General features: G+C 34.2%; 10 protein-coding genes and 1 long non-coding RNA gene across 19 annotated transcripts in view; 5 read left to right on the top strand and 6 right to left on the bottom strand.

The window, feature by feature from the left end:
* Positions 1-24,221: 24,221 nt before the first annotated feature.
* Positions 24,222-29,406, bottom strand: LOC110670430 (uncharacterized). The gene is made up of 2 exons (XR_002497889.2): positions 29,152-29,406; positions 24,222-27,814 (listed from the first exon to the last, which is right to left on the bottom strand). It is a non-coding gene; the product is annotated as an uncharacterized LOC110670430 (long non-coding RNA).
* A 617-nt stretch (positions 29,407-30,023) lies between these two features.
* LOC110670462 (histone-lysine N-methyltransferase ATX3) lies at positions 30,024-40,085 on the top strand. Of its 2 annotated transcripts, none has more exons than XM_058152480.1 (23): positions 30,024-31,590; positions 31,717-31,772; positions 31,860-32,055; positions 32,508-32,630; positions 32,727-32,795; positions 32,895-32,963; positions 33,067-33,158; positions 33,278-33,370; positions 33,685-33,820; positions 34,688-34,760; positions 34,880-34,979; positions 35,106-35,230; positions 35,719-35,864; positions 36,161-36,265; positions 36,476-36,540; positions 36,674-36,890; positions 37,090-37,176; positions 37,322-37,378; positions 37,462-37,551; positions 38,061-38,147; positions 38,748-38,822; positions 39,566-39,666; positions 39,789-40,085. In XM_058152480.1, the coding sequence occupies exons 1-23, from the start codon at positions 30,703-30,705 to the stop codon at positions 39,877-39,879; spliced, it is 3,141 nt and encodes a 1,046-aa protein (XP_058008463.1). In that variant the 5' UTR covers positions 30,024-30,702; the 3' UTR covers positions 39,880-40,085. The 2 variants fall into 2 exon arrangements, with proteins under 2 accessions (XP_058008463.1, XP_058008464.1); XM_058152481.1 differs by having other exon boundaries at positions 30,044-31,590; positions 38,085-38,147.
* A 111-nt stretch (positions 40,086-40,196) lies between these two features.
* LOC110670464 (probable F-box protein At5g36000) lies at positions 40,197-44,804 on the top strand. The gene is made up of 8 exons (XM_021832522.2): positions 40,197-40,765; positions 41,711-41,910; positions 42,288-42,332; positions 42,851-43,015; positions 43,140-43,187; positions 43,621-43,791; positions 44,276-44,383; positions 44,569-44,804. The coding sequence occupies exons 1-8, from the start codon at positions 40,674-40,676 to the stop codon at positions 44,649-44,651; spliced, it is 912 nt and encodes a 303-aa protein (XP_021688214.2). The 5' UTR covers positions 40,197-40,673; the 3' UTR covers positions 44,652-44,804.
* Positions 44,805-48,817: 4,013 nt separating this feature from the next.
* Positions 48,818-51,469, bottom strand: LOC110670463 (uncharacterized). Its single transcript, XM_021832521.2, has 3 exons — positions 50,744-51,469; positions 49,719-50,298; positions 48,818-49,180 (listed from the first exon to the last, which is right to left on the bottom strand). The coding sequence occupies exons 1-3, from the start codon at positions 51,379-51,381 to the stop codon at positions 49,034-49,036; spliced, it is 1,365 nt and encodes a 454-aa protein (XP_021688213.2). The 5' UTR covers positions 51,382-51,469; the 3' UTR covers positions 48,818-49,033.
* Positions 51,470-51,808: 339 nt separating this feature from the next.
* On the top strand, positions 51,809-58,171 carry LOC110670432 (beclin-1-like protein). 2 transcript variants are annotated; one of them, XM_058152479.1, is made up of 11 exons: positions 51,809-52,202; positions 52,775-53,115; positions 53,267-53,437; positions 54,080-54,204; positions 54,343-54,391; positions 54,513-54,539; positions 54,691-54,849; positions 55,802-55,887; positions 56,201-56,272; positions 56,920-57,069; positions 57,680-58,171. In XM_058152479.1, exons 1-11 carry the CDS (start codon positions 52,064-52,066, stop codon positions 57,927-57,929), a joined length of 1,569 nt encoding a protein of 522 aa, XP_058008462.1. In that variant the 5' UTR covers positions 51,809-52,063; the 3' UTR covers positions 57,930-58,171. The 2 variants fall into 2 exon arrangements, with proteins under 2 accessions (XP_058008462.1, XP_021688168.2); XM_021832476.2 differs by lacking the exon at positions 54,513-54,539 and having other exon boundaries at positions 51,811-52,202.
* Positions 58,172-59,288: 1,117 nt separating this feature from the next.
* Positions 59,289-63,499, bottom strand: LOC110670431 (cyclic nucleotide-gated ion channel 1). The gene is made up of 9 exons (XM_021832474.2): positions 63,112-63,499; positions 62,910-62,979; positions 61,945-62,518; positions 61,646-61,858; positions 61,249-61,544; positions 61,018-61,129; positions 60,435-60,671; positions 59,954-60,348; positions 59,289-59,806 (listed from the first exon to the last, which is right to left on the bottom strand). The coding sequence occupies exons 2-9, from the start codon at positions 62,936-62,938 to the stop codon at positions 59,506-59,508; spliced, it is 2,157 nt and encodes a 718-aa protein (XP_021688166.2). The 5' UTR covers positions 62,939-62,979; positions 63,112-63,499; the 3' UTR covers positions 59,289-59,505.
* Positions 63,500-69,970: 6,471 nt separating this feature from the next.
* Positions 69,971-76,166, bottom strand: LOC110670466 (uncharacterized). 3 transcript variants are annotated; one of them, XM_021832526.2, is made up of 9 exons: positions 75,830-76,166; positions 74,624-74,767; positions 73,645-73,800; positions 73,386-73,491; positions 72,868-73,050; positions 72,215-72,380; positions 71,224-71,537; positions 70,473-70,562; positions 69,971-70,256 (listed from the first exon to the last, which is right to left on the bottom strand). In XM_021832526.2, exons 2-9 carry the CDS (start codon positions 74,636-74,638, stop codon positions 70,192-70,194), a joined length of 1,095 nt encoding a protein of 364 aa, XP_021688218.1. In that variant the 5' UTR covers positions 74,639-74,767; positions 75,830-76,166; the 3' UTR covers positions 69,971-70,191. The 3 variants fall into 3 exon arrangements, with proteins under 3 accessions (XP_021688218.1, XP_021688216.1, XP_021688217.1); XM_021832524.2 differs by having other exon boundaries at positions 75,689-76,165; XM_021832525.2 differs by lacking the exon at positions 75,830-76,166 and having other exon boundaries at positions 74,624-75,669.
* Positions 76,167-89,269: 13,103 nt separating this feature from the next.
* LOC110670465 (probable trehalose-phosphate phosphatase 4) lies at positions 89,270-91,076 on the top strand. Its single transcript, XM_021832523.2, has 9 exons — positions 89,270-89,380; positions 89,481-89,621; positions 89,739-89,810; positions 89,899-90,021; positions 90,126-90,182; positions 90,270-90,371; positions 90,484-90,561; positions 90,659-90,799; positions 90,924-91,076. Exons 1-9 carry the CDS (start codon positions 89,270-89,272, stop codon positions 91,074-91,076), a joined length of 978 nt encoding a protein of 325 aa, XP_021688215.2.
* Positions 91,077-92,042: 966 nt separating this feature from the next.
* LOC110670435 (DEAD-box ATP-dependent RNA helicase 31) lies at positions 92,043-97,044 on the top strand. The gene is made up of 10 exons (XM_058152478.1): positions 92,043-93,014; positions 93,341-93,447; positions 94,036-94,091; positions 94,558-94,782; positions 95,128-95,334; positions 95,457-95,543; positions 95,615-95,710; positions 95,891-96,106; positions 96,344-96,526; positions 96,628-97,044. Exons 1-10 carry the CDS (start codon positions 92,104-92,106, stop codon positions 96,853-96,855), a joined length of 2,316 nt encoding a protein of 771 aa, XP_058008461.1. The 5' UTR covers positions 92,043-92,103; the 3' UTR covers positions 96,856-97,044.
* Positions 97,045-97,351: 307 nt separating this feature from the next.
* Positions 97,352-107,630, bottom strand: LOC110670434 (uncharacterized). 5 transcript variants are annotated; one of them, XM_021832480.2, is made up of 9 exons: positions 106,601-107,630; positions 105,856-106,044; positions 104,034-104,126; positions 103,772-103,954; positions 103,593-103,695; positions 103,314-103,499; positions 99,027-101,449; positions 98,258-98,850; positions 97,352-97,899 (listed from the first exon to the last, which is right to left on the bottom strand). In XM_021832480.2, the coding sequence occupies exons 1-9, from the start codon at positions 106,811-106,813 to the stop codon at positions 97,890-97,892; spliced, it is 3,993 nt and encodes a 1,330-aa protein (XP_021688172.2). In that variant the 5' UTR covers positions 106,814-107,630; the 3' UTR covers positions 97,352-97,889. The 5 variants fall into 5 exon arrangements, 3 of the variants coding, with proteins under 3 accessions (XP_021688172.2, XP_021688170.2, XP_021688171.2); XM_021832478.2 differs by having other exon boundaries at positions 97,352-97,877; XM_021832479.2 differs by having other exon boundaries at positions 97,352-97,877; positions 98,258-98,847.
* Positions 107,631-115,410: 7,780 nt separating this feature from the next.
* The window catches only part of LOC110670461 (uncharacterized), a 2,097-nt gene continuing 2,093 nt past the window's right edge, over positions 115,411-115,414 (bottom strand). Inside the window, exon 4 of the mRNA XM_058154225.1 lies at positions 115,411-115,414. This exon is cut by the window's right edge and continues 464 nt beyond it. Within this exon, the coding sequence (XP_058010208.1) occupies positions 115,411-115,414 (4 nt within the window).

Raw genomic sequence — 115,414 nt, 5'->3', positions numbered from 1 at the left:
TTTTCAATTTTAATAAAATTGTAATAATTTTATTTAAGAGGGTTCTTTCATTGAGCTGTATATGCTTATTTATTTTTAATAAAAAAAAACTTTTTAATAAGAATATTGTTCAATACTTATTTGTTTATTCACCGATGCATATAATTTCACAATTGTTTATACATATAATTTCATTTGAAATAAATTATTTAAAATAAAAAATTAAATAAATTCTCATAAAATCATATTTATTTATATTTGTTTTAAACAAAAATTTTTTAAATTGAAAATAGTTCAATTATTTTATTTTAAATATATAAATTAATTAAATTAAAATATTATAAAATCATATATTCCAAAGAAGTGAATAAAGTATAAAAAAAAATTAAATTTATTTGGTATTTTAAATAACCAAATAATCTATTAAATTAACTTTACAATTGAAAACCAAAAAAAAAGGTGAGAATAGAAAATATGTGGTGAAAAGAAAATCATAACGGAGAAAGAAATCGATGACTCTAAGTTCCATCATGAGAGCAATCTGAACTCTCTAAATGCAGTAATGTTTGGCCAAGGAATCACAAGAGGTTGAAGATGATGGATTTTTGTGAGTGCTGGAAGAAGCCTTGAGTATTCTTGCAACTATAATGGGAAGGCGACCCTCAAGAGAGTGAACGATGAAGGAGAAACAACAGGAGTTTGCCTATGCCCTAGCATCATTCGGAAAGAAGAAAAGCAAGGAACGGAAGACAACATCATTATTGAAGAGAATATATTATATTATATTATATTATATTTTATATATATATATAAAATATAATATAATATAATATAATATAATATAATATATTCTCTTCAATAATGATGTTGTCTTCCGTTCCTTGCTTTTCTTCTTTCCGAGTTTTACCCTATATATATATATATATTAATAAAGATCAAGAAAGAAAATATGTATTTGATCTTATTTTCTAAAAGGGTAAAAACTTGTCAACTTTATACAATTAACAACCTAAATGGGTGTTTAAATTAAATTTTTTTGAACATAAAATGTTATAAAATAAGCTGGAAGCATTTAATTATCACAAAACTCCTCACCATTATACACTGACATTATGTGAATAATAAGAATAAATATTCAAATATCGTTTTCCTTAAAAGAAACACATTTTATAAATGAGAAAAAAAAATGAAATGAATATATGTTACTCTAACATCTTTTTTTATTTATAAAATGATCAAGCATTACTTCTTGTTAATAGCAAAAAAATGTGCAAATTACTAAAAAGATAAAGTAAATAACTATGAAATATTCATTGAGAAATTTTTTTTTTTTCACTTAAACTAGGAAAATATATATCCCAAATTCATTAGGATTTTCAATCATAAATTTAATAATTTCCATTTCAACTGAAAAACTCATCAACCATTGCACCTCAAAATTTTTGAGTATCTTTAATCATAAAAGTCTCGTGCTTTAGCTTACATGTAAGATAACTCTCACTACATAACTGTTTATATTAAATATATTAGCTAATATTTATTAGTCTTTTTTAGATATAATCTAATTACTTACCACAAAAGTGTCTTATACTAAATGGGTAATAGCTCATTTATCAATGGATAAAAATTCATTATTATTGAATTTTATTCTCATTCTCGACCTTAAGCAGCAACCTCTTTTCTTTTATAGAATTATAGTGGACAATAATCACTTACTCTTATATTATGTTATTTATTGACTTTAAGCTGAGACCTCTCTTCCTTTAACTATGTCCTTATTTTTACCTTAAGTTGATGTCTCTCTTTTTTCATGGGGCTACAATAAACAAAGCTCTAATTAATGGATAAAGCCAAACAACCTCTCACAATATAATATTTACAGAGTTAGTCATTTTAATCTCGATCTAATTAAGAATTCAACTCAATTTAAAAATAATAATAAAATAAAGGCTTTAGTATATAGTTTTCCCACTCAAAATTGAAAAAGATGTATTTCAATTCCACCAAGATTTTAAGTCACAAATTTAATATAATTTATTTTTTAATATAAAAAAAAATCATATATCAACCAAAACAATTGAATCCAGTTCATATTGGCTGATACTAAATTTCCATTCCAACTCAATTGATGCTTCATGCTTGGTTAATTTGTCATTTTATAATGTAAAAATTTAGGTTTTGTTTGTTTTGCCTAAAAAAATATTTTTGACAGTTTTTTTAACTTTTGAAGCACTTTAAAAAAATTAATAAATAAATAAAATTTTTATAATTAAATAAAAAATTAAGTCATTTTTGTCACGACCCAACCTATGGGCCGGACCGGCACTATGACCTGGGCCAGCCTAAAGCCCCCGAGGCCCGTAGTAAGCCTAACTGTTCAGTAACCCAACTCTAAGGCCCATTTGGGCCCAATTTCAAGAAAACAAACGGACAGAGTCCGGCCATAAAATGGACTTACCAACGGGGAGTTTTCGACTCACCCGACCTGTAAACACAATATATAGTCAATTGGGGAGCTCAGCTCACCCTCCACATACTCATCAACATAATAATAAATGGGAGCTCAGCTCCCTCATCCAATCCATCAAACATGCATATCATTATACGTTTACAGGTCCAACATGATAATAATATTACAGACCATAATCAAATAAATACTTCTAACACATGCGGAAATTCTAGGAGTAAATAAAATTACACAAATATTGATAAACAACCTGCGAAGTATAAAAGCGAGTTAACCTAATAAAATATCCTCATGTGGCTCAGAAAATTTTTGAACAGGAGTGAGCGTTCGACTCAGAGTAAAATATCAATTTTAACCATAATCTCTATAACTATCTAAATCTAATGCACCAGAGAGTGAAATGCAACATCCACATCATTTTCACATCATATCATCAAAAGATAATTTGGAGCACTCACACACTCGTAGTATCAATCATAACATATGGGAGCCGATCCTATACGACTCTCTTAAATCCAACTTTGGTGCCTGAATTACTCAAGCTCGGACTTCCACTTAATAACCAAATCGAGGGTCCTGAATTACTCAAGCCGTGACTACCCTCGAAGGATCGGGTCCCGAATTACTCAAGCCGTGATCGCCTGGCCCTATCCATAGTCCACACCACATCACACGCACGCCAACGCACGCACACTGCTCCAAATTACCACAACAACATCCATGGCACATCAACAGTTATGAATGCAACATAAATCGTGCCTAGAGTTTAACTACATAAATATATGCATATAAGTGATGCATCGGCCTGCTGAACATATAATAATATCGAAATTACAATTAAAAAAAATATTTTACACACGGACTTGACGACAATCATCTGTGGCGGCGGAGGAAGAAGGTCGTCCCGCCACACGACAATCATATTACATTTATTTAATACAACTGACTCAATACAAAGAAAGAAAAGACCAATTACGTGCTATGTAGTTACGTAAATGCGTCAGAGTCTCCCCTATACCTAGGACCTACCCAACCTGCAAAAGGGCTAAAAACGCACTTCTATATTCACAATCCATATATCAACAGTTCAATCATATCACACAGCCCCTCCTGGGCCCATCAAATCAATCATAATTTTCTAAGCTACAACGAATATTTTACGGATTTTTAATCCTATTTAAGCACTAGAAAATTACGTAAAAACAAGGTTCGGGTTTACCTTTGCCGATTCCGACTTGAACGCGCCGACGCGTCGACAATAGGGGCTAGCCAAAACCTCACCCAATTCGGAGACTTTTTCTGAGGCCGGTCTGTTCGCCGGAAATTCACAGATCCGGACAACTGTCGAATTTCCGCGAATTGAGGATACCTACACGAAGCCCAATAATAATATATAAAAAAATCAGGGGTGTTACATTCTTCCCCCCTTACAAAAAATTCGTCCTCGAATTTTACACAAGGTAGAATAAAATACATGATTACACATTGAACAGATAAGGGTACTTGCTACGCATGTCCCGTTCTAACTCCCAGGTGCACTCTTCCACTGACTAGCTCCTCTACAAAACCTTAACCATAGGGATCTGTTTTGATCTTAGCTGTCTCACTTGGTAGTCCACTATGGCTACAGGTTGCTCCTCAAATGTCAAGTTCTCCTTTAGTTATATTACATCCGATTGTAGTACATGAGAAGGATCGGGAATATATTTCCTAAGCATGGAGATGTGAAACACGGGATGAACGTGAGAAAGGTTGGGTGGTAGCTCTAGCCGGTAGGCAACTGCTCCAACTCTATCAGTAACCTCAAAAGGTCTAATATACCGAGGTGCCAACTTGCCCTTCTTTCCAAATCTCATGACTCCCTTCATTGGAGAAACCTTCAAGAATACATAGTCGCCTACTGACAACTCCACATCCCTTCGTCTGGGGTCTGCATAACTCTTCTGCCTACTGAAAGCTGTTTTCAATCGTTCTCTGATTAAAGGAACTATCTCTGAAGTGTACTGCACTAGGTCTACATCATGCACCTTCGCTTCCCCCATTTCTGTCCAACACAGAGGAGACCTACACCTTCTTCCATATAGTGCCTCATAGGGTGCCATCCTATCTTTGGAATGGTAGCTTGTTGTTGTAGGCAAACTCCACCAAAGCTAGCTGATCATCCCATTGACCTCCAAAATCCAAGACACTCATGCGAAGCATGTCTTCCAGTGTTTGGATTGTCCTTTCGGACTGTCCGTCTGTCTGAGGGTGGAAAGTCGTACTGAAGTTCAACTGTGTGCCAAGTGCCTCCTGCAACTTTCTCCAAAACCGAGAAGTGAACTGGGGCCCTCTGTCAAATATTATGGAAGCCGGAACTCCATGCAATCTGACTATTTCTCGAATGTAGAGCCGGTGTACTGTGCCACAGAATATGTAGTCTTCACAGGCAAGAAGTGAGCTGATTTGGTTAGACGGTCTACAATTACCCATATCGAATCATATCCTCGCGTGGTACGAGGCAACCCAGTCACAAAATCCATAGTGATCATTTCCCACTTCCATTCTGGGATAGGGAGCTCTTGCAGCTTCCCTGACGGTCTCTGGTGTTCAAACTTCACCTTCTGACAAGTCAAGCACTTGGACACAAAGTCTGTTATGTCTCTCTTCATGCCATTCCACCAGTAGCTATCTTTCACATCATGGTACATCTTGGTGGAACCTGGGTGGATACTGTACAGGGTGTAGTGTGCCTCTCGCATGATTTCATTCTTGAGGTTGTCTACATCGGGCACACATATCCTAGAACCTTGTACTAGGGCGCCATCATTGGCAAATCCAAACTCACCACCTTCACCTTGCTGTACTCTCTCTATAATCTTCATCAATTGTTGGTCTCTGTGTTGGGAAACTCTAACTCTATCTCGCAAGTCTGGCCTCACTGAAAAATGAGCCAACAAGACCCCCTCATCTGAAAGATCTAGGATTAAACATTGATCCATCAACTCATGTACTTCCTGAATCAACGGTCTCTTCTCTGCTGAAATGTGCGCCAAACTGCCAGAAGATTTTCTGCTTAAAGCATCTGCTAATACATTGGCCTTCCCATGGTGGTACTGGATGGTGCAATCATAGTTTTCCAGAAGCTCCATCCATCTCCTCTGTCTCAAGTTTAAATCCCTCTGTTGGAAGATGTACTTCAAACTCTTATGGTCGGTGTATATCTCGCACACTTCACCATACAGTAGTGTCTCCATTTTTAGTGCAAAGACTACCCGCCATTTCCAAATCATGGGTGTGATAGTTACGCTCATGCCTCTTGACTACCTTGAAGCATAAGCCACTACATTTCCATTCCGCATCAAAACACACCCTAGGCCAACTCAAGGCGTCCACGACACGGTGTATCCTTCACCGCTCATAGGTAGTGTTAACACAGGGGCAGTGGTTAGACACTCCTTATCCTCATCATTATAACTGACTCTATCGAGCTCTCTTCCTGTCCTTTACATCTTATCCACTTCCCTTTTCCTCTTTTTGGTATTGTTGGCATCTTTTCAACCTGCTGTACTTATTCCTTAATTTTAGTCCTATCTCATCCTTACACCTTTTCCTTCAAAGATGTCTATCCCATCATCAACTTTAACTTTCTTTTTATTTCTTAGTCTTATCTTGATTACTAGTTTCATTCTTGAGAGAATTCTAACCCTATGATTTACTCCTACCAAAGACATTCTTCACCTTATGTAACACTTATAATTACCCATAGAAAATTTTCTTGTATCCCCTTTTTCCAACTTAACTATCAAAACATTATCATTCCCTACCAGCCTTAGTAGGAAATTGCTTATCCTGGATGAATATGAGCCCCATAAACTATAAGTTCCATCTGAACTAACACGGCTGTAGGAAATATGTGTCATGCCTTAATTCCAAACAAGATACTTCACGTGTTCATTCTCCTTAATATAATCATATATACTGCCCATAGCTTTCTAAACTTCAACCTCAAATTACCCATCAGCAACAATTTCATCTATTGAAACTCATCCATAAATAGTACTTCATCTAGCTCATAGTTTAAAACAGTCGCAAGCCTTAGTAGCTAACTCAATTTAACTCCTGTCATTACTCTGATCGTCCTTTCATACTTAACACAAGGTATGCACTTACTGTCATTCTCATATCAGGAAATTGTATATGAATTGGTGCCTATCAAAATCTCAAATAACTAGATCTCCTTGCCTCAGTCTCTGCTCCTTATATAACGCTCTGGAATCAAAAACGTTTAACCTATGTTTCTTAGTCTCTCTTCAAATTTCATCATCTCCTAGCACAATTGTGCTCTACCTATAAGGTATCATCTGCATGAACCCTTTACCGTACCATTGTCCTTCCTGACATAATATTTTATAATTTATTGTAACACCCCAAAATTTTATTAATTATGAGTATTTTTGATATTTAAATTTTATTTAAATTTTAGGAATTTTTTTGAGATTTTTCGGATTTTAAAAATCGGGTTCGATTTTCCGAAAATATAAACTTTGATGATTTTTAAAAATTTATTTAAAGACCACGTGGCAAAACTAAAAATATATTTGTAGTCTACGTATTTTTCTGAGTTTTATGGAATTTTTTCGGAATTTTTGGACCTCGTTTTCGGTCCCGAGGCAGAGTAAAAATTCAAAATTTTGTATTTCGAATCGAACCGGCCGAATCGAACCGGACCGGATCGGACCGGTCGAATCAAACCGGCCCCCTTTCCTTTTTCTTCTCCCGCGCGCGTCTCTCTCTTTTCTCTTTCTTTTCTCTCTCCTCCTCTCCTCGCTGCCGCTTCCAGCTTTCTCGGCCAAATCCGATCCGCCACCGATTGGACCGGTCTTGTGTCCAAAATCATCTACTCGGCGAGAGCTTTCCATAGACACCAAGAACGCCAAATCCATCGAGCGGATTGTCCGATTTTTGCTCGGGAAGATTTTCGCCATTTCGACTTTTGGGCTAGATTTCGAAAACCGTGAATCCCACGAAAACCGAGGCTACCAAAGACGCTCCACTCGACGAGGGCTTCGGGATATTAATTTCAAAATTTTCCGACAACGCTTTCCGGTGGGTCCCACGGAAATTCGCAGATGTATTTTCGAGCATTAAATGAGCTTAGAAAATTCAAAAATTTATGTACTAACCCCGTGTTATGGGCTTCGTAGGTATTCTCATTTCGCGAAATTCGACAGTTGACCAGTTCATGCGAAATTCGGCGATTGCACTGTTATCGGAAAAGTCTCCGAATTGGGCCGAGATTTTGTCTACCCCCATTGTCGACGCCCCGAGCGTCCTCAAGTCGGAATCGCAAAGGTAAACCCAACCTTGTTTTTTCGTAATTTTTAGTGCTTAAATAGGATTAAAAATCCGTAAAATATTCGTGGTAGCTTAGAAAATTACGATTCTTTTGCAATAGCTTAGTAATATTGCTAAGGACCGCGGGGCAAAGTTTTAGAATTTTTAGAGTTGATTTGGGCAGTTTTTGCAAAAATGGTCAATTATAGGGACTAAATTTAAATTTTACATATTGTGATGAATGATTGGTTTGGTGGGCCCAGGAGAGGGCTGTGTGATATGACCGAGTTGTGGATATATGGATTGTGAGTATAGAAGTGTGTTTTGAACCCTTTTTCAGTTGGTTAGGTCCTAGGTATAGGGGACTCACGGATTTTCTACGACTTAGGACGATTTGGGTCTTTTCTTGATTTGTATTGAGTCATTTGTATTAAATGATTGTAATATGATTGTCAGTGAGCTGACCTTCTTCCTCCGCCCACCACCACGGTGATTTGTCGTCAAGTCCGTGAGTAAAATATTAATTTTAATTATAATTTCGATATTATTATATGTTCAAGATGCCCATGCATCACTTATATGCATATATTTATGTAGTTAAACTCTAGGCACGATTTATGTTGCATTCATAATCATAAAGTGCCATGAATGGTGTTGCGGTAATTTGGAGCAGCAGCGTGCGTTGGCGTGCGTGTGATGTGGTGTGGACTATGGATAGGACGGGTAGACACGCTTGAGTTCTTCATTGACCCGGTCCTTCTGGGGTAGACACGCTTGAGTTCTTCATTGGGACCCCGATTTGGTATTTAAGTGGAAGTCCGAAATGAGTTCTTCACTGCACAGATTGGATTTAAGAGAGTCAGATAGGGATCACCCCATATACTATGAATGATGTTACAGGTGTGTGAGTGCTCCAAATTACCTTTTGATGCTATGATGTGAATATGGTGTTGATGTTGCATTTCACTCTACAGGTTGCATTAGTTTCAGATAGTTATAGAGATTATAGTTAAGATTGATATTTTACTCTCTGAGTCGAACGCTCACTCCTGTTCAAAAATTTTACAGCCACAGGAGGATATTTTGTTCTGTGTTAACCTGCTTTTCTACCTCGCAGGTTGTTTATCAATATTGTGTAATTTTAATTACTCCTAGAATTTTCGCATGTGTTAGCAGTATTTATTTGAATTTGGTATGTAATATTTTTATCATGTTGAACAAGTAAACTTAAATATGTTATTCATGTTGATGGATTGGATGAGGGAGCTGAGCTCCCATTTATTTTATGTTGATGAGTATGTGGAGGGTGAGCTGAGCTCCCAAATTGAGTATTTATTGTGTTTACAGGTCGGGTGAGTCAAAAACTCCCCGTTGGAAAGTCCATTTTATGGCCGGACTGGCCCATTTGTTTTCTTGAAATTGGGCCCAAATGGGCCTTAGAGTTGGGTTAATGAATAGTTAAGGCTTACTACGCCTCGGGGCTTTAGGTCGCCTGTGTCCTAGTCTTGGTCCGGCCCATAGGTTGGGTCGTGACAAATGTGGTATCGAGCTTAGGCTCCGCATTCTTAGGAAATGTTGTCTAAAGTGTTGGGAAGAGTCTAATAGGAGTCACATGCGGAAATATAAGGTCCACATTCGTCTTGCATTGTCATCTTTGCTTCTAGTTTCTGCTCCATATGTTATGTATAAATATGAGTCTATAGAGCTGTATAATGTGCAGTTTTGAATTTTGTGGGCTAATGCTGCTGAATTTCAGGAAAATGCGTAGAAGGTGAGAGCCGCCATCGCACTGTAACCGATGTGCCCAACGAAGTGTCAGACAGATGAGGCGCCGCCCGAGGAGGCGGGGTAGGAGGCCTAGAGTCGCCAAGTAGAGGAGCAACAACCCCAAAGACAGTCCTTTATGGCACAGGGTCCCATGGACCCCATGGCAGCTACTCTAGCTGGTCTGCAGAGAACCATCGACATGATGGCTCAGTATATGGTCCATCCTCCACAGCAGCAGCAGTCCACCGCACCAAGAGAGGAATCTTACAAACAGATCATAAACTTCAAGAAGTTGGTGCCCGGTACTTATGATGTGTCAGACGACGCATATCGGTTTTTGGATTCCTGCAGACAGGCAGGAACAGAATTACAGTTGACTGATAGAAGATTGATAGAATGTATGCAGCACGTCATGGGGCCCATGCCTAGGCAATGGATGAATGACTACGTGTTACCTCGGATGGAGGGTTTGACATGGGCTCAGTTTGTGGAACTTTTTATCAATCGGTTTGTGCCAGAAAGCTTCAGAGATCAGAAGCAGTGGGCCTTTGAGGCCTTAAGACAGAATGGCAGGTCTGTAGATGAATATGCTACAGAATTTCTGGAATTGAGCAGATATGCCCCTACAGCAGTAGCTACAGAAAAGATGAAGGTGAAAAGATTCCTAAAGGGGCTTGACAGGAGGTATGCGAACCTGGCCATGATGTCTGATCAGTCTTTTGATGTGGTGGTGGATCGAGCCAGACAGATTGAGGTTAGCTATGCTGTGGATGATAGCGGAAGAGCAAAGAAAAACAGAGCAGAGGGTTCTTGTGTGTTCCCACATGGGTACTATGGATAGTGGTGGCCAAACTACTTACAGAGGAAGAAGCAGAAATAAGAGGAGTGGTTTTAGACACAAATCCCGAGGGTTCGCACTGTGGTACGGATCCAAAGCGGGTAACAGCTCAGGCAAGGCGCCTGCTCGTTCAGGATCCTCTTTGGCACCGTGTGCACAGTGTGGAAGAGGACATTCAGGACCTTGTTTGATGGGGTCAGGAGTATGCTTCAGGTGTGGCCAACCGGGCCACTTTGCTAGAGACGCCTGCTTTTGATGAGCCACGATGGGGTCACAGTGGTTCTCATGCAAATGTTCCTCGACAATTGTATCCGGTGCTTCCAACATGGCAGCGATGATTCAAGTACAACAGGGCCGTGGACAAGGGGGAAGTGGAATTGGAGGCAGATCAGGAGGTAGAAGTCAGTATCAGGGTTCTGCCACTCAGGGTAGGGGACAAGCTCGAGTTTTCACCCTGACCCACCAGGATGCTCAAGCTTCAAATGCAGTTGTGGCAGGTATTCTTCTGGTCTGTTCTTATGAGGCTCGTGTTTTGATAGATCCGGGTGCTACGCACTCATTTGTCTCCCCGTGTTTGCCATGAGGTTGGGTAGAAACCCTACAACTTTAGAGTGCCCTTTGTCAGTAGCTACCCCACTTAGTGACAACATAGAAGTAGACATGGTATTTCCGGGTAGCCCAGTGGTAGTGGATGGAAAGATCCTCCCAGCAGACTTGGTTCCTCTACCAGTAATGGATTTCATGTAACTCGGGATGGACTGGTTGGCGACTCATTATGCCACCTTAGACCGCAGGAACAAAAGGTGTATTTCCACATACCGTGTGGAAGAGTTTAGTTTTGATGGTGACAGAGCGTGGCTCCATATAATTTGGTGTCGCAATTAGTGCTAGAAAAATGTTGAGGCGTGGATGCCAAGGGTATTGGGCATTAGTGAGAGATACATCCGTAGAAGGTGTCAAGATGGAAAATGTTCTGTTGTCGAGAATTTATGGATGTCTTCCCTGAAGAGCTTCTGTGGTTGCCACCGTAAAGGGAATAGAGTTCGCATTGATGTTATTCCGGTACAAACCCCATATCCATGCCACCTTACAGGATGGCACCAGCAGAATTGAAAGAGTGAAGGAGCAACTACAGTAGCATTTGGACAAGGTTTTCATAAGACCGAGAACTTCACCCCGGGTGCTCTGCTTTATTCGTGAGAAAGAAGGATGGGTCATTGAGGTTGTGTATCGACTACGCATACCGAACAAGATGATCGTGAAGAACAAGTATCCACTTCCTGATCGATGATTTGTTTGATCACCCAAGGAGCTAGATTCTTTTCCAAAATAGACTGCGATCGCTACCATCAGTTGAGAATCAGGGATGAGGACGTGTCCAAAACGGCTTTCAGGACAAGGTATGGTCATTATGAGTTCTTGGTGATGTCTTTTGGACTCACTAATGCACCAGCAGCCTTCATGGACTTGATGAACAGAGTGTTCAAGCCATTTTTGGACCGTTTTGTCATCGTATTCATTGATGACATTCTGGTATACTCTCGGACCGAGGAAGAACACGTGTGGCACTTGAGAATGGTGTTGCAGACGTTGAGGGAGCACCAGCTATATGCCAAATTTTCAAAATGTGAATTTTGGCTAGAAAGCGTCTCATTCTTGGGACACGTGGTTTCCAGTGATGGCATTCAAGTGGATCCCAAGAAAATTGAAGCTGTAACTGATTGGCTTAGGCCTACAACAGTCACTGAGGTGCGAAGTTTTCTGGGTTTAGCTGGCTACTATAGGCGTTTTGTGCAAGATTTCTCCAGGATAGCGGCTCCCCTAACTAAGTTGACCAGGAAGAATGTTCCATTCATTTGGACAGATGACTGTGAGGTGAGTTTCCGAGCTTAAGGAGTGTCTAACCACCGCTCGTGTTGACACTACCCGTGAGTGGTGAAGGATACACCGTGTATTGTGACGCCCAGAGTTGGCCTAGGGTGTGTTTTGATGCGTAATGGAAAGGTAGTGGCTTATGCTTCAAGGCAATCAAGAGACATGAGCGTAACTACCCCACCCATGATTTGGAAATGGCGTCGTAGTCTTTGCACTAAAAATCTGGAGACACTACCTGTATGGTGAAGTGTGCGAGATATACACCGACCACAAGAGTTTGAAGTACATCTTCCAACAGAGGGATTTAAACTTGAGACAGAGGAGATGGATGGAGCTTCTGAAAGACTATGATTGCACCATCCAGTACCACCCTGGGAAGGCCAATGTTGTAGCAGATGCTTTGAGCAGAAAATCTTCTGACAGTTTGGCGCACATTTCAATAGAGAAGAGACCACTGATTCAGGAGGTACATGAGTTGATGGATCAAGGTTTAATCCTAGATCATCGGATGAGGGTATCATAGCTCACTTTTCAAAGGAGGCCAGACTTGAGGGACAGAGTTAGAGTTTCCCAGCACAGAGACCAACAATTGATGAAGATCATAGAAAGAGTACAGCAGGGTGATGGTGGTGAGTTTGGATTTGCCAATGATGGCGCCCTAGTGCAAGGTTCTAGAATATGTGTGCCCGATGTGGACAATCTCAGGAATGAAATCATGCAAGAGGCACACTACACACTGTACAGTATCCACCCAGGTTCCACCAAGATGTACCATGATGTGAAAGATAGCTATTGGTGGAATGGCATGAAGAGAGACATAGCAGACTTTGTGTCCAAGTGCTTGACTTGTCAGAAGGTGAAGTTTGAACACCAGAGACCGTCAGGGAAGCTGCAAGAGCTCCCTATCCCAGAATGGAAGTGGGAAATGATCACTATGGATTTTGTGACTGGGTTGCCTCGTACCACGCGAGGATATGATTCGATATGGGTAATTGTAGACCGCTTGACCAAATCAGCTCACTTCTTACCTGTAAAGACTACATACTCTGTGGCACAGTATGCTCGACTCTACATTCGAGAAATAGTCAGATTGCATGGAATTCCGGCTTCCATAATATCTGATAGAGGGCCCCAGTTCACTTCTCGGTTTTGGAGAAAGTTGCAGGAGGCACTTGGCACACAATTGAACTTCAGTACAGCCTTCCACCCTCAGACAAACGGACAGTCCGAAAGGACAATCCAAACACTGGAAAACATGCTTCGCATGAGTGTCTTGGATTTTGGAGGTCAATGGGATGAGCAGCTAGCTTTGGTGGAGTTTGCCTACAACAACAGTTATCACTCCAGCATAGGGATGGCACCCTATGAGGCACTATATGGAAGAAAGTGTAGGTCTCCTCTGTGTTGGACAGAAATGGGGGAAGCGAAGGTGCATGATGTAGACCTAGTGCAGTACACCTCAGAAGTAGTTCCTTTAATCAGGGAACGACTGAGGACTTTTTCGAGATGTAAGAGTTATGCAGACCCCAGACGGAGGGATGTGGAGTTTGCAGTGGGCGACTATGTATTCCTAAAGGTTTCTCCAATGAAGGGAGTCATGAGATTTGGAAAGAAGGGCAAGTTGGCACCTCGGTATATTGGACCTTTTGAGGTTACTGATAGAGTGGGAGCAGTTGCCTACCGGTTGGAGCTACCACCCAACCTCTCTCACGTTCATCCCGTGTTTCACATCTCCATGCTCAGGAAATACATTCCCGATCCTTCTCACGTACTGCAGCCGGATGTGATAGAGCTAAAAGAGAACTTGACATTTGAGGAGCAGCCTGTAGCCATAGTGGACTACCAAGTGAGACAGCTGAGATCTAAACAGATCCCTATGGTTAAGGTTTTGTGGAGGAGTCAGTCAGTGGAAGAGTGCACCTGGGAGTCAGAACGGGACATGCGTAGCAAGTACCCGTATTTGTTCAATGTATAATCATGTACTTTATTCTGCCTTGTGTAAAAAATTCGAGGACGAATTTTCTGTAAGGGGGGAAGAATGTAACACCCCAAAATTTTATTAATTATGAGTATTTTTGATATTTAAATTTTATTTAAATTTTAGGAATTTTTTTGAGATTTTTCGGATTTTAAAAATCGGGTTCGATTTTCCGAAAATATAAACTTTGATGATTTTTAAAAATTTATTTAAAGACCACGTGGCAAAACTAAAAATATATTTGGAGTCTACGTATTTTTCTGAGTTTTATGGAATTTTTCGAATTTTGGACCTCGCTTTCATTCCGAGGCAGAGTAAAAATTTAAAATTTTGTATTTCGAATCGAACCGGCCGAATCGAACCGGACCGGATCGGACCGATCGAATCGAACCGGCCCCCTTTCCTTTTTTCTTCTCCCGCGCGCGTCTCTCTCTTTTCTCTTTCTTTTCTCTCTCCTCCTCTCCCGCGCTGCCGCTTCCGATTTCTCGGCCAAATCCGCCGATCCGCCACCGATTGGACCGGGTCTTGTGTCCAAAATCATCTACTCGTGAGAGCTTTCCATAGACACCAAGAACGCCGAAATCCATCGAGCGGATTGTCCGATTTTTGCTCGGGAAGATTTTCGCCCATTTCGATTTTTGGGCTAGATTTCTCGAAAATCGTTAATCCCACGAGAAAACCGAGGCTACCAAAGACGCTCCACTCGACGAGGGCTTCATGGGATATTAATTTCAAAATTTCCCGACAACGTTTTCCGGTGGGTCACTCGGAAATTCGCAGTGTATTTTCGAGCATTAAATGAGCTTATAAAATTCTGAAAATTTTATGTACTAACCCCCGTGTTATGGGCTTCGTGTAGGTATTCTCATTTCGCGAAATTCGATGCTGACCAGTTCATAAATTCGCCAGACAGACTGCTACGGAAAAGTCTCCGAATTGGGCCGAGATTTTGCCTACCCCCCCATTGTCAGACGTCCCGAGCGCGTCCCCGAAGTCGGAATCGGCAAAGGTAAACCCGAACCTTGTTTTTTCGTAATTTTCTAGTGCTTAAATAGGATTAAAAATTCGTAAAATATTCGTGGTAGCTTAGAAAATTACGATTCTTTTTGCAATAGCTTAGTAATATTGCTAAGGACCGCGGGGCAAAGTTTTAGAATTTTTAGAGTTGATTTGGGCAGTTTTTGCAAAAATGGTCAATTATAGGGACTAAATTGAAATTTTACATATTGTGATGAATGATTGGTTTGGTGGGCCCAGGAGGGGCTGTGTGATATGACTGAGTTGTGAATATATGGATTGTGAGTATAGAAGTGTATTTTGAACCCTTTTTCAGGTTGGTTAGGTCCTAGGTATAGGGGGGACTCACTGGATTTTCGCACGACTTAGGACGTATTTGGGTCTTTTCTTGATTTGTATTGAGTCATTTGTATTAAATGATTGTAATATGATTGTCAGTGAGCCGATGCCTTTCTTCCTCCGCCCACCACCACGGTGATTTGTCGTCAAGTCTGTGAGTAAAATATTAATTTTAATTATAATTTCGATATTATTATATGTTCAGCATGCCCATGCATCACTTATATGCATATATTTATGTAGTTAAACTCTAGGCACGATTTATGTTGCATTCATAACTGTTAAAGTACCATGAATGGTGTTGCGGTAATTTGGAGCAAGCGTGCGTTGGCGTGCGTGTGATGTGGTGTGGACTATGGATAGGACGGATAGACACGCTTGAGTTCTTCATTGGGACCGGTCCTTCTGGGTAGACACGGCTTGAGTTCTTCACTGGGACCCCGATTTGGTATTTAAGTGGAAGTCCGAAATGAGTTCTTCACGGCACCGCATTGATTTAAGAGAGTCAGATAGGGATCACCCCATATACTATGAATGATGTTACAGGTGTGTGAGTGCTCCAAATTACCTTTTTGATGCTATGATGTGAATATGGTGTTGATGTTGCATTTCACTCTACAAAGTTGCATTAGTTTCAGATAGTTATAGAGATTATAGTTAAGATTGATATTTTACTCTTCGAGTCGAACGCCACCTGCTCAAAAATTTTTACAGCCACAGGAGGATATTTTGTTCAGGTTAACTCGCTTTTCTACCTCGCAGTTGTTTATCAATATTGTGTAATTTTAATTACTCCTAGAATTTCCGCATGTGTTAGCGATTTATTTGAATTTGGTCCGTAATATTTTTATCATGTTGGACACAGAAACTTAAATATGTTATGCATGTTGATGGATTGGATGAGGAGCCGAGCTCCCATTTATTTTATGTTGATGAGTATGTGGAGGGTGAGCTCCCCAATTGAGTATTTATTGTGTTTACAGTCGGGTGAGTCAAAACTCCCGTTGGAAAGTCCATTTTATGGCCGGACTCTGTCCGTTTGTTTTCTTGAAATTGGGCCCAAATGGGCCTTAGAGTTGGGTTAATGAATAGTTAAGGCTTACTACGGGCCTCGGGGGCTTTAGGCTGGCCCAGGTCCTAGTGCCGGTCCGGCCCATAGGTTGGGTCGTGACATTTATTAACTTTACTTATACTCGACCTATGATTCATATCTATTATAGTTTATATTGTGCCCTTAACCCTTGTTGAATCCTGAAAGATTTCTCTCGCTAATAGATTCTTTCAACACTAATTCCACCCTTATCTATGGTCATTAATTTGATCCTTAAACTTTCTAGTGATTTATTACCATCCATACTTGTTACTTTTTATTCTACCCCTACTGTTGCTCTGTTGTTATTGCTTCACTGCAAAGTGATTCTGTTGATCACACTAAAAATGTTTGCCTGACATTCATAACGAACCTCTAACTACCTTCTCACTATCTCAAAAGTCTAACCTAAAACCTATGTGTCATTATCTATCATTCTTTTCCTCTCATCATACCTATTTGATCCCTTAGACTGACTTTTATTCAACTTACTGCTTACTAACTTCTATTTCTCTACCTATTTAGGTAGTCCGCAATACCATCACACACCTTCTAACATTTACTCATTATTATTGTATTCCATACCTCCATCACTTTTCTCACTAATGTGGTCCCATTTTGGGTTTTCCATCCTTGTCATTCTCCTTGCCAAGAATAACACTTAGCCTATCCTATATCTTAACTTTGTTCCTTTTATTATGCGCTCTTTAGGTTGTTCTTTCATTTATTTCCTTTGTCTTACCCAAAATAGAACTTGACTATTCTATCCCTGGTTCCATTATTCTTCCTAACATAACAAATTGCATTTGCTAACTATATCTTTGAGTCTCTATCGCGTTATCATATGTCTGCTACTCAGATTTGGTCCTTTGACCACTCTAGCTAGTACTCCCACTAGCACTTAGATTATATTGCATCCGTAATCAATTATCCCAATTTTCATTCTACACTTTCTCTGCTCATCGCCTTCTCGTGATTTATCTTCGCTAATTTATTACTCTTAACACTATTATAATTAGATTATACTACTGTTTGAACGATATGAAGTCAGAAAGGAACTCAGGAAATTGCAGTCATACCTTTATCGTATGATTTCTATTCTTATCCTTTAGCTTACATAATACCCTTACTACCTCGAACCGATTCTGCGGTAATTTTATTTATTATTATTTTTATTATTATTATTTTCCATGTTTACTCAATTCCAAAACTTAAGATTTCGCACCCAAACCCGTCATCCAATTCAAAGGATTTACATCCATCGTGATTCGATTATATATGATTCCTATAATGGAACTTGTATCCTCTCCGGATACCCGAGCCAACTACTCTCTACCACACTCTACACCCCATCCAGGGCACTATTTTGTGGGTCACCATTATTAGTAATAACTTTCGATCCCTTCTGAAAAGATAGGACTATACCCTAAATTGATGAAACAATGGTAATAAATTTACAACCTTTACCAAAACCATGTCAAAATAGTGTCTCTCTTATAATATCATAGCTCTTTAAATAATATATTCATAGTTTCGACCTTCTCTAGGTAGTAGGGTTGTACTTTATTCCATACTGATACACACAAGGTATACTATTCTCACTAAGCTCTAAGCAAAATGTTTGTCATCCGCAAAACCATCCAAAATTCCATACCGAAGACTAGATGGTTTCACTCTATAGGTGTCACCTTTACTTTGCAAATAGTGAGAAAACTCTGGTCTTATATCAACTCTTACTGTAACTCTAGCTCATGCTAGGGTAACTGGGTCACTAACTCTAGTTACCACCCAACTGTGACCTTCGATATTCTAGATCTAGATTCCTAAACAAGAGTTCCCAACTCCTTTGTAGATATAGAACTCTGTTCTGGCATTACTGTACCAAAACAGAGAATGCCTGCAACATCCTCATCATAATCACTACAGGGAAGTACGCAGCTCTACACAATAATCTCATGTCTGATCAGTAATCTGCAGCTACGTAACAAACATCGAGAATATTGTATAGTTACTACGATACGTCCCCGGCGGACTAGGTCTCTTAATCTCTTATCTCTCTTGAATCTTCTATTATCATAAACTTATTCTCATCTGGTCATCCATCGATGACCGCCAAAGAATGGTATCCTCATCCTTATCTAGGCAACTGTACTTTCAAGACTCACTTTTATGTACTCGTGCCTTGCACGAAATGGGCACACCATTTAAACCCATACCGATTTAAAATATAGTATTTATTGAGTACGTGTTTCCAAGGTAGATCTCAATAAGTTTGCTAAATCTATTTCATGTTTCTATGTACTCCACAAAATCAAGACACTAAGCGAGGTAATCTTATATTTCCCAAGGTATAACGTAGAATCTAGAAACAAAGAATTACAGAAAAGACGAAATGTAATCCTATACTCCGCATGTGACTCTAGTAGACTCTTCCCAACACTTTAGATGAACATTCCTAAGAACTGGAGCCTAAGCTCGATACCACATTTGTCACGACCCAACCTATGGGCCCAAGCACTAGGACACAGGCCACCTAAAGCTCCCGAGGCCCGTAGTAAGCCTAACTGCTCAAGAACCCAACTATAAGGCCCATTTGGGCCCAATTTCAAGAAAACAAACGGACAGAGTCCGGCCATAAAATGGACTTACCAACGGGGAGTTTTCGACTCACCCGACCTGTAAACACAATATATAGTCAATTGGGGAGCTCAGCTCACCCTCCACATACTCATCAACATAATAATAAATGGGAGCTCAGCTCCCTCATCCAATCCATCAAACATGCATATCATTATACGTTTGCAGGTCCAACATGATAATAATATTACAGACCATAATCAAATAAATACTTCTAACACATGCGGAAATTCTAGGAGTAAATAAAATTACACAAATATTGATAAACAACCTGCGAAGTATAAAAGCAGGTTAACCCAGAATAAAATATCCTCCTGTGGCCTGTAAAAATTTTTGAACAGGAGTGAGCGTTCGACTCGGAGAGTAAAATATCAATTTTAACCATAATCTCTATAACTATCTAAATCTAATGCACCCTGTAGAGTGAAATGCAACATCCACATCATTTTCACATCATATCATCAAAAAGGTAATTTGGAGCACTCACACACCCTGTAGTATCAATCATAACATATGGGAGCTGATCCCCTATCTGACTCTCTTAAATCCAACTTTGGTGCCGTGAATTACTCAAGCTCGGACTTCCACTTAATAACCAAATCGAGGGTCCCATGAATTACTCAAGCCGTGACTACCCTCGAAGGATCGGGTCCCAAATTACTCAAGCCGTGATCGCCTGCCCTATCCATAGTCCACACCACATCACACGCACGCCAACGCACGCACACCGCCTCCAAATTACCACAACAACATCCATGGCACAACAACAGTTATTAATGCAACATAAATCGTGACTACAGTTTAACTAAAAAAATATATGCAAAAAAGAGATGCATGGGCATGCTGAACATATAATAATAACGAAATTACAATTAAAATTAATATTTTACTCACGGACTTGACGACAATCACCGTGGGCGGCCGGGCGGAGGAAGAAGGTCATTCCGCTCACCTGACAATCATATTACATTTATTTAATACAATCTGACTCAATACAAACAAAGAAAAGACCAATTACGTCCTAAGTCGTGCCGAAAATCCGGCAGAGTCTCCCCTATACCTAGGACCTACCCAACCTGCAAAAGGGCTAAAAACGCACTTCTATATTCACAATCCATATATCAACAGTTCAATCATATCACACAATTTCTCCCGGGCCCATCAAATCAATCATAATTTTCTAAGCTACCACGAATATTTTACGGATTTTTAATCCTATTTAAGCACTAGAAAATTACGTAAAAACAAGGTTCGGGTTTACCTTTGCCGATTCCGACTTCGGGAACGCGCTCGGGACGTCTGACAATAAGGGGCTAGCCAAAACCTCGGTCCAATTCGGAGACTTTTTCGGTAGCTGGTCTGTCTGGCCGGAAATTCACAGATCCGGACAACTGTCGAATTTCCGCGAATTGATGATACCTACACGAAGCCCAATAATAATATATAAAAAAATCAGGGGTGTTACAATTTTTCTGATTTTGATAATTTTATAAAAATGTGAAACACTTATATATAGGTATATCATAAAATATATACTATAAATTTAACATTTACAATTAAATAATAAAAAATATTTTCATAAAAAATATTTTTAATAAAAATATTTCATAAGTATAAATTATTTTTTACGAAATAAATAGTCTTTAATTCGTTTTTCATATATTGTTTAACGTATAGAAAGTTTTACAATAATTGTATTATATATATTTAATTCATTTTAATTTAGAAGTAAATAAAAATAGTCTAAAATAAAATTTTGAAAATTAATTGCCGATAAGATCAACAAATCTATGCAGCGCAGCTGGCACGATCAGATCATGCGAAACATGGGAAGTTTAGTCGCACGTGTGATGATCTTATATAAATATACTTTTAAAACATGTTATAAGCTATTTCCTCTAAGCGAATCAGACCGATCAAATCTGTAATGTGTATTTGGTTTGTCAATTACTTTTGAAATAAATTTTATGAAATAAAAAGAATTTAATTAAATCTTTCATTATAAATATAAGAATTAATAAAAAAAATAAATTAAATTAAATTTTTTATAATTTTAGTTTTCAATTAGGGAGAGAATGAAAAGAGATAGTGAAACACAATTTGAAATGTGTATATATGGAAAATTAATTTATTATGTTGCAAATATTTACAGATTCTCTGTCTATATAAAAAAAATATATATATGTTACAACAATAATAATATGATATAAATTTTAAATGAAAATATTGATTAAATTAATTTAATTTTATATTATTAAATTTTTAGAGGTAAAGTCTTAATAATTGAAAATCAATTTGAAACTTAATTTTATGTGCATATTTTTTATACATTAATCCTAGATTTTTTTTTCTTTTTAAATCTGCCACTGATTAGTGCCAGGTAAACTAATTTTTTAGTAAAATGGAGGTGTATATAATCTTAATATATACAATAAAATTTTAAAAATAAGGTATTTATATGATTGCATGTGATAAATTTAACTCCTCTTCTGTTTGTGGTCACAAATAATATGTGATAATAAAAACTTCAAATCAGCAGTTTAATTTTCTGTTTGTAAAATCTTTTGATATATATATATATATATATATATATATATATATATTAACTCATAACTACACGGATATATTATGTTATAAGAAATTCTTCGAAAAAAATATTAATGTTCAGAGTAAAATTTAACATACATAAATGTATTTACACACGCAATCTCAGTTTAACTGCTTGAAAACTGACATCCAAGTTCCGTCATTGTTGATGTTTAAGGTTGACAATTACTAACGCCTATGTATTTTTCCAAGATTGGAGGCAAGAGTTATTATTATTAATTTCCCATTTGTGGCATTATTTTTTATTTTTATTTTTTTTAAAGATGAGAGCAATTTAAGGATTAATAACGCATAGACGTCTGCTATGTGGGTTGACAACCCATCTCCATATTCACTGAAAATGATGTTTGCTGTGTAAATTGACTAAGGCCTTTTATTTGCTTAGCTCGTTAATTTATAACGTTTCAGCTTAATTTTCTTGATAGGTTGAAAATTTATGCTTATTTCACATTATTAACATGGAAAATCTTGCGCCAATGAAATTTGACATTTGTATTTGCACATCATCTACGACTTTGGAAAGGTACTCATAGAAATAATATTATTTTGAAAATATATGAATATGTTAAATGTTTCTATACATAGGCCACACTCATACTATGAAAAATTACACTAATGACTGCTGTGCTGTGCTGCGCTGCGCTGCCTGGTCATTCAGCAACACTACTTTTCGCTTCTTTGCCACCCTCATCAACCACTCGAGTAGTTTTTCACAACTTGCATGTTTCAGAGACTGAACGGTAATTGAATGAGTTGGATATTTAATTTAAACTAATCAGAGCCCAAACTAGACGTCAGTGCTAACACCAGCAACATATTTTCAGTCGCTTTTGTAATCCAGAAAATTGAATACAATATAATGTTGATCACCTTACTACTAATAAGAAGTGCTTCAAAATTAATTGGATATGGCGCAGCCACCTGTTAAAATCACACGTAGGAGCATAGGCCACCCAATTACTATAGTCTATATATGGCTTGAATTATGCGATCTATATATATATATATATATATATATATACAGTTAGCTTCATCTATTTACAATAATATATTCTCCACCTCCCTTTTCTTTTTTCTTTTTTTCTTTTTGATCAATAGTAGGATTTGAGTGCTTCCTCCACGCGGACTTACAAGAGCCCTTTGCATTTGCAGCTCCATTTTCTGGAATAGATTACTTGCCCACAAAGAAGAGAATCCATCTAGCCATTTTTATGTTAATTTATCTCTCATCTTTCAAAACTTGTTAAGAGAAACTAAAAGAAATTAGCTTATTAAGCCTTCTAAAGCATATATGAGCTTATCTCTAAGTCCGGATAAGCATAAAGGAAGAGAGTTACAATACCTTGACAGCCAACGTAAAATTCAGTTATTTTTCATTAGAGGACACGAAAGCAAACCATCATTATATACTCGCGAAGAGCCAAAGATAAAACCATGTTGTTTGCAGCAACTGATTAACAAGAATCCAAACTAGATTATTCTCGATTCCAATAATACAATTAGGAAGTTAAAAAATTAAAAACAATAATGAAACAGACATAAGAGCAAATTAGAGGTCTTAAGTATGGAATAATAACAGGTCAACTAGTGGCCACTAACAACTTAATATTTGGGAGCATCTTAATCACTTGAATGCAAATTAGATCATACAAGTGGGGCGGCTTCACATGGTGTTAAAATAGTTTTTGATATTAGAAAAAGGACGCCCTTTTCATACCAAATATGAAGTTTTTAAACCTTTTCATCCATAATTTTAAGCCTCCCTAAGAGTGTATTCCAAGTGCAGATGAGCTATTAATCTTAAAATATTATCGACACCAATAGTATCAAAAGTTTTGAAACCGCCTATCAAAACACTTTACCTTTTGTCACAAGGCCAACCTACCCAAGTGACCCAAGCATTAAGCCAACCAGAAAATTCTGAATGCTCGAATATGGGAGTGGCATTTCATGATCCAGATAAGGAACAACCACACCGATTTTTGTCTCTCCATTTTTTTGAAGTGTGTCTACTAAAGCTTTATCACTAACGATTGGCTTCAAGTCGAATGAAGTCATTCACCATCGGTGCCAGCAAACAGTATCATAATTATATTTATTAAAGCTTTATTTGAAACGTAAGGTAATTAGCATATAAAATAACAACTCAATGCTATGTATTTCTATTAGGGCTGTGTACGATTCATGGGGATCCAAACCGAACTAATGTTATTTTACTTTGGTTCGGTTCTGGTCCTTCATCAAGAACTGAACCGAATCGAAAAACCAATTTTATATATATGTATTTTTTTTTTATATATTTATTCATATATATATATATATATATATATATATATATATATATATATATATATATATTAGATATATTACATAGTTTCAATAAAATTATATACATTATATGTAATTAAGATGATTTTATATATAACTTATGTTATTAATTATAAGTATATAAATGCCACCCAATATTAACTTTTATTATTTTAATTATAAATACATTAAATCACTTCATAGTTGTTAATTATCTTATTAAATCATCTTTTTAAAATGTAGCATACTTTTTTGTTAAAAATTATATAAATGAAAAGTATGTATAAGATAATAGAATAATATATTTATTAAAATATATTTTATTAAGTGACTTAATTTATGTACGTAATATTTAATGAGATTGAATTATGACCAACTCAAGATATCAACGATGCGATTCAAATAAAATATTTTATGCCTATATGATCATAGTAGAGAGTATGAGCCAAAACAATATTTAAAAGTCAGCGTTAATAATTAAATTCACTAAATTTAAGATCACATTAATTATCTTATTTTTAATTTTAAAAAAATTTAATTATAATTTACCAAATTTTTATAAACAACATTTACTATATTAAAATTAAATTTATTTTTAATACTTATTATTTTGAATTAAAATTTAAATTAGTAAAAATTATATATTGTCCAACAAAATTTAAACTTTAAATAGTTAAATGAAAATATAATAAAAAATTTCTCTAAAGTCAAAAATTACATAATTTTGTACTCTTGATTTAGGTTACATTGGTCCTAATTCATATTATACCTATTGATTTGCTGTTATTTAATAATTTGGATGAATATATTATATGACTTATTATGTATAGCATCGAACACTTACCACCATACAAAAAATTAAACTTTTAGCAGGACGCAACTCTAACCCATTATAGCATAGCAGCCCAAACGCTATGGATTGAATGGATTTGAGTAAAATGCTAGCTCACTGAGCTATTCTCATTCAATGCCAATAGTCCACCCCCAGAACCTATAAGGGATTTAAACCCATTACATTGGATGTAATTTCAATTGTAGAATCAAGCAATTAACACCGTGCCAAAAGTTTATACTTTTAGCAATAGCACAACTCTAACATCTTATGACATAACAATCTAAGCACCATAAGTCAAAGGGACCTGGACAAAATGTTGACCCACTAAGCTATCCACACTTAGTGCCAACATTATGGATATTTAGTATTATCTTATATTTTTATGTGAGAATTATTAGTTCAATTTTAATATTTCTCTTGAATAAGTTATTATGTTTATGTTAATTTATTGACATTTTATTTTAATATTTTCATATTAGAAATATATAATTGTTTTTATTCTTTTAAAAGGAATACAATAATATTACAATTTTAAGTGTAGGAACCAATAACTGAATCGAATCAAAATCAAAACTAAAACTGAAAATAGAATCGAAACTAAAACCTAATTGGAACCGAAAGTACTTAGAACCGAACCGAAACTGGAACCGGAACCGAAATTTGGTTCCTCTTTTGATTCCAAAGAATGAAAGAACCAAAGTTTAGTTTCGGTTCGAATGTTCTGATTCTTACAAAGAACCGAACCAAAACCGAAATTACACAACCCTAATTTCCATAAAACTCAATAAAAAGTGAAGGATACAGTACAGAAAAGGAGAGGAAATAACGGAATTATTCCAAGAATAATGTTTTCATTTCATGGCCATGGAAATTTCTGACATATATATATGTAATATTTTTTTTTCCACACATATTTTAACTTATTGGACCCTCACCTAAACTCCATGATTATGTTTGTTCTCTAGTCAAGATAGAAAACAACAACCAAACTAAGTTTCCAATTGCACGTGAAAGACCAATTATTGTCACTTGTTTATGACATTTATGATAAGATTAGGGTTATCAAAATCCTAAACACGAAAAGGTAACATTAGAAGTTAGAAGTGCAATAAAATCAATGTAGAGACTTGCAAATCTTTTACTAAAATTCATCAACCCAAAAAGATCAAAATATGGGGACAATTTGTTCTGATAACATGGTTGAAACTTACATTATACAGCTGCCCTTACCTCATTCCTACAATCTCAAGTTGCAGTTGCCCTCCATATAGAGATCTTAGTAAAATTGAGAAAGAATCATAAACAAGAAAAGGAACCCACCCAACCCCTCCCACCCCTCCAATTTTTCTTTTTCTTTCCATTGATGCTGTAAGTCAAGGTATGCATATCTTTTAATTAGAGAGAGCTGCCGTCAGAGAATTTTGCAATGTCAGTTTTTCTATGGGGTTGTATGATATCATTCTGAACATAGGTGTGATGCCTAAAGAATTTAGTTATGGAACTTTGACTGTTTTTCCTTCTGCAAGGAAACTTTGCAAATTCCAATTATTTACCCCAATTAACACCAAAATAACCTAAAATTTCAACTATTATTGTTAACACTACAAAAACTTGCAATGCAAACAGCCCAAAGTATTCCACCTTCAGCTTTCAATAATCCTAAATACTAGTACTAACCTAATTTTGCTATTTGTCTTATGCCCAGCTGATAGGCAAGCTTCAGAGAAGCAATATCTAAACAAATGAAATATCTCTGAATCATCAAGGGCAAAAGAAACTAGGTCCACTATGCCATTATTCTTGCTTGGATTACCAACAGTCCCTGGACCCATTAAGCTCCAATCAAAATTATTCTTCCATTCTCAACCAATCTTTCTCATAAAGCTTATACAATTTCAGCATTTCAAATCCAATCTAAGAATGCCAACAAAACATCAAGCTGTATAAATTGTGCATTATTTGTATCTAATTGTCAAGCTTCATGGATCTGAAAGAAAACTGCACCACAAAATACATAACCAACAGAAAAAATTCACAAAGTCTAAGTTACCCAGATCTGACAAATTAAGAAAGCCCATGCTCATCACAAGCCAAATGGATCATATTACTTTCTTTGTTAACCATTTTGAAATACACTTGACAAAACAAACTTTATAACTGAACAAGGAATGTTAACAGTATGCACACACACACACACACACACACACACACACACACAAACACACATATGCATAAGTTTCAGCAGTTGTCCAAAGTCAAGGCAATGCAACTAAAAATGAATATAACCTTATTGTAAAGTACTTGAAAGCTATAAATACAAACAGAGAGGAATCTGACATATATTATATATAAATATGCACATGAACTGTTTAGATAAAAGTATATTGGCCCCCAAGCTCCAACCTTTTCTTTTTCTGAACCCACTGCAGCCCGCACTATAAGGAAGTTGGCACAGTGAGAAAGACACCACATGTCACTGTCTCTCTCTCTATTGTCCAAAAAAACTGTCCTCTTTTGCAAAGCTTCTCAACCTCACAGGCCTCAATGTCAACACCCAAATAGTCCTAACTCAAACCCTAAGTCTTTGCTTTACTACTCTCTCCACCTTCCAGTCGATCAAGCATTACCTCTCCTCCACCCGGCACCTGCATCCTACCTTCCTGGCCTCTGACACACATCTCTATCTCTACCCCAATCTTCCACTTCCTCCTTGAAGAGGTCAGCATCCATTTATTTATTCCTTGAATTCTGTCCTGTTACTCCTGTATCAATTTTAAACCCACAAGGATAGTGCTTCAGGAGTTCTCAGTTTTTGTTTTTGATTTTAATTTGGTTCTATTTGTAACTAAATAAGTCATGTTTCTAGGGCAAGAATCCATCAACAACCAGTTTGTCTTTTTAAACATAAAGCTTTCATTCATTAAATACTTCTCACACTCAGGATAATAAAGGATAATTATTTAAATAATAAACAAAATTATTTACTCAAAAGGACTATATAAGGAAAACATAAACCTGACCATTGAGAAAAAGGTAAGCTTTATTTAGATGCATCTCTTTAATCACTGGCCCTTTTAGTGGCAACTAGCTAGCTAGCATCTAGCATCCATTCTGAGATGCAAATATACTTAAATGAGTGAACAAAAGAATTGCCTCAAACCATCAAGCATCACAAGGCCAGTTTACTTTCCTTATCTTTCTATCTCTCTGCCTTCTGGGTATCTTTTATTTGCTTTGGTAGTTTGGTTCGGGTAATTCTTCTGGCAAAAAAATTACAGCTTGATAAACTTGACTTATTCTGCGAAAGGTAGATGATTCTTGAAATGCAAATGTGAGAAGTATCACCAAATTATGTGACTTTGGTTAGCAATATTCCTGTGTTTTCATTACTTCCTAGTTCTACACTTAGTAAATACCTCAAAATTTCTAATACCAGTTGACCTCCAGCCTCTCTATTTTCTCTTACTCTCTACTATATGACCTTGCTTCAATTTTCAGTTCGAAGCATTTTTGGACTTTTTCCTTCATGATTTTGCATTTAGATTTGCTTTAGGGATTTCACACAATGGTCATCAATTAATTTGCCATTGGACACACATTCTAAGAGAGAAGGAGAGTGTCAATTATTTATGCAGTTGGCAAACACACATATACGAAAATATATACGAAGAAGAAAAACTGATAGAGAATGTGGATAGATCGTGGATCAGCATACAAGGTTTGATCAACGCAGGAAGCATGTTGGCAGCAAATGGATGCTTAAAGTAAATGTTGGGAGAAGTCTAGGTTAGCATTCAATAGTAGAACGCAACCCACGCCTTTTATTTCAACCCATCGCCAATGCTCATGCAATGGCATATTTGATGTAGAAGAGGTTGCGACAGTCACAATGCAATTACTCAAACAAGGACAAGGGCCCTCTCCCTTCCGATACTTTCACCTTCGCATCCATTACTACCACCATTAATCTCACTGCTCAGACCTTTTACTTTTAGCCATCATTTCCATGTCAATCGACATAATATTAAAATTAAAAAGGAAAAATTGATCAGTTGTTAAATGCAAAAACATATATTCAGACAATGTGACAGTAAATTACCCATTTTTGAATCGGATAAGGTGAAGGAAACCTGAACGATTCGATTCACAGAGGGAATTCCTCAAGCATATTGTATCGGATCCTCTTGGCGACTCAGTTAGAGCTAGTAACTGAAGAGTCTCTGTAGCACCGGCGGGATCAAAATGGAGGCTATTTATACCCTACTGCTCTTGCAATTTTAGGGTTTAAGGCTAAAGTAAGCCCAGTAAAGTTTTTTCTTCTGAAAGCGCTAGTAAAACGTCGCGTGAGGCTTAAATGACATGTCGTACGATTTCTGGCACATGAAAACAGAGCTCAAACATAAATGGTCCCGTTTAGCCGGATCTTCTCTTTCGGGTCAAACACCCGTTTAGCCTTGGGGTTTGTTTATGAGGGCTATGGGCTTGCTCCTCTACTGGGCTTGCGTGTTTGAACTTTTCCTGATGGCCTTTTCTGTCTTATTCTGGGCCATGAACCTTGTATTATGATATGGGCTTTGTAATATAGTTTTATCTCTATCAATGATTTTTTTTTTTACCAGAATATCAATGAAATTCATATATATATATATATATATATATATATAAAATCTAAATAATAATAAATTTTTATTATTAAATTAATCTTTTTTTAATTAATTTAATTTGAATAATTTCTCTTTTATTTTAATAATAATTTTTGAATTTAATTTATGATATAATTATTTTAAGAGAAAAATTCTTTGATTCTTTTCATACATTAGGTAATTTATGTAATTATTTTATTTAAAATATAATAAAATTATTCTATTTAAAAAAAATGTTTAAAATTTATTGATATCATCTGTCAAATAAATTAAATGATTAATTTGAAATTAAAATATTTTAATGCAAAAGGCCTATGAGTCATCGCTTACCTCATGCCCACCCTTTCCAAGGTTTTTTGCCTTGGCGCTTTTCCAAATCAATTTTTATTCCCTTCCTCTCTTTTCAATTTCCATCCCCTGGATATTTGGAGCCAAGCCCCGCCACCGCTGCCTCTAGTTAAATAACATTTGTTATACATATATTAGTATGTGTTTAAATTTTTAACCGGTTCTTTATTCGTTATTTTTTTTGTATTAGGATTCTTTATTCGATGTTAGTTTGCAAACCTGAAACCTTGAGTCCTGCGCAGCTCAAGTTTGTTTCCCCGCAATCCTCCATTGGATTTGGTTCTCCAGTGGATTTGTTTTTAGGGGGTTTCCCAGACCCAATTGGTTTTCGCTCTCTCGCACTATAAATTCGAAGAGTGGAAGCACAAGTTTTGTTTGTTCGTTTGTTTTCTTATTCCGAATAAGAAAAATTGAAACTTGCGAATTTTACAGGTTTCCGTTTCTCTGATTGCTTCAATTAGGGTTTCGCATCGAAGTTTAGGGTTTATACATAGTCACCGACCCAAGCAGGGGTCGTGTCACAGGATCTTTTTATTCAATTTTGAAGTGTATATAATCAGAATCTTAAAAGTTCGATTCAAACTTTTGCTATCTGATCTGAAATTAGGGTTTGGCTCGTTGGGTGTTGAGGAAATTCATTGCAAGCGAATGCTTGGAGGATGACTTTAAAAAAGAAAAAAACTATGAAAGTCGAAATGCCTAATCTGAAGCGGTGTAAGATGGGAGATCCTTGCAGTGAATACGAGGACGACTGCGAGTGTTTGCTGATCCCAAAGAAACGAAAAACCAACGGATACGATTCATGTTCAATTGGAATGTGCAGTGAAGTTGATGATTTTAGCAGTGGTTCCGGTTCTTGCGTCGGCGAGAGATCCTATTGCGCTAGTGAGGTACAATCCGACTCAAAGAAATGGAAGAATCGGAGCATAGAGAGGTCTAGGCCGCCAGTATTGAGAACTTCGCGGGGGCGAGTCCAGGTGCTTCCGTCGAGGTTTAATGACTCGATTATTTATATGTCAAAGAATGGGCAATGCAGACCTGATGACACTGATTCGAGCTTTGAGGATGATGAATTTTTAGAAGATAGAGAGGATTTTGATCTTAAGAGATGTAAATATAGTAAAACGGAATTTGTAAAGGATAAGTTTGGATTTAGGAGTTCTAATTCCTATCCTTTTTGTAAACCGGAAGGAAATAGGGAAGTAGGCACTGCAGGGTTCAAGAGTTTTGGTTATAAAAACTGTTATGCAAATAATTTGAGGTCGCATAGTTCATTGATAGACAGTGAGGAGTATGCTTCCAGATTTGGATATACGAGTTTGGATAAATTGAGAAGAGAAGGTGCTGGGAAGAGAAAGGATGTTTACAAGCCGGAAGACTTTGCTTTGGGAGATTTAGTTTGGGCAAAATGTGGCAAGAGATATCCATGGTGGCCTGCCATTGTGATCAATCCCACATTGCAAGCTCCTGAAGCTGTTCTCAGTTGTTGTATTCGCGGCGCTCTTTGTGTGATGTTTTATGGGTATTCTAAAAGCGGAACACGAAGGGTATTCTCTCTCTCTCTCTCTCTCTCTCTCTCTCTCTCTTTTGGTTTTTACTTTTAAAAATTCACGAAGGGTATTGCGTTATTTATGGTATTCAAAATTCAAATTTGAGCTAATTGTGATGGGCAGGACTATGCCTGGGTGAAACAAGGGATGATATTTCCTTTTGCGGAATTCATGGATAGGTATGTTGACTATCACTGTGAGTTGGTAACTTGGTATTATTACATTTTTATTGAGTAATAAGCTTGATTGATTTTTCGTTTTTTCAGATTTCAGGGTCAGGCCCAATTGCACAATTGCAAGATGAGTGACTTTCAGATGGCATTAGAAGAGGCAATTTTAGCTGAAAGTGGTTTCCTGGACACTAGGAGTGGTGCTGGACATAGTGCACATCCAGAAACTCACCACAGTGGGTTCCAAGAGGCCTGTAGTTCCAGTCAAGATGGAGACAATGCTCAATACCAGGCAAGTTTCTTAAGAAACCTTTTTCTCACATTTTTTTCCTACTTTTGATTATTGGGATTCAGGAGTTTTATGCAGCAATGGGTAACTTTGTTGCATGTCAAATTGATGTATAGAAAAAAAAATTCAATTTATTATTGAAGATGCTTATTCCTAGCCTGATTTTGCCCATCCATTTATGTAAAAATATTGGGTTATGTATACATGAGGTCATGTGATCTGAGGTCTAGATTAGGAATTTTAATTTATTGTTTTAGGTACAAGTTGATTGGAAAAGACTGGTTCCATCAGTTATGAAATATGCATGCACATTCTTGTCACTGTAAATCATTTTTTCTTGCAGCAGTTCTTCCCAGGATTGGATTATGACTTCTTTTTGATAAGTTAACTTTTTCAGTTCAAGATGCTTATATATGGTTGTTCAGTCATTGAATTTCATTCAGTAAATTGTCCAGGATGCATGTTACAAGGATATGAGGCGTTGTGGCGGTTGTAACCTAATCTTGCCCTGCAAAACTATCAAGAAAAGGAAGGCGTCAATATTGCAAACAGAGCTTATATGTAAACATTGCGCTAAGGTTCATAAGAAATGTCTCACATTGGATTTTTTATTCTTTTATTTATTTATTTTTGTATTTTCTATTTTAAAGTACTTGCTTTAATCTCTATTGCAGTTAAGAAAATCAAAACAATGTTGTGGCATATGCAACAAGATTTGGCACCATTCAGATGGTGGGAACTGGGTGGGATTATTTGTACTTTCAATTAGGTTTGAGGTTGCTCTCTTCATAAAGCAGTAGAATGATTTGATAGACCGATTAACTGAAAGTTTTCTGGATTAGGTATGTTGCGATGGTTGTAATGTTTGGGTGCATGCTGAGTGTGTCAATATTTCCCACAAACTATTCAAGGTGTGTCTACACATGATATTTACAAGCCTGCATTCTGTTTTCTGTTTTGTGAATTGCTACAATTGATGGAAAATGGAGGCTAACTGATTTTTTATGGTTGAAGAATCTGGCAAAAAATGAATATTATTGTCCTGATTGCAAAGTAAAGTTTCAATTCACACCATCGGCTTTAGAAAGGAGGATGCCACCAGCCAAGTACATTTCAGATTTTTTCAGCCATATCTATTTGTTTATTTAACATAGTAGATTTACTGAAGATTAATTTTCCTCTTTCTCCTTGGAGTTTTTAATTTTGATAATATGATTTTAATTAGGTCTAAAGTAAACAATGGACAAGCTATGCCACCTGATGAAGTAACTGTGGTGTGCAATGGGATGGAAGGAACATATATTCCAAGACTTCATTTGTAAGCATTGAAACTTTATTAAATAATATGCATGCGATAAATGAATCGTTATGTTCTCTCTTGATACACCTTCAATCCCAACCCCAACCCTCTTCAAGTATCAATGCAAATTTCTCTGTATTCATTAGACAGATATAATTTATTTTGAAAGGGCAAATTTAGGTATTATCAGCATATCTAATTCAGTTGTTGCTATTGGGCAATGCTACTTGATTGATTGTGTTTATATGGAAAAGAAAGTTCTACATGAACTCTTTTCGGCACAATTATACCATTTATAAATTTCCTTATATGTCTTTTCTATTTGTTTATAGAATTGTGTGCAAGTGTGGTTCATGTGGGCCACGGAAGCAAACACCCAGTGAATGGGAAAGGCACACCGGGTGCAGAGCTAAAAAGTGGAAGTGCAGTGTGAAAGTGAAGGATACAATGTTACCGTTGGAAAAATGGGTTTGTGTTGGCTATTTCATTTAATGTATTATTGCATTTTGTGTTATGATTGGCATTCAGAATTGTTGCTTATTTTTTGTTCTAATGTTACTAAGCTCTTTGAGTAGTGCATTGGTTAGTACAAATGCTCATTCTAAGCTGAAGACAATAAATGGCATTAATTATTTTAGATTTATGGTCCTGAATTTCTGTGAACACATTCTAATTGGCTGCTGCTGAAGGCTGATGCAAAATTTAACCTCATTTAGTTATTTTTTGCAAGAGTATATAAAAATAACAAGAAGAAAAGCAAAATGGAGAATTGAATATTTGCTTGATGTTTCCGTCAAATTCTTTGACTGATATTGGTATAAAAACCTAATTGTGATCCTTGTGGTGTTTGTTCTTAACTTATAATGAAGGTCCTTTAACGTTCTATTTGCAAATTTACAATGTAAAAAGAAAGGCATTAGCCATCAGAGAGTTAACCAGTTTAATGATGCATGTTATGACTAAAAGCTTATGGTAGTAAGCAAATTGTTTTGGCTTTGCTCAATCCTCAAACTCCCTTTTATCTTCTGGCAATGTAGACTTTTAGTGAGTGCTGCCATTAATCAGACTCTTTTGTGGTTTGAGAAATATTTAATTGAGTTTATTGACATAAGGCTGATATATTTGGTGTGATGCTATTAGTTCATTAGTCTGAACTTTCCTGAGCATAGTTTTGTGACTCTAGTATGTTCCATTGCTCTTAACTTTTAGCAAACACATTTATGACTGTTAAAATGATTTTCCAGTCTTTTTATCTTTATTTTTCTTCTTTTTTAAAATTGATGCATGTCTGTGCGCTTCCTATGCAATTTTATATTGACAATAAAGATGCTGCAGATTGCCGAATATAATGCACATGATGTATATCCTGTGAAATTAGATAAGCTGAGGCTATGTTCTTTCCTGCAGGGTAACTATTTACTTCCTTGAACTTGTTGGGAGCTTTAAATTTTCCTCTTTTTCTTTTTTCCAGTGTTTTTAATCAATGAAAAGGTGAATGATAGGATTTTACTTATTTCATTTGAACAGAAAAGTATGAGCCTGTGTATGCAAAATGGACAACAGAAAGATGTGCTGTTTGTAGATGGGTTGAAGACTGGGATGTTAACAAAATTATAATCTGCAACAGGTAGTTCTGTCATTCTTTGGTTCCTCTTGTTTTATTTGTCTTATATCTCTGGTCATGTGCTGGTGCAAGTATAGTCCCTATTTATATACTTAACTATATTTACCTGAAAGACTCTTTTATGTTCAGGTGTCAAATTGCTGTCCACCAAGAATGCTATGGAGCAAGGAACATTGAAGATCTTACTTCATGGGTGTGCAGAGCATGTGAAACTCCTGATATTGAGAGGGAGTGCTGTCTTTGTCCCCTAAAAGGCATGATTTAGATTAATGCTTTAAGAGATCTTAGTAATTTTGTCTTTTAGATTTTTGTGATCAAGTTGCTAAGCTTTTTTAGTAGCTCCAAAGTGTAAGATTTACTCCAACTTTTTCCCTCCGTTAAAGGAAAGGAAGAAGAAAAAGGATTGGAAAAAAAAAAGAAAGCAGATATTAGCATGGTTCAGAAAAATAATTTATTGGCTTACTTTTTTGAACTAGTATACAATAGCTGGTCCCCCTATGAGAATGCGATCTAAAATCTAGCTTTTCTCCTCCAGTGCCACATATCAAATGATTCCTTTTGGTTTTTGCCCTTTTGCTGCTTCAATGCAAGTGTGATGATGGCTTTCTCAATCTTGATGAAATATCCTAAGCATTTGTTTGTGAAGTAGTTCTTCCATTTATAAATTGGACTGCATTCTATTGGTACTGTGTTCTTATATGTGGAAGCTGGTTTTTCTTATATGTGCAAGAAACTTTTCCAGGAGGTGCGTTAAAGCCAAGTGATATTGAGATGCTGTGGGTTCATGTCACATGTGCCTGGTTTCGACCTGAAGTTGGTTTCTTAAATCATGAAAAAATGGAACCTGCCACTGGAATCCTTAGAATTCCATCAACTACATTTTTGAAGGTATGTTACGGTTATTCAATGCAAAGTATTGTTACCTTGCTTAAGAACAAGAATTATGTTTCTCATTCTACAGTGTCCTACTCCTACAGTAAACATCTAGATGTACTAGGATTCTGATTTTCATAAAGCAGACCCATCTCCTAATTGTTGGGAATATGGTCTAAAGTATGGTATTTAGGCATGTTTCGGTTTTGTTTTTTTCCTTGTTAATTGATACTCATTAACTTGATAAGGAGGTTATACAAATCGACTGTGCCTGTGATCTAAATGATTTTCTTTAACTGCATGTATTGCAGAATTGTGTTATCTGCAATCAGACTCACGGTTCCTGCATCCAGTGTTGCAAGTGTGCCACCTATTTTCATGCAATGTGTGCATCAAGAGCAGGATATTACATGGAGGTAAGTTAAAAAAAAAAACTTGTGAGAACTCTTTTGCACAGAATGGTGGTAGCTAGTATTTCACACTTTTTTTTTGTTTGTTTTGTAGTGCCATCTGCATTGCATATAACACATGATTCATTTTTCGTATTGTTGTAAGTTTATATAATGTGTATTTTCTTAAATCATTTTTGTCTAGTAGACCATTATTTAACTTATTTCATTCATCAGTTGCACTGCGTGGAGAAGAATGGGATCCAAGTTATAAAGAAGTTAGTATACTGTGCTGTTCACAGGTTAGAATTTGTGCCCCATCCATTATTTGCTATCATTTTTCTCTCAGTCTTTTTCCATTAGATTGAAATTAGTCCTCCCAGGTGCACTTTATTTATTGATTTGTATCTTTTGGCTTCCTTGGTTTTGGTTCAGGACACCAAGTCCAGATTCTGTAGTAGTTGTACGTACTGCTTCAGGGGTTTTTGATGCCAGAAGCTTGCTTCAGAATCAGAACCAGAATGAATGTTTCAGTGGTTCAAGGTTGGTTTCATCTAGGGGAATGGAACTTCCTGAACCCTGTACCTCAGAGACTAACAAGGAGCCTCTCTCTGCTGCCAGATGCTGTGCTTTTAAAAGATCATACAATAAGGTGAATATTTTATATTTAGTAATGTGAACATTTTATATTCAGTAATCTATGTACTAATTTCTATGCCATCTGTAATGATTGCGACTTGGTCTTTGGTGGGGCTGAGCCAAAAGTTTCTTATGGTTAGCTTGCTACTATCAATGTGACATGATCAATTTGATTTCTTTGTCATCTTATTAGTCTTATTCCTGTTTGCCAGAGGGCTGAAAAGGAGCCAATATTCCACCTACTGATGGGACCAAGACATCATTCTTTAGATGAAATAAGTAGCTTGAGCACCTATAAGGTAATATTCTTATCTTCCTTAGTTTTAAAAATTTTGTGCCTTTAAATATTATTTGAAAGTTGAAAAAAAAAAAAGAAGAGAAAATGCTCTGATTTTTGAATGGGTCAGCCAATTATTTCTTTCCTTTTATGTTATATTCTTACAGGAAATGGAAGGTTCCACTGTCTTCTCTTCATTTAAGGAACGGCTCTACCATTTGCAAGTAAATTGCCTTTCTTCTCGCTAGATGGTTGTTCTTAGTTGCTTTAATTGTCATATCTAATTGTTGTGTACTTGTGCCTTCAGAAAACTGAAAGTCATCGAGTTTGTTTTGGTAAATCTGGCATACATGGATGGGGCCTATTTGCATGCCGAAACATTCAAGAGGGAGAAATGGTACTTGATTTTTTTTATTTTATTTTTATTCTTAATTCTCTTTTAAGTTTTCTGGACTGGACTTCTAGTGGCAATTTTTATTAGACGTTTGTTCTATTTGGTTCCTTGGAAGTAGTGCTATTTAGATGCTAGGTGCACTCCCTTCCCCCTCTTTCGCCCCACCACCACACCCCCCCTAAAGTCATCGAGTTTGTTTTGGTAAATCTGGCATACATGGATGGGGCCTATTTGCATGCCGAAACATTCAAGAGGGAGAAATGGTACTTGATTTTTTTTATTTTATTTTTATTCTTAATTCTCTTTTAAGTTTTCTGGACTGGACTTCTAGTGGCAATTTTTATTAGACGTTTGTTCTATTTGGTTCCTTGGAAGTAGTGCTATTTAGATGCTAGGTGCACTCCCTTCCCCCTATTTCCCCCCCCCACCCCACCACACCCCCCCCCCCCCCCACCCCCAAACCAAAATCCCATTTTGTTCTTTGTTTGAATAAATGACATGTCTTTCTTCAGATCATTGAGTATCGTGGTGAGCAGGTGAGGCGGAGTGTTGCAGATCTTAGGGAGGCACAATACCGTTTACAAGGCAAAGATTGCTATGTGAGTTTCTTGCTCTTTTAGGTGTCTGCGCGAGCATATATATTTCTTGCCATAGTTTGTACTATTTTTCATATCTAGAATATGAACATGCCAATCTGTCACCAACATTGTACATGTATCCTGAAGAAGAGTTTTTGATATATAGTACTGGTTAGTGTTGGAATAAAAAAATCCCACATCAGTAGGAAACTAAAATATGCAAGGCTATAAAATAGAACCCTGCAAAAGTTAAAATGGCTTAGCCATTTTGACAACTAAAGCTAGAGTTCAACATTATGAAGGCCCAATATAATCAGCAGCTCACACTCTCCAAAAAGTCCATGTGGAGCAAAGCCAACAATTAGTTTAGGCAGGAGAGATGCCACCTTTGTTTCTTCTGCCCTTTTCGTTGCAATTATACCAGTACCACTGTTTGGAACCATCAAACAGTTGAACAAAATGTAAATGGGAGCAAACTATTTCTATATGGCTTGTGCTTGGAGATTCCTAGCTTTTTAATCTATTCTGCTCCATGCCTGACTGCTTTTAGGCAGGTCCATTTCTTATGGTTGCTGCTATTTGTGAATTTTGTAAAATGTTGATTCTTAATGTTCAATGCAGCTGTTTAAGATCAGTGAGGAAGTAGTTATTGATGCCACCAATAAGGGGAATATAGCACGCATGATCAATCATTCGGTAAGATCGTCATACGAGAAAAATTTTCATCTGTGTTTGTGATTGAAAATATCTTTTCTTCTGGCTTTTGCAAAAGGACACTTTCACCGTTCACTTTTTTATTGATCATACTTGTATTATCTATGATAATCCACAGTAATTAGTTGGATACTTATGGATTGACTGGGGTCCCGTGAAGACCATTGGTCTAAACACTAGGGATTTAGGTGTCATTTTCTTAGCTAGCTTAGCTGCCTATGGTGGACCCTGAATCACAATCCTTAGTTTTGTGGCCAGTTGTTCTATATGATCCAGAAAAGGAAAACAAATTGTAGTCAAATTGGCCTTGGGTTCTGATGAACTTAGTATGTGAAATTTGTTCATTGATGATATTTTCTTCTATACTAGGCATGTTTACACTTAGATTATGTTTGGTAGGATATGACATAACTTTTTTTTTTTTTTGGGCCTTTTGAAATGGTAGGACGTAACAAACTTGTAATGCAATTGCAATTGCATTACATGACTATCTACTTTGGTTGCATGAAAAAAATTTGTACTGATGTAATTACCATTGCTTTGGTTAATGTAATGCACATTACATAATATATATAAATATATATAATCATGATCACTTTATTTAATTACTTATTTTTACTTCAACTACATATTTGATTGCATTTTATTCAACTACATCTATCAAAACTAGCTCTAGTTATGCTATCACTTGTATTCTAATGGCAAGTGCCTGTCTCTTATTGTAGTGTATGCCCAACTGCTATGCAAGGATAATGAGTGTTGGCGATGTGGAGAACCGTATAGTTCTTATTGCTAAAACCAATGTCTCTGGAGGGGATGAGCTAACGTATGGTTTAAAGCCTCAATTTCCCTGTGCAACTAAATTAACTTAGTTATTGAATTTACTAATTCTGCAATATTTAGTTGGGCTTTGTTGAGGTGTAATTAGGTTTAATTTATGCTTCACAGGTATGATTACTTGTTTGATCCAGATGAGCATGATGAATTGAAGGTCCCTTGTCTATGCGGAGCGCCCAACTGTAGGAAGTTCATGAATTAGGTTGCACATCCTGTATATCTTATTGCGTCTCCATCAAAGCACCAGATCCATCTCCTAACCCATGAGGAAACCTCATTTTTTTAAAAGAAACCAATTTTGAATAGATTTTTCTTTTCTTTTTCTTCGTTTCCTCCATTCTGATAATCCTGATAGCCATGTAATCTTTTTAAAAGGTGCAATAAAATGTAAATTCGATTTCTCCTTCATTCTCACTTTTATTATTATTATGGTGATGATTTTCATTCAAGCATCCCAATCCTGTAGTCTAAATTCTAAAATTTGCGGAGCTTATATCTCTAAATGCTTGCTTTTAAAAAGAACAGACGCGTGTCAATATGCTATTGCTATGTTCCGATCAGAGTCGAATTCGTTCTTCCTCTTCCATTGAGTTGGCGACTGCGCTGGTGCCTTCCGGCTTTAGGGTACAAAAGCTTTGGGGGCTGGTTGGAATTATGACGGCCTTTTTTCTCTAATGCTTGATTCATAACTGGGCCTAGAGCCCTGCTTTAAATGCTTATTTTTGGCCTATTAATGACATGATTATCTTTGGGCGGGGGGAGGAAAAAAAATCATCCGTTTGGCAAGATGAAGAAAAGTCCATCTTTAAGGAGGTCCATAAAACAGATCCAATTTTATTATTCTTTTCCAAAAATATGAATAAATAAAAGAAAGAAAAGTTTGTTTATTCATTTTTGAATCTGAGTAGTTCGCGCGTCTATAAATAGCCCAGAGGTGTAGTGTAGCGTAGCTTGCGTTAATTGAAGTTGATTCAAGTAAGTTCACAGCAAGAGAAAATGGGGAAGCGATTGAGAAGAGGCAGGTCCATTTGCAGTTGTAAATCTCCTCGTCCAAGCTATCACGCCAATCCTCGCTGCTCTTTCAACTGGTTTCTCTCTCTCTCTCTCTCTCTATACACAAATTTCAGTTCTATTAAAACAGCATTTAAACACGAAATTGCTTATGCTTATGCTCATCTCTGCATTGTTTCTCTACATGCATATGTCAATTAGAGTGCTAAACAGTTTTAACAAGAAATGCGAATAAGAATTGTAGTTAGATTTCGGATATTCAATATCAATAATATTCATCTCTGTTTGATTTTTGTGATTATGTTTGAATTTTGAATTTCAGAGTAGATGATCTATCATTTAAGCATTTTATGTTTTATGAGATTACTGAAGATGAACTCTGCTAAGTTAAGGATTTGAATTTGTTGCTTGTTGCTGATCATGTGAAGTTTTGAGTGGATCGGATCATGTGCACGTTGTAGAGTTAAGGCTGTTTTAGAAAACAGTTTTAATTTGGAAACTTGTTTTAGAAAAATAAGTTTTAGCTTCAAAATTACGTTTTCTGTGCATTGATGAACTATGTTTCTGTTAGGATTTGCATTCAGTTCCTTTTCCGCCTTTCGATCACCGAGACAAGGCAAATTCAACTAAGTTTTGAAATTCAGGTCTTCTGTTTTCTTCTTCTCCTTCCTTTATTTTTTTTTTCCTTAAAAAAATTTTAAAAAAAGCGTAAATCATTAAACAGAAAATCTGAAGGTTTGATTTCCTAGTTTCTGAAAATAAGTTTTGAAATTACAATTTCCATCATTTCCTACATTTTTTTCTCAGCTGCCAAATGGATAGATGATGATTAATATCACTTATAGAAATAAATAATTCTGGTTTTCTTGCTTCGATTTAGTTTGAAAACAGCCTGTAAGATCGGCTCCAAAATTAAACGCCGTTAGGTTCTCGTGAACGCAAAACATCGTAATTTGATAGTAAATTTTACTCTCCAATTTTCCATGTTTTCCTTAGTTTTCTTTAATTGTCATTTTAAATAGGTACGAAAAAGATTTGTGGACGGAGATTGCTAAGTCTCTGGACGGGAAATCTCTGGTGAAGCTCGCGGCAACATGCCGATGGTTCCACAGCGTCATAATGGACGACAGCATATGGAGGTTCGCGTGCTTGCGTGATCTTCAGGTCCCGGAGCCAGGGCACGTGGCCTTCAATTGGAATAAGCTCTACGCTTCAGTAGTAGGTAATTATATATAGGAGCATTAATTATTCTACTTCTACATGTACCTTTATGATTTACTACAGCCGCATTAGATTAGTGATTCCCTCCATTGTTTAGTAATTTTTTTTTAATCCCATTTTATTTGTTATTTTAAAAATTAAGTATTAATTTTTTTAATTTAATTTTTTTTTATTATTCCTAATACATTTACCTCTTCTTATCACATTTCTACATTTTAATGGTACTAGAAGAATATTTTAATCAAATACTAATTTTTTTTTTTAAAAAAATAAAGTTATCTAATTATTTTTTTAATTTTTGTATAAAAATCTTAAAAACACTCACGAAGGAAGTACAACTTAAGGATAAATACAATTGATGATGGCTTGTTTTCTCAGATGGCAGTCACTCCTACACGTTTCGCGAGAAGGAGAAGCATTTGGGTGAGTTTCTCTTTAGTTTTGTTGTCTATGAATACTGGCGGGTCTCTCGTAGCTTAAAAGATTAGGATCGCGATTATTAGCTGTTCTATGTTGAATTTACTTCAATAACATCTCGGAAACAAAAGCCGAAAGCCGCATAGCTAAATAGGATAGTGTTCCCAAAAAAATATAGAGTTTGGGCAATGGTCCAGCCAATTTCTCAATCCAAGAATGGGTTAAAGTATAATATAAAAGCTCATATATGGATAAGCTTTTAATTCGACTTCAAAATAAGGTAGTAGATATATTTCCACCTTAATTTAATAACCTACCTAAAGTCTAAACATACCAAGTGAAATTTTAATCATCTGACTACTCATTCAGAAGAGTACTGCTGCCTCTATCAGTTGTGAACTTTCACATGTATGTTAGAGTCCCCAAACATTTTGTTAGTAAAAAAAAAAAAAAGGTCATATAGCCAGTATTTCAGCAGATTTACAATTTTCGTCACCCCATGCTGGCTTTTGTGGGACAATCAGATTGGATGCGAATTGGTGCATTTTACATTGAGTCAAAAGTAGCACTTTTGACTGAGAGACTCAATTTGCCATTGGAAATCAGACAACAAAATGCCACAGAGAAGATGTTCCAATCCTGCGGGGCTTCTGTGCTAAATAACATCAAAACAGGAATTTGGATAGCAGGTAACTTAAATTTGATTCAACAAACCTAGCATGTTATTCTGAGCACATTTTCTTAGGAAATATCTATGGAATGTTATCGTACAACTCGGCTAACATGGTAATACAACATTATCCATGTCTTCAGATCTGCAGCTTGTTCGATGCCCTGTTTGTGAACTCGATAAATGTGATGGTAAGCAATTTATTACTTTCTGGCTGGTCATAAGAGCTGAAGTTATGAACAATCTCAAAATTTTCAACATTGCTTCATCTGCAATGTTTTTATACTTGCACTTCTTGTATTGCTTCCACTTTTCCTTTTTTAGCAAGGCAAGTTTATGATTCAAGGTATTTTGAGACGCATACCAAACTATGAAATTTAGAAAAAAGGGGGTGAGTGGTAATTGTTTTATCTGACATCAACATATATATTCTCTGAACGAATTATAAATATTCTAGCCATTTGGTCTGCGTAAGGCCAAGTTCATTTAAAAGCCAGTTGAACACCAGTATCTTGTTTTTGCACTAAAGAGTGCTAAGCACACAACTGACTGTTTTATTTGTCCCTGGCTTCTTGCGCCGAAAGAGGATAATCAAGCCTGAAGAAAAATTGCTTGCCTATGCAGGAACAATGCAGACATTAGATGTAAGGCATATAGAGCTTTTTCAGTATAAGGGTTTTCAAGATGGGAGCTGGAAGTACGAGTTGATAAGAAATCATAAAGTTGAAAAACCTATGAAAGCAGCGTCTGGGGGCATTTTTGATCTCAAACATCTCAACGACCGTGCATCAGCTGGTATAGTTTGATAGTTTTGATCGTCCATGCCTCACTATATCACTTTCTGCACCTATTTTAAAATTTTACTCCACTAGAACACTGAAAATCTGATGAAGCTGGGAAACCAAAGGCTGTGTGGTGTTAGGAGTATTTTTTTTTTAAGTAAAATTTTTACATGAGAAGTGTTATAGCATAGCATTAATTGCGAGTAAGTGTTATAGTGGGAACCGATTAATGGGATGTAGATAATAAAATATAACCTATTATGACTTATCATATGTAGAATGTCTGGTGACTTGGCATGACCTGATGTTTAACATCCCAGGATTATCTGTGACACTTGTTTCTACTTCTGATTACAATTTCTCGACTCCAATTTTTGGAAATATCAGATAAAACATTACTAAATCTTTGGTTTTTAAAATTATTATTATTATTGTTGTTATTATTATTATTTGAGCTGAGCAAGTAAATGACATGGTCTAAACCAAATAATTGGCAGGCATCTTTAATCTTAAGTTGTGGACAGGAGAACCAGATGATTTTCAACCAAAAGCCATGATAACTTTTCATTCAGTTGCAATCAACACCAACTTACAAGTCAACGACGGTAAACCTATCCTATCCGTATAAGGATTAGATGGCTTCAACTGTTATCACCAATCGCATGTACATTGATTGGGCACCTGAGAGTGTTTGTATTAGATTTTAATCTCCATTGTGAATGAACGCAATTTGTTTAGCTTCTTGTTATTTACTTGTTTCTTTCTATCTTTATCCTTGCTGGTGAAGCAGGACTCCTTACAAAGTACTACATGATGAGAGCTGGACCTGATGGAGAAGTTGTTTCAATTAGAATCTCTCAGCAGCTCCTGTAATCCAGCAAGAATCTATACATCGTTTAACCGAAGTTAGTTTACGTTCACTAAAGAAATTATAAATTCCTTTGCAATGTTGTAATTCTTGTTAAAAAAAAGAAAAATTATATTTCTAGATATACAAGCATCTCCTGCAGTTTCACAATGACAAAACTTCACAAAGATACATGTAAAGAAACAAATTTATGAAAGATTAAGTACATGAAATTGGCGAACTGTGAAGATTTAATATCTCATTTCATTCTTATTTCAATTGACTGTGCATAAATATTGCTACTATATACATAAAGCTCTCGTTTTTATTTTCTGATCTAGAGAGTTGATTGCTTATACATTAGAGGGGGAGAGGGAGTTTATAGGACATCCCGAAGAGAAACATTTCCAACTCCGTATTGTAGTTCTTCCATAGTTGCAGCCATTAAGTTTAACCTGTTTTCTTAGCCTTTGAGATATATTTTGATGATTTAATATTAAGAATTTCCACTTTCAAATAGAAAAGGTGACTTGGACCACCGCACGTGTGCAGTTTGTTTAAGTAGTATAAAAAAAGATATCGATCTCACAAAGAGTTATATTATAAATTAAATTTTTAATGTAAAATGAACTATACTAAAATTATAATTTAAACTAACAAATAAAAGAAATTTGAAAATTCGAAGTTTAAGATTTGAAAATTAATAATAAAAATTAATAAAATGAGATTAAACTAAGCACTCAAAAGTAAAAAAACAAGTAATCTATGAAATTGATGATGCTAAAGTTAAGGATTCATATTCAAGTCAATTTAGAATTTTTTCTAGCTAGCCCAATCTATGAAATTATGGGTTTAAAAGAGACCAATTCTAAAATTATTTGAGATCTCTTTTGAGTGAAATAAAGTACGCATTGATTAATTAAATCCTACCTTTGCGGAGTTTAAAATTTTTCAAGACTTGTTAAAATCTTTAATCAATCTATAAATCCTTCTTAATCCTTAGTCTATTTCTAGATATAAGCTAATTAAATTCAATTTCTTGATTATCTATCATTTTATTTTCTTCTTTTCGGTCCATCAACTAAAGGATTAAAAATATAACTTAATGGGGCCGTTCATTAAGCATGTAAATAAACACATAATAAGTTGTTTAAACCTTATAAATTTTATTAAATTGAAACTAACCTAGCTCAAATCTACAAAAATAATCCAAATATTATATCTCCAATTCCAGAATCTAAGAAAACTATTCACAATCCATGTTCAATACAAGAGATTTTATGTAGAAGAAGAAATAAAATATGAAAAGTAAATTAAAAACTAAAAAACCCAATATTTGGCATGAAGAATCTAATGAAAAAGATGAAAATTCCAAACTTCCAGACTAAAATAGCGTATCTGCTCTTCTTTCTCTCTTTTCCTTTGAAATTTCTTCTTATTCTTTCTCTTATAGCAAAAAGTGATGTAAGAAATCTTAAATACCCTCTAACAAAAACCCTAGATTAGGCTAAAGTTGGTATGAGTTGAGGTCATTGTACATGTGTAATAATTTGCTGCCTTAGCCAATTAGTGTGAAGATGCATAGCTAGAATAGTGCTTGTGCAACATCTTGTGCAGAGTCAAGTCTGGAGAGGATGAGTGAAAATGGATTTGCATGGTCATGCAGGTCCTGTGCACATTTTGGCAAGCTTCAGAGGTTGTCTGTAATACTGCATAAGTAGGTGCATACGTTATATAGGTTTTAGTGAGTCTTTGTAATTTTTTGGTCTATTGTATAAGCAGATGTATAAGCTATGTATAAGGTTGTGCATCTTTCAGTAGATCTCAATTTGTCTTCCGTGATACTGCATAAGTAAATTCATAGGCTGTGCGACATCATGTGTAACTCTCGGCAACTCTCAGCTGTTTTCCAAGCTTTCGCACAGGCAAGTGCACAGGTTATGCATTATTCTGTGCAACTTGCGATAACTCAAAATATTTCTTTTAATTTTTGTACACAAGCTACATAACTTGTGCAACATCTTGTGTAACTTTCAGTAGCCTTCAAATTCAACAATTTTTAAACTTCATTTTTGATATCTTTAGACTTGAAAATCATTCTTCAAATGTACAATTGACTTCTAATCTCTAAAAAACATCATTTTACCAACAAAACAAGAATAAATTTACAAATTAAACTAATATTAACAAATATGAAAAACTAATTAAATAACTAATGGAATTAATTAAAATTAACTAATAAAAAATAAAAAAATAAAAAAATATAAAATCTAACATAAATTACTAAATGAAATGCATATATCAAATGGTCATGTTCTTTTGGCACTCAAAGGCTTCTTTGTCAACACTCACATAATTAGTAGTGGCCTTAGGCTAAACTAAAAGCAATAACCGCTTATAAGCAACTTCCTAACGTAAGAAGCCTACCCTTTCTCCAATCGCCCCTTTTCAACATTATGGAAAACTTGGAAAATCTTCTTTCATGTCTTTCTCCTTTCTATTGTCCATGCCTCAAGATATTGCCCAATCTCCAGTTGCAGCGGGGATGATATCCCTATCCGATTCCCCTTCCGACATGAAGGCCTATTGTGGTTATCCTGGTTCCAATATAAATTTCAATAATCAGAGGCAAACAGTTATGAAATTTCCATATTCTGCAGATTTTCTTGTGCGTAGGATCTACTGTCAGTCACACAACGCATGCAAGTTCATGACTCAGACAATTGCCTTCCTAACCTTCAATCTCTCAGGTTCTTCTTTCGTGGATTACACTTTTCGAAGCTGCCCAAGCCAGTTGGTAGAGTCTTGCTTCACCACAATCGATTGTATTAGAAATTCCACGACCTCAGTTTTAGTTTTAGCTACCTCTTCCATGAGCATTGCTGATTCACTGTCCACATCATGCAGCATTATAACAAACTTGCCAATCCTGTTCCCTAGCCAATTCAATATGATGAAGAATTCTCCGGTTAACTTCACGATGATCTTCGGCTAAAGAACAAGGTAAAATCTTGGATTTTAGAAAGCGTGGCTAAAATTGATACTGATACTAAAATCTTGGACTTTTTTTGTTTTTTTAATCGTTTGCCATAGCGTAAAATTTGAAAAAATAAGAGGAAAAACTGCATAGCGGCTGTTTTTAACTGGGTTATTACTATATTCTTTGGGTAGCCAATAGCAGTTGATGATAGGAGACACATATACCTTCACTAACAATTATACAAAAGGACAATTGTTTTTACGAGCGTAAGAAATACTATTTTGGCCAAATGCAGTTTTTGCTTTATACATTTGCACAAAAAGTCACTTCAAACCATTACGTTTATTTGCAATTCTTCTTATACTTTAGCTTATAAAAGAAAACTTATAAAGAATTTTATAAAAAAAAAATATATAAAAATGTATGCAATTCATGTTTAAAATGTTAAATCGCATATAATTCACGTTCATATATTTATCAATCACAGTAATTAGATAGTTAACATGAATCAAATGTCAAATAGAATGCAATTAAGAATGAAGATGCATTGATAAATAGATATAAATGAACAATTCTTGTCCAATTTACCGAAATTTCACTATGAACGGACCATATCAAATCTCAGAATGTCTGATATAAAAGTATAACAAAAAGTCAAAACGCATGCAAATCATGTCAGCACATTTACCAATCATAGTAGTTAAATAATTATATTTTTATAAAATTTAAATATTAAATAGAATGCAATTAAAAGCATCTTCACCAATCATATCAAACTTCCATGAAATTCAAGTGTTAAATGAAATGTAGCTAAAGATGAAGATGCATGTCAAATGAAATAGTGGAAGCAACTAAAGACGAAAATGCATGGGTGAATGGCTTCTGTTGAACAATTCTTACCCAGTTTGCCGAAATCATCGGACTACTTTGAACCTCAAAGTGTCAGATAAAAAACCAATTCTCGCTTTGTTTCTCCCTCACTCATATTTGGTTGATTTTTTTCTAAATACTTCCACTCTACTTTCCCTCCTGGGATGTTTAAAAAAGTGTAGTCAATCTATAATTTCAAGTGAAAAAAAAAAGAAAAAAAAATTATTGAACCCTTTTAAGTTGGATTTAATACAATTTTAGAAATGCAACACAATCCACCATGACCTTATTCAAGAATGGCTCTAAAGACCAGGAAATAGATACATACCATCCATAGACGTATTCAAGGGAACGAAAATTCCAGAATTGATGCCATAAAATATACATTACAGGCATACGTGGCATAAAAACTATTATATCATAATTCATAAGTTATTTTTTTGAACTGAAGTTCACGACATATTACAAGCACAAGTAAACAGATGGGAGTTTCAAAACTATACATTTGAAGGAAAAAGATTCCTCGACAATTGGTGAGATTACACATGCCACATGGATTCATTTCTTTGCAAGCAGCTTTTTTGGCAGCTTATCCAAAGAAGTAGTTTTTAAAAGGAAAAGCCGGGCAGCACGCTCTTGCATGGTACCTCCACACTTAAGCCCACGAGCCTGTAGTTCATTCTTTAACCTTTCCATGCCGAGAACCTATCACAACAATAAGGTAGGGTACGGCAAAATGTAAAACCATAAGCAATTGATAATGCTGGCTTCATCAATTAATAATGCATCACAACCACAATACTGACAAGTTATTCATATCATGGATTCATGTTCCTAAGGGAAAGCTCCATTAACAAACGCACACAAAATCGTTCTTTCCTTTTTTCATGGATTGCCAAGTGCTAACCTTTCAAATATACTAAAATAAAAACATTGGAGTTATACAAATTTCATGCAGCCCAATGAACAATTCATAGTTGCCTATTCAGCTACTCTCAAGTCCTATTTTTATTTGATTAATGGTACAAAGTCTTGATTCAAATGTTAGTGCGAGTAAAATTTTGCTCATCAACTCATGCCAACCATGATAAAGAACCAAATCCATTATTAGTCAAAATTGGCTACCTCAGCTGATCTGACAAATGCATTTTTCCATGACACCCATATATAATTCAAACATAGGGTAAATAATGAAATGATAATTACAAATTAAATAAAACATGAGAAATTAAACCTAGCATACCTCCATCTCAGCTGCTGAATTGAAATCATCAAAATTTAGTGGCTTCTCAAGATCAGTGTCCATTGCTTCTCCCTTATATTTAGAATTTAAGTTAGATACAGCTTCAGCAGTAACTGGCCTGCTTTCAATGCCATCCCCACTTGCTGGACTTGAAACATGTAGAGGTTCAGAATGAGGTCCAACGTTATCCTGCTTTTCAGCCTTAACTGCATCAATTACAGAAATCTCAGCAGTCTCCAAGCAAGTTACACCAGCACTCTGTACTACAGGTTCCTCATGAACCTCTGCTTCAGCCAATCCATCCGCTTCACTAGGAACAATTTCTTCTTGAGGGCTAGATTTCAAATTTTGCTCCACAGTAGAATCTCTTCCTGCATCAGAACCACTCTCACATAAGGCATCACCAGAGCATTCTCTATCTAGTTTCCCACCAGTAACTGAATCTGAACTCCTTTCAGCATCCTTATTCAAATCTGAATGATTTCCATTATTTAGAACAATAGACTTCTCATTTTCCTCATCACTACTATCCTCATCCATATCTTCGCTGTCACTTTCACCCAATTTTTTCTTCCCCATCCTAAGAAAAACAAATTCAATAATAAGAAAACTAATCCCTAACACCCAAGCGAAAAAGGGATGATTGATAATAATAATAATAATAATAATAATAATAATAATAATAATAATAATAATAATAATAAAAAATCAGTTCAAGTCAAACGATATTGAAATAAATAGTCAAAGCAGATCATATTCATTTAAAGCACAAAAGTGAAACAAATTATACACAAGCAAGCAATTTTCATTACCTACTCCTTCCCAAATTTTCAAACTCAAACCACATGAATAAGTACCCGTTTCCCTTCTTTCTTCAGGGCCTCGATGACCAAAACGATAATCAAATAATTAAGTGAATGTGAAATCAATCTTCAACGCCAACCAAGAATGTCAAAAGATTCAAAACAGACAATCAATAAGCATATCTAAACATGAATCAAAAACCTAAAAGACAAGACACTTACCAAATCTTCAACCTCTTGGCTTCCAATCCTTCCTTTGGCACCTTCCCCTTCCCCTTCCGCTTCCCGTTCCCATTCCCATTCCCACACGCCTCTCGCACGGCCTCCTCAACCTCCGCTGCACACTTGGCGGATTCTTTCCTATACTTCTCTACATATTTCTCCGCCTCTCCATCCCCAGCCCCCTTCTTCCCTTTCTTCACCTTCTTTTTAATAAATTCCTCTGCAATCTTCTCCAATCTCCTTTCTTCCTCCTCTGCTTTCCACTCCTCCAACCTCTTCTCGGCGTTCACGTGACGCAGCCTCCTCCCACTCATGTCGCGACACGCGTCGAAGTTGTTGGACTTCTTTTGACCGGCTTTGGTCGCGGCTCCTCGCAGAAGCGAGCCAAACCCGCCCTTGCCGCCAAGGAGGCGGAGCAAGAGGTGGACAGTGCATTCAGGACTGGAGATTACGGAACGGTCACGGAGTTGTGTCCCGCTGTAGATAAGGCGCTGCGAGCAAGTGGGTATTTTGGTGATCTCGAAGATCCGTTGCTTGATGGCAAGCCCTTCAATTTGCGGGGCTGTGAATCTAAGGATTGCTGTTTTGCCATCTAGAAGCTTGACGAATATCTGGAAGACGTTACTGCAATCCTCCATTTTCGTTTTTAGAGAATCCAAGCTTTCCCTCTGCGGAAAAAAGAGCAATCGGATCGATTGGATTGGAGAGCCAAAGTGCTAAATCATAAGAATTAGGGGCTTATAGAGCCCTAATGTCTTGTCGGTTCTTGACCGACCGTACACTATTGGGCCGTTATTGGGCTTTGAATTTTTTAGTGTAATATATGCCTTTAAAAAGATTAGAAAAAATTAATTTTTTTATTTTAATAAAATTAATTATTTAATTTTTCTTATTTTAAAATATATTATTTTTTTAAATAAAATTTTTAAATGTTAATTTAAATTTTATTATATAATTATTTTTGTTAAAATAAAATAATTAAAAAAATATTTTTAAGTTATTTTATTGCATATAAAAAAAAATTGCTAAATATAAATCACTGTCCATTTTTATTTTTTCATGTCACGTTGACTTGGTTAGGATCCAAACAGGGAATCGGGGAGGAACCAGATCCGAACCCTTTTGCGTACACCCAAAATCCCATGGGAAGGGGATTAAAAAGCACAAACAAGAGTTACAAGACAACCCAAAACTGTTATGATCTTCTGTGAGCTCAGCAAAGAAGGAAAGGGAGAAAAGAAGATAGTGGTCCTTTGCCTGGTTCCAAAGATATCTCCAACATAGCAATCGAATGAAACTATACTTGTGAAGAACGAAGATATGGCCGATAAGGGTCGGACTTTGCCCGTTGATCGGAATCTTCCTCGATGGGTGTGCCAGAACTGCCGCCACTCCCTTTGCATCTCTGGCGTCGATTCCTACGCCGAAAAATTCTTAATCGATTCCTCTTCTCGCTCCGGTTAGACTTTCCTTTCTGTCCTTTTACTTTTTTCACCTTTTTGATTGGCCATGATTAGGGCCATTACAAATTCCTATCTATTCATTCGTCGTTGTTGATATCTTGTGAAATTTATGGCTTGCTTCTGCAATTTTTATCTATTGATTACTGAAACCTGTTCTTCAATTGCCTTTGGTAAATTTATTTTATCCTTTAATTATGAAATCATCCATTGCTCTGTGTTGCTTGTGTCAATTGTAGCCTGGAATTGGATTTTAGTTGCTCTGTTGTCTGCGTGCTGACTGAGATTCTACATTCAGATTGTTGAATTTTCCTCAACTACATCTTTTAACGGGAAGTTGTGATTTTGTCGCCCATCTGATTGTGAAACTAACGGGATTTAGTTTGCAACGAGTTTATTTATATGCTTCAGAATTTTAAGCTCCTCTTCTGGAGATTTTTTTTTTTTTGAAATTTTTATATTATCTGATATCTGCTTCTGATATTTTGTCTGGCAAAATCTGCAGTAACCTTACACGCATTTTAGCTATGGGAATTAGATGTTTTCTCTGATTACCATGGTATACTGGCAGCGATGCAGGGCTTTTCAATGCATGGGGCTAACAGTGTGCTAGGCTCAACGCGAATGGACAATTCTTTTGTTGTGTTGCCAAAACAAAGACCCCAAGCACAGGGAGTCCCACCGCGTCCTCGCAATGGAGCTGTTCAGCCTGATACGGGCCAGTCTGGAAAGGCCATGGAAGAGTCTTTTGTGGTTGTATATAAATCTGAGCCTGCAGCTGATGGAGGTGGGACACATTTACCATCACTAGAAGGAGGACCAAATGGACAGTTGCAGCCCAACAATGCTGGGTTTCACTCTACCATAACTGTCCTGAAACGTGCCTTTGAGATTGCTACATCCCAGACACAGGTATAAAATTATCAAAAATATTTTTATTTGTTTTCTCATGTTGTTTTTAGATTTTAAATGCTTGGCTAGACTCTACCAGCAACATTGAAGTTTATTATTAAGGTATTCAAATTGTGATCCCTGTGTTATTTTGTTTCATTTTGCATTTCAGGTTGAGCAACCTTTATGCCTTGAGTGCATGAGGGTGTTGTCTGATAAACTTGACAAGGAGGTTGAAGATGTAAACAGAGACATTGAAGCATATGAAGCCTGCCTTCAGCGCTTGGAGGGGGAAACACGAGATGTTCTTAGTGAGGCTGATTTTCTTAAGGAGAAACTTAAGGTGCATACTTAGTAATAGAGACTGATTCATTCATTTTTAAACATGTTAGAAAGGGTTATAATAATCAAGCCATTTTTAGATAGTGAGTATCTGGAAATATTTGGGTTTATAGCCACTCCTTATTTTCAGAGCAGTAGTAAATCTAGCTTGCTATCTCCAGCTGGGATGGTGATGTTCTAATGTTTACTTTATTTGATTTCTGCATTTTCTTTTCTTTGGTGGGCTGCCAGAGTAGGCTGTCTTACATGCAATGAAAGTTTAGATTGAGGTTTAATCATCTTATGTATGAATTATGGAAAGGATGAGGAAGATACAAATCTGTGTTATAACACCTAGGGATCCCATGGTCAGTAAGTGAGATGTATGGTCATAATATTGTTCTTATCAGTTAAGCCAAAATGCATGAATTTGAATGAATAATATAAGATGCTAACTCTGTCACTGGTTGTTGAAATTAATTATAAATTTGTTATAAAATTATGAATAAATCACAGAAATTGTTTTGTTTCAGTTTACCACTTCTAGGTGGTGCATATTCATTGCACCTCTGAGGTGTCTTGGCTTCAGGCATGATATCATGCATTATAATTTTTCCCAACTGGTGTCAAAATTTTGATGTGCTTATTTACATTATTGTTTAAGATTGAAGAAGAAGAGAGAAAGCTTGAAGCAGCAATTGCGGAAATAGAGAAACAAAACACAGAAATTAATGCTGAACTGAAGGAACTGGAGTTGAAATCTGTCCGCTTCAAAGAGTTGGAAGAGCGGTAAGTTTCCTCCCCTGTAAGTATATATAATGCAATCCAAATATGTGTTTCAGTGGAATATGCAGTACGCAATATACTTTACAACTTTCAGGTCCTGGCAGTTGGCTATTTATGTTTTTTGAACTCAACATGTAACAGGTATTGGCAAGAGTTCAATAATTTTCAGTTTCAGTTGATTTCACATCAGGTGTGTTGCTGATTATTTGCTATTTGTCATTTTCTTTTCTTCCAAGCTAATTGCATTGAATGCATAGTTGTCTATATTTTTTGGGTTAATTAGTTTTGGTATCTTGATCCTAACTTTGTAGGCAGATTTTTTATGGATGAATAAACAGGTAGGCGAATGTCACTCTTATATTCTCTTTCTATTGACAAGTTAGAGAAATTTATAGGAATTAGTCAATTCTTTTCTGAGTTACATGTTCATAAAGTTACTTCCTTTTACTGTATTTTAATCACAATTGACAAAAACCTCTTGGTTAACAGGAAGAGAGAGATGCAATTCTAGCGAAGATTGAAATTTCACAAGCTCATTTGGAGCTGTTGAAGCAAACTAATGTTCTCAATGATGCCTTCCCCATCCATCATGATGGAGAATTTGGAACAATAAACAATTTCCGACTTGGAAGACTTCCTAAAATTCCGGTAAAGAAACAAGCGTACAACTCTCTTTTTCTTGCTTTCTAACAATCGTCTATGGTTGATGAATTATGATCATACCTTTTTCCATCTTCCTTAATGGAAAGCACAACTGGAAATTTGTCAAAAAAAGACACTGTATGTTCAACCAACAAGACATTTTAGGCTACAAGTTAGCATGAAATTCCTTCCTTTCCTAGACTTTTTCTCCCCTCTTCTTCACTGCTTTTGTCTCTCATTTCTTCTTGGCTTTTTGAATATGAGCATGGTAAAAGGGGTAATGAGTAGAGGTTTGATTTACCATTGAGGCATCACTCCAACTAAGCCAAAAACAACAAAAACTTAATTCTGACTATTTAGGCTTAATTCTGACTATTTAGATTTGGTAGGTAAAAGTTGAACAAATTTCATACCAGCTAACTAAATTTTTATATGACAAGATGGTATATGGCATGGGGCATATAGTTCAACTTACACTAAGAAACCAGATTAAGGCATGATATGCAATGATAATACTGTTGATGTCTGCTATCAAATGGTCATTGATCAACTGGCAGAAGTGGGGGAAAAAAGACTGATCAATTTTGGTTGGTTGTATCAAGAAATGTTGGTCAAAATTTATGCCAAATAGAATAATAGTCCAATAAAATATCCTCTTGTTTTAATTGCATGCAGCAAATGCTTCTTTAACATAAGGATTACCTTTCATATTGTAGTTTACCCATATATTCATGTTTGTAGTTCATGTGAATTGACATTTTAATTTGTTCTTCTGGCCTCTTTAGTTTATACCACTGCAAACAAGATGGAGCGTGTGGGACGATAGCTTCCTAGTTCTCACACTCATCTTACTCTCACTCACTTTCTTATTTTGAAATTCCCTTTCTTGGACTTAAGAAAATTGAATACTATTTGTGATTATCATTTTTATTACTTACGAGGTTGTGCAAATGTTCAGGTCGAATGGGATGAGATAAATGCTGCCTGGGGCCAAGCTTGTCTTCTCCTCCACACAATGTGTCAATATTTCAAGCCAAAATTTCTGTATCCTTTAGCTACTAGGCATCTTTATGTTTGTCTTCTGTAATTTGTTGATATATGTAATTTCTTATGAGCCTTCTTGATATCAAGCATAAATATGCCAAAAAAAAAAAAATGATATCTAGGTATGGTGCGCAATTTTTTCACTCTTGTTCAAGTCCCTGTTTTTCTTCACATGAGCTTCTTTATGATGGAAGGATTAGCTTTTTGGTTCTTAAAGCAAAGGGGGTTGTTTGTATCTCTGAGTCAAGGTCATACTCTCAAATCATCAATAATATTTATCTGTTGATGTGCCCTTAATTTGTTAATTTTTCAGATATCGAATAAAAATGCTTCCTATGGGGAGCTACCCTCGAATTATGGACACCAACAACAGTGTTTATGATCTGTAAGTGTGGATTACCCCTTTGATAGTGAGCGGAATTTCTCTGATTTGATTTGACTTGGTAAATTCAATGGACTGAATTTAACATGAACCCTCATATTAGAATTTAGGAGTACATGGATATGCGGAATGGAGATTTGAAGTTTTGAATTATTCAAAGTATTTGGGCCTTGGTCCTAATTCCTGTTTGGTGAGAAGGAAATTGAAGGAAAAGAGGAAGAAAATGAGAGAGGAAGAGATAGAGAGGGAGAAAGAAGATAGAAACAGAATTTGAGAGGAAAAGAGAAGATTGTAACTGTATTTAATTCATCGATTATCCCCTACTGATTACAACTCAATCCATTTATACTTATTCTAATTCAACTACCATTGGCTCCTAACAATTCACATGATAATTCCTCGCTTAGTAACAACTTCTAATTAATCAACCTACTAACAGGCTAATCACCTATCCCCTGCTAATATCTTCTTCAGTTCCTGCTGCTAAGGTCATAAAAGTGGCTAGGACCATATCATGTTTTCCTTAATATTTTGTTTGGAAAAGTCAGATCGGAAGTGCATGATCATGCATCCGCCATATGGTTTACATCTCAGTTTTCATTATTTTTGCCTGCTGGATTTTGTAAACTAACATATTATGTATTTCTCAGGTTTGGTCCAGTGAACTTATTTTGGAGTACTCGCTATGACAAAGCAATGACATTGTTCTTAACATGCCTCAAGGACTTTGCTGAGTTTGCATACTTGAGGGATCAAGAAAACAACATTCCACCTGAGAAAAGATTTAAACTTCCATACAAGTAAGTTTGTTTCCTGGAGGAGATTCATATTAGCTATTTTGTGTGTTCTCCTTTAAATAATTTTGCCGACTTGTCTTTTATTATGCCTGCCAAAAGAGAAAACATATTAAGATTAAAGTGGTTTTCTGATTCATGGTCTTAACAATAATTGGGGTAAATGTCTGTGGAAAGTGGCGTGAAACTTTTTGATATGTTCTAGCAGACAATATAAATCTTGGAGCTGGGAATTTAAATTGCTTGGATTTTTAGGTTTGACGAGAAGTTGCTCAATTCTTCAAATGCTCAATGATTACTTGATTGCTGCTAGTTTTGCTGTTAGTTTGTGATAGCATTTGGTGCTTTGAAAATTTGGCTGTTCCCTTGTGTTTTTGATAAACCTTTCTTGTGGAGAGAGAGCATTTTCTCAAATAAGTGGACAATTGAGAGGTACCATTACATTAATATTTCTTATGGTACTAGGAAAGGCCCCGGAAATTTGCGTTCCTTTTAGCAATCTACTTTAGTAGTTTGTTTAGAAAAGGAGGATTTAGCAGTTTGTTTAGAAAGGTGGATTGTTTAAAATAAAGGCTTACTGCATGCTTCCAATAATAATTGTGAATAAATGTTGCAGGATTGAGAATGACAAAGTGGAAAACCACTCTATTACCCAGAGTTTCAATAAGCACGAGAATTGGACCAAAGCTCTCAAGTATACTCTCTGCAATTTGAAATGGGCTCTCTATTGGTTTATTGGAAATACAAACTTTCAGCCTCTTAATACAATGGCGGCTTCACGTGTTGAAGTTCCAGCCGTAAGTTCTTTTTACACAAAGCGTGCTGCCGATTCCAAGTCTGAATCTCGACACATATCAAAACAGTGAAACCATGATAGAGAATTGAAATGCATGGAAATATGCCAACTTGTGAATAGAAATAGGGTCAGCTAAGTAACCGTGATCACATCTTCATATGTAATGTATATTCTCTCGCAAGATTAGAATGGGAAACATTTTCTTTTCTGTTTGACCTTTTGTGTATTGGCCAAAATGATAAAATCTCATGTAGGCTGTATTCTGAATTCGATTTACTGAAATAACCTAGTTTGTAGAATTTAGATGTATAATTAGTCCAATTACTGCCCCTTTTGGTTTTGGATAGAGCACAGACAGTAGCCTGAACTTGGACAATTGGGGTAGTCGCATTGTACCCCAATTTCATTTCGCCTTGAACAAATGGCAAGTACCAAATTTCATAATGGGATACTTTATTCATTTTCTGACCGATGGTGGTTACCTTCTGAACATGAAAAAGAGGCCCATTAACAAGTTGATATGATGATCATCTTGTACATGCAATTTTGTGCTAGGAAACAATGCGTGTGATGATAAAATGTGGCCATGTAAGGGGTAGGGGCCATAATTCACCTAGCTGGGTTGTTAATCCTACTCTTAATTGTTTAAAAACCGGCTGTCTTTACTTGTACTTGAAATTGAGTGCTCTAAAGTGATTGATTTATTATGGTCATGCCGGGATTATGTAGAGGACGAAGCAGTCCAACCTTCACCCGCTTCTTGTAGTCGGATGAAGGAAGTTGCTTGCATCATCCAATTAAAGGCCGATAGGCAAGCTGTGTGCGGGTGCCTTCAAGAAAGTTTTGTCACCCATAAAATATGATGCTGGTCGCATTGCTAGACTTCCCAAGAATTGTGGATTGTCCTTTGATCTTCCTCCCATTAAACCTGACATCGACTGCAGCAAGTACTTTTTCTCTTGTGTGCATACAAGGTTGCATCAAATAATAATTGATTAATTAATTGTTGACGCAGGATTCCTTAAGCCTCGGGTACTGCTGCTTGTGGAGGAGTAAATAATGTTGCAGGAAGGGTTCCCCTGAAATACAAAATAAACGTACAGTAAATGAAGCAAATGTCAACTTCATACTTGTGTCCGAGAATTTCAGGTTTATACTGTAATAAGCTTCTAATAGTTGTCTGTTTCAGTGCCAAAATTTATGGCGGTCAATAAATAAATAGACAGGTTCAGGACTTTCCACTTCACAATTTGAGGTAAATAACAAGGCTTTTGAAGCTGGGAATACTCATATGGGTTCCATCTATATTTGATATTGGATCCCTCTAGATAGGCTTCTTGCTGGACAACTTGATCCATGATTTTGGTTTCATCAAGCTGAAAAATGATGGAACCTCGCACTGGCAGAAAAACTCAATTCTTTCTCAAGCTTAAATTAGCAACCTAAAAACTGTCTTAAAAAATTGTTCTATTCGTAAACAGAGTCTGCTCAGCCTGAAAAGCCTAACAAAATATGTAATCAAGCCTGTGGCAAACATTGAATGTAAGCTTACAACCATGATATTATCATGCTTAATGTACATTTGCATTTGAGCTTGCAAAATACGAGTAAAAACTAGTATAAGCTCACTTAAAAGTATTAAGTCTCTAGCGAAGGGGAGCAGAAAAATCAGGCTCAGCTGGCTTCTCAGGTACCAATGCTAATCTCTGTGGCAATCTAGAGGTGCGTCCCCCATTTTGCCTCAGACTTCTTAATGCATTGGCAGCAAATTGTGATGCATAGATTGTAGCACCAAGGCTAGGCGTGGTTGCAGCCTCATTTGCCAAAGCGTCTTGCAACCTGTCTTCTGCTTGGCGTAGGAATTTGGCTTGCTTCCTCCTACAGTAACGCCGCCAAGCTGCTTGTATGAAGCATGCTGCCCATGTCCTCCACTGCACCGAGAAGAACCTGGAACCAAGATGAACGAGTAATCACATAAATCTGTCATCACACAACAGTTAAATTTCCATGAAAAAATATTGGATAACAATTCTGGTAGCGAAATTAAGCTTACAGTTTACCGCAGAAGAAATTCCATTGGATATCAAGACTCACCTGAATGTGTGCTGGATATCCTTGTGGTGAAGACGGCGAAACTGGGAAGCAACAGATTTCAAGTCTTCAGCTACTAAAGCAAAGGCTTCAACCTCCATTAGAGCTTGTACAGTTCTAGATGAGATAGGGAGATGGGAAGATGGATGGGGATCCAAGGCCCATGTAAGAAGAGCTTCTCCACAGAAGTCTCCACCCTTGAGATAAACAGCGTTGAAGAAGCCAGTTCTTCCACCATTCGTGGTCACACTCACTAGGTCACCTCGCATGATAAAAAGCATCTCATCAACTGGATCCCCCTCGCGGACAATGAAACTATCCTTTGTGTAAAGGGCTGGCTTGAGACGATCGCATATTGCATCCAATATTTGCTCATCCATTTTTGCAAACATTGGCACCTAGAGAATTGGTGAATGTTTTAGCTAACTGTAGGATCAATTTTAAAGTGTATATCAGAAAAAACAAGGTTTAAGAAAGCCCTCACTCTCATGATTAGATTGAAACAAAGATGGTGATTTATGTCCCTTCTGAGATCTTTAGGAAGAGTACGGATTAGAGTCCTCTCCTCCACACCTCTGGTTTCCTGCCATTTGTATTGCTCATACCTCCTAATCCGCTCCCTCAGGTTATCAGGGAGCATACGGTGGGCCATCCACTGCTCTGCATCTCGCCTTTTCACTCTCATTTCCTCTATTCTAACAGTTGTGGATTGCAGATATTTCTGTGTAACAAGAAAGCAATATATGATAAGTTAAAGACCTTAAAGAATGTGGAACAGTGTCTAAAGGTCGAGTTAAAATGACTTCATTTTGAGGGTGAAAGAAAATTAAAATTTGTGTGCTTCTTTGAGAGGTGTTGCATCCAGCAGGCTGCAATGGCAGACCATCTAAAGAATTGCCATAACAGAGAGTCCGAAAATTTGTATTTTTCATTCCACAGCCCCATCATGTAGATATATACTAAGCTGTTATGTACGAGGCCTAGGTGAATACTGTGTATAATAGATCATTGCATAGGCTTAAAACAATAAATTTGAAAATCATTGAAATAGGAGAATCCAGTATGACCTGCATATTGCCGATAAGCAGCGAAAATAAAACCAGTCCAGCAATGCATATGAAAACAGCAAAAATAATCTCCCCAACATAAGTGCTTGTCTTGAGGTTCTGGCCCAGAGCGCTGTAACAGGAAGGTTAAGAAAAATGTAAGCAACAAGACTAGAACTGTAGGACGGTTTAATTCAAGAAAGAGTTCATCCTGAGAGCTAATTAACAAATGGAAATGGTAAATCTACGGACCTAAGATTACGCAGACCCCACCAAAAGCAGTAGAAGAATTTCCTTGGAAAATCCCATGTTTCCACTATGCCAGATTCTAGAGCATCAGTAAATATTCCAAAGTTGAAGACAGTTGAATTTTTAATTTCATCAGGCTGGATAAAAGGGCACGAATCTTTCAGAAATGAGCTCAAGTTTGCAAAACGCTGTTCTCCACAGTACAAGTCCGTAGAATTACACTGAGGAGCCTTACAGACTGTACGCCAGCACCCATGTTCGCGTTCTATTGAGAACAAGTACCAATAGGCTCCAATTATCTGGTATAGAACAATTTTCTTTTATTGTTAATCAGAAATCCGCAGTGAAATATTGAAATTGTTTCAAGTATTGTAACTTTAATATATCAAATCAAACTCACATGACTGGCTAGCATATAGAGGAAGAGATTATAAACAGCTCCAGCCCATGCCGTTTCAGTAAGTATTCCAGAATTACTAGTTACTTCTTTGAATAGCGGGTAGATTCTCATAAATCTTGGCACATATTGGGATAAAATAACAAACTTCAACAAGTTCTTGGCAATCAATGAAACAGGACCTCGCAAGCTGGGAATGATGATCAAAACTACCACCTGAGCAAAAACAAAGAGAATTGCCTTAAATTGCTGAAGGCAACATCCGTAGTTGGTGTTATTAAGCATGAAGAAGGACATATTACCTGAGGGAGTGGAAGAATTGATAGGACATCAATGATAAAGCTGGAGGTCATGTATCTTCTAGCGACAATGACAGGATCATCAACCAGCTCGCCTCTTCCAAAAACACGAGAAGAAGGGGCTATAAACCCCGTTCGGAATTGAAAGATAATACGAAGTATATAAAACACATCAATGAAGGTTCGAAGAACACAAGCAGTAGTTTCCAATGCTTTGTCCAAATCTAGGCATTTGTCGTTGCCATCAATCACTGGGATGTAAAAGAACAAGGGGTCGACGGACACAGCAACCACGCAGGCAAGCACAAATATTTTGTTCCACTTCTGGAGAAATGGACCCTGAGGATCAAGAATTTTCTTCCTTGTGCCTGATTCTTTTGCTGGCTGAGCACCCCAAGAGAGGAAGCTTGATGGTTTTCTCAGGCGTCTGAACTTGTCAGAACCCATCTCCCAGTGTCGGTGGATACTATCCCAAAGCACGGTTGCAGTTGGTTTCACTTTTCTTGCGTAAAATCCATCCTCAATGGAGTATTGCCGCTCTGAACTATAGGATTTGTCTGATTTCCAGTCTTCAAACCTGAATAAAAAAGAAAATATCAGAAATTTGCGGTGGCTGAGCACAAGAAAAAGTTGAAAGTTATGTGCAATCAAGGATTAAAAAAAAAAAAAACCATCTTCTTAAAACACTCCAGTATATCGTGAATAAGGCTAAAAATTCTGTTAAGCGAATCATAAGTGATATGTGTTTTAAGATGCTCTCTACTCTGTACACACTTGATCATGCAGTTTCTGAACCCAGAGGATGAACAAAAAAAGTTATACACAGTACCAGCAATTCAAAGCCAAATTCTGTTATTCATTAGATCAAAACACGGATCATATTGTTTGATGAATAAAAAATAAATAAAAATCGTCAAAACAGTCATAAATTATCACATAGTTATTTACACTCAATTATACAAACTAACCTCACAAATTTATTTCCCTTGATACTCATGACTTTGAACGAGTTATTTGCGCTTGGTCCAAAAGCCAAACCTGGGTAGAAAATGTATATCACGTTAATTGGAGTTTAAATATCCAAAAAGGCGGCCGGGGAGAAGAATCACAGCTTTCTGTTTGGTTGCTAAGAAAATATGAAAACGAAAACAATCAAGAAAGAATTCTCACCAGTCAATTCAACAAAAACCGGATTTCAACTTGGTCGTTTTCTAGTAGTTTTTCCTTCTTGTCATTGTTGGAATAACATTTTCTCAGAAAGGAAACGGCAACTAAGAGCAAAAGGAAACAGGAAACGGCAGCGTAGCACTATAGCGAAAACAGAGAAGAGAAAAACTAGAAGCAATTTGTTTCAGCCTGCGTATGTGTTTAATTTACAGAGGATGATGAAGGAAAGGAATGGTTCAATGACTGAATTTGAAGAAAGAGATTTGGTCCACTGAAGAAAGTTCGCGGACAGAGACAGAGACTCCAGTGGCAGTTACTGTGTGCGCTTTCGACACAGAGAAGAAAAAAAAAAGGACTAAGGGTCTGCTCCAAAAAAAAGAAAGGGTCTGCTCCAAGAAATTATATATTGATCATGTCATTTTTTTTCCATTAAAGTTGACCAAAGCAATGCTGAATTTTAGAAAATTTTCAATTGCTGGGCTTTTGTTTTTGACATAAATTGGTTTGTGGGCCCACAGTCCTTTCTTATTCTTTCTTTTAAATGTTTTTTTATTAATAAAAAAAAATCTCTTTTTTATTTATAATTTTATAATTTTTTTTTATATTTAAAGCATTTAGTATTTATTTTATTGGATGGATTAATTTTTTTTACAATTAAGAGTATTTTTAGATCAATTTTCTTGCACTGAAATTGTTTTTTCTTGATGATTCTCTTTATATTTTTATCAAGTAAATTAATGCTATTGAATTAATGGAAATGAGTGTGGACAAATATTTAATTATTGAGCGAATTTTGTATATTTTAATTGTAATTAAAATTTAGTTTAAATTTTTAATAAAAAAAATTAATTAAATTCAAATCCTAAATGCTGTACCATATACTCAAACGAATTCCTAAATCTCCTTTTTTAGTAAATACAATTCAGATATATTAATTAACTTTAACTTAGTAATACTTCGGTAATCTTAAGAGTGAGTTGTGAAATTTAAAATTTTAATTTTAATTAAAATTAATTGTGAAGACTTTATTTAACCATATAATATATTTAGGAAAATTAAAATCCCATCTTCTAAATTAAAATAATAAGAGATGGAATATGCCATGGGACCATATGCGGAGATGAAGAAACCCCACTTATGCAATTATCAGAAGGAACTTTTTGAACATATAATTGAGGGACGACACACAAAGATTTAGGAGGAACTTTTTGAACATATAATTGAGGAACTTTTTGAACATATAATGGGTAGGGTTTTAAAGATAAGCATGGATTAAAAGTTGTTATTCTTACCCGATCAGAAGAGGGACCGTTATCCACTTGATGGGAAGTAAATGAGCCATGGTTATTATCAGATCAGAAAGCAAATTAAAGCACTCAAAAATAAGGATAAATATCCAAGTCCACTGCTGAGTGCTGACTAACGATGAAAATATCCAGGAGATGAACGCATAGAAAGAATAGTAAATCTTGTACGTGTACGTATGGCTGAAGTGAAGCAGAAGCACCAGGAAATTTACGTAACACAAATTTTCCTGGGGTAAAAAGAATAAGGATTGGCGTGACTTTGTAAATTGATAAATATATAAATATAATTATTGAAATTCAAAAAAAAATTATTTGATGATTATAATTTTTTAAGACTCATTATATAAAAATATTTGTTCATCATTAATTTATCATTTTATATAATTATTTTATATGAAATAATCGATATAATATATAATTTATGAATATATTAAGTAAAAGAAAAATTGGAAGGCTATTAGATTTAGAAAAAAAATTCCTGTTTTGTTAATTTTGAAATGGTCTTTCGTTGACACAGACTTCACTGTTACAGGACAAAAGACTAGGACATAAATATATAATTAAGGTCAGATTACCATGTTTTCAATTAATGAATTTGTATTCTTCTTGGGCTATCAATTTACTTGGTTTACTTTGAGATGCAATTTTTTACTTACTTGGATTGGTACCTGGAAGTTTCCCAAAACAACATGCTTTATTTGTTGAGCCTTGCCCGTTTGACACTGAAGAACATGGTTTAAAAAAATATTTTATTATTTTAATGTTTTTCCAATTAAAATATATTAAATTAATTTTTAATATTCTCTAAATAATATATTATTTTTAGGATTCAAAGAGGTAGCACTTCGAATAGTTTCTTATTGTTCCATATCCATAGGATCTTGAATATCTTGCCAGAGGAGATAAGTGTAGTTAGGACCAGATGATTCAAGGCTAAATGTCAAAGTAGGATCTGGCTCAGGGAGGAGCCATACTTCAGTAGTCCTAGTCCGTGAAACTCCTTGCTGCTTAAGTTAAAGAGAGGTACAATTAATTATTCTTCCCTTGGGCTAGTAATTGTTTATTGCACAAAAGTGGGTATTCAACTCAGGCCTTATGCCTGCCATATGCAGGTGATTGATGACAGTGCCTTCATTAGTTTTCCATTCATTCTGAGAATTTTGAGACCTCTTAACCCGCAACTGCTGAGACTAAAAGACTAATTATCCAAGTATAAATACACGGTCCAACGCATCAAAGGAAAACACAACCTCATAACTGATCTCCTGACTAGATCGCAAACCATTCACCTTATTTCCACTATCAACTCTTTTCCATTGATCTACATGACAAGCTTTTCCACCAAGTCATCTAATCCTCCCAATCACTTGATTCCTCCACTTGACAGTTTTCCTCTTGGATGTAGCCCATCCATGACCTTGACACAAATCTAAGACCATGCAAAAAATAATCTATTTCATTTCCAGAATCTAATTAATGTCCTTAGAGACATTAAGGAAATCACCTCTATATTTTTCGCTGAGGCACCATTTCTTATCTGTTTTGCACTAAGTCCTAGCACAGACCTTATAATGGAGGAAATCTAGTTCTTATGGTGTATGACCCCTATAATCTTTTATGACTTTCTCGTGATTAAAATCGACATACACTATTATTTTTAACTACAGATATGACTAAAGTTTAATACAGACACTGACTAAAGTTTTAAACAGACAAACTAATGATGATCACGAGAAAACATCTAAAGAGCATTCGAGGCTGGGCAGTCACATGGAATTCTGACTATGACTCAAGTTGTAATTGTCTAGTTATAGCATTGGTTGCCGAATTATCTGAAACAACTGAAGAAAAGAAATAAAGAAAATAATTAGAAAAATTCATTAATCCATGTCCATCAAGGCCTGCCCTATGGAAGCTTAAATTAGAACAGTAGAGCTTGGAAGTTAGTTACCGATTGTTTATGAAAATGAGATGCAAATAGAAGAAAAATTATGGCTAATTTGGTTTCTTTCGTGCTTCTTCCTGTGCACTGATGTTCTCACTTATAATTGAGTTGAGATGAAACTTGTTTAAAGGTTCGTAACTTACTCAGTTCAGCTTAGCCCAACACCTGTGAGCCCGAGTAAGCCTAACCAGAGACTAGTTTATATTTTTTAATTTAAAACTCTTTTATTTAGATTAGGTAACCTAGGTCTCGCCTAAATAGGACCATTCAAGTCTGACCCAAACTTGGCCAAGCCCACCCAATAATTAGGTCTAGTCGAGGGCGATGCTTTTCTTACTTCTTAGATCCACAAAAGATTCAAAAGCATTTAAACGCAGACATCTACTATCATTTCACTCAGGGACGGAGTCATGTAAGGGCCAAGGTGCCCCCTTGAAATTTTAAAAATTTTTAAGGATTTAATAGTCATTTTTTAAATTTTTTATATTATTATATTAAATTTTGATGAGAATGAGACCTTTAGGGTTTTAAAAGATTTAAGTGAGTTTAATAGTAATTTTATATAAAAAAAACTCCAAACTCTTTATTAAAAGAATGATACAAGGAAATACAAATTCTTATACCTATAAAAAAAAATCTAAATCGTTATTATCTATTGGCTCTATACTCTATTTTATTTTATCATTTTCTCATCTAATAAATCCACAATTACCGATTTATATTCTTTAAAATTTAAATTATTAGATAATATCATTAAAAAAAAATGTAACATAATTCTCTCATATTTTTTCATCAATTTAAAATATTAGTAGCTTTCTTCTTGGAATATAATTATTATTTTAGAAATTTTTTCTTGCTAAAATATCTTTATACTCAAGTTAAAAAAAAAATCCATTTCATAATATTAGAAGTTAAACTATATTATTTATTTTATTTAATCTATAATTTTAACTAAATTTGCTTCTCATAATTTTTTTTAAAGAAATAAATTTGAGATAAATTGGATAAATTTTTTAATATTAGGCCATTAATATATTTTAACTTTAACAATTCACAATATTAATCATTCATTATATTTTTAAATTAATAGCAATTCCATTTAATTTTTAACAAATCAAACTTAAAAAAAAAATTAAAGTATTTATTTTATTATTATATTAATTAAATATTTTTATTTTATAACTATAAAACAGTTATTATCATTAATTAATTAATTAATTTCTTCAATTAACACTTTAATAAATAATTTATTAATAAATTATGTATTTTAATTTAACCCTCCTAATTTAAAATTCTGCCTCGGCTTGCTGATTTCACTTCCTTTGGCTTAATGCCTCCACCATTTCTACCATAACTATTACCAATGCACCTAATTGGTTTCCATTATTATGTGCCCTTTGGCATTGAAATTCAAAATTAAAAAAAAAAAAAAAGGTTTTTTAAAAACCATCATATATCATTGATTAAATAAAAGAGAACCAAAATATTTTTCTTTTATTATTATTTTTTTAATCTCGAGGGAGTCGTCTTCGGAGAATCATGCTAGTCGGTGTTGGTTGACATGAGAAAAATTAACACAATACAAGCATATGTCATACTCCTTTTCAAAGGTTTTTCCTCGTGATCTTTTTCTTTTCTTTCAATATATTGGGGCCTAGAACAGTGACTGAGTCAAGAATTTAAGTTAATGGTAAAAAATATATATATTAATTAAAATTTTTTTATATAATATTTTTTTAAAATTAAAAGAAAAAATAATAAAAATTTAAATAGAAATTGAAAATTTTCTAATTTGCATCCTTTTATCAAAATTCGATTATATTTTAATTTTTTTTTTGTAACCATTTAAAAGAAAAAATGAATGAAGTTAATTTTTATTACTAATTTTTAGTGAGTCATAATTGATTTTTAATGAGATCAAAATATAAATTTTATTTAATATATGTGTCTTTTATATATATAAAAGTAGGTCAAATTTTTCTTAAAAAATGTCATGTGCTACTTTTTAAATAGAATTCTATTTACCTTGCTAATTATTAATTTCTTCTATTATATTAATGTTTTAATTTATTTTTAATAAATCATATTAATTTATGATTTAAAAAAATAATAAAATACATTTAGTGGTCATTGATTTTTAATTTATAGTCATTGTTTTATATCTTATGGCAATTAAATGACCAAACTTTGAATAGAAAAATTAATAGTACAACTCTTTTTTTTTCAATTAAAATTATTTAATGATTGAATTAAATTTATTTTTAATTTTCTTCATTATCTTGCCTTTAAATAATAAGCATTTTGAGCCATTTAAGGATTATCAAACTACAATTACTAAAATTTTTTCTATCATTTAATGCTTTCCAAATTATTTTTTGATTTGCTCTATTTTCAATTTCTATTTAAATTTTATTGATCTTAATTCTTAAAATTTATTTGTATTTTTATTGATTCCTGATTTTTGAAATATTAAAAAGAGACCGTTAAATCCAAAAATCAAAAGATTATATAGCACCAACTATAAAAAAAAATAATAATAAAATAGCAAATATAATTATTTGTAGATGTATAGTAAGATAAGCTTTCCATGTTAATTTTATCTTTATTATTTTATTTGTATTCATTCTTTATTTACTGATGATACTTTTATATTTTCTAATCTTTATTTGTTTATTTTTATGAGTGATATATATATACTTACTGATGATACTTTTATATTTTTTAATATTTATTTATTTATTTTTATGAGTAATAATAATAATAAAATATAGGTGTGTTAATAAATTTGTTAGAAAATGGATTATAGAAAGTGATAAAAAAATATAATTTTATTGAAAATTTAAATTAGACAAAGATTTAAAATAAAATATTAAAATGAAAATATTATAATTATATGTCACAAATTTTAATAATTAAATTATATATAAATATTAGAAAATATTTAATGAAAAATAAGATATTAAAATTTAAATTAAATATAAAAAATTAATTTCTATCAAATTTATGTACAGTACAAGTATTTAGCTAATTTTATAAAAAAAATCAATGAGGTCAATTAACCCCACATTACACAATGTCGAGGTGCCTCTGCTTGAGGATGAGATACATGGATGAGAAATGAATTTATTAATTTTATTTAGATAGATTATTAGAATACAAAAGAAATGTCATTTAAAAAAGAAAATATAATTTTTTCAAAAGAAATGAGGATAAATAATTATTGTATTTTTAATTTTTTATGTAAATTTACTAATTTCAATATAAATAACATATTTATTTTCATAGTTTTCTTCATTTTACTCTATTTTGAAGGAAAATATTTTGAATCAATTAAGAGAATTTAAAAAATGAAATTTATTTTCTATTCTTCTCATTTCTCTTCCGTACTTAATTTCCAAACAAGAAAAATTGGGAAAAAAAATTTCCCCTTTTACTCTCTATCCAAACAAAGATAAAATCTGAAGTCAAGAGTATTAAAAGCTTGGAAGAAAAATTAACCACCGCTCGACATATCAAAAAAATAGCAACACTACTAACGTTATCACAAAATTTAATCCATGGTCATGGTTATTGACCATTTCTCATTCAATAATTCTCCATTTTGACAATATGAAGGGAAAAACAAGTATAAGCTTACACTTCTACCTTCTTTATTGATGGGTTAAAAATTACAACAGGACTATTTCCCATGGCATGCTAATAAATTACGTTACTGTAACACAAACGTTCAATTCTGTAAAATATCATTGTTCCTAGAGAATGGATAGCAAATGTTTAGTTTATTCTATCCTAAAAATTTCGACCAGAAAAAGTATGGGACCTCACCTTAGCCTAGGATTTCTCTTCATCTGATTGGGATGATGGACCAGGGACAGAATCCACAAAAAATTCTTCCACTGTTACAACAATGTGTATGCACGCTTAGAATCATAAATATTTAGCATGATATATTTTCTAGAAATCTATAGTTATTTCAGTAGGTATAAAGATAACAATAGGAGAATAAAGAAAAACGTTTTACCCATCATTAAACACTCATCAGTCATTCATCAACTAACAGAACAAAAAACAATATATGCATCAAAAGATACAACAGATGCAATCCCCATTACCTATGTCCTCGTGCTCGGGAGAATCAAGTAAAATTTCTGAATCAGAGGGCAGAAATGGAGATCCAGGATAGTTCCCTAGGGCTCCCAAATCTGCAAAAAAGCAAGCAATTCCAAGGTAATGCATTAATAAAAACCCTAGAAAAAAAATTATAAGAAAAATGTGAGATTTCCAGAATTAGTTAGCAGCAGCATAGACCTTGCCATAGCAACTAACCAAAAGTTCTGCAGTCATGCACAATATATTAGTGGTTGAATTTTTATTGCCTTCATTCCTGTTGACAGTCTGGTAAATTTGCTTTGAAATAGCAGACTCAGAAGCTAATGCAGTTCTAATACATAGTTAATGAACTAAACTGAGAAGACTAGAGGAAAGGGTAACAGACTCCAACCCAATTGGAATTGAGGGTGCATTGAGTTGAATTGAATCTGGCAACACTTCAAAAATTAGCCTCAAACAATTTAGGAGCGATAAACTGTTCTTCATACAAAATGGGGTGAAGGAGCATGAAAAACTTGGATATTTCAATTATCTCTTTCTATTTCCATGACATAAAAATTTCAACTTATGCGGGCACTCAGATTTCTTTCCCGGAGAAGATATCGCTGCTTTCTTAATACTCATAACAAAATATTATAAACAACTACTAGTAGCAAAAGTTCACTTTCTTTATGTGAAAAGATGTCTTCAATAACTAATAATACAACTTTCAAGGGCATTTAACTGAATTTACAAAAAATATCTTCAATTTACCTCCCAAGTTTGATAGATCTGCTGTTAAGTCGGAGAGGCTTAAATTCCACTGAATCTGATCTAATGATCCGGAGGTACCAGCCCCACCATCTGATCCAAGCTGCAATCCTACTGAGCTGGCCACATCAGATGTAAATGCTGTATCAAGTGCTGATATGTCAACTCCCATTCCTGATATTTCTGATGCAGCAAACGGAAAGTGACCACTGGATGCCACTGATGTAGGACTCACAGGCATATCAGACATGGATGACATGGCACTGCTTGGTGGAACTACAGTAGCCATATCAGGTGTATTGTTTTCCATCGCCAAACTACAGAGATAGGTGCAGCACCTCTTAGCTGTAACTTCTTTACAAAATGAAAACCAATATAAAAGCAAGAAAACTAAATACATAATTCACTAAGATTCTATGATTTTGTCCATGATAAAGCCAAAGTTATTGGAACATATCACATACACTGAAAGAGAGAGTATGCTGTTAGGAACCAGCACACATTTACCAAAAATTAGTTTTTTTTTTTTTTCCCTTTAATGACTCTTTATACGTGCTGTACTATAATACTTATCCAAACATAAACATAAATGAGGCAAACATTAAAACACAACTCAACCAATATTCAATCTTAGCCTTGTTGGGGTCAGCTAAAAGGATCCTTTTCCTTCCAATCTGCAAGGTTTAAGGGTGTATTTGTAGAGAGGTCTAATGCATGAATAAATACAGAAAAAAGTGACTAAACTGGTCAACGGCTAAAAGTAATTACTAATTAAGGTTTAGACAGAAACCAAAACAAGATGATACTGCAGAAATATCAATTAAATTGCTCATCAGCTAAAAGTAATTGTTAATCTGAAAAGCACATTCATGCATAGATTATATTTTAATTTTATTTCATTTTATTTTTGAAGGGGGTGTGTGGTGGCAGCAACCAGGAAAAGTACCATTACAAATAATTCAAGAAGATTAAGGGGAAGTGAAAAAATGCTCACTTGTTCCCAGAATTCATCCGAAAGGGATGAAAATTTCCTGGAGCAGGGAATCCATTGACCACATGGCAGCTTGATATTCCACAGCCCATGGAATCAATATGGGGCTGACCTGGAGCTGGCATTGGAGGTTGTTGCATGACAGGGTATCCCATAGGTAAATTGTTAACTGCACTGCAAAGAAGTGATGTTGAATAACAATAAAAATGATTAAAAATGAAAAGAAACATAAAACCTTCAGGCCCCACAGAACTTCTGTTAAATAAGACAACTTAGCACAAAAAGATGAATGGCAGCGCTTCAAATATCCATGACAGTTCTGATCCAACATAAAGGGAAAAATTGGATCAAATGGAAAATGTGAGAAGAAATAACAAAAAGGGAAGCAAATATGGTAATAATTTTCAACTTTAGCATGCAGATATTGATAGCAATACATGCAAAGGCATCTAAACGTTAGGAAGTTACTAAAAGGACCCAAAACATTATTACAACAATAGGTTCCATCACATTTTCCATGAAACTAACACAGAGATCAGCAAAAAAACAGTTTGAAGTAAAGAAATAGTTTTTGCAAACTCACTGCATTCTCTTGTCCTAACATGAGCGAAACCATTTGCTTTCCACAATCACTTTACTAGAAAGTTAGAACATACCGGGCATGGGATGAATCCCATTTTGTATGGGGGCCAAAGGAACCTTCGTAGGTACAGGAAACTTCATAAGATGATATTGATGTTCAAGCAAATGATTGAATAAGAGAATTTGCTTCTTCAGTTTCAGCCTTATGTAATAGGCCCTGAAGAAATCTGCATTTTCTTCTTCCAATTTCTGCCATACTAAAAATCAAATGGAAGAATATTGAAGGAAAATATCAGCGTAGGATACTTGAATGTAGAAAAAAGAAAATAAGATCAATTTGTTGCTGGTACTTTCTAGAATGTTCAACAAATAAAATAACTGCCAATGGTTCACCACAAGAATAATTAGGTTAATGGTTAATTATTGCTGAAAAATCAAGATACGGTTTGGGAGATGTCTATTATGGAAAATCTTACATACATTATTTTAGCTAAGAATAGCATATGGAAAATGTTAAATCAGCACAAGTTCAAACAATTGGTTTGAGGCACCTAAAAGACAAAGCCCAACTAAAAATGTTCAAGAAGCCTACCTAGTGTTGTAAATCCAGGGTCTATCCGCGCACGCGTCAAGAGGGTTTTGACCACCTCATCTCTATTCATGTACAATTGCAAGCAGCGCTCTATAAGATTCTGGACCTGTAAAAGCCATTAATATAATTTATTGGGAAAACAAAACCAGATTAATCATTCTCTTTTGGGATCAATATTAAGAGGGCGGGGACATGACATAGAGAAAAAAAATAATAAGCAAATGAAGAGAAAATCCAAGGAAGGATCAAGTTCTCTTACAAGTTCAATATCTTGGCGTGAAACCTTTCGGCTATCATTACTTGAAGCAGATACTGAACCAGAGTCTGCTACAGTTGCCTCTGTTGTGTGATTGTTCTTTTGGTCACTTTGGGAGTCCTGTGAAACTTGGGTTGAGGACTGTACTTCTTGGGTCTTCTGTAATGAAATAAAATGTTCTCCTCAATTTACTAAGAAGTGACAGAACTTTCAAGTGGTAGTTTTTTACTTCGAAGAAGCAAAATAAATAAGACCGATAGGCAAGTGACAGTTTAACTTGTTACATTCTAAAAGCTTTAGTTCCAGAACTCGACATGAATAAGAACAACTAAGAAGTTACATTGCTTGCTGCCTACTTAAATATTGGAATTTAATGATTTGAAGGCCTAAAACGAAATACGAGAAAATTCTGATCGCATATTGAATCCATTAACTGAGAAAAATTTATTGAAATCCTGCAAAAAGTGTCATGAGTTGGCTAGCCATACTGGTTCCCCTGTCTTCTGGTGTTAGTCAACAATAAAAATAGCAGTGCTGGAGGCACCGCATAATTGCTAATTGCTAATGGTTAATAGAACTTGTCAGTGTTAGAGTATGCAAAGTAGCATTTGTTGTGGCAAAGCTAAATTATAATTAACAATGGCTAGATCCAAGAGAAAAGGAAAAATGAAGGCAACTGTCAGAAATGCAACGTAAATGTTGAAAAGATGAAGCTTGGGGATCAATGCACAAGGAAACAAATTGAATGAGGGATGTTTCTCAAGAGCAGGGTGGGGTGTGTGTTGTGGAAGGAAAAGAAGAGAGGAAGAGCGAAAGAGAGTGTTAGAAGGGCACGTAGTGAAGTTGAGATTTCAATGTTTTCCCAGCCAAGAAAAATGAATACCCAGAAACCAACAAACAAAGCAACTATGAGAGAATAAATTTGTCAAGAGCCACAGAGGAGCAACATATGCACAGAAGTAGGGGGATACAGACAACAAACCTGTAAGGTCTTCATTCCAGCTGACTGCGGGTTAATGGCATCTCTTCAGCTCAGATACTGGCTACAGCTAAGGCCACATAGTTCAATGAAATGAAACTAAAAGCATCTACTTCTGTAGCGGTCATAGAATGAGGCAGTTTTTCCCTGCAACGAGAACATAAAGGCAATCATGGGAAGAACTTCTAAATGCGAAAGTTCAGCTAGTAAGTGGAAAACAAGAGATCCAGCAACAAACTTCTAACCATGAAATGTGATTCAATAACACAATGCATACATTCACATATGATGATAAGAAAGTTGAAACATGAATTCAAAAAATTCAAAACTCTCTCCACGTTCCTCGATTAAATTTGCCTCATAATTCTCACTGATCCAGCAAAAATAACAAATATTTGATCACTAACGCATTTCCCATACCCAAATCCTCGAGAATTAACAAGTTGCATTAATTGGAATCTTCGTTATTCAATTTTCAGGTCCAAGGACTGTGTTTCAAAAACAAAAGTTAATCCCGTCTTATTATCATTGTCCAACATTAGTCCAAAATTCAACATCAATTATCTAACTGTTACAGTGACGGATTTGGTTTCCGAATAAATTAGTTCAACATAATTTCTTTCCGCCTATGCGGACAAACTTAATTTTGAAATAGATAAAATGTGAAGTCCATGTTTTTCAATGGCATGAGATAGTGAAGATGGCCTTGAAACAACCATAGCCACCTTCAAAACCACAAATGGGCAACGCTTAAATATTTAAGAGCTACAGAAACGAAAAATCAAACAGATCTCAGTCCACTATCCAAAGTATTACTACTCAGAGTCCTATACTGGCCTCAGAATAAAAATATTCTAAAAATAGTTAAAAAATGATAGAGTTGACAACACTTTAATTTATTAAACAAATAGTTTAATGCTCCCCACTAAACCAAATCCAACATAGACTTTTACAAAAATAAATTTAAAACGTTTGAAAACAAATAAATTCATTTTTTTCTATAAAATCAAAATAGATCGACTTTCGATGCTCGTGTGGAAATAAACTAAAAAAGAAAATCGATATTACCTTGAACCGAAATTCTAAATCTCCAAAATGCCAAATTTAATTTCGACGAATTTAGGGATCACACCTCTTCACTATAGCTGAGATTTAAGAAATATCAACAAAAATCAAACTGTACTAAAAAAGGAGTGAACAGAAATTCACCAAAGAGACGACCAGAAGCTAAAAAAACTTGACAGTAAACTATCAGTTTAAAACTTCTCCATAAAACGTCTCCAGCAGAGGTAGAATGCAGCGAGGTCCTCAGAGAGCTAAATGATATTCACATCAAAAGAAAGAGGAAAGAATGGAGGATTTTAAATGTACATGAGCAAGAGCTGATATTAGCTGAGCTGATAGAAATTTGTTGGAAGATAAACGTGCGGTTGAAGGGGTTACTGTGACATTATAGAGAGCAGAAGGAGACTCTCTGCACAGGAAAAAGGAAAAAAAAATTGGAAAAAAAAATCGCAAGAAACCGTAGTTGTTGATTTTTGGGCCTTTTATACATCGGATTTCTCGTGAGAAATAAACGGAGGAAAATAAATATAATTATTCCGAGTTCCGACACGGCTCCGGTTTTAACCGCGCAATTAATTGACCTGTTTCGTGTATTAATGATTGAAATACGTTTTTTGGGCAAGCATTATTTCATTAAAAAAGAACATTATTTTAAACGCCGTTAAATAATAAATTATTTATAGTAATTTTATTGATATTTATGTATTTATTATTTAATTAAACATAAAATCAAGTTCATAATAAATGTATTCATTATTTAATTATTTAACCATTTTATAATTAAAATATATTAAAATTAATTTAAAATTAATTTAAATATTTTTTAATTAATATATTCAATGAAGCATTTTAACAAAAGCAACAAAGAGAAAATTTTTTCGTTGTTCTTTTGTTTCAGCCGGGAAATTCTAATGCCAAAATCCACAAATTTCACATTGAAAGGAGAAAAATCGTTATTTTTCTGATAAAAAGCACATCACTGAAGCACTATATTTACGTTAAGGTGAAGTGCGCCACTAGTTAGCAGCGGAGAGAGATATGGGCAAATGGGGACAGGTCAAGCCCCATAGCCTTTCCAAATCGGGCCATCTAACTTTGCATTACCTGTAAAGTTTTGGAGTTGAAGTAAGAAGGAAGGATGAAAGAAAATGCCAAAATGGTTGCAATTGCAAAACCAAGTTGTCGATTGTTGTTTACTCCGGTTAGTGGTTACAGAGACCATCACCAGCAATCTCCATAATTATTATTATTGTTTTTATTTTATAATTTTCAGGGTCCTACAATCGATGTGCTCCAATCTTGCCCATAAAGCCGATCCTTTGATTTTGAATTATATTTTCTAGATATTATATGCCCTTCCTATGGCCAGGACCACTACTGCCCACAATCGTGGTAAGGTGGTCTTTATCGGATGATGATGATCATACTAAATGTTTTATCTGATTGATTTTTATAAAATTTAAAGATTAATTTGAAAAAAGAAATCCCCTTTATATATTTTGTCTTCTGTTTCCGTTCTGCACAGTCAGAAGCCAGCTCGTGAGCCGTCACGAGCCACGCATGCTGATGAATTTTAATACCATTCGCTAATTTACTCTTTAGTTAATTCACATAACTAATCAAATGATTAACATCCATTTGTTTCCTTAGACGCACATACAAATGGAGATACGCATCTTGACACTTTTATGTCAAGTAGAGAGCAACCACATTCGGCTGTGGGGACAACACGTGGCAAAAAGGTATCGGCAGATCGTGGCATTCAAGTGGCCGATTATCGCATTGATTAGAGGTCAATATAGGGACAAAGGACTTTCAAAATTCCCGCGAGAGGTTGATGCTGGCGTCATCATCTTGACTTGTAAAAGTTTCCCATCAAGCATTTGGTGCCTGGGAAGAAGGAAAAAAAAAAGAATAAATAAAATAAAGTTACAGACCCAACATAATGTACAATAATCATAAACAATTGTTCATAATTTTATAAATAAAATAATATTTAATTTTTTTAAAATTATATTAATTATTCATTAATTTAAAAAGCTAAATATTTAGATAATAAATTGATGATTAAAAAAAATTCATATTAATAATTAAAAAAATTATAATTTAAATTAATAAACTTTATTATTATGTAAAAAGATATTATTTTATTAAAATTTAATTATTTTACATAATTAATAACAGAAAAAATTTATAATGTGATTATTTTATATTTATTTATTATTATATAATTTTTAATTATTTATTATATTAAAATATATTTTAATCAATAAAAATATTTTTTAATCCAAAATTTTAATTAAAATAATGTTAAATATATTTTATATTATAAATAAAAAAATAAATATAAAATTTAAATTAATAGATTATTTTATTAATTAAATAAAATTTTAGAAACTGTATTATAATTTGTTATTATTTTTTTAATTTATTCTAGTCATTTTCACTACATTTGTAGTATGGTTACAATGGTAAAAATTTAAAAGTTTTATTTTTTTTATTAAGCCTATATTTTAAAAATAATATGATGTAAATATTAAATTAAAGTACTTGAAATTTCGTATGCACTCTATATATTGCTACTTTGTTGTCCATAATCCCACATATATATGCGTCGATTACTAATTTTACTTAAGTCCATTCTCATATTTACAGTTAAATCTATGGCCCATTCTCCCTATTGAATTTGAAAATATCTAGGGACTAATAGTAATTCAATAATTCATTTTATATTAAAAAAATATTAAATATTATATCAATCAAATCTAACCTAATTAATTAATTAATTTTCTCATATCCTTTAAATAGCGATAATTTCAGGTTAAAGTCTCACTCAATCACCATCTGATAAAAGTATGAGATATGAATAATGGTAAATTACTAAATTTTTGTCATCTAAAATTAACAGCCAAAATCATAAAAAGACTGGACCAAACCCACAAATACAATAATGAAATAACGTAAAGCATATATTTGAGAAAAATAAACTTGCTTTAAGTTGAGAAGTTGTAAATATTATAAAAAATTTAAAACTAATTATAAATTATTAAATAATTTATCTAAAAATAATTATATAATTTATGATTTAAAATTTAAAATTTTTACTTATTTCTGACATATACATTATAATTTAAATTAAATTAACTTATCGCGTAAACTTTTGAATTTAATGGCGTTTGGCAAATTTAAAGGGCAAATTGACATTTATTCTTTCCAATGCTATGGACCGCCAATTCCACATAAGCACTAATTGTTATGGTGGCGTATCGTGGCCTCCAAAAGCCATTTTAATGGCGACTTTTTTGGGGTGGCATTCGAATAAAGCCCATACTAATAATGTTCTTGAAAAGTTTAACCTGAAAAAGAAAACAGGAAAAAGAAAATATCTAAAGAAAATCAAGCATGTCTTGTGGCTCTCGTCTAGTAAATGGCTCTTTTCATTCCCTTCTATTCTCCGCTCCACATCGAGAATTGGCGTGTGGCTTCTGTAATAATCTTGTCATGTGCCCATGTCTTACTCCTTAGTATGCATGCAGCAGGCAGCAACTTAAACTCCTTATTTGTCGAGCCAGCCTGCCCTCTGGACAGGCCAATTATTGGTTAACCTTATCATATGGGAATTGTTGGGAGGACCACTTTTCTATCACCTTCATTCATCAATTCTCTCTTCTTCTTCTCTTCGCAAATCTGTCCACGATATTCTTGTTCAAATTTTCTGAGCCAATGAACTGTAAACACCTGTGTCCAAAACATCTAGCAATTCCCTCACTTGGGTCGTTGAGTCGATGTGACTTGTGATCAGCATTTTTAGCCCACTCATTTATGTGGGCTGGCTCATTTTTGGTCTACTTTACCCTTTTATCATGGAGGTAACCAAGTCATTTCATTTTTGTAGGTTTGGTCCAGTCTTTTGCTTTATTGAGGCTTTAGATTTTTGTCCTCGAGAAAGTATCCACATCATAAAATAGTAAAATTTAGATTTCAGCCATCAGTTGGCTGATGGCTCAGTTCAGTTGGTACTTGTTTTTTTTTTTTTTTTTTTTATTCAAAAGATAGAATTGGATTCTAAAAAAGGCTTGTGGCCGTTACTGTGAGAGACCCATAGCATATTACAACAGGCTTAGAGGTTTAAATACAAACCCAGTTAAAGATATTCTAGCCCATAATTGGCATTAAAGATATTGTAGCCCATAATTGTGATTGTTCACGGAAAGTACAGGGTGGGTATGACTATTCCAATCTATAGTAACCACCTAGCCACTTGAGAATTTCATGCATAGATGGGCTAGATTCAGTTAAGGGCTGGTTGGGTTAAATTCAAAATTAAACCGATTAATGATTTTAGATCTTAGACTGGTTCAAGAAAGACTTCTTGAACTAGTATCGGAATTAGTGATTTCGAATCAGAATCAATTCAATTAAAAAACGTGTTTCTCTCTTTTTTTTTCCGCTTAGCTTAAAATTTATATTGATTTTAATTTTTTTTTGTATTAGAAACTAAATTAATAATATGTAAAAATTTATTATAGTTTTATAATATATAAGACTAAACCAAAATTATCCTGAATCGAAATTATTTTAAATCGAAATCATTTTAAATCAAAATCAGATCAAGACATGAAACCAAACAGTGATTCTGACCTAAAACTAATCCACGGCCAGCTCTAAGATGGGCGGTTGTGGAGGCGGAGTTCCAATAAAATCTCACCAGCGAAGTTTAACTCCCCAGTAAAATACAACCGCCACTCAACTCTCAACTTTTAGTGTTTAGTAGTCTAATGGTTCATGGATCGATTAGGACTTCAATTTTTATACCACCTTTTCTTCCCTTTCCACCTCTAAAGTTCTAATCCAATCACTTTGTCTCCATTTCTTCCACAAACGGCCCCATTTATGTAAGAATTAGCAACAAGTTAAAAATAATTACATGCTTAATGACTTCCACGTGTTAACATTAAACGGTTAAAACAGATGTATTTTATGATTTTTTTGTCATTTTAGGAGACATTAAAAAAAATATTAAAGTTGGGAGCACTAATCCATCATGGGTTGAAATGATATATTAATTTACTATAAACCTGTTTCGTATGTATTAGATAATCTTAAAATATTAAAGAACTTTTTCAAGTATGGAAAGAAAGCTATTGGCCACTTGGTTAATTACTTGAGATTTGGAAAGAGATTGCTTGAAGAGTGTATTTGATATAAATTCAAATCATATGAGAATGAGTTTGATAATCATTATATTTGATATTTGCATTGAAATATATGTAAAATTAAATATAAAAATTTAATTTAATAATTGATAAATTCATGTTCATATGAGTTAAGCTCCCATAAACACTTTGCTTGAATTATAAAAAGACCATAGAAGAGTAATGCCAACAAATGTAAGTCAACATCGTTAATTAGTTGCAACATTCTTAATTAATTACCATCAAAACTTTTTCGTTAATAACTTTAAGCTTTATGTCATACATGTTGGAGGACACCAGACAAATTTCTTTCTTGAAAGCGGACTTCATATGTCACTATATTAGAATAATCGTGTTGGACTGAAATTGTTATTCTTTATTACAGTAATTAAACACCATAATTAATATATATATATATATCATCATCATCATTTGTGGAAACATCTATTGATAGTCTCCTTAAAGCGATCGCGCTCATCATGCTAATAGATAGATAATTTTTTTTATTTATTTTTATTGTTTAAAAATTTAAAGTAAATATCACATAAAAAAAAATAGATCGGATCTAATCTTATCACAAAAATACTCTAAAAAGAGGTTTGCCTTGCAGCCTGAGAAATGCAGAAATGCACGATTGCAACAGCCTCGACGTCCATTCAACGCAGTATTTCAACTCCCTACAAGTCTTTCCCATTAGAAACTCACCTTGTGCCCGTTTGCGCCGTACGTCCGTAGACACAAGCACAACACACAAACGCTGCACCTACATCTTGCACGACTTTCATTTGACACCCTCAAGAGCAAGGAGATCAATCCAACAGATTCAGCTTTACCATTTGCCTAAAAATCGTATACCTTATCCCAAAAAGTGAGACCATGTTCAGCTGAAGAAGTTGGACGGATAAGTTGGAAGTCTCCTCCTACGGCTTGGTTTAAACATAACTCGATGACAGCGACTGATTTCACTTATGGAAGTGTAATCCGAGTTGATAAGGGAAATTGGGTTATTGGATATATACTGATTATTGGAAAAAGTTCTGGGTTATCTTTGAAGGTCTGAAAACTAGCATGGAATTTTGGAATCAGGAAGATTACAGTTGAACGTTGTCAATTCCATCTTGGCAGTGGTAGATGGAATTCTAAAGTAGAGATTGGAATTCTTACACCCTGCAACTAGATAGCTGCAAATTTTCCTCAAAAGTTATCAATGGCTAATTAATTATCCTCCTTCTGAGCTTCAATTATGGATACCTCATGATACTAGTGGGGCTGCATATCTAGGATGTGTTAGCTGTTGTGTTGTTTTCTTCTCTCTATTTTCTACAAAAAAAAACAAGGGGCGGCCAACATTCAAGTAATCTTTTTCTAGAAAAATAATTTTGTTAACCAACCAATATTATAGAGTCCTTTTTAGGTTTCTTCGAATTTGATTAGTATTTCCTCGAAGTGGAAATGGAAACGATCTTTAGGTGGGCAATTACCTGGGATAGGACCACCTCTAGAGCTGGGAAAGCTGGGACTAATGTACTGCCAATGAAAATCCATAAAACAAAAGCAGTTGTTGTGTAATGGATTGTGACAGTTCGCTCGAACCTTTTTTATTGTCATTCATTTGACTATATTGGGATCAAAATCAAATTGATTAAATTTATAATTAAAATTTGAAAATATTTAATTTAACTTATAAAAATTAACTTATAAATAGCAGTGTTTATTAGCTAATTTGAATTTATAAGTACTTAAAATTTTAATTAATTATGTATTAAAATACTTTATTTATTTGATAAAAAAATAATTTATAAGTATATTTATTATTAAAATAACTAAAAAGAATATTAAATAAATTTTATAGTAAAATTAATTAAATGAAAATGTTATAATAAAATGTTTGATCAAACTAGCTTATAAATATAGATTTTATAAACACCAAAATAAAAAGTTAATCTTATCAGCTTTTTTTTTTTTAACTTTCATGCTCAGTTTTATAAGCTCCAAAATTATTATAAAGAGATTAGCATATTTTTTGAACTTATAAATTAATTTAATTCTCTTAATTAATAATTTTTACGCTGAAGTCAAATTAAAATTGTTTGAAAGAGACTGATTCTGGTTTTTACACAACTATGAATTCAATTAAATTAAAATTGACTATTTAAATCGATAATTTAATTCAATTCAAATTTATAAACTAAAAAAGATGAATAAAAAGCTACTAAATAAAAAAGCCACTCATTCAATCGATTCAAATATTAATTGAACATGATATAAGTTAAGTTCAAGCTAATATTTTTTAGTGGATTAGAACTTCTTTTATAAATATATATATATATATATATATATATATATATATATATATATATATTAATTTTTTATTTATTATCAACGTATGATAATGAAAGTTTAAGTTCAAAATTATATATCTTCTCTTATACATAGACGTAATATGTAATTTATTAAAAGTTTATAAGAATTGTGAATTGTATATTTATCCCACATTTAAAGCAAATAAGAATTGAGAAGCAATATATTTTTACATAGGGGATGTGGGGAGGATGTTAGCCATAAGATTAAAGCCGGATAGTTAAAATGGAGAAATGTCACGGGAGTTTTATGTGATTGCAAGATTCTCAATAAATTGAAAAGAAAATTTTACCGTACAGTCATATGGCTGGCCATATTATATGGTAGTGAATGTTGGATACTAAAAGAGTCGTATGTGTCTAATATAAGAGTTGCAGAAATGAGAATATCAAGGTAGATGAGTGATCATACTATACTAGATAAAATCTGTAATGAGAGTATTAGAGAAAAGGTAGAAGTGATGTCAATTGAGGATAAGTTGAGAAAAGAGAGATTGAGGTGGTTTGGTTATGTGAAGCATAGACATACGGATGCTATAGTTAGACAAGTATAAGACATTAGGTTAAATCCTCAGAAATTAATCATACTCACGTTGGATTAGCTTTTTAACAGTGAAACGTTCTCTAAAAATATCATATTTATCTATGAAAAATTAAAATTTTAATTTCACTTAAAAAATAATAGTATATATATATATATATATATATATATATATATATATATATATATATAGCCGATAAATCAAATTTCAATCACAAAACATTAATGTAAAGAAATTACAAACAGAAATCACAGTCATAAATTATTTACTACCAACTCTAATAAAGCTGGCTAAGGATCGCTACGAGAAAGCTTTTCATTTTGTGAGGAGACATTGTAATATGGCTGCCAAGGCCCTGTCGGATGACTAGTTTTCATGTATAAATTATTTACTACCAACTCTAATAAAGCAGGCTAAGGATCACGACGAGAAAGCTTTTCATTTTGTGAGGAGACATTGTAATATGGCTGCCAAGACCCTGTCGGATGACTCGTTTTCATGTAATCCTCCAGCTGAAATCATATTTGCAACAAACTTTTTGCCGCCTTGAAGTGGAGGCTATCGTGGATGAATTAATCTCCTTCTAAGACGTCGGTAACGTATAAATTATATATGAAAAAATAAAGTAAATATATGAAATATTAATTCATTTGTGTAATATAAAATTATATTTATGAGTATGTCTTTTTTAATTATTAATAAATAATTAATAATTATAATTTTAAAATTATATTCTCATTAATCTAATTACATCGTAAATATATTATAATTTATCATTTTTTTAATTATAATTTAATATATTTATTATTTTAATTATATTATTACGCTATAAAAAATATCTTTAACTATATATAAAATAACTCTTTAAATAATTACTTCTACTCAATATAGAAAATAATTATTCATTCTATTATTTTTTTAGCACCCTTTTAATAAAATTTATTACTTATAAAAAATATAAGGAATATGCTTTTTTTTTTTTTTATGTCTTGCACTTGAATTACTAACGTGTATATATATATATATATATATATATATATATATATAATATATATATATATATATATATATTGAGATTTTTATCTAAAAATAATCTAACGGTCTTTATCTTTTAAAAAAAAAAAAAAAACAAATAAAGCCCAAGAAAGATGAGCTCATGAACGTACTGCCTACCGATTTTATGTTTCTTTAGATGGGAGTTTGGAGACGCGAAGACTGGTCTAATTTCCTATTCTTAGGTTTCGTACTTTTTCCGGTGATATTTAAATGACGTAATTACCCCCCAAAATATCTGATTGGAGGTCGAAATCTCATCATTTTAATAATAGCAATTTTCTGCTGTGCTAATAGTATTCATTTGGGGATTTTTCATTCAGATTAGAGTAAGAGAGAGCTGATCGATCTGTTCCAATTGTCGAATAATACAATGAATCAAAGTAAAATGGAATATAATCAAAAAACAATATGGAATCCCTGAGAAGCTAAAGAATTTGGTTAAAAAAAAAAGTTTTTTTTCGATATAATAATTATAATTTCATTGTGCTCGAGTCTAAAATTATTAATTGATATTTTTTATTTAACTCAATTTCATAAAAAAAAAAGACATATTAAATTTGAAGTGATATATAATGAGATAAATAATTAATTTATATTCTTAAGTGAATACAGTATTTAAAAAATTTTATCTTATTTTATAAAATTTCATCATTTCATATTTTTAAAATTCGAATACAATATGATTAATGAATACCTCATATAATAACTTTTCAATATTAAAAAAAATGATTTTAGGAGATTACGATTTAAATCGTCACATCACCTACGTTATACAAGCGACAACATTCAATGACTCAACAGCTATACTATATTATCTAAGCCTATGTGTAAATATAATGAGCCTTGATTCAATTAATGGAAAGAGGGATGCACAATTATATGCGTAGATGCATCAATTGAATCAAGGCAATCAGTTTGTTATTTCTACCAATTTATTGCCTCTTTTGTATCCCCTTTGGAGGTTAATAGCACTATTTTTTTGAATTAAAGTATTATTTTAAATACTATTAAAAAAATAATTTAGAAAAAAATTATTTTATTATTTTAATATTATTATAATTAAAATTTATTAAATTTAATTTTAAATTATTTTTTAATACTTTTTAATTAATATATCTAAAAAAATAATTTTCTCAACAACATTTTTAACAGTAATGCCAAACAGACTCTCAATCTTTCTTATGTGCTTATTTGGTCATTATTAAAAAAAAATTTAATACACGGAATAAATTTTTTATCATAAAAATAATAAATCTTAAAATGATTAATATTAAATGTGGAGATTCAAACCTAAAATTATTACGGTCCATTGATATCATTACTGAAATATAATTAAATCAATATTTTATCATTTAATTGAATTTGCGAGTATCGTGTGATTAGATAACGAGGTTGTCTTCCAACCATGTCTATAAATAAAGCCTCCAAGCCAATCCTTTTTTACTCCCTCGCTTATTGCTCACACCATTCGCTGCTATCGCTATTAACTTCATCAAGCCTAAGGTGCGCTTTCTCTACCTCTCATGCATCTTCTTCAACATTTATTCTTCCTCTATATGCTATACGAGGAAATAGTTTGCTCATTTTTTGAATGTGATGCTAAATATTGTACAAAGCTAGTATACATATATATGTCTATATGAAACATGAGTGAATATGATTGGAAGAAAATCTCTACCTGTTGTGTGTGTGCGTTCTCGAGCTAGCATGCAGGGATTTTCGTTTAGAAATCAGATAGAAGTTAAAGCAATTCATTTAGAGACTACGTATGACCTTGTTAATTATGTTTGGTTAAGGTGCGCCCGTTTACCATAGCCTACCTATGGCCATAGTTGGAAAAAGATCTCCCTATAATGCAAGAGATTTTAAAGGCTTAATTTGCTTCTCAGATTCTCCTGTATGCCTGGGATCCGGTGTGCGTTTGGGTTTTGGACTTTTGGTTTTGGTCCCAAAGGCACTGCCTTCAATGCTAGCCTACGTTTCTGTCCTGCTTAAAACCACTAGAGCAATGCACATGCAATTTAGGTCAGTCAAAAATAAACCTTTGAATTTGGACAAAATTTTAAATTTCATTCTTCTTTTTTTTCAAAAAAAAAATCGTGGTACATTTTATCTTTTGAAAATAAATATAAATTATATGTGTATTAAATATATGAATCCCAAATAATTATATATTAAATTTATAGTAGATCAGATCTATTAGATAATTATATATTATTTTACAATAATTTATTCATATTATCAATGGTGTAAACTATAGTCGTAGTTGTATTGTTTTAGCTCCCTTTTGTTGTGTCTGGATGAAGAGGCTAGGGATGATCAGTAGCTTTCCAATAATCATTCATCAAATTTCAAAGGCAAGAAATTTACCCTTATTTTAGGAAGAAATTAAAGATACAGTATGGGAATTCTACTACATATTTGTAGGAGCGATGGATACTTAATATTACATGGCTACTTTTCCCATTTTTAAGAGAAAGGTATATAACAGCTAAAAGAAGACCTAAAATTTCCTTTAAGGCAGTATCATTTAGCAAGTTTTTAGCAGTAAAAAGTGGTCTTACGTAGCAGATTGGCCATCCATGTCTTTCTTCTTATTATAGTACTAAATTGGTAATGCAACAGATTTATTGCCTTGTTTCTTTGGATAGAGCTTTTATTATTTTTCCTTCATAGAGAAAAGTGCATCGGGCACGTCAATGCCTTAATGTATATATTTTTAAGAAATTACCATTTAAATTAAAATATTTTATTAATAAATAAGAGAAAATAAAGGTTCAACATATTTTGATATACGTTAAATAATTACTATTTAAACTTATTGATGAAAGTTAAGTGTACGTTTAGGTTCAGTTTGGGTCCGACAAGTAATTAGAACCAGGAACGAATAAATATATAAAAATATATATAGCTATTTTATTTATTTATTTTAATTTGATTTAGTTTTTTAGTTGGTTTCAATTTAATTCTTCCATATTTTGGTTTGAATTTAATTTACTTTTAATTTTTTATTTGATTTTTATTCGATTTATTTTTAGTTGAATTTTTAAAAATATTTAACGCAATTTTTATCATGAAAAATCCAACCTAAATCACAATTTGGATTTTAAAGTTAAATGTGATTTAGAATATACTAAAAATTTTTATATTTTTTCTCTATATATATATATATATATATATATATATATATATATATATATATATATATATATATATATATTATAGAATATGTTAAAATTATTTGTTATATTAATTTTAATTGATTATTAATTAAAATCTCATCTTACACAACAATTTAAAATCGTAACAATTGAAATTAAATATTAACATTTACTTATAAATAATATCATATTTATTGTTAAAATCATAATTTAATTTTAATCAAATTATTTAAATTTATTATTATTTAATTATTAACAAAAATATAGAAAATAAAAGATTTTTTTTACATGACTTATAATTTATTTTTACATAACCTAATTAGTCATAAAATTAATTATATATATAATGTAACTAAATAATATTAAAATATATATGTACAAAATTAAATTATGACTTTTGCTATTTTATTTAATTTTATTCGATTTTTATAATATTAAATTTTTTATATAATTTATAATTTTATTTAATTCTTAAATTCTGTTCCTTATCCGAAAATTGTGAAGAACCTAAAAAAATGTATTTTTTTTCCTTATCCATTTATTTTGTTGAAATTAATTGTGCGTATTGTTTTTTTTTTTTTTAATTTTAATTAATTATCGCCATCACTGTGGATATCCAACCCTTTGTCAAAATTGGTAAAGTATGAGTTTCAAAACTAGATATGGGCTATGAATCCTATACTACTCATTTATGATATGTTATGCTTCCATCTTTGTTAAGATTCAGTATCCGTGTTTCAATTTTTATTGCTTGTTTTGCAGGTCAGTTATTTGTATGTATAACCTAATCTTCACTCTTTAATCTAAATTTGTCATATACCAAGTTTCAGATAAATTCTGCTAAAAGATAGCAGAGAAACCAGTCGCATGTTCTTTGCTTTTTTGAACAAACAAGTGGGAGAGACTGGAGTCTGTAGAGGTTAATTAATTAACAATCTTCAACCAAAAGGCTAACTTCATATAACTTCAGTCTTTGTGACTTTATTACTGGTTAATCAACTGCAACTACCTTTTGTTATCCATATTTCTGCATGATGATTTTGCATATGACCAGCTGGCCATTTTTACTTAATGTCCCCATTTCCATACTATCATATATAAATTTTCTCAAATATTTTTCAATAGCTTGGTTTCAATAGAAAAATAAAAAAAGAAAAAAAGAAGCAATGAGTAGAATAAATTAATTATCTCAACAATTCAAAAAGCATGTGCTATCAGTTTTACAATATAGCAAGATGGTTGATTCTTTATTGCAGTCGCCAAGATTTTGATGGGATATCAGTCATCATCGTCGGAGAATCCAAATTTGGAATCCACATTGAAATCAAGGTTTGATGAGGACAGAAGTACTGCTCTGATGAGTTCTTACGCTGCATGGCTGGTAAGCTTCACGTATATGTATTTAGTTTGTCATATGAAGAGAAATTTTACAATATTTATGAGTAGATAACGTTAGTTTTCTGGACTTTGGTTGTTTATAGAGGAAGCATCCTTCTGCCTTGGAATCATTTGAAGGAATGATGATGCCAGCGAAAGGAAAAAGCTTGGTTGTGTTTTTAGATTATGATGGAACTCTCTCACCAATAGTGGAAGACCCTGATCAAGCTTTCATATCTGACAATGTATTAATTAAATTGAATTCCTCATACAATTAATATTTGCATAATGCACAATTAGGAATGATCTTTTATCTTATATTATCATGATGGAAGCAATTGATAATATTTTATTATTTACAGATGCGATCAGCTCTTCAAGAGGTTGCATGTATCTTCCCTACTGCAATAGTTACCGGAAGGCGTCGTGATAAGGTGAGGAAATGTACATAATATTGAAAGATATATAGCTATTTAGGATTCATTAAATAAATCTTACGAGCATTAGTTTCTACAATTTTAGGTGAAAGAATTTGTTCAACTACACAATGTGATCTATGCTGGTAGTCATGGGATGGACATGTTGACCCCAGTTAGTCCTTTGAGGTGCAACAACATGCATAAAAGTGGAGCTCTTGATGAAGAGGTTAATTTTGTTATTATATATTAATCCCTTAATTTGTTTCGTTAATGCATTATATGGGTAAATATTACTTGATGTATTGCAACCAAATAATCACTATTATTTAGGGTGACGAAGTTGTTTCCTATCAACCTGCAAAAGCTTTCTTGCCTACGATTCAAGAGGTAATTAAATTTGTCACCTTGCAAATTGATGTGAAAATTAAGTTAATAAGATTAATCTCCCTCTTATATTTGGTGTTTATGTTGCAGCTACTGAAGGTGCTAAAAGAAAAAACTAAGACCATTAAAGGTGCAATGATTGAAGACAATAAATTTTGCATCTCTGTACATTTTCGACGAGTAAATATAGAGGTAAATAAATAAATAATAATGTAACTTAAATTTTAATTGTAAAATTTGCTTAAAGATTTATATATAATCGTTATAATAGTTTCTTTATTAATTTTGTGGGTGAAAAATACAGGATGTTAATTCTCTAAAGGACATGGTGAAATCAATCATAGAAGCTTATTCGGGCTTTCGCATTACAGGAGGTAGAAAGGTATTTTATGTAATATAGATCACTTGGATTATTTTTTGTTCTTATAAATATTTGACAATGTGAAATCAATCTTATTAATTGTGTATATCTTGAATAGGTTATAGAAATACGTCCTCGCATTGATTGGGACAAAGGCCGTGCTCTGCAATATCTAATTCAAAATTTGGGCTTCAATGACTCTAATGACTTCCTCCCATTGTATATAGGAGATGATAAAACAGATGAAGATGCTTTTAAGGTACAATAGCTCTTAATCACATTGACGAGTCCTAATCACCTTTTTTTAATAATTAAATGACTAATTAATTGAGGATGAACTGATTAATTAATTAATAACTATTGTGGGTTGTGAATGGTTGTAGGTTATAAAGGACGTTGGTCGAGGTTATCCCGTCATAGTTTCTTCCATCCCAAAGGAAACAAAAGCTTCTTATTCTTTGCGAGACACTAATGAAGTCATGGCCTTCCTAGTAAATCTAGTGAACTGGAAAAAAAGTTCTTCTGCAAGTAATTAGGTTTACTTCAATTTAATTAATTAGGGACTCTCATGTTGAATGGAGCATATATAATTGAGGGGTTATTTGGAAATAACTTGCTTACTCATAATTATGTAGTGTCCATTACATGAAGTACTATGTTTTTGTGTATTGAGAATATTTTATAATTTTTTTTAATGATGTATCCTTTTAAACATGTTAAAAAATTAAAAAAAATAATATGAGAATTAAAGGGTAAAAATGAGATAGAAATAAAAATTAAGAAAGCTTAAATTGAATCGAACAATTAATTTTATTTCAATATGTTTCAGGATTTTAAAAGAGATAAATTACAACTGGCCCTTTCAAAGATTTCGATTCGATTTATTCATAAATTATTAATTAGTTTAAATTTTAAATTTAATTAGATCAAATTCATCAATTATAAATTGAAAGGAAGGTAATAATAATAATAATAATAATAATAATAATAATAATAATAATAATAATAATAATAATAATAAAAGCAACTATAAAATGGTGCAATGAGGATTTTTTTTTTTTAATTTTATCATTGCATTATTTTTAGATAATTTGACTGGACTAAGATTTGAATAATTTAAGTTATAAAGGCTAAATCTCATGTGATATGGAGTTTGTCTCGTTACAATGTATTTTGGAGTTTAATACACTTGAATAAAAAGCCCATAATTTCTTTGCAAAATCTCCCTGGCAACATCTGTATAAGGAGAGCCCACTTCATAGGTTCCAATGAATAGACCAATAAGCCGCTAGGTTCAACCGATAGCCCATTTCTCTCCTGGAAAGCCCAATAAGACAAATTCTAGACCCAACAACTATAAACCTCAGGCTCAATGTGCCCAACTCATGGGCCCAATAAGACAAAATCCTAAATTCATTACCCAAATCTTAAGCCCAATAATACCAACTCCCAAAACCCTATCACAATCACAGGGTTCTATAAAGCCTTAAACCCCTATTCCCCCGTGTCTTTCGGAGGAAATTCTCCGGCCTCAGGACCGGAAACTGTAAGCAAAGTTGTACTATGCTTTTTAAGCTCATTCCGCAGCTTCGCCTCCTTAACCCATCTTTTCCTCCCATGAAGTCTCCTCTACTCGTCAGCTCCTCCAAGGCCATCCCTGTTCTGTCTCGGATATTCCCTTTTCGGCTCAAATATCTATGTTTTGGCCTTCATCTCAATTCGCATCTCGGCGTTCACCGATTTTCCACTAGGTCACTTCGACCCAGACCTGAATTCAGCCGTGTTGGTAGTGACAGAAGAGATGTTAGAGGTTCTAAGAGTTTGATAGAAGATGAAGCCGAACTCAGTGATTGGGTCAGTGACTTGAGGAGCGGTTATTCCCATGGTATCAACAGGGAAAATGATTCATATTCTGATAGGGATTCTGATAGGGCTTTTAATAGAGCTGAGAGCAGCAGAGGTAGGGATAGAATTCAGGACACGGCTAGAAGTAGAGGAAGAGTTAGGGAGGGTTTTTCAACTAAGAGAAGAAGGGACAGTATTTCGGACGAGTTTGTTGAGTCTGATAGGAAGAGAGTTCACAAACAGGCTGATTCATTTTTGAGGAATTCACAAGCAAGTGAGCGATTTGATAGTGGAATTGTGACAGTTGAAGTTGGGAATAAAGATTTAATGAATGGAAGGAGAGGAGGGAGAGGGATGGATTCAGGGTTTAGGAGACATGGGAAGGGATTAGGGGGAAAAACAGATTTTGTTGATGATGATAAAAATGAAGTTAATGTTGATGAGAAAGAGAATGAGAGGAAGGAGTTAATTGAGCATCTCAAGGATTTGGTTGATGATGAGAGTGATGAGACTGATGAAGATCTTCATGATGATGAGATCTTAAAGAGAAATACATCTTCTTCATTTGATTTGGACAAAGAAAGGCCAAGTTCACCTGTAAAATACTATTCTTATTTAAGCGAGTCTAGGTATGTCAATGAAACTTCATCCATGTAATTTTTTTGGTTTAATTTACTTTACCTTTGTCATATTTGTTCTTTTGGTATACAATCGTAATTTTATAGGACTTTGGTATGCAATAAGACATCAAAACATGTCAAGGTTAATTTGGAAAGTCGTGTAATGTGATATAGTAAAAAAGGCCTTGAATTTGCAACTAATATGGGCTGAAATTTTCAAGTTCAAATGCTTATGCAAGACTAACATGACTAATTCAATTTGTTATTTCATTTTTCTCACTTTCTAATGCTCACAGCATTTTGTAAACTCTTTAAGTTCTCTAAAATGCCTGCAGATTTGATCAGTGTTCGATTTCTCCTTTGTCATTAAAAGGAATCAAGGATGCAGGATATGAGAAAATGACTGTAGTTCAGGAGGCCACTCTTCCAGTTATAATAAAAGGTTTTTTTCTTTCCTATATGATTTAGTTCTTGTTTATTCGTCCTCATGGATTTTTTTAGATAAGAGATGGGTTTGATGTTTGAATCCTGAGTGATTTTCTTCTTAAGTTCTGAATGTGCTGCACCTGCTAGATTGTAGTTGCATTCTTGTAATTTAAACTGCATGTTGGAGAAGAACTTAGTTTCTGGATCATTTTGCAAGTCACTTTAAGCTGGATATATTCTACAATAAAATTCACAAAATCAAAATGTAAGGTTGCATTTTCTTTAGTTCCATATTATTTGGTATATCATATTTAATTTTAGCAGTGTTCTGTAGAAGTGAAATGTCCTATGAATAGTTCTGAAGCATACCTCAATTCACACTAGTTGAGATCAGCATTATAGATCCCTTTTGTCCATTTTGTTCCCTTTCTGTTAAGGGTCACAATATTAAAAAATGCTATCAACAGTGTAATCCTGAATTTACAATCATTGCAACTGATTCTCATCTTAAAATGTGTCCTCGTTTGTGTGGGCTACTCTCTGCTATGATGTTGGGGCTTGCATGTCCATAAGATGGTAATACAAACTTTGATTTTTATTCCAGGTAAGGATGTTCTTGCTAAGGCTAAAACAGGCACTGGAAAAACTGTAGCATTTTTGGTAAGATACCTTATTTTGTGTATGCATTAGCTGTGATGGGATGCTAACCAATGGAAGAGTGTTGGCTACCATACATTTAAGGGCTTATTGTTCTTTGTAGTTTTTGGAATGATCTATTCATGCACTTTTAGTACAAAGTTGTTAGATTTTCTTCTCCGGACACAAAGTTGGTAAATTTTCAAGATGCATAATTGTTCATAGCTAGAGCAACATATATATCACCGGCAATAGGAGGAACTGAAGCACATGACTAGGGATAGTAGATATGCATATTTTGTTATTGTTATTTTTATCTTGCCGTATTCATAGAAAGAGTTTGCTTTCCTGAATAAAACTAGGTCATCTTAAGCATTTGGCCACAATTTAGGTGGTAAAGTCCTCTTGGACTTTGTTAGTTGAAATCATATGAAAGTTTGTAAGATTCTGAAATTTTCTGAGCTATAACCAATTATCTCTTTCTAATCAGCTTCCAGCAATTGAAGTAGTTGTAAAATCTCCTCCTATTGGTCGAGATCAAAAGCGACCCCCAATTCTTGTGCTTGTTATATGCCCAACACGGGAACTTGCAAGTCAAGCTGCAGCTGAAGCAAACACACTATTGAAGTATCACTCTTCTATTGGTGTTCAAGTTGTTATGGGAGGCACAAGACTTGCCCTTGAACAGAAACAAATGCAAGCAAACCCTTACCAGGTGAGTTAATTATTGTGAAGATTAACCAAGCATTCAATGAGTCATTATATATAGACTCCTTATGATATTTATCCTAGCCAAGTATTGAAACAACCTACTGCTTTTAACTATTTGAAATGTTGTCTGGCTGTAGCAAAGTGTAGGGCTACTCCCAGAATGAGATAAGCAAGTAATTTGAATATATATTAATTTCTATTAATTCTAATCTAAGGCTACCAACCAATCGGATTATGAATTATTACCCTTAGTATGTGCTGAATAAAATACTAATGTCAACTAAAGGACAAGAAATGAAATTTGTATAAGGTTGTACATCATTATATTTCTCACATTTAAAATTCACAGATTCTTGTTGCTACACCTGGAAGGCTCAGAGACCATATTGAGAATACTGCTGGATTTGCAACAAGGCTGATGGGTGTGAAAGTCCTTGTGCTTGATGAAGCTGATCATTTGCTAGACATGGGATTTCGTAAAGACATTGAGAAAATAATTGCTGCTGTTCCAAAGCAACGACAAACACTTTTGTTTTCAGCCACAGTTCCTGAAGAGGTTTCTTTTTAACTTTTGTTGTGTCTTGACGTGGACAACTTTAGAAGTAATGAAATAGTTTTCAGCCACAATTACTGGAAGTCCTGATGACGAATGCTTGTATTTTATGTCACAATTTGAAGGTTCAACAAATCTGTCACATTGCTTTGAGAAGAGATCATGAATTCATAAATACAGTTGAAGAGGGAACCGAGGAGACACATTCGCAGGTAGGTTTCTTTATGAAATTACCTAATTCTGGTTATTTATTTCTCATTCTTAATTTATTGGATCATTTCAGGTCAGACAGATGCATCTAGTTGCTCCATTAGACAAGCATTTTTCCATATTATATGTTCTTTTGAAGGATCATATTGCAGATAACGTTGATTATAAGGTATGCTTTGAAGTCCATAAACTGTGCCTATTGTTGTTGAGGTCTTCTTTGTTGTATTTATTATAGGTTTAGAATTTCGTACAGTTCATGCTTTTTTGAATTGTCAGAAAAGAAAGTGCTTTGTTTGCCAACTTTACTGCAACCTTGTAGTATATGTTATTTAGCACTTGGTTTGTGCAGATTCTTGTGTTTTGTACCACTGCTATGGTCACTAGAATGGTTGCTGACCTTCTTAGTGAACTGAGCTTGAATGTTAGAGAGATCCATTCCAGAAAGCCGCAGAGTTACAGGACCAGGGTTTCTGATGAATTCCGGAAATCAAAGGGCCTTATTCTTGTGACATCTGATGTATCCGCGCGTGGAGTGGATTATCCTGATGTTACCCTTGTCATACAGGTACATTATTTTTAGTTTATGCACACTCGCTTGAAAAAGCCATACGTTGTTTTAAGAAACACAAATTCACAGTTGTGGAGGTTAAGGAGCTGAATTAAATTGATCCAATCTCAATTTTGTTTAGTTTAAGCTTTCTTTTTATGTACATTTCATCTTTCTTCTCCTCTCAAAAATCTGAAGGGCTCTGTGCTTCTCAATTGTTTTAATTAAGAAAAAAAAAATTTGTTGCACGCACAGGTGGGCTTGCCAGCTGATAGAGAACAGTACATACATCGACTTGGTAGAACAGGTCGTAAAGGTAAAGAAGGGCAAGGTATATTGTTACTGGCTCCTTGGGAGGAATTATTCTTATCTACCATCAAGGATTTGCCAATAACAAAGGGTTCAGTCCCTTCAGTGGACCCAGACACAAAGAGAAAGGTAACTTCCACTAGGGCTTTTTCACAATGAAGCTTGCTACTATTAATTGCATTAAAACTTAGAAAATCTTGTAATTTTGTCCATAAATAATTCCTCAACAGGTGGAACGGGCGCTATCTCATGTTGAGATGAAGAATAAAGAAACAGCATACCAGGCCTGGTTAGGTTATTACAATTCTAATAAGCTGGTGGGTAGGGACAAGTATAGGCTTGTGGAGCTGGCTAATGAGTTCAGCCGAAGTATGGGACTTGAAAACCCGCCTGCCATCCCCAAGCTCGTCCTTGGCAAGATGGGCCTCAGGAATATCCCTGGTTTGCGTTCCAAGTAGTTTTGGTATTGACTATTGAGACCATGTTCATGCACTAGAAAAATCCAGGCAGATTTAAAATTTTTTTTCAAGGAAAACATCATTCGGCAACTATCAGATTTGTTTAAAAGTATATTTGTGGATTCGCTTGTGTGAAGTACATGCAGGCTATTCTCAAATTGCAAACAAAATCTTACGATCTTCAAGCAACCAACATTTGTTCTAGTACCAAGTTTCGAGCGTACAACACTCATAAATTAATCAACTTAAAGATAATGCAAGTATTATAGTTTATGTTTTGTAGCCAATTCTAGCTTGGATAACGTAGATGCTATTACGCCTTATTTTTTGTACGGTTGACATGGATTCCAAACAGAAACCCAAGATGGAGAGAGGAGAAAAGGTATACACTAATCAGTGAGAACCATCACTGATCATGATTACAGTGATACACCAGGAGCCCAACATCATCATTAGTGAACAAAAACAGCATCAAATACCAGTTGAGTGCAAGAGCTTTAAACAAGAATCTTTTTCATCTATCTTTGGCTGGGGTATTGCTACAACGTTAATCTTTTAAGCAGGATTCCATAAAAGCTCTTACACTGAGCTTGTGCATCAAAATCCCTAATACAGTGTGGAACAGAATCCAGACAAAATAAATTTATAACATTGTAAAATCCTAAGATTCTAGACCTGCGAACTTCTACATCAGTGGAGTTACAATGTGTTCGAGCCCTATATTAAAAACTAAACACCGTGGTCCTGCACCCCCCTTGCCGCTGATCTGCTACATCCACGTAAAACAGGACAGGTTAGAAAATGATTAGTGTACAAACAAGCACGAGCCAGCAAGAATGGGTCGCCTTCCATGAGTATCTGATGATTCACACCCTTTTTATGAATGAGGTGAGATCACAAGGGCCTGGTAACTGGAGGTTTTTTCATTGTAGTTCTTATTACCATCATTTCCTGCTTGGTTCAGAAATGCAAGAGGTGGGAAATCCTCATCCTTCAACTGATAATTCCTTTGGACCACTGATCTGGCAATAAAATCAAATGCCCCTGTTAAGATGATAAATCAAAAACATCATAAAACAATCCCAGTGAAATAATAGGCAGTTAATAAACAAAAGTTGCAGCATAAACATTCTACTTATAGATCACAGCCCCACCATCTATGGTACTACTAGTACCGTATGAAATGACTGCAGCTCATAATATCATATGTCATCACCAATAAGTATATGGCAATGTAACAGTATGTTCTGTTGTCTTAAAGGCAGAAATAGATTGTTGTTGTAGAACTACCTTTAGTACTATGATTCTAAAACACTGCCACGTATCCACAAACAACTAGGCTTTCAGGCCCACTGCAATTCAGAAACCTTGTACTTAACAAACAGAATGATGACATGACTACCTCTGAAGATGAGGTGAAGAAGGTTGATCTGGTGAAGACCGCTGAGCAGAGCTGCCATGAAACCTTTGCTCCTCAAATCCCCTACTTGTTCGGCTTCCCTCATTTAAATGAGGGACCTCATTGACAGCTGAGTAACCAACTGGCCCAAGAGATCCAAACTCGAGCTGCTCTGCAGGAGATCCAAATCCAGCACTATGATCATAAGGATATAGCATGACAACAGGTGGAAATGTAGGTCCATTTGTTGAAACTCCAGGATTCATGGACTGTAGTGGATACATGCCATATGCCAGATTGGCAGAACTACTCTGTGAGGAGTTAGAACGGATTGGACCATTCTGAGACTGGTATGAAGGAAACGTATCATGTCTATGAGAACCCCATGTCCTATCGGTTCGGCTCTCATTTGCCGTCAACCGATCCAACCTTGAGCTTGACTTCTCAGCTTGGCTGCGACTGTGGCTACGTCCAGAAGCTCGAGGCTTTGAATTAACATTCCAGTTCCCTTCCCTCTCACCATGGTGGTCACTTCTATCATAACTGTAATTTCCCTTTCTATTATTTGTAGAATGACGGTCCCGACCGGATACCTTCTAAAATAAATCAAAATAAATTGTGAAAAAAAAAATGTACAGAGATCAGCAAAATCAAAAACAAAAACTTCAATCAGCAAAGAGACATTAAATTTAAGGTCACCAAATGAAAACAGTAAATTGATAAAAATCCCCAATCCTTTTAAGTAAAATATTGGTCCTGAAAACTATCTTACAGGATTTGGCAGGTAGGTCCCAGTCCCACTACGAAATCTTGGCATTTCATCAACATAATGCTGGTAAACACCTGCAGATCTACTAGAAACAGACTGAAGAGGAGCAACAGGAACAAGACGTGGCCCATAACTCATTAGCTGTGTGAAAAGATTCATGTTCGTTGAAAGAGGTCTCCCAGGCCCATCCCATGGAAGACGGCCTTGTAAATATACAGGCGGCATCATCAGAGGTGAAGGATAAACCAAAGGTGTGGGATACCGTGAGTTTTGGCAAAATCGCCCATATTGCAAGTTTTTCCAGTGGCTAGGAAAATCACTGTTAAGAATGTCAGATTTGTGCTCCAATGGCTCTACAGAAGCAGGCCCTCTCATAGAATTAGAAGTGCTTACCACCTCAGATTGATCGAGTCCCTCAGATGAATCAAAATTCTGACCAGAATCACTGTTATCTACAACCTCCTCAACATTAAATTGGCTTGTTGATGCATCAGAAGTTCCTGTCCCAGTATTAAAGTTGTACACTGGAAGCATAGTAACAAAAGGAACAGGTGGCCCAGTAGGATAAAATGCAAAAGGAACAACCCCTGAATTATCGGTAGTTCTTTGCCTTGAACCAGGACCTAAAAGCATTGGAGCAATAGGTATCAATGACTCAGATCCACTTGTCTGTGCTGTTTCATATCCAGGAATCTGATGCCCTGGAACATGCACAGCAGCAGCTGATGGAGGTACCATGTTTCTTTCTGTCATTTCAGGGCTCACAGTGGACAGTGGAGTCCGGTCTTTGCTTTCATCTTCTGCCTGATTGGAGGAATGTTCAGACACATTCTTACCTTTCCCAAAAACAGCAGATGGCACAACTGAAGAAGCTGTTTTCCTGTTTCTCTTTTCCCTCATTGACTTTGATGCCGCCTTCACAGGTGATCCTTCCCATGAACTCTCAGAAGAAGTTTTACTTCTCACAGTAGGAAAGGACCTTGAAGCTGCACTTCTGTCATCAAAGTAAATTTCAGCGCCCCTATTTTCTTGATATGGTAAAGTATCAATATGATCTTCCTTCATTGACCCTCGGGATTCTTTGGAAAACTTCTGTTGAACTCTCGAAAAGCTAACAGAGCTACTTAACTGGGATGAAGGAACAAAGTTATAACTAGCTGAAGTGGACTGCTGCTTATCATCTGATTGATGGATATCAAGACCTCCATTGTCAAGATCAAACCCACTGGCAGAGCCCCTTTCTGGCTCACGCCAGAAATTATGATCAGCCTCACTCAGGTTCATTTCCACAGAACCAAAATTCTCATTGCCAGGTTCAATTGAATCTTCTGTATTTGAGGTCAATCCTAAGCCAGGAAAATAATGATTTAATGATGAAGAAACCAAGCCTTGAGGAAATTGCATATTTGTTCCCCAAGGATTATCCATCATAGGAATATTAGCAGGTACCATTCCACCCAAGTTTCTAGAGGGATATCCCATTGAAGCTAGAACAGAAGGTGAGATTGAAAGAGGTATAGGACTTGATGCCAAATTCAGTGGAAGATTAACTTGTCCATTAAAACCAAGACCTGTGGAAGATGACATCATGTTCACAAAATCTTGCTCCTCCTGATGCATCCCCTGTGTCCCAAGGACAGAAACAAATTCTTCACCAGTAGAACCTAGGCCTGAATCCTCATGGTAACTATTTGAGCCACTGTTAGAATCACCAGCAGCTTCAAGGCTTTGACGGGATGAGGTATCTCTTATGGATGAAGGATCATCAGTTGAAGATCTAATACCATGGCTTCCCAAATTATCAGATTCCAGGTTTTTCCTGCTACTGTAAGAGCTCTGACCTTTTCCAGTTTCTTGAGTTCTGTTACGCCTCCCTTGAAAAGAGACTTCACCATATGTCTCAGTAAGCTCAGGACTAGAGCGTGTCCTTGCAAAAAGATACCTTCCCTGAAGGTCACTGACAATGTTATCAGGTTTAGAACTTCTTTGGTTTTTCTCAGTATGCAAGCCCTGATTGGAAGTGCTTTCCCTTCTAGATTGATCAGAGTTCCTTGTGTTATTTGGATGAATGTTAGTCTTTTGGCTTTGACTATGAGAAACTACAGAAACTTCACTACTTCTGCATGAGCTTTCCCTATCATGCTGAGAAGGAACACTATGTGAACCATGTGCCACATCAACTTGAGCTTCACGACCAGAATTGTTCCTGAGATTATCAGACCCATGTGAAAGGTCAGGAGTTGACAATCTCAAGCGCCACAAATCATTCCTTGGTGCATCAGGACGCTGGCCACTACCATGTCTGTCCCAGGTGTTCATAAAGAATTGGTTTACTTCAAAAAGTATGTCTTCTTTTCGGCAATCAAGTAACCGCGCCAGCTTTTTAGCCCCAAATGCAAATGCACTACGTATCCTAAAGAAATTACCTGGAAAGGTAGGATATATAGCAAAAAGTCACTAGCAATGGTACAAGTTCCAAACTGAAAAGAAAAAGGTAGGAGCATACTAAAAGCATTAAATGTAGAAGGACTTTGATTTAGATATTGACATGAAAATTTTAAATCCACATATGCTATGTCTCAGGAAACAACTGCTTGTGTGCATAATGTATAATGATCCACACTCAATTGTTAATTTTTCTTTTTATTTGTTTCAGAAAGCATTTCTTAACCTCATAATTTATAATTTCCCTCAATATACTATTTCTTAATCATGCAAATGTCACCAAAATCCTGATTACTTCAAATTTATTATCCCAATATCAATGTGTTTGCTATGTGTGTAAAGGACTTCACAAAGTGAACTACGGAACATGGCAGCATTTCAATGCTAGATGCCAAGAAAAGATATTGGTTGCGCAAAGGCCTCCTTTAAAATCCTCTGCTAAATTAAACAATCTAACTAAAGTGAGAGAGACATTTTTGGCTAAACTTTTCAGTATTTTCTATTTGAAAGACTGAATTTCTTGTGCAATTGAATGCCTAAACGAGGAAAAGAATTTGCAATGCCTATACCGCTTTCTTGGTGACTGGCAAGTGCCATGATGGATCAAACAAACATAAAATTTTGCTTTTCTTACCACATCAGCAGACACATAGACTAATATATGAAAAAAATTAAAAAACTCAGTTGCCCCTCACATAACAAGTAACAACCCCACCGCTTCTCTACTCCTCTCTTCAACTTCTCCTCTTTCTCTCTATTCCTCTTGACTCTAAATAACATTTTTTTTTTTTTTGGTTTGAGGTTTTTCTTAGTTGGTTGAAGTTAAATACTATGGATTTCTAAGAATAATCCAAGGAACTCCTACCGATTCAGAATGTTCTAGGGTGTCATATGAGGGTGGCATATGGTTCTTTTCAACTAAAATAGTCATATGTCTACTACTGGGATAAGTCCATTCCAGTACAGTCCTTATATTATTTTAATGATTTAACCCATCCTGTGACACATCCAATCACCATAAAAGTGCAATGTCAATTTGTTCCAATTTTTCCAATTTGGGTGTTTAATTGTACAAAAAAAATCCACAAACTCATAAAAAATCCTAAAAAGTTTTAGACACTCAAGATGTCATTATCCCATACATAAATCATAACTCATCCGGTGTCACTTCACCTTGCCCAATAGCTTTAAACAAATGGCCAGGGAAAGCGGCCAAGTATAAAAGAAGAGAATTGGTTTATGAGAGCAAATTAAAAAAATCTACAAATAGCAGAAGGATCAGCAAATAGACATCCAAAGCTAAGAGTCCTACCCAACAGATTATCAAAGCAAAGAGAAGGTTATGGTGAAATTTTGATTCATTCGTCTTATTTTTTCTAAGTTTTGATTACATTCATTACTTCACTGTAGATTCTTAGAAGATATTTTAATTTAAGTTGCAAATAAATACAAAAAAGTTAAGTGGGCAACTGAAACTGCTAAGAAATGACCTACTTGCCGGCTGCCGCATATTCTAACCACAACCACTCATTCTTAAAGCTCATTAATCTGCAAGGCTCCTTCAAAACAAGTATCAAGAGACACACCAAATGGATTACATTTTGTTTTATCACATTACAATAAGAGCGATGCTGATACCTAGATTCCAGTCTGCCACAAATGCATTACAACAATAATGTTTCAAAGGACATTACAATGCCAACAGGAAAGGAAAAGGAGAAAACCAAGTCCCAAATCTCAAGCTACTTCAGCAATTTGTGATAGACAAAAGAGTATTTGTCGTGGCAGAGGTATCAAAAAGGATAATTGAGAGTTAAATATAAAAAAAAAAAAAATCTTAAATACCTTTACTAACACTACGTCCAAGGTTGTTGTTCACACGCAAAGGATCAATAACATTAAAGTGTTTGGACATGAAAGGTTGCCCTTGATTTTCTTGGCCACCAGGGAAAACAGCATATACTGCGCTGCAGGCCTCAAGAAATAATTTGCTCAACAATAACTCTCCGCCATCCTGTCGAGGAGGATCCGCTACAAAGCATGTGAATAAAATACTTGTAAATTGGCAAACACTCAACACGCTCATTGAAACGTTAATATGAGTCCTCAAGAAATTAAATATACCTGTTACATCTGGAAGTGAACTGATAGGTACAGGACCCCAAAGGCTAACACAAAAGTTGTCCCAATCAAACTTACTGAAGAACTCAAGAAAACGGTAGAGAACCTACATACATAAAGGAATAATCAGATAAATGAACAGACGAATGCAGCAAAATAAAAGAGAATTGTAAGAAAACCACCTCAAGGGGTCCAGCGAAGGAATTGTTGAAAACATGAAATATATAAAGAACTAAGGTTTCCAGAGCATAAGTGGAAATCAATCCATGGTGAGCCCCCAGAATACGACTCTCATAATAACACCATGCCTTTATCAATATAATACTCTTCTTGAATAAATGATTTTGATTTATCAAATGATCAACCTACAGAAGCAAAATTCATAATCAGTGATGAACTACAAATATTATCAGAGTATGCATATTTTCATTACAGGCTACTAACCTCCTCAAGGAAACAAAGGGTGCATAGCCCACCAAGCTGATTAAAAGATATGTCTACAACAATATTTTCCACAAGACATTTTATAATCTTCACCTGTATGTATATTCAAACAAAAAAGATGCTCAATGCCTCATCAAGAATCACAGGATTAAAGGTATTTATTAATTTTTATTGATCATGCTATACATCTATAATAGATGACAAAATTTTCAGCAACAATCATCTACTCAAATAAACAACTAAAACAATAATTGCCTTCAAAACTCATTATGACAAAACTCGAATAGTAATAAGTGAAGATCAGAATTCAAAATAAATAAATAAAAACAGAAGGCTGAAGTTTTCCAGAAAAGTAATAAAATAAGCATAAAAAGCTAGAACTGGAATTCTATGAGTCGTTCATAGCATTGGCATAAATGCTGTCCCCGAATGGTGAGGAAGTTTACTAATCGTGGGCACGTTTGGTGATATATTGTTGTCTCACCGTTGACCAAACCAATAAGAATACACATAGCCCTAGCCCCTATGTATCTCATCCAAATGCAGAAAATTAAAGCAAACCAATTACCAATACATAAAATCCCAAAAACCAACTCGCAATTTTAACACTAGCCTATGATGAGAAAATAAGTAAAAAATGCAGTTGCCAAACAAACCATGGGGCTTTGTAGTCTTCAGCTTTAATGTACTCATTCATATCCAATCCACACAGAATGTTCCAACAAACAATGGGAAAAGATCAAATCAAAAATTGACCAACAGAAAAACTCACAGAAGAAGGAGAATCAGGCTTTATCTATATATATCTTAATTGTCAGATGCATCTCCAAGTACGTTTCAAAGAGCTCAGATATGATTATTGCTCTCAAAGAAAAAGCTGATGCACTTGTCACAGTCTAAAGTTTCATTACTTTTTCCTCATACTATTCTCTTCTAATCGGTAGTTTGAACATTCTTACCTATAGATTTCAACATCTACACTTCCCTCAACATTAAAGTTAAAGTTTTTGGGCCTCGTCATCAGAATGAATAGCACTTAAATATCCTTTCTAGAGGATGACACAAAACTATATAAAATCTTAATAATAATATCAGAGGATACACAACTATAAGACCTTGAAACATTCACCAAATCCAAAGATTACAAGACCACTCTGGTTGGACAAAAATGTTTAGATGGGTTAATGCCACTCCATGGACTTCAAAAATAGTCAGTACAAAAATCAAAAAGAGCCCTGCAGGCACCAAGACACATTCTCGCCTAAGGCAACAGGGTGCCCAAGCAAAGCAAGGCACTGATTCCAAAGAATAATTATTTTACGCCGATCTTCTTTGTCTCCCTTCTTTTTTTTCTACTTATGATCGGAAGAAAGTACCTTTGCCCTAATAGGAGCTAAGGAAAAGGATAATTCATCCCTTTTGCAATTTATAATTGCAATTTCATGCTTTGTCATATATGCCTCCCAAATCCATGATTTAGAACTGAATTTAATGAGAGAAACATAAATTAAACAAACAAACATCGAGTGAATGAGCTGGGCACCTCAAGCCATCAAGCACTTGGGCACCTAATGCCTCAGCCCACGTGCAAATCTATGCAGTACCTAGATGAAGTTGTCTCACCAAGACCTAAATGAGGGGCTTTGTCAGCACCTACATTGCCTGGGCACCCCCAAGTCAAGCGCCTGGCTTGCCTTTGACAATATTGGTGATAATTAAAATTTTAAATAAAAAAAAATGAAAATGAAGATAGTTAGGAAGAGGAGATGCCCAGACAGCCTGTAATAATAACAAAAATGTAAGAGTAACAAAAAGGACCTACTTCTGCCTGAATGTACTGAACCTCTTTCACACGGAATTCAGCGTTCTCATTCTTCTCCTCATTCTCCAGCATATCACGAACCTGATGAGCCCATGAATCTTTCATATTTTGATTCTTACTGAAAGCTGTTAAGTCGATGTCTCCATCAGGCAAATAAGTTTTAAGCGGTACAGACCCAAAAGTGAACACCTGTAGGTAACAACATTCACGGGTAAATAAGGACTTAAGTCGCATACACTTCTGCAATGATGAAACAACTGAGAGCATCAGTCCAACATCACCACCAAAAAAAAAAAAAAAAAAAGAATACTCAAATCACAAGTTTGGTCTCAATATCAGGTCTATCTATTTTTCTTTCCACCTTCAACATGAACATATGCCCTTCAGGACAATGCCAATACTAAACCACCAAGTCCATCACTTCTTTCAACTTGAAAACTGCATCTCCTCATAATCAGTTAATGGTCTCATTGCATATTACAATCAATCCCCATCCGCCAAGCACATTTGATCGTTTGACTTGCACATCCAACCCACACAAATGACCTCTTCACGTCAATAAACCTGTCCTAAAAATGAGATGTTGTTGACATCTCCTTAATTCCAATAATAGGACCAACACAATCTTCAGTTATGATCATACTATCCAAATGCAATAACCCATCATCTCCATGTAAATAGCTACAGGCTCACAATCCAAATCAGTACATAAACTAGGCAACACACATGGAAAAATTCAATGTACCTGGCAGGGAAAGCACTTCATGATAAGCCGCTGCACATAATCGGCTACAGCATTTCTGCGCTCTTCCGAGCGCTCGTTGGGCTGAATGCAGGCAATGAGCTCTGCAGTTCTCTCTTCGGCCTTGGACCATCTCTCCGAGTCAAGTAATCGGATCACAGAGGCCGCTTCGTTGGGCAATAGGCCGTTTGGCAATAGCCTCTCATGCTCGCCCATGCAATCCTAGGCCCTTTCCCTTCTCTTACCCGTTATGCAATAACCAATTCCCAAAACCAACTCCTACCCCAAAAACAAGAGAACTTATGACAACATATGCATATAAAGAGGAAAAACAGGTAGAACACAACAACAGGGAAAAAAAAAATCTATAGTTGATTAGTTTTCCGAGATTGTGATTCCAAGGTGAATCCGTCTTAAAAAGAAGGATACTTTCAGATTAACAAGCCCCAAATGTTATTATCCGTTGAGTAACCAAATGACAAGTAGGGTAATTTCCGCCAAAATTTTGGTTTGGTGAACCAAAATATAGCAAGTAGAAAAACCGAAAGAAATTTCAGGGAAGGCACTTCAATTTCCAAAAACTTAGAAGTATCCGGCAAATAGAAAGAGGGGGTATAAAAGCAATGAATGAAATCTACAAAGCATATAAAAAAATTTAAAAAAAAAACCTAGAAATCAAATATATTTAAAAAAAAAAAACTAAAGGGGAGAAAGAGGAACCAAATTAGTGATACAAAAGAGCGTCAGATTATGAAAACCCTAAGGGAAAGCCCTGAATCCTAGATAATGATGAGGTTTCGGCGAATCAAAAGTGAAAGTAGAAGCGCACTTGCAGGGATGGAGGATTTTAGCATTAAATGAAATGGTGCAGGGAAGAGGGATGGGGGTGATCAATATTAGGTTTTGTGGATACAGAGATAGAGAGAAAGAGAGAGAAATAAAGGAGCGTTTGGGTACGAGAATTGGGGATTGCGGAGACTATTGCCTATAGAAAATGCCTTGACGTTAAGGCAAAATTGTTCATTTGAAGGGTTTTGATTTTTGTTTTTTTTTTATTGAAATTTATTGCCAGAGGGTGATTCTGCGTATCTTTATTATTATTATTATTATTATTATTATTGAAATTAAATACAATTATTCTTAAATATGTAAATTATTTTTAATAATATTTAAAAAACAGAAAAAATGAGTTCTGGATCAGATGAAACAGTTTGATGGCTGATATGTAAATAACCGTAAATTTGAGTAATGGATTCATGGGCGAGGACCAAGGCCGCACGGGGTTCTGGGCCTAATTGCAAGTTCCAAACTGTGCCCCCAACAAGGGTTGAGACTTTCCTTTAATAGTTAGCCACTCAGGACAGAGATTCGGCTCAGTGAAAACAGAACCAAAGAGAACGGGCGTTTAGTGAGATTTGCAGCCTGAGAAATCTGTAAAATGGTTTGGGCCTAAGAGACTTTGCTTTGCTTAGGGAAACTGTTCCAGCCCATTTTATATTTCATTAAAATTGATTAGCCCAAGAGCTTGCGCAAAGTTGTACTAATATATTTTGATAAATTTATAAATTCCATAAAATATAATTATTTGCAAATTTATTTTATGCTTGAAATAATTTAATTAAATTTTATTTAGTTTATATTTATAATAACTCTGAAATTGAATTTTTGTTTTATCTTTAAAGAAAGAAGATGTATTGTAAAATTAGTTTTTTTTTCAAGAATTAATAAATGTGGATTTGTAATCCATACCCAAATTCATTAAATATTACAAATTTATATAGAATTCGCTTTAATTATAAATTGAATATTTTTAAATGTATCGTTGCGTAACACAATTTTCACTAAAAAGACAGAAGCAAGGTTTTTTGAACTGATGCAAGTTGGGCTAAACCTTGGTATATACGAATATGCCTTTTTTCTGGTTGTTAGCTCTCAGCCAATCGGGAAGAGACCTCATGCTTTTTATTTTGTATTTTTATAGTTTGTTTATTTCTTTCTTTTGACCATAAACATGAATATTTAAAAATATGTTTAACATATTATCAAAATTAATTTTAAATTTTTTATATATGCTAATTAGATAATATTAAAATTAAATTAAATTAGTTTAATTTTATAAATTTAAAATAATTAAATTATTTTTTTAAATGTTTCTATATTTAAAATTGTGATTTAAATTTAAAAAATAAAGGTTTTAAATTTTTTTATAAATTAAATATATTAAATTAAAATTAAAATTAATTTTTAATTAATATATTTAAAGAATCCCACAAATAATGTCAGCATCACCTAAAAAACAGTTGGACTTGGAATCATAGCAACAGTCAATGATTCTGGCAAGGGAATTACTGTTTGACACGTTAACTGTTGATTGTGACGTTGTCTTTGCTTTAAAAGCTATTTAAAACTTCTTTTATATAGGTTTTAAGAAAAAAAAAATCCCAAATGCCAAAATTAAAATGAATTATTTTTTTTATTAGATAAATATATTATTTTTTGAAAAGTAAAAAAATATATTTATTTTAATTTTTTATAAAATTAAAATAAAAAAGTCAATTAAAAAAGATAAATTTTTATACTTTTAAGCTTCCCCATTTAAACAAATTATCTTCACTCTCTTCACCAGTTGCTTGTCCTTCAATAAAGGATCCCTACCTACTTCTTTGAAAAAATTATCTGACCTTTGTTTGTCGCTTCCTTTCCTTGTCTCTAGTGGCACAAAGTTGCTTTTGAGTTGAGCAGTGGCCACATATCCACATCACATTGGGAGGCTCCGCCCTCTTTAATCCTAGTTGTCTTGTTCAAGTCTATGAATTCATAATTGACTATGCCCCAGTTCTCCGATTCATATCTAAGCATGCACAATTTTTGGACTTAGTTGAGCGGCCCATTAAAATCTTGGATAAGATGCACCCACCGTCAATCTACAATTATTGTGTTGGACTAAAATGGATTTTATTTTAAAAATTTAACGTCAACTATATGAATTCGCTTTATTCATTCTGAATAATTTTGAGTTAAATTCTTAAAAATGTATAATATTTTTAGATTATGTTATACTATTTTTTTTCAAGTCATAAATGAATATATACATATGAGGAGAAAATTATATATCAGAGTAAAATTGAAATTAAAAAAAAAAAGAAAAAAAAGAGCCGTCCAATAACTGCAATCATAAATCATAAAATCCAAACTTTCAACTCAATTTGGCAAGAAACTACAAAATTTATATATATATATATATATATATATATATATATATATATATATATATATATATATATATATATATCAAGTTAAGTCACTAATTTCTACACATTTTCGATTTATCTTGTCCATTCAATACTGAATTGTTCATATTTAAGTCAAAACAAGATATAATGCTTTTAAGTAGAGTGGTTATGGATTGAATATTTGTAGATATTAGTTCATATTTATCTTAAAATGAAGTATATAATTAGGTTTTAGATAAATTTAAATTTGAGAGTTAATATTCATTGTTTGGATTAGTTTCAGATTTTTGCATGCTGCATTACACATTATTTAAATTTATTTATATAAATAATTAATTAAATATATAATATATATTTTTATATATTATATTTTAAATATTTTATAGATTTATTAAATTTTAAAATATAAATTATTAATTAAAAATATTTTATGTAAATTATTAATTAAATATATAAAATTAAATGGATTCAAATATCATTTGAGTAATAATAATCAAGATTTGGACATATCCAAATACTTAATAAAAAATTATAATTTAATTTAAAATAAATTTTAATCATCTAAATATTAATAAGTTTTATTAAGATAATTTTTACAAATACTCTACTTTTTATATACAGTTACATGAACCTTTAGGTTTAATTTTGTCTCGATATAAGGAGGTTGTGGTTTTCTCCGGGATAAAACCCCACTTAATAAATGCTTATAGCAAGTGTTGTGGGTGGTCCATTGCCTGCTAAATTTTTTTATTTTTTTGGCTTGTAAAAGGGGAATAAGGCAACTAGAATATGTGTACATTGAAATGCATTAATTTGAGCACAATATATAATTTTATAAAATTCAATTTAATTAATTTTTTTATTTGAAATGAAAATTTTTAATTTCTTAATTTAAAATAAATTATTTTTAAATAAATAAAAAACAAATATAACTATATAAAATTTTATTTAAATTACTTTCTTGCGAATAATTTATTCAAGCAAAATAGATGTTTGAATCGTCCAATAAACCATTTGGTATTTGGATTCTTTTCTAGTGGGGAAATGAACAAGCCTTGCTTGTCATAATTTGTCATTGGAAATTTTTTGGACACGCCAATCAAATTGCACCATGTATCCCATGAAGAGGACTGAGGAATCTAATTTTGCCCAATTGAGATAGTTGATTGGACCTCCAATGCTATGGCATCTGAATCCTCATTTAAAAAAAAAAAAATTCTCATTAGTAACAAATTGACTGGTACGGATCTTCACCCATTGACAAGGGAACCTTTCTTAGCGTTCATGTTTGCTAAATAAAGCACGAATTGAAATGGCCATAGCTGAATTTTACACTTGGAGCTACACGGTTGTGGCAACTGGCAAAGTTGAAGACGATGATGAATACAAAAAACAAAAGCCAAGCCTTTCGCTTTCATGGAATTGATACATAAACTTACCTGCATCCATTTATTTCAATAAAATTAAATTGTTGATATATTAAATTTAAATTGTAATAAATTTGAGTTTAGTGAAGTGTCATAAAATCAGATAATATGTATATATTAGAATTGTGAAATTACATTGATAGAAAAATTTAGTGAGAGTAGATTTGAAATACTTAAGATGAATGGCCTTCTCTATTTTTCTTTTTTATAAGATAAATAAATTATTTTTTGAAAAGAAAAATATATTTTTTTTTAATTTTATATAAAATTAAAATAAAAAGTCAATTAAATAAGGTAAATTTTTATACTTTCAAGCTTCCCCGTTTTAATGATCTTCACTCTTTTCGCCAGTTGCTTGTTCTTCAATAACACCATGTTTGGAAACATTTCAAAAGAGGAAAGAAAATGAAAGGAGAAGTAATGAATGAAAATAAAAATTATTTTTTTTATTTATATTGAGTAAATAAAATATTAAAAAAAATTATTTTATAAATAATAAAATTATAACTTTGCATCTAAAATTAAAAAAAAATTAATATAAGATCACATTAATATTTTTAAATATTTTTTTTCAATTTTTTTATTTAAAAAAATAAAATATTTTATTTTTTTTAATATTTTTTTTATTTTTTACTCAATTTAAATAAAATAATAAAAAATAAATTTATTTTTTCCTACATTTTCTTTTCCCTCTCACTTTCTTCCCTCTCCATACACAGTGTAAAGGTCCCCACCTACTTCTTTGAAAAAATTATTTGACCTTTTTTTGTCGCTTCCTTTCCTTGTCTCTAGTGGTACAAAGCTGCTTTCAAGTTGCGCAATGGCCCCATATCCACGTCACATTATATATATATATATATATATATATATATATATATATATATATATATATATATATATATATATATAATAAAGTTGGGATTAAAAAAAAAAAAAGCCGTCCAATAAGTGCAATCCTAAATCATAAAAACCAAACTTCCAACTCAAATTGACAAAAAACTACAAAAAAATTATTCAGTTGAGAAACTATTTTCTACGAATTTTTTGGTAATTCATTTCGCTAAATTGTTCACATTTAAGTCAAAACAAGATATAATGTTTTTAAGTTGAGCAGTTGTTATGACAGGTATAAAAATTTAAGATATACACATGAATTATATAATCATACAATATAAAAAGAAAATAAGAATAAAATAGGATTTAACGTGGTTCAACAGTAAAGTTTACGTTTATGGATAAGATGAGAGAAAAAAGTTTCACTATGATGAAAAGAGCAAGATACAATCACTCAGAACTCTCAAATCTTAACCCTAGTATATTTTTCGAATATCTCACAACTCTTCCGCAAATGGCAGAATACTACAATAATTTTATTAGTCCATATAAGCCCGTGCCATTTGCTACCACCACATATCTTACTTTTTATCCCAATCGGGTTACAGCGTAAAAGTCAGGTCACAATTCAAGTCCATAAAGACATATTCAAAATTCAAACCACATAAAAAAAATAAAAATTCTTCACCTTGGCTTGAATTCTCTCAATTATTAACAAAATAGCCGCAAACACTCTATCTTATCATATGCCCTCGCAAGGGCATTTCTGAGCACTACAAACACCAATCAAGTCTAGGCGATGCCTAAACTTGATGACTGAGGCTCCCTTGGTCATCGTATCCATTGGATTATCATGTGTAGAGACTTTTTGCACAACTACAGTCCTCTGAGATATAATGTCTTGAATGAAGTGATATCTGACATCAATGTGCTTAATTCGCTCATGGTACATTTGATTTTTTGTGAGATGTATTACACTCTGGTTGTCACAAAACACCGTTGGCTTGTTTTGTATCAACCTAAGATTACCCACCAAATCTTGTAACCATAAAGCTTCTTTTACTGCTTTGTTAAGGCCATATATTCAGTCTCTTTGTGAGATGTATTACACTCTGACTGTCACAAAATACTATTGGCTTGTTCTATATCAACCCAAGATCACCCACCAAATCTTGTAACCATAAAGCTTCTTTTACTGCCTTTGTTAAGGCCATATATTCAGTCTCTATGATAGACAAAGCAACTGTAGCTTGCAATGTTGCCTTCCAACTTATAGCACTTCCAGAAAGAATAAACAAATAACCTGTCAAAGATCTCCTATTGTCTAAGCCCCCTGTAAAATTTGAATCCACATAACTAATAACTGAATCACTCATCTTTGCCCTATCAAATATCAAACCAACATCTATAATGCCCTTCAAATACCTCAAAATTCATTTCACTGTCTGCCAATGCTCTTTCTGATGACACACTATATATCTACTTACAACACTAACTGCATGTGAAATGTTTGGTCGGGTGCATACCATAGCATACATGATGTTACCAACAGCACTCGAATAGGGAACACTGGACCTATGCTCCATCTTCTTATTTGTTTTTGGTGACATGTCTGCAGATAACTTAAAATGAGCAACAAATGGAACAGTCACAGGCTTAGCATTATTCATGTTGAAATGCTTAAGCACTTTCTCAACATAGGCCTGTTGAGACAAGAAAAGCTTCTAAACACTTCTATCCCTAGTAATTTTTATTCTCAATATATTACTTGCAGCACCCAAATCCTTTATATTAAGCTCATCACTCAACTGCTTTTTCAGAATGTTAATTTGTGACATGCTTTTAGTAGCAATAAGTATGTCATCCACATACAACAATAAATAAATAAAGGAATCATCTGAAAGCTTCTTATGATATACACAACTCTCATATGAACTACGATTAAAGCCATTACGAACCATAAATGTATTAAATCTTTTGTACCATTGCCTAAGGGATTGTTTCAGACTATTTAAAGATTTCTTAAGCAAGCAAACATGATTTTTCATACCTGAAATGATAAATCTCTTAGGCTTACTCATATAAATTTGCTCCTCTAACTCACCATGCAAAATGCTATCTTCACATCTAATTACTCAAGCTCTAGATCATGAAGAGCAACCATAGCAAGTAAGACTCTGATAGAACTGTGCTTCATAACGAGAGAAAACACTTCACTAAAGTTAATCCCCTCCCTTTAAGTAAAGTTTTTTGCTACCAATCGTACCTTATATCGAGGTGCTTCAACCCCCAGAGTGCCTTCCTTTTTCTTGAATACCCATTTACAGCCTACCACTTTCTATCCCTTAAGCAATGTTACACGCTCCCAAGTCTAATTCTTGTGAAGAGATTCAATTTATTCACTCATATCACCGACCCACTAATCTGCATCTAAACAAGAAATGGTTTCTCTATAATTGCTAGGTTTATGCACATCAACTGTCTCAGCAATTGACAAGACAAACGCAATTAGATCTGTATATGCATATCTCTACGGGGGTCTAATTTGTCTTCTTTCTCTACCAGTTGCAATGCTATATGGTTCCTGTTGCTGTTACTCAGGTGCATTCTCTTATTGATCAAGATCTTGCACCTCATCCTTTGAATTACTAGATTGAATTGCTGAAGTATCAATGTCAAGCTCTACCTGTTCTCTAACACCATAATATAATTATGCTATTGACTTCTTCTGACTATCCAATGAAGCAGACTCGTTAAATGTTACATCCCTACTAATAATTAATCCTGGAGACTTTGGATCATTGCACCACAACCTGTAACCTTTAACTATAGATGCATACCCTAGAAATATGCATTTTCTTACCCTCGGCTCAAGCTTACCATCCCTCACATGAGCATAAGCAGGGCAACCAAACACTCTCAGCTGAGAGTAATCAGCAGGTGAATTGAACCAGATCTCAAAAGGAGTGTTGTACTCAATAGTTGTAGATGGAGATCTATTAACTAAGAAATAGGCTGTATTAATTGCTTCATCCCAGAAATCATAGTTATCAAAGGCTCAAGGCACACCAAGGCGCCAAGGTGTCTTGGAGCCTAGGCGCAAGGTGCAGGCGCTCGCTCGAGAGAGCCAAGGCGCAAAAATAAAAAATATATATTAAAAATAAAAAAAATATATAATTATGCTATCACACCTCAAGTAACATAAAATTATATAATAATAACTAACAAATATGCAAATAATAATTAGTTTATAATCCAAAAGAGATAAAAATAAACTACTAAAAATTAAAGTTTAATAAACTAATAAACTACTATATGTTCAA

This window comes from Hevea brasiliensis, chromosome 9, assembly GCF_030052815.1.
Source record: "Hevea brasiliensis isolate MT/VB/25A 57/8 chromosome 9, ASM3005281v1, whole genome shotgun sequence".
NCBI classification, from domain to species: domain Eukaryota; kingdom Viridiplantae; phylum Streptophyta; class Magnoliopsida; order Malpighiales; family Euphorbiaceae; genus Hevea; species Hevea brasiliensis.
This window is presented reverse-complemented; position numbering and strand designations above follow the sequence as displayed.

Excerpts from the sequence above, each read along its gene's own strand:
- LOC110670464 (XM_021832522.2), top strand. The coding sequence starts at position 40,674 with ATGGGGAAGCGATTGAGAAGAGGCAGGTCCATTTGCAGTTGTAAATCT. Across the intron at positions 42,333-42,850 it reads CGAGAAGGAGAAGCATTTGG|ATTGGATGCGAATTGGTGCA; the intron begins GTGAGTTTCTCT and ends TGGGACAATCAG. Across the intron at positions 43,792-44,275 it reads CAACGACCGTGCATCAGCTG|GCATCTTTAATCTTAAGTTG; the intron begins GTATAGTTTGAT and ends AATAATTGGCAG.
- LOC110670465 (XM_021832523.2), top strand. The coding sequence starts at position 89,270 with ATGGGATATCAGTCATCATCGTCGGAGAATCCAAATTTGGAATCCACA. Across the intron at positions 89,381-89,480 it reads GTTCTTACGCTGCATGGCTG|AGGAAGCATCCTTCTGCCTT; the intron begins GTAAGCTTCACG and ends GGTTGTTTATAG. Across the intron at positions 90,372-90,483 it reads TTCGACGAGTAAATATAGAG|GATGTTAATTCTCTAAAGGA; the intron begins GTAAATAAATAA and ends TGAAAAATACAG.
- LOC110670462 (XM_058152480.1), top strand. The coding sequence starts at position 30,703 with ATGACTTTAAAAAAGAAAAAAACTATGAAAGTCGAAATGCCTAATCTG. Across the intron at positions 34,761-34,879 it reads GCTATGTTCTTTCCTGCAGG|AAAAGTATGAGCCTGTGTAT; the intron begins GTAACTATTTAC and ends TCATTTGAACAG. Across the intron at positions 35,865-36,160 it reads CATCAACTACATTTTTGAAG|AATTGTGTTATCTGCAATCA; the intron begins GTATGTTACGGT and ends CATGTATTGCAG.
- LOC110670435 (XM_058152478.1), top strand. The coding sequence starts at position 92,104 with ATGCTTTTTAAGCTCATTCCGCAGCTTCGCCTCCTTAACCCATCTTTT. Across the intron at positions 96,107-96,343 it reads ATGTTACCCTTGTCATACAG|GTGGGCTTGCCAGCTGATAG; the intron begins GTACATTATTTT and ends TTGCACGCACAG. Across the intron at positions 96,527-96,627 it reads ACCCAGACACAAAGAGAAAG|GTGGAACGGGCGCTATCTCA; the intron begins GTAACTTCCACT and ends ATTCCTCAACAG.
- LOC110670431 (XM_021832474.2), bottom strand. The coding sequence starts at position 62,938 with ATGAGTATCAAGGGAAATAAATTTGTGAG. Across the intron at positions 61,130-61,248 it reads TGGGGTCTGCGTAATCTTAG|CGCTCTGGGCCAGAACCTCA; the intron begins GTCCGTAGATTT and ends TTCCTGTTACAG. Across the intron at positions 59,807-59,953 it reads GATATCCAGCACACATTCAG|GTTCTTCTCGGTGCAGTGGA; the intron begins GTGAGTCTTGAT and ends TCTTGGTTCCAG.
- LOC110670432 (XM_058152479.1), top strand. The coding sequence starts at position 52,064 with ATGGCCGATAAGGGTCGGACTTTGCCCGTTGATCGGAATCTTCCTCGA. Across the intron at positions 55,888-56,200 it reads TATTTCAAGCCAAAATTTCT|ATATCGAATAAAAATGCTTC; the intron begins GTATCCTTTAGC and ends TTAATTTTTCAG. Across the intron at positions 57,070-57,679 it reads AGATTTAAACTTCCATACAA|GATTGAGAATGACAAAGTGG; the intron begins GTAAGTTTGTTT and ends TAAATGTTGCAG.
- LOC110670466 (XM_021832526.2), bottom strand. Across the intron at positions 71,538-72,214 it reads CGGATGAATTCTGGGAACAA|TTTGGCGATGGAAAACAATA; the intron begins GTGAGCATTTTT and ends CTATCTCTGTAG. Across the intron at positions 70,563-71,223 it reads AGATCTATCAAACTTGGGAG|ATTTGGGAGCCCTAGGGAAC; the intron begins GTAAATTGAAGA and ends GCTTTTTTGCAG.
- LOC110670434 (XM_021832478.2), bottom strand. The coding sequence starts at position 106,813 with ATGGGCGAGCATGAGAGGCTATTGCCAAACGGCCTATTGCCCAACGAA. Across the intron at positions 104,127-105,855 it reads TTCAGTACATTCAGGCAGAA|GTGAAGATTATAAAATGTCT; the intron begins GTAGGTCCTTTT and ends ATATACATACAG. Across the intron at positions 103,696-103,771 it reads CCTTCGCTGGACCCCTTGAG|GTTCTCTACCGTTTTCTTGA; the intron begins GTGGTTTTCTTA and ends TTATGTATGTAG.
- LOC110670463 (XM_021832521.2), bottom strand. The coding sequence starts at position 51,381 with ATGGAGGATTGCAGTAACGTCTTCCAGATATTCGTCAAGCTTCTAGAT. Across the intron at positions 50,299-50,743 it reads GCCAAGAGGTTGAAGATTTG|GATGGGGAAGAAAAAATTGG; the intron begins GTAAGTGTCTTG and ends TGTTTTTCTTAG. Across the intron at positions 49,181-49,718 it reads ATTCAGCAGCTGAGATGGAG|GTTCTCGGCATGGAAAGGTT; the intron begins GTATGCTAGGTT and ends TTGTTGTGATAG.